Below are 144179 nucleotides of genomic sequence, written 5' to 3' on the forward strand. Positions count from 1 at the left end.
ATGGCACAATTATCAACTGAATCTCATGAAAACAGCCTAACGAGTTGAACTTTGAAGGCTCCATCAGCCTACATGGTGCCTGTTTGACTGCCTCTGGGTAGTTTTCCTTGGAGGTGCAGAGCTGTCATGTGAGGGGTGGCAAGGGAGCAACAGCGTGGGGATGTGCCCAACAGGCAGTGTGTGAAAGGCAGCGAGGAAATCAAACAGCATCGTAACGTTGGCTTCCTATTGCTCCACTCTGGAGGCAGCTGTGACCCTGCAAACACGTGCACTGCCTTTGGCAAGGAGCCGTGCTCCAGGAAAGGTTTGCAGAACGCCTTTCTCTTCCTGAGCCATGCTCTGCAGACCACTGCTGTTGGTTTAACCCGGCGGCCTTCGATTTGATTTAGTGCATTTCAGACAGATTTTATCTCGGTGCTCGGAAAGCAGCCTCCCCCCTCCAAAGTTAGCAGACACAACGCTCTGTTGGGAAGCCAATTCTCCACGTGCACAGAAGTCCAATCCCTCACAAAACAGCCAGCGAGGACCCAGCTGCCTAACAAGGGAGCTTCCTGCAGAACCTGGGGAGGAGACACCCTGCTCTTCCAGGAGGAAACGCAGAGAAGGGAATGAAACCTGGACAGAATCACAAGTCTAACATCAGAGCCCCCCTGGTCCCTTTGCTTCAGGGTAAGCAATCTGCTGTTACGGGCTGGCGGTGAGGCGTAGCCCTACAGACAGAGCTTGTGTCCTGACCAAGGTCTAGGATTACACTTGCAAGAGGACTTCCCTTGGCAGATAACTGTTGGTTACCCAACTTTCCTCTGAACGGAAACCTCCAGGGAATGTTGATTCACTTTTTTTTTTTTTTTTGAGGGGGGGTTGCGCTAAACCTTTGTGTTTTTTTGTTTATTATCAAACCTGTATTTTGCTCCGGCTTCCTTTTATCAGTGCAAACGAGTTTTTGATACTGAAATCCATGATACATTCAGGTGACAACTAGCAGAACTCACAGCTCCGAACTGGTTTACTACATCACATTTTGGCAAGCCTACTATAAAACCTGGACAAGACCCTTTTATTACCACATTGTTGGAAGAGAGAGTGGAAAAAGTATTCTCGTAAATCCTCTGTCAGGAAAAACAACAACAAAAAAATCTGAATTTCAGTGAAACCCTAGGAGGAACATTAGGAGTTCACAGACTTAGATCATAGTGTGCCTTGGCTTTGTCAGGAACACTATTTGGAGAATGCCCTCTCTGAGGCTGGCTCAGTGCCAGCGTGAACGTACCTCGCTCCCCAGCCTGGCTCCTGCTGAAATAACTGCTTCACTCGGCAGATTACAGCCCGGGCCCACCTCTAGGTGCAGCCTGGTACTGACAGCATCAGGGATACATCCACGGCATCCAGCTCGCTCAGGCTGGGTGCGAAGGACTCTACCCAGGTGAAGTTTGGCTGCTGTTTAATTTCTGGCTATGGTGATTGCTGAAGATGCTCTCCTTGAGTAGCAGCAGCAGCATTGCTGCAGAGACCATGGGCCTGAGAAACCTGTTATAGCTATGGGAAACAGCCAAAAATACACCTTAGGAGGTCAAAATCTAGGAACATAATGCAGCCATGCAGCAGCTTATATGGGATAGGTGGACCAGGTGTGATAGCTACCTCTGACTTCTCCAGCAATTCAACAATAAATCCTTTGAGCTGCAGTGCTCCACTTCTACTCACCTTTGAAACCCATTAGTTAAAAGAACTCGTTGCATTTTTTTAAGCAATGCTATTTCTGGCTTTAAATTCACGAACAAACTGCCCAAAGAAACACGACCTTACCTGTAACCGAGAGCCTGTGCACAGTGCTGGAAGCGTCCATTGTCACACCTAAGGACACTGCTGGCTCTGTATTCTGTGTGTGGTTTCAAAACTCCAAATGCTTTCAGTTTCTGTCCTTAGATATATGTTTACAGTATCCTTGTTTGCTCATGAGCCTCAGTTTTCAAATCAAAGTTTATTAAAATGTCAAAAATAGAACTTACAGTTTCACATATGAAATAAGAGGGCATACATAGTACAGGTCTTTAGTAACAAAATAGGTGAATAATGCTTAACAAGCTAAAGCATGTAGGTGACACCACCGGTCATTAACATACAATCTCAGGTTAAGAAGATCTAAACACTACTGCATACATGCTCATACATAGCTATCGAAGGGGGAATAGTTCCATCGAGAGTGAAGGAAGTAGGCTGCCTCCTTTGGGAGAGTGAACTGGATGCATCTCAGCAGCAGAGATCGGTGCAGATCCTCTAATATCCGCATACCGGAGGAAACGTAAGATGAACCGAAACGTTTATGGAATAGCGTGTTATTTTCTTTTTAAAGCCTCATTAATCTGAAAAGACCTGAAGACCACAATTCAAGGGCCCCTCCGGGAACCTGACTTATTGCTAAAAATACAACAGTGACTCGGGCAAAGACTCCTGCTGGAGGAGTCCTTGTTTTGCTTTGTGTGCCAGGGCTTGTTGCTCAGCTCTGAGATGAGTCTCTTGTGCTCGCGTCAGGAACTGCCTAATTTCTAGCAATCACCAGAAAGGGACATATGAAGGATTTAATATCTGAATCCTTTATCACCCTTTCTGTTAAATATTTGATTCATCTGAATATTCAAGAAAGACAACATAAATACAAGCATGTACATAATAAAAAAACATATACTGAATTTCTTAACCATACCGCTCAATCAGCTACTATATAGCGACTAATTATTTCTTGTTCTAGCTTACCAGCTTATTCGTGATATTCCATTCCTCCTACCTATCCAGTACCTTAGAGAACTAGGAAAGCTCACGGATGTTTTGCGATACAGCTGAAGTCCTTCACTGAGCTGGGTTCTTCTCGCTCCTCGTGCTTTTTCTAGTTAGGAGGTAGCACAAGGTGGGGATGCCAATACTTGCTGCTTGAGCTGGAGTCCTGAATATTCTTCAACCTGGAAGGGAGTCCTCTGCACGCTTCAAAGCATGTTGATCCTTTAGGGGAGGGGAAACTGATTTGCTTACTGCTTTCTCAAAGGTTACCCCCCAACCTGCTCATGGTAACCGTGGGTAACCAGAGCTTTGAGGAAATGTCACACCATCAGATTTCTCCATCTCTGTACAAACGCATGCTGATTCCTGACAATTAAATCAAATGGATAGCACTGGATTACTTCTAAGACAAGCTTAACACAAAATACACACTGCAATTCAGTTCAATACATTAATAATAATAAAAAAAAATCACCACAGTCATATAAAACCACAAGGCCATCAATATCATCTGCCAGCAGCCAGGCCCTTGTGTATGGCTACACCAATTAAAAAGAGTCAAAGTTCCTGCTAGTGACTCTCTACTAGTAACAAAAATGTATGAAATCCTGGTAAACTAGCCAAGACTACCACTAAATGAGAAGATATTCCAGTACAGTTGTGTAATCTAAGCTAGGGCATGGCTGATTGCATACATTTGTGCTACATATCAAAGCTACTTTAATAAAGTTTTAGAAAGAAAAGTAAAATCAAGAATTAGCCACGTGTACCTCTGGGGCACCGCTGCCTCCAACAAGCTGCAGCCGAGTGCTACCTCCTCCCTTCCTTAGTGTCCGCACGGATGGTGATTAAGCACACTTCAGACCTGGCAGGGGAATTAATTTGCTTTCTTCTGTACAATTCACCTCAACTGCGCAACTACAAGGAAACAACCAAAACGTCCCTTGGATCACACCCTCCCCAGCCTTTATCTTCTCATTGCGTGGGGCAGGACTTTCCATTTGCCTTTATAAGGTAACGCCAGAAAGCAGAAAGCTTTTATGAATTAGTGAGAAGGCAAAGGGGAGGAGAGGAAATTAATACTCGAGTGAAGATAACCTCCTCTCTGTTTTATCTAAAAGTACTGCTGGACTGCCTTGCATTTTTCATCTGAGGCCATTTTCCTTAAGGGATGATGAGGTGAGATTAACCAAAGGTTTTATCCATCATCTGAATCCTGTTTCAAAAGGCATCTATTGGCAGCGGGTGGTGATTCACTACCTGTTATCAAACAAAAGCTGCAAGTCTGGTCAGAGAGGAAACCCAGCTCCAGTCCTGATGGGCAGGCGGCAGTGATTCTGGGTGCTGACCTGGAGCCAAAGCCAGGTTACTGCAGCTTGCGGCCTCCAGGTCGGGCTGGGTTCCTGCACAGCCACCACCTGTAACGAGCTTTCTGAGCCTTGAATTTACGATGCCATTTTTGGTGCTAATGCACAAGACACCAGAGTCCAACCTCCTCTGTGATCATGGAGATAAAGAAAATTTCGGTAAAATAAAGCAGAAGTGACTTAACACCACTCGGGGAAGGAATCCTGGGGCCATTTTTAGAGCAGTTTTTTCTCCTCTCTCACTAGAACAGCAAGTCAAATATTTCCACAGCAGTTTGCATAAATTTGTTTGCAACTCTGTTAGAAAACTGCATCTGAGAGTACGTGCCTAACCAACCCACAAGGACGGACAGACCGACTTCAGTGGCTAGAGAACACTATTTTATACAATGCTCTTATTGCACAAGTCCATGCAATCAGAGATGGAACTAAAAAAATCAGACACATTGCAAAAACTAAAAAAAGGAAGAAAAAAATCCTAGAAAACCTCCAGCGCTATGCCACAAGCCACGCTGAGCACACAGTGAAAGCTCCAAAGTCCTGCAGGAGGCTGCTGAAATGTGCCTGTGTTGTCCCTGCATCATTCGGGAGCACACCCACCACTGAAAGGCTTCCCCAGATTTTACATTTCACATACAAATTGTTATTTCTCACTTCTGGAGGAAAATGCTCCTCTAAAGCCTCCCCCATGTGCCTGGTAAAGTGGCCTGGGTGCTCCTGGTGGTCTCTGTGCCCAGCGCTCCCGGGGCCAGAAGCGCCAGGTGTTGGAACCCGAGCAGTGGGGCTGATGCAGGGTGGTCTCAGAGGAACAGGCACATCCCAAAAGCCTCTCCCTACAGACATGGAAGCTGCTGGTGAGTGTCTGGGGTCACACAAGTCCCTTCCCCACCGGGGAGCAGGGCTCTGACACACAGAGAAACTTCCACTGAGCTCAATGGGGCCGCTTGTGGTCACATCTGGGAGCCTGAAACTGTGCAGGACAAAAGTTAACATAAACCACCGTAATGTCCCTCACAGCCTGGCCTGCCCAGAGCCAGATCTTGTGTCTCTGCCTTGTGGATATAGAAGGAACAAAAAAATAAAAAAGATTTCCATAGGAAACTGATTATCGCTTTCTCCCCTCCCCTTTCCATTTTGGCACAAAGGCGCACGATGTTCAACAGAGATAAAGGAACAGATCATAGGATAGCACTGACAAAGCTCTGACACTTACTTGGCAAATTTGAACTGTAAAAACAAGTGCTAAGGTTGTTTTTTTTTCCAGTTGTGGAAGTTGTTTGCCATGACAGTTGCTACAGGGAAAAAATATTGAACAGTCTGGAGCATGTATATTTAAAATGAACATTTTATAATACAGGTAAATACACTCTCCCAATTTCTCCAGGCAAAACCACATCTCAGAGCAATTTAACCAGGTGAAATACGTTTTTTAACTGAGTTTTGGTGTGTCTGAGATGCCCTGGTTTGTGCATGGTCATAGTGACAGCGTGGGATGACCTACTGAACTGTGTTTTCTGACAATGGCAGCAGGGGCCCGTTCACTCCCGTCTCTCGAGCAGACCTGGACACCGAATTCACTCCGCCCCTAAGACTTCAGAAGTGGCAGATACCATTCAACATACTGAGAAAATAGAATACAAACTTTCTGTAGTTAATGTAAATAGACTGCACAATAACAAAGGCTTAACTTATCCAGCAAGAGCTGCCCACATCACAAAAGTCTGTCTGTGAGCAGCTCTAGTCGAAAGTTGCTGCAGCAATACCAGAAGGAGCCTTAACTCAGGCCTTTTGCTTCATGTAAATCCAGTCTGAGGCACTCGGGGCATCAGCTGCATCTCTTGGGCACGAAGCAAGGCTCTGCCTCCTCGTTACTGGTCCAGCATAGGAAACTCTTTCCTTTAGGGAGCATCTCTGGGGGAAATTGCTCTTGCATGTGCTTTAAATGTTTTTTCCCCCCCTCCTGCTGCAATTGCAGGGAGAACAGGTGTCCTCGGATGGATGGAGAGTGTAACACATGAGCAAGAGTCACCCCAAAGTCCCGCCGTACCTGGCTTTTCCGAGATGCTGCAAGACCCGAGGCTGGAGGTGTGCGAGGCAAAGGGAAAGTTCCCTCCCGGCCGGCTGGTGCCAGCGGCATGGCACGGCTGGAGGCAGAGCACTGACTTCTCTCCGCTGAAACCAAGTCCATTTTTTCATCATGATAAGCTTCAGCTTCATGCTAACTGCAACGGCCCATAGCATTGTAACCAAAGTGCTAACAGGTTCAGTGGAAGTGGCTTAAATGGGTCTTTAAGTTTCATTAAAAAAAAAATAATAAAAGAAACAAAACAAAGACAACCCACTTTTTAGCAGATCCTTTTCCTTATCACTTCAGTAACTGGGAGTTTGGTTTCTATGCCTTTTGCTAAGGGTTAAGCCAATTCCATTTTCCAGTCCTTGCTCCCCCCGCCCGCCCCCAGGAGCTATTTCCTTAGGAGACGCTGGAGCAGCGGATGCTGGGGGAGCCCATCTGGGTGAGGACCTTGTCCAGCCACTGCAGGGGACCGTTGAGGTGCAGCTCGATCCAGCAGGGAGTGCTGGTCACAGTCTGCCGCCTACGAGAAAGAAGGGGTGGGAGAGAGAGAGGAAAAATGAACACAAATGTGACTTACAAAACTTCACGAATGTGAAAAGGTTTTACAGCTACCGAAGCATTCTTTCCTGCTTAGACAATAGTCTTGCATGCGGGGCCAAAGGAATGTCTCTCTCCTCTTTAACATGCTCCTGGCCTATGCTGCCGGCTTCTTCAACACCCGATCTTTTCTTTTTACATCTCTTATCTCAAAGGAAAAACTCCCTCTATGATCTGTTCACTCCCCAGATTTCTGCCAACAGGCAGCATCTGACTCCCTGAAGAGAAAGGAGGGCTTTTATCTGAGCAACGCTCGTTTTATTTTGCAGGCCTCGCGCCTCCTAGCTGGTTAGCAACTTCAGCTGCTTACCAAACACATTCAATTTCTCTGTCAATGTGACCAGGACAATTCTCTTTTCGCCAGATCTTTCAGTTTTGGCAGGACGTGGAAATGATGGGGCCACTGCACAGCCACCTGAATTCCCTTCCCCAGCCCTGCAGAGCCCCAGAGCCGCTGCTCAGCACCCTTTCAGCACGGAGAGCAGCGCCAGGCAGTGAGGCACAAATCTGGTGTTAATGTGTGAGGTTAAAAGCCCCTCAGGAGCTGGTGGTGGTGGCAAGAGAATAGAGGGGGGACACCCTGCTGGGGCCGAGGACTTTTCAGTGCCACAAAGCACCTTCCCCTCTCCCTTCTGCCTCTCTGTTGTTTGCCCTCAGGACCCCATGGAGCGTCTCCAGATGGCGAAGCAGGAAGAGATGGGGAGGAAGGGGAGGGAAGCGAGGCCGGGGCACGGGGTCCGGGGCTGTGCCGAGGGACGGCAGGACTGCTGGCCTAGGCTGAGAGGCAGGGACAGCTGCTGTGGAGGAGGAGGATTACGAAGAGAGAGAAACAGCCTGGAGACAGCCTTGTTTTACACCCGCGTTTCCCACAGAAGCTGTCCTTGGAATCTGCCCGTGGGAGGGAGAAGCCGAAGTCTGTGGGGCCCTGGGAGAAACGGCTGCTGAAAGAGGGACCCTTCCCTGGGGGACAGCCCCTCTGCTCCCAGCACCGTCCCTGCCCCTTTGCAGCAGGACAGAGGTGCAGGGCTCAGGGGCAGAGCTCTGCACAGCGTCGTGTGGATGGATCTGCCTCCCTTCTGCCTTGAACCGAAAACGGCAGTGGCTCCCTGAAGGCACCCCACCCATTCCCAGCTCAGGCGCGGCCGAGCAGAGCTGGCAGGCGACGATGCCCCAAGAGTGGGCGTAGGGGCAGGGCCCGCCCCATGCAGCCACCTAACGGAGCCTGGTTGGAGCCTGGTTGGCATTACGGGTACCCGTGAGCTGTCTGGGCAGGAGGGCTGCAGGGCAGGGAGCTCAGAGCACCCCTCTCGCTCCATCAGCCTCAGTGGAGCACACAAAGCTCCAGGGCTCTGCTGGGCTCTTGCTGGGCAGAGGAGAACCTCTGCATCACCGGCTGCTTATGCAATCGGCTTCGCCCCGCTTCCCTCCACCAAACCCCTGGCACACACGAGCACCAAACACCCCACCGGCCAGACCGCTCGCCCGGCCGAGCGGCTGAACCAGAAATCGCTGGCACAGTGCTCTGGATGCAGCTCCCGCAGAAACGTTTTCGTATATGAATCGGTTCAACAAATAAACGTGCTCTGACAAAGGCAATCAGATGGAGTATTTTGTGGCAAGGAAATGAAGGAGCAGGAGAGCGGCCTCGGCGCGGTCAGCGCGAGCGTAGGGTTTCACTGAGTGCAATGCTCTAATGAGATAGTAGACTTTCCGTAAGTCACGCTCATCTGGATTTCATTACGAGCCGTGGCTGCAAGCCAGGGCTGAAAGGCTCTGGCCCGGCTGCAGGACAATTTCAAAACAAAATGGACTCCAAACATCTGGAGAAATGAAGAAAGCGGGAGAGTAACGTGCGGGACCGGGGCTCCAGCTGATGCTGTGGCATCTCCCCCGTCTGCTGCAGGCAGCTGTGCGCGGGGCGCAGCGCAGACGGCCTCGCCGCGCCGCCAGGCAGGGGCTGCCCCCGGGTCTTAAAATAAGGCCACAGCTTTCAAGGGTACGCTGCAAGTAAGTATTTCAAAATCGCATTTGGCTGAAATCCTTGCCAGCTTTTTCTCTCATAAAACAGCGTTCATTTTCCGATGAATTTCGTCTCCCCTACTTGTACTACCAAGCACTCGTTTTACTCCCTTTGCTGCTGAGGGACGTTTGCTTCTTAACGCAGCAGCAGCACAAGCTAGACTGTGCTCTGCCCCTCACACTCTCCCTGTGTTGTCAGAAAAGCCACACCATCGATCCCAGACACCAGACCCCACCACATCTCCTTTTTTACCTTTACTATTCACTGGGAAAAATAGTGACCCTGCCTCTCCCACCGCCTCAAGTCACATTTAAGCAGCTGCCCTATGACAAGCACTAAGAAAAGGATGAGAGTTAACAGGAATTTTGTGGCAACTCTAACAGTTCTCCCACATGTAGATTTTCAAGCTGATCTGCTTTTATTTTAATCCCATTGGTCCCTGATAAAAGAAAAACCAACCAACATCAAACCCAACCCGTATCAACTAGGAAGCACTCACACTGATGGTGTCCTGATAACAATGTAGACACGAGACACTCAAACTATCAAATATCCATCTGATTTTTAAGAAAAAAAACAGTTCCCACACAGGCCATCAGGATTTATCTACTGTGCTTCAGGTGAAGCTCTTGGTCTGCAGAGCATTGTGACCAAATGCACGCGATTTTCCAAGCATATCTCGATGAGTGTTTTACACCAGTAGGATGGGAAAAAGAAGACAAGCTCAACACATTGGCAATAAATAAAAGCTATCTGCATTTCTAAGGAGACACTCTGGTAACTCCCCCTGCCTTACAAGCTGAGTAAAGAAGCTTTGCAGAACACTTCTCTAGGCTGTGAAATAGGTGAGAGGCAAAGGGAAGCACAAGCACGGCGCAAGCTTCCTTCAGAGGCTGACCTGTACTCTGCTCCCCAGCCCTTGACGAAGCTCATCCGAATCGTGCACATTCTGGTCAGCTGGTACACGGCCTCGAAGCCCTGGTTCACTGACTGAGCCAGGAGAGCTGCGAATTCCTGGTTGTTGAAAATCTTCAAGTTGCATCCTGTAAAAAAAAGAAAACAACAAAGATTGAGGCATGAGCTTAACCTGATTAAGGAATCTATTACTTGCTGAGAATGGAAGGAAACCTGGTGCTGCTCTCCCATGTCCCCAGAGCATGTGATAGCAGATACAGATTGATTTAACACAGGATTGCAGAAAAGGAATCAAGGTTACCACAAATCCACAGCTCATGGGCTGAGAAGGGAGAAAACCACGCTACGGACAGAGAACAACGAGTGCAAGTGCTCACAGCAGACTGCGATCTGCATGACCAGACTTGGGGTCCTCATGTGGAACCTCCTTCTACCTCCTGTACAACCATTTCCTTCATATTTTAATTTAAAAGCGTAACTATGACCATAACGCCAATTAACAGCAGTTGCTACAGGGCCTGAAACAAACGAATGCCCAGGCGAAAAAGAGGAACTCGTGGTGCTGGATTTATGTGGTGGCTGTCAGCAGAAGTAACAGAGAAGTTCTGAAGTGAAACCGTTCTGGCAAGCTAGAAAACGGTTATCAGGGTTAAAAAGGCTCATAGAAGAGCTCTTTCTTCTATAATCCTCTCTTAAATTCAAGTGTGATGTGCCAAAGAATTTTCCTTTAAAACTGAAGTTCTCCCTCCAGCGTTTACTCACAGCTGAAAGGGCTGAGAACAACCTATTCCATTGTTCTAGGTGATAAAGGTGAAATATAATCGCATTCATCACGGTTAAAATTAAATAAAAAACTACAAAACTCTAAAAAAGAAGTAACTAAAAAAAGCATCGCCATGCCTGCTTTCTCCCAGATAACCAGAAACAAGTTAAATGCTGAAACTTGGCGTGCAACTAGTGCTCATTTGGGATTACATATGGGCCAAGTCTGAAAAACAACCATTTGGACTATGATGAATTGTTTTTTTCTAAAATCACTTCTGAGCCTACTCTCTTGGGCTGGACTCATACTGTCATCTGTTTTGGGTCGAACCGCACAGAGCAAAGCGTAACCGCATTCAACGGCTCAGCAGCTGCAGAAAAAAACTACCATTTCTGTGACCATAAAAGAGCACAGCCCAAGAGCATCTTGCAGAGAGTTTGAAGGGAAGCTGTGTCAGGCATATTACAGTTTTCTAAGAGGAAAACAAGGGTGAGAGCATCAGGGCCAGGCTGAGCACAGAGAAAGAGCTGCGGCAAGGACAGCAAACGAGCTGCTCAGCCTGCCAAGCTGTTCAGACCGCAGGACGGGATGGGAACAGGTCTCTCTGTGACTGTGCTGGGTAGGAGGGGGCTACGATGTGGTCTGATCAACACGGGAATGAAGAAACTGCTTCGAAACCAACAAAGATTTGAAGATGGATCTGAGAAGGCAGCCAAAGACTGTGGCAGAAGTGCGGAGAGCTGGCGTTCAATAAATGTGCCTCAGATGAATCTACAGCGGAAATGTGGGTTGTTTATGCTTTCAGATGTTGACTCCAGCCCGGGTGGACTCCTGTGATGTGGCTGGAGAATTAAGTCATGTTTGTAGCGCTAGCAGCTGCTTCCTAAGCATCTGAGAAAGGAAACCCGTTAACATGGGCCAGGACTTGTAGTGCATAGATCTCTTCTCTAAAAAAAGAACAAGTATTTCTCAACAAAAAGTTATTTTTAAAAAGTATATACATACTTTTAACTTTAAAAAATAAGGATTTGTAATCCTAGCTAAATATCCTTTGGAAAAGCATCTTCCCATCTTATCTCTTTCATGTATTTAACAGAAAAGTATATTTTTCCTAGATAGCTGCAATCAATTCTTCTGCAACCTTTCAGCATATCTCAGAAGTGTTTGCTGTAACCAGAGCAACAAAGTACCTGTAAAGGGGATTTCCCTAGAACAAAACTCATTCACAAAAAATGGTAAAAATGTTTTTCCTACAGAATAGAAAATAATAGTAATTTAAATCATTATGAGTTAATTTTTTAAAAATCTTATATTCTTTTAAAGATATGAATCAAATTATAAGCATGACTATCAGATGATTACAATATCGACTGATAAAACACTGCACAGAGCACGTGGCAGATTCTGCTCCTAGTTCCGCACAGATCATGAAGTTCTGTTTCTTCCTGCTTGGATGACGGTAGTACAAATAATTGTTGGAGCATACATGGTAACTTCCCTTATTCGTACCTTCATCCTTTAAGCTAGTGACAATTCCCATGCTGAAGGTGTCAAGTTGCTTTATTTGCATGTAATAAAGTGGAAGTTTCTCTTTACTGTCACGAGCAGGGGTCAGCAAATCCATGCCTACCTTGACAAAGCGCTTGCTTTCCACAGCAAGCTGCTGCCTGCAGAAGGCGAAGCCTGCGCAGGATGACAGCCAGGGCACGTTTCCTTACCTGGGGGAATCTTGCAGACTGTTGCTGGGTGCCAGCCGTAGCGCTGGTTGCAGTTGGGAGACTGGACAAAAATGGCACTGTCACTAAGGCACTCGGCAAACACCTCGCCGCCAATGTAGTAGAGCCTTACTCCTCTTCCTAAGAAACACACAGCAGAGGTTTGGGTTAGTTTAGAACATTTATCTGCAAAACTGGAAGAAGGGTTAGCTGAGACAGACAATCTGCATCCAATAGATCTCAAAAAGCAGCTGAACTATTAATGAGGAAAATGAAACCCACCCCAGAACTGTGCTCTCCAGGACTGCTGTCAGTAGCAGCCTGGGGCTGCACGATCTTACCACCTCGCAGCCTGTTCATTCCAAACGTGCACAACTCTGCTATTTTCCATATGAAGGTACTATTGGCTAACATATGGTCTTCAACCTTATCCAAAAGGCATCGCAGCTGGATACAGCTGTTTGTTTATTACTTACTGATTTGGAATTAGATTATACAACGTTTTCAACAAGTTACATTTTCTTGAGATTACATTTGTAAACCAGGACAAATATCTACTTCCCATTTGAGTTTATACACATTACTAAATTCTCAGTTAATAAAGGGACAAATTTCAGGAATTCATCCTCATTACTCAAATAAATATTTGCTGTGGTCTTACACTGCTATTTGAAAATCCTGCTTTCATTTTTCCATGCTGCACAAGGAGCCTGCTGAATTTCAGGATTGATTTCTGAATCTTGGCTTGTTGCTTGTTTTGTGTTTGTTTGTTTTTAACCATTTGTTTATTTATTTACAGGTGCTACAAATCATTTCAAAAACAATTAAGGAAAAATTGTCCTGTAAAACTTTACTGCGCAGAAAAAGGAATAAAGGGGAACAAAGTCAGGACAAAGAACGTGTGCATTTCTGACAGAAAACAGCAGAAAACACAGCAAAGCTTAAACAATTTTGCCTTTTATTAAAATTGCATAGGTCTGGAATATTCTACTTAGCACCAGCTTAACTGAAAACAAAAATGAGTCTAACAGTATAAGCAAGGAAAGAGGAAATTGAGATGAAAATTAAGTTTCCATTTTTAAGAGAACAGTAAGTTCAAAAATAAAAGAGTGCAGGAGGGAAAAGGAAAACACAAGCTAACCACTAACATCCATTCAAAAAAGTTCTCAAGAATGTGTGTAGAAATTTAAATTCTGTCCATCGCTATTACGTTCAGTGGTTTTAGCATTCCCCAGTGCTTTTTTTTGTATTATACTTTTATGAAAGAATACAATTAGTGCTCCTTTATGGAAGATTAGCCTGCTAAATCACCGTAAATATTCAAGTACCACAGTGTTCTAAAACTGACCAAACTGCATGCCAGGTGGGTAACCAAAAAATCTCTGCACGCAGGTCTCCACCTTCCACCTTGAAAAGCACCAGCGAAAATACGGAAATAGAAATTACCAATGTGTCGTCTCGTGAGTTCCACTGCTGCATTTCTGTTCACGTTAGACAGCAAACCAAGGCAGAAGCGTTCAGAGTTGGATGGGTCGGTGAACCCATCCACGGTCATAGAGGGCTGGGAGGCGTGGAAAGTCTCCCCCACTCGCTGGTTGAGTTCATAGTAGGATATCGAGCACCAGAAAGCTGGCTCGCAGTAGGTAACAGGCTGCAGATCTGCACAAAAACAAAAAGCAAAGTGAGTCACAGGCCCTCAGGAGGGGAAGGGGGGAATGAAGAAAGCACTTGTTTTGAAATATTGTTCTGCTTCATTCCTTGGGCTCACTCTAACAATCAAACTTTAATTACTTGACAGATTTTAATGGAGCGCAGCTAGAAAGTTACATCATCCCTCAAGCTTCTGGCACATGGAACAATCACAAATACTCAGAGATATTAGTCACTTGGTAAGTGGGGTGTCACTAAGCTATCCTCATACTTGGAGAAAAATCTTAAATAGAAAACGAGCTTTTTGATGAAATGTAGGACCACTTTTGGGAGACCAGTACCCTAAAAAAAAAAAAAAAAAAAAAAAAGACAAGAAAAAAGAAAAAGAAAGAGAGAGAGAAACCCTAGAAAGAGCAGACCACAAATCTGCTTTCAATGACACAGATCCCCTAATCCCAATTCTGTGCACTTACACCAAAGTAACCAGCAAATAACACAGTCTCACTTTTGTTCTTACTGACTCTGTTACAATCTCTCTAGTGCTGCTGAAACCAACAGAGTTGTCTGCAATACAGACCAAACTGTCTATAATAATGCCATTGAAGTAATTTAAAAACTAGATCCTTTCTTCCAGTCTGCTTGATGTCAAGATTTCAAAAGAAAATCCATTTCCCCAGTAGATGACGACAAATGTCTTGTACTGGGGCTAGTTTGACTCCGCCTGTGGACCAAGTGAAATTAGTTCTGTGAACAGACCGAGGCAGTCTCAGGAAGACAATAAACGCGTGAAAGGTGGGGCATTCACATGGCTTTGGATGATTTGTTTAACTGCTCACTGAGAATTTTGCTAGTAACTTCAGCAGAGGAAGGCCCAAGCCAAATATTCTTGGAAATGCTGCACTCGATGGCGTCCAGTCGTACTGTAAGCCACGGATCTGCTGAGCAGAGAAAGTGGAAAGCAGACTAAGCTAATTGATAAGCGCTCTATTTCCCACATTCAATGCAAGAAATAAAAGCCAGAGAATTCCCTTCGTTCCCTCCTCCTCACCCCCGATTTATCACTTCATCCCCGTTCACCAGGTGCTTGACCGGAGAACAGAGCAGCTTCCCATCTGGCCAAGGGGCAGCACCACCAAGCAAAATGCAGCCTTTTCCCTAGGCTTCCCCATCTGTTGCTCTGGAAAGGCTTAGGTGAATCTGGGCTTAAGGGATCAGCTCCTTCCCAGCCTCCTCTCCCCCTGAGAGTGTCTCTGCAGAGGTCTCAGAGTCGTTTTTCATCCAGTACCTGCTTTGCTCTGTAACCCTCAGTAACAGGCTGCAGCAGCCTGGCTTCAGCCAGAAGGCACGATGGTTTCCTCTCCATTACTGCCACCTGAGTTCCCAAAGTAGCTAAAACCCAGAGAAACGCTTTCGTTTCTGTTTTGTTACAAGCTCTGCTGACAACAAATAAGGAATTGAACAGAAGTGTATCGGGGGAACTCCGTCAATCCTTCGCAGATCTGCAAATCTGTGAATCTTGGAGCCTTTACCCAGCCCCAGCTTCTTTTACAGTCTCTATCTTTCCTTAACTGTATCACCCGAAAGAAAAACGCTGTCAGAGCAAATCCCACTGTTTCTGTTCTCCTCCACACTTTACACCCACAAAAGAAAAAGCGTTTCTTCCCCTAATGGAAAAGGGCTTACTGCACTAGTCCCTCTCCTGACATGCACAGATGATGCCTTTTTCTCTTCTGTTACATCTTGGTTGTCCCAAGAACAACTGCCACACCAGGTCTATTTCTCCAGTCCCAGCCTCATTTAATCAGTCAGCAGTTATCTGTGGGCACCATAACTCCAAGTTATAAACACAACGAGGTCTGTACTGCTTTCTCTGTTTTGTGGTCCCTTTCATCAGCAAACACCTTTGCCTGCTTGGGACTGAAGGGAAGTGGGGATACCCCACTGAAGGATGTTGAGAAATTTTATTTCAAGCTTATTTGCAATTTGAGGACAGACACAAACCAAAGAAGTCCTATTTTAAAGAAAAACTCATCTCTCAAAAAATGTAACCGCGCTTTTAATGGTGCTGCATTCTCCTGTGATTTGTGGTCTTGGGCTTTAGCGTAAGCTGTCATTGAATGGGTGAGCTGCATTAAAATCACGTAAATCCTGCCTGAATCATCTCCAGACATTTTACATTTTGTCTTGCTACAGCTTTGCTTTCATGAATGTCCACTGCCTGTTGTCGTGTAACCCACACCGCATCTTCTCTACAAGGCCAAAGGACTGTTCAGATTCAGGGTTAAAAACTTACCGTGTGCTTTGCATACTCTACAAAGTGCTCTAAGGGTAGTTGTTCCCCCAGTTTCGGTTAACGTTTTTGATACATACATCAGAAATTACTGATTTACGTTATCCCAGTGCATTAGCTGCAGCCACATTAGCTCTGCCTCCCGCAGAGGTTAGGAGATAAATGTGTGTGCACACTTCCCCTCTGTGCTTTGAGGAGGGCTGTCTCTTCCCTGCTCTGGGACTTGGTGTTTCAACACAGAGAGTCACAGAGGCTTACGTTCCTGATGGATTTGTCCATAGGGTATGTGCTTGTTTCACTTACAGCTTTTGCGTCAAGTCTTTTGCGGAGCAAACCCTGACAATGGATTTCCTGTACACCAAGGGACTGCCTCACTCCAAAATAATACGCATGCAACCTCAGGCCTGGCCCTCGGCCAGCGTAAACTCCCTGACTTCATTCCCAATGTCCACATAATGCTGGCAGCTCTGCTTTCAGTTTGGTTTTCTGTATTTTTTCCAATTCAAATTTCAGTGATACAGAAGAGATCGCTGGATATCTACAAGTTCCATTTATATCTTTTGTTTGACTACTGAAAGTGTGGACCTAGTGCTTCCAGAGCAAATGCACAAGCTGAAAGGAGAAAAAAAAAATCCCCAAATGTTACTTGCAACACTTTCTGTGTCTGTGGATGAAAAGATGAACTGAAAGTCTCTAAGTTCCTTCAGTCCCATATTGCAGAGTTACAGCTTTATACTGAAATGCACTGCAGCTCAAACAAACCTCGCTTCTATTGTTCCAGTCGGTTTGCCTCATGCTAGTTTATTGTCTTCGTAATTCTCTGGAACACGGCCATGGGATGGAAGTCCAAAGTTCAGCTTAGGCAAAGTAAACTGCCTTAAAAGCTTCAGGCAGTTCTGTTCAAATAAGCGGCCAGTTGCAGTACCGTGACATTATTTTCTTAATGGTGAAACTGCAAAAATACCTCACATTCTGCTGCTGGGAGCTTGCTGAGTTTCCCTCGCTGCACACCGCTGTGTTTTTTAAGTTCCTATTTAAATTTCTTAACAAACAGACAGAGGAATCCTGGTTCAACGTCTGCAGATTAAAGTAACGCCCTAGGCTCTGCTCATCCGAAGAACTGTGTGGCACAGCAAAAGCAGCAGCACTGCAGGCCACGAGCCACCAGCTAACTTCTGTCTGACTGGAGAGAGACTCAGCAAGGCTGAGAAAAAGTTCTGCTCTTACAGAGTATGCTTTGTGGCCTGCAAAGACTGGCAGGCTGACGGACCATGGGCTGCTCGTGCTTTCACCTGCAGCACTACAAGCAGCTCCTTCCTTCGGATATGCCATCTACAAGGCACAGATGATGAAAAATTTTCACTGACAGTTGTTAAGAGTTGCTCAGAAATGTGCATTTCTATTTATTATTTTGTAGCTTCCTCGCATGCAAAAAATTTACAATATGAGTTGAAAAAAAGAGACAAGAGGTTCTTAATTTGTAGGAGACCTTGCCTAAGAGCAATAAGTATTTGGTTTGCAAAATTTAAAGATATCCTTTAATGTCAATAAGTTGAAATGTTTTTTCTGATGTCTGCTCCCTAGACTACAAAGAGATTCCTTGTGGTTAACCAGCTTCACCTCCTCCTATTTAGTTTTTTGTCACCAGACTGCACATTAGACCTCCTCCAGGCCCATCAGCTGAGCAGCATGTGTTAATAAGCAGTGTCCTGGTTAGAAAGGATATGCGCTGGGGCCTCTTTCCTAGAAACTCCTTTTTTTCCTTATGTAAGGCAGATGCCACAGTCAGCTTGCCAGGTTGGTTTTGTTACACATAATTGGCTTTTTATTTTTAGGTTGACAAAAAAATGCTAGAAATTCTCATCAACTCCTAGGCAGCATTCTTGAGCATAATGGATTCAGACAGGAGAAAAAAAAAAAGAAAGGAACAGAGTCAGCCACATATTCTTCTCTGAGCCTTTAACAGTTAAAACGAGTAACAAATTTAGTGGCACTGTGGCAACATATTCCATGCTTAAAAAAAAAAAAAAAGAATTTGAAAAAAAAAAGAAAAAAAGAAGAAAGAGAGAAAAGAAATCCCCTTCAACAGCCCCAAGATATCCACAAGTCAGCCAATGACTGACAAATTTTGGAGCAGTGTCAAAGTACCCTCTGCCAGGATTAAAAGCATATGTAAACTTTATGGCTATGGTTATTCAAGAGTAATCTCAAGTGGCCTGTGTCTGCTGGCTTAATGAACATGTAGAGAACTGATCCTGCAGCTAGCCTGAGCTGTGAGTATTTTTAGGAGAGACTGTTGAGAGCAATTTTAAATAAGGTGAGAGCTCAAACTAATGAAGATCAGACCTTCCATGCCTGTAGGTATGAAAATGAGGAGCAAAACCATTTGGGAAGATAAAGAGAGGTTCAGGGAGAGCCACAACACCTCTAGCAGTGTCTCAAAGGCAAAGGCCCTGTTCAACAGCTATTTCTACTTCTCAAGAGAACTCAAGATTGTGGCATAGCTTCAGCTCTCCTGAAGAAAACCAACGGTCCAGTCAATCACAAAAATCCCACAGGGCATCCAAGGTCTGCATGTCTCACCTCCAGCACTGCTCCAGGCTCTTGCAAGTTTAAGACCCCGCTAACACCTCAGATGCTCAAGCAAGGATGTCTGTGACTTCTGTCTCTCTCCATATGCTAGCATTCTTGATCTCTTGCTGGTTATTTGGGCTCTCCAAAAATGCACCAACCAACCAGCCTCCTCCACTTTGCTCTGCTCTGTCCATGCCCAATTCCACGCTACAGTAACTACAGTGACAATTGCCTGAGCTGACAAAGCAGTGCAGGCAAATCTGGTGCTCTGAACTTCACCCCCCTGTCCACAGTACAGTCCCCTGTACATGGACAGCAGCATTTGCCCTGTAATGGATGTAACACCAGGTTATAAACACAAAAAGTTGTAAGGCACACTGGTACACGATAAAAGAGACCAGTAAGCACCAAAAATTTATAAAGTAACTTTCCAAGAGACAGAATTTAACTACAAACTGTCCCCTTTAAAAACAAAAAAAGGCAAGAACTCAAAACCACCAGCAAAACAGTCAGATAACATTCCTTGCAAACTCATATAATCTAACAAGTGTATTTTTCCTGCAGTCCTTCACTCATTCTTTCTGGTATTCATCTGACAACATTTCTTTTTTTCTTATTTCACACAGAGTTACTATGAACCACAGTTACAACAGTGAACAGGATTAGCAGAAAGGACTATCAACAGTGCTCACAACCTCATCAAACATGCACAACATCAAGAAATAACGTCGTTATTAAAATGTCACTATCTTGACTGTAATTACACACAGTGCTCAAGATCACATGCTTACCCAGATTATTGTGTGCAGGAGACATAGGATTTGGTGATAAGTTTGGAGAACCTGAAAATCAAGACATTATAATTATTACTATGGCATCTGCACACGGAAAAAACACTTGCATGAAATCTGTGCTGCCCAGGCTTGTTGAGAGGGAAATCCCACTTCTTAGCTACGTCTTGTTTTGTGACACTAGCAACTTCGCTGATGCTGATTGCTATTTACACGAGCTTCTGAATGCTCTTACTTACAATATCAACTTGCGACATCTGCAGTACTACTAAACACCCTCAGAGAGTTTAATTCACTTTAACTCTACCCATTAATTTTCAAAAAGGCACATGCAGTTGTCTCTTTTATTTTCACATGCAGTAATCAAAACTCTGAGCACCATCATCACAGCTACACTCAAGCCCAGTTAGCTGGGCATTAAAGAACTTTACTGTACATTATTACATATCATATATCACTCGATATATGAAGGAATCTTAACTGGTGTTGGGACAACGGAGTATTGGATCAAGCTATACAGATCTGACCAAACAATTGTCTGAATTTTATCCCCAGTCATTACAGTTTTGCCCACAAATTTTGTGTCTGTACTTTGATATCTGTACTTTGATGTCTAGAGCCAGTTTCACAGCCTCTGGATGCCACATGAATGCAGGCAGGTGGTACAGCCCATCCTTTCTTTCCTCTCACACTGACTTCAGCTGGTTTCTTTAACATTTGTTTTTCTATAAAGAGGGAAATCCCTGACATCTGAAGGAAGGGATATCGCATTTGAACACAAACTAGGTATTTATAGCATTTTCCAAGCCAATCCTCTTTCAGTCCACTTCCCAAAAAGCCATACATACATTCCAAATGTCAACCACATTACCAGTAATTGTATGTGCTGAAATGTATTGTGTCAATAGGCTTATGTTTGATGTAGACAAACAAACCCACACTCCCTTCCGCCATCTGTATAACTGGTGAGAGACTGCAAGTCATCCCTCTTTTAGAATCCCACGTATGCTCTACGGCTGAAAACATACAGAGAAACCAGGATATTTGCATGCAGTATTTGCATTAATTAGGTTCTGCATGTCTATCTTTATGCAAGTGCCACATATTTGCATATCCCTCTTGTAAAGCACCAGCCCCTCTAACCAAAGACATGTTTTTGTTTTTCAAGCAAAAGTTTTAGGAATTAAGCGTCTAATTCAGTAGTTCTTACTCACAAGCACTGGCACAACTCAGATCAACAGGATGCCTTAAACAGTTACCCACAGAAAGACAAGACCCACATATTTAATTTTAATGTGCTGATATAGGTTATCATGAAGTCTACGGCTGCTCAGTCTAAATCTTGTTTAATGCCTCTTGTTTTCTTGGCAATATGAGAGAACCCAGACTTTCAACATTCTTTGGGATATACTCACTAAATGATAAGCCCATTTAAAAACAAATCTGCTAGTGGTCATTTCACATATACTTAACCAGACATTTCAGCATGTAGAGTGAACAGCCAAGTAATCAGAAAAATGCCTCTTCAGAAGGTGCCAGCTACTTGCCTAATTTTCATGTGCATAAAGATGCATGAATACAGTACAATGCAAAATATCATTATTAGGTGTGTCTCCACCGTTTCAGACTCACCAGCAGCTCTAAAACATACTGTCCTGTGCTTTACATGAGATGGCAGACTACATTTCCACTCCTACAGTGATAAAAATAAGTTACTACCATCTGATTTTCAGTGCTTCAGAGAAAAGCTTTATAAGTCTCTGGTATGACCTAGAAAGGTACAAATGGCAAAAGATGACTTACCTGCATCCATGCTGGGGTTCATCTGGTGGTCACTAGTTTCTCCATCCTCACTCAAATAGCCTGGAGGGGGTGTCTCTAGAATCATAAAATGATCATACTGTCATTACAACTGGATGAAAAGTCTGGATTTTAGACGCCAAATATGTTTACTTTGTCATTCACAACAAAGTAAGTTGTTTTCTTTTTTTTTTTTTTTTAATTAATTTTCTTCCTCGAGCTTCTGAGAGTAGGAGCTGCCACAATCAGGGTAATAGGCATAGTACGCTTGTGAATAACAAAGAAGGGAAAAAACAAAATCAGGATTTTCAGTCCCATAAAACTTTAAGCCGTGTCGACAGTTTTCTGTCCAGATATTTTTCCTTTCCTGGTGTGCAGCTGCATAGTTTGCCCATGCAAATAAGGTGTAAATTGCTTGTAAAAAAAAGATGCATAAATAGAAGAGCTCAATTCCATCAGAAATTTACTGAGTTTTACTCAAATTAGAATGGCTGAATTTCATTCAAATCTGAACTTGTTAAGGGAACATTCAGCTTTAGATTCCACAATAAACTGACTGCATACTACCAAAGGGAAGAGGTGAGTTTAAAGAAAACAGAACTATAAACAGCACTCCCGTGCGTCTACATTTACAGCTTTCATCTGCTTTCATATAGGTTCCCACTTCTTAGCTTCATAGCAATGATAGAAACAAAGACTTTCTACTCATCCAGCTTAGCGTACACAGACACAATTCACTGTGCAACATGACCCTTTTCCCTCCGCTCCCTAGATGGAAGATATACGGTACCTGGAATGTAGTTGCTCTGTGGCTCGATACCTGCTGGGAAGTTAGTGTTCTCTGGAATAGAGTGACTGTAATCGTCTAACGGCGGGAACTCAGCTGGGATCTCCGTGTGCCGAGGCACCAGCACTGGAGGTAACACTGCACAAATGGAAAGGAAAAAAATAGAGAGAACATTAGCAGCTTTAAAATAAAATGACTGAAACCCTAGAAAATGAAGAGAAACCAGTTTGGAGTAACACCCTTAAACACATGCAACACTGAAGTCGCTAATTAAGGGACACAATTTGATACTTGCTTCTGACATAACAGCAGCAGTTAAAGATGCTATTCTTAACGTATCTCAGCTGGGGATGGGATACGTGCTTAGCTGAACACACCTACTCTATCTGCCCCTTGCAAGGCAAAGAAACAGATCTTCTTGAAAAACCATTTGAAGGAAGTTATATCACCTGATTCAAAATGAAGAAATTTCATGTAAAATGAAAACAGCGAGGTAGGATTAGCATAAACATCCAGACTGGTTCTGCAGATTTGTACTGACATGCAGCAAAACTATCTGCAGTTCCAGATGAAAGTCTCTTTCAGAGGCAGGAGGAGAGTTCAGAACAGGAAGTTCAGATGTGTTGGGAGCTATTCTTAGATCTACTTCAACTTAACAGTAAGGTTTTATCCTTAATTTAAAGCCAACAATACCAACGGTTAGGGATGCACAACACTGCCGTAGTGTGTACCTGTACCTCCTATGTGTGAGCTGGTTTTGGGCACACAATGACACATTAGGAAGCTGGCAGCTACACAACCTGCTCGACTTGGCTTTTATCGATTTTAAATGATATTTTCCCCCCGAGTGCAGATTCATAAATTATTCTGCTGCATACAGTAAGAGATTATCATCAATAATAGATACACTTAGGTTTTAAAAACCTACGCCTGCTGCTTTATTCAATTTAGAAATGCACTTATAAATCCCTTATGCTGCTACCGAGAAGCTGAGGTTTCCACAGGCAGGGGCAGCAGTACCTGGGGTTTCCACTCTTTGGTAATGGTAAGGATTCACGCAGACTTCATCCTTCTTCATGTTAAAGGCGTACTCGCACATCTCCATGGCCCGCAGCTCATGGTGGCTATGAAGGTCTGGCCACCGCCACAGCCGGCAGTAGATCACATGCGGAAGGCCTTTCCGGTGAGATACTTGCAGCCGGCCATCTAACGACCTGCAGGCAGAACAAAAATTTGATTACAATGTAGGCTGGCATTAATACACCTCACAGTGACCACAGATAGCCCAGAAAAAGCCAAATGTGAAGGCTGCCCAGCCAACTCCGTGCCCTGACACCGTCCCCACAGGCGCTAGGCCTCAAAACCGGCCGAGGCTGCAAGGAGGCCGTCTGCTCCCGGCCTTCACGCCAGGGAGCGTGTCTCTGAAAATGGCAAAACCATCTATTTTGTGTAACAGCCTCGCTCCAGATTTATTAACTTTCTGAAAAAAGCTACACCCAGTCAGAACACACGACTTCAGTGGTACTCCTGAAGCCTTTGTGCGTGTCCTAGCAAAGCGGCCGTTTGCACGGCTCTCCACATTTTAGTCTTAAAATAGGCGCTCATGAAACCGGACTTCTAGAACACAGAGACAGGAATTTCAATTGCGACACAATTATCCACAAATCACATAAGTACCTTTTATTTAAATGGTGTTCACAAACATTACAAACAAATGAGGTTTCCACTTTCATTTTCCAAAGTGCAGCTTGAAAGCAAAATAAAGTTTTTTTTTCAGCATTGCTTGCTTTTGTTTTTACATTTAGCCCGTGTCTCCTCCAACTCATTTTTCACCTAATCCTGTCCTCATCCCAGAATAGCCTGTTCCTAACAGGCCTTCCTGGGAAGCAAGACAAGTGGCTTCAAATCCTCCCCAGGAGAGGCAGGAGCTGGAGCAGGGTCTCCTCCATCCTCAATGAGGGCTCCACTCCCTAAGCCACTGAATTGCCCCCAGGAAGTTTCTTTGAAGTCTAACCCTTCACTTCCCTTGCTTTCCTTAATGATTGAAACGAAACACTTTGGGGTTTTGGTGAATTGTTTTTTTTTTTTTTTTTTTTTTTTGGTCAAGGAAAGAAAAAAAAGAAAATTTTAATTTTTCTCGGAATTATTTCCCTTGGTTCTTTGTGTTGGCTGCCAATCTAGAAAAGCAAAACAAACGCAAACCAAAACACACAAACAATTATTCAAACAGTGGTTGTGCTAGTCTTGGCTGCCCTAGGAGATGTTTCCCAAAAGCTTCTCTGGCAGAGCCTGGCGACACGCACACCTCATGTACACACTGCTACAGCAACAGGGAAGGCAAAGCACACCCGAGTCAAGCTCCACCTGGTGTAGGGGAGCAGGGAAGCACATCACACAGATGGACACGTATAGGATACAAGGGGTCTACACCATCACCAAGGGACCTGGGCGTACAGGTTTCAAAACATCTAAGACCTCCAAGTCTTAGAAACATGCGCAACATCCACAGCTACTATTTATAACACGTCAATTTATTAACGCATTGATCTGGTGTATTTTCCAAGCTCCTTCTGAGAACTACAAAGCAGAAAACAAGCTTTCCACCTGAGACTCAAAAGGACGGCAGCAATGTCTAGAACTGATCTTGAGTGGAAGTGAGGATCCTGGTACTGATTTCAGGGAGGGCAACACTTGACCTACGCAACCCCTATATCTGTTAGAGTGAAAAAAAATCGACATATATGTTATAAAATATACACACACACATTGAAAGAGTGAAAATCTCTAAAGAAAAAGAGATTAGGCCAGAAAGCTGAAGCAAGGAACACACCAAGACTTTTTTTCTGCTCCTCCCTCAACCATCTCTGCCCACTTGGAAGGACGTCTTACCTTCTAGTGAGGGTAAAAGAGAAAAGAGAAGACTTGATTATTCGAAGTGTTCCACAGGAGGCAGGACCGTGGCAAGGTTTCTTACTGTTGCCAGTCACTATCAGCAGCACGTTACAGATGGACGTCCCAGAAGCACAGGGAGGGCCTAACAGAGAGTGTGTGACTTACTGAGATTACTGGCAAGGCCAGCCCTCTGCCTGCATTTCCCAGGAGAGAAGAATCTCCTTCCACCTACAGCAAACTTCCCAGCCAGCTGGGAGGCAAAGCGCACTTCTTCCCATTGCTCCAGGGTTCTCAGCAAAAGCTATCAGGTCTTACAGGAGACGAGCCAGTACATCTACATGCCTGACTCACTCTCTGGAAGCCATGCAAGAACACACGGACATCTCCACGCACTTTCCAAGCAGTTACCAAAACCCCATGAAGATGGCATCATGCCTTGATGCTTCCTCACGGGTCCTATGAACTCCTGCACTCACTGCGCTGCTGGGATGCAGGTTGCACCTAAACCAACCATGCCAGGAAGGAGACATGCAGTAATATGGCAAACCTGGACATCGTGGCTGCTACAGGGACTGAATTTGTGGCATTTTGCCCCAGGAGGCAGTGGCTCTTGCTGCCCAGCCAGGTTAACAGAGCAGTTCTGATAACAAAGATCTCGCAGGAGACAGCAGCTAGAGACATCAGGCCACTGTTGTCTGTGCAGCCCCCAAATGCTGAATAGCTCCACGGTGGCTATCTAACCAAAACCAGCCTAAAATAGCCCTCAATTGTTGGTATCACAGCTACTCGCTGCCGTCAGCAGACTGCAGGCTGCAGAGAACATGTTGGGCTTGCTATCTGCCACCGCTCACAGCAGAAGATAAGGACTTCTTCATGATCTTATCTAAAAGGACTTTTAAAATGACAGAGCCATATGTTTTATTTTCCAACACAACAACCTCCCCCTTCTCCCCTCTCCCCCCAATAGGAAGATAAGGTAAAAGAAATGACATTCCCCCAAAGCCCTGGAGGCTAATTACATTCTTAGGATTGTGAAACCTCTCCTCAGCCTCTCTGTTAAGAGACTCGGGACAAAACAACATCTTCTTGGGAAGGACGTGGCTGAGCGACAGGGCAGCTTTATCTCCTGTTGTCCTGCCTCAGCCCTCGAGGAGTATTTTTTCCAAATGATTTTGTGGCTGAGATGGGACACAAGATTAGATAGGCAAACACTGCTCTACTCCAGGCAGCTTTGTGCCTGAGGTAATTAGACAGCACTCTAATTACCACAATCAATTGCCACGTCTGTATTAGCTGGATGAATGTTCATTCCTGCGTGCAAACACTTGATGGGAGCACAAGAACTGGCTCAAGCACCCAAGTCATCGCACTTAGAAATGATTTAAGCTGCAGTCTCAGGGATGGCAGAGCTAGGAATGGGCCTGGCACTGCTGAGAGGCCTTCCTCCTGCCCCAGGCCTTCCCTGGCTGCAGCAGTTCCTGGAGGAACTTGATGAATGCCCAAAACCCGTGTCAGATGAGCTCATGTATGCTGTTGTTAACGTGTACCAAAGCTCAGGATGTATCTGACTGCTTCTCAAGCCTGCAACCCTCAGGGACGACCCACACACGTGTCTGTCTCTCACATCCATGTGCAGAACAATCAGATAATAAAAAACTCCTTACAAAACAGCCTTGAGCCTGTCGCAGTCATGTTCTGAAGCACAGTCTGATCCTGAATCAGAGTATTCCCCAAACCAGCTGACAGCTCAGCACATCCAGGCTTCATTAACATTTACCGAATCTAATTGCCAAACCTTCTATCAGGTTACAGAACTGTTCCTTCCTCCTACCTTTCTTTTAACCAGCCTGTGTTGAACAGATCTCCATGTACAACTGACTTGATATATTTATTATTCCATACCACCTAACAGGATTTCTTCTAAACATAACAAGCTTCTCTGCCCAAAAATTCAGTGCTGGAGGGTTCTCCAAAGCAGCACCACTCATTCTGGTGGGGCAGTGTCTCTCTCTCTTCCCAGTCAAATGCAGCTGAACACATTCGTGTCTCCATGCTGCACTGTGGGATTAAATAGCAAAGGCTGGGAAGAACTCTTCTTTTCACAGCGCCGATGTTCAGACCCCAGTGGGTGATGCAGACTCTCACTGCCACCTTCTTAAGTAGCACGTATCCTGAGCTTTAAGGGTAAGAGTGAGAAAATATTGTGATCTACAAGCCTTTATTTATCATCGCCTGCAAGTGTGGGAGTGTGTTAGCCTAAGGCTTGAGGGCTACATTGTTGGAGAATCACAGAATGACTTGGGTTGGAGGGGACCTTAAAGACCTGGCTGCTCACTCAACACGGTGTGTTCACACAGGACCAAGAAGCACCCAGGGGAGAGGTTACTCCCCAGCTAGGCCAGCGATAGCCAGAGATGAAAAATAATGAGTAAGGAAAAGAGACCAAGGCTCCAGGAATGCAGTCAGGTAATTTAGCTGCTTGCACAACAGCATGAGGCATGGTCAGGGCAACACTGCAGTAGCCACGAGAAGCAAACAAGAAGCCCCTCAGGCTGAACACCTTCAGGATTGATCCATCTGTACATGCTGGTACATTTGCTAGGGAAGTTTAACACGTGGAGCTGCTACCCCAAACTGTCCAGACTACTGCTGCTGAAAGAACAAAGGGCAACAGTGACTCTTAATAGCAAAAACAGAGAAGGGAAGAAAAAAGAATGACAAAAACACTGAAGTATTATTTTTTTTAAACAATCCTCTGTAACTGTTTGAAAAAGAGCGAGGAATAAATAGGAGAACATTACATTGCATAACAGGAATTTGATTTCTAGGCCTGATTACAGTGTTTCTTTTTTCTTTTCTTTCGTCTTTTTTTAAACCCTGATTTAATTTGTAAGATCCTGGACCAGAAAAGAAATAAAAACACAACGCTTATTTTTCTCATTGGGCATTTTGCAGATATCTTCCCTCCAGAGAGGTAATAAAACTCTTCCTGGTACTCCTTCTCCTTTAAAAGTAAAGCTAAAAGCACTGGAATGCAGTAGCACAAATCATGCAAAGTGATGTAAGCAATAAGATACTGGAGGTTATTTCTGTCAAGGCTGAAATCTCCAGAAGTACTCTGGTAGATCAGAGGTCCATCCCACTGCTTCCCCTCCCTTTCCATGCACATATATTCACTCCTGCTTGCAAAACCCATCAGTTTTCCATCACCGTCATTAATCTTCCAAGAGAGCAAAATGTCTCAGTGCTCAAGTATCCAGTAACAGCAGTATGTGCAAAAAGGGGTTAAGGAAAAGAGAAAAACAACCAGGAAGACAAAGTCTCAGTTACACATTTCCATGGGGTTCTTATTAAAAACCACGAGCAGAAGCTGTTTTTTAAAACCATGACAAATAAGTTACCAGTATGCTCTAAAATGCACCAGGAATTATGGCCACAGGCTGTGATTTTCTCTTGAGCACAAAACATGATAAGTAGTTCCTTACTGGCCCCGCATCTGGTCTCCACCAGGCAAGCAAGCACTTACTCTTGTAGCAGAACCTGGCTGTTGTGTGCAGAGCACTGAAATATCCACAGGGCTTCACCGAAAAGTTGGATAAAATCGCAACTTTCCCTGAATACTGGCCAAATGAAAAACACTGAATAAAAAAAAAAAAAAAAATGACCCATGCAGCACATTTGTAATTCAAAAGCTGAACCCTTGCCATCTCTTTCCCCTCAATTTGCTCAGCATCACTAAATTTTCCAGTTTCTGGTGCAGTTTTAACAATACTGTCATTCAAGCTCAAGAATTAGAAGTAACTGTGCCCAGCTGAGGCTTGCAAGGCACGTTATCACACTGCCATAGAGGAAACTGGTAATACTTCTACTTAGCACGTAAATTGATAGGAGATTAAAAGAATTAACAAGCTTCTAATTAATCTGCAACACGTCTCTGTGGAAAGGATAAGTTTTTACTACCCCAAAGCAAAGAAGTTAAATGATTCTCCCGAAGAAAACAGCAGTTTGCATCAGAGCCCCACCAGGAATAAGGACTTGGTACCCCCTCAGGGCTACCAAAGACCACCGCTGTTTTGTGCTGGCCTCTCATCTGGGCTGCTGATGCTTCCCACTCAAGCCCTCCTTTGGATCTGGAAGCAAACCACATCTCCTCTACCCTTGTGGATGGTGTGTGGGTACTTACAGGTAAGCTCAGGATCACAGCCAGTGGGTGGCACAGCTCCATGCGTCTGCTGGCCATCGAGTCCCGAGCACAGCCTGCTCCAGCCTACAGCACCAGGTGAAGATTTGAAAGGTAGAGAGCAAATCCCATTCCTTCTGGGGCCGCATAATTCTTCTACTCTAGGCTCATTTGTTCGGGGCTCGCAAAGTAGCTGACAACACAGAAATTACCAACACGTCCCGTGTGCGCCTTGCTGCCTATTTACATCTCCGTCTTTACCAAGGCTTCGCAGACTTCCCCAGCCCCCACTTGAAAGCTGAAGAAATACAGCACGGAGAGTTGATGTCAGGATCAGATTATGACAGCATGAGTCATTTATTAAGATTCCAGTAATGCTAAGCTCTTTAGCAGGTGCCTTGAGACCATATTTTTCGGAGTCTAATTTCAGATTCAGACATAAGTACGTTTTATTGGTTTACCATAAACTGCCCATTGCTGCTCCTTAAAGCCGCCTCCTGCTTGTCCTGTACTCTGCAGCTCTCTTCTCCGAGACGTGTCCACTTCTACTCCATGCTGGCATGCAAATAACAGCTTAGTTTCATTTAGTTTTCTTTAAAGCTATGGATAGGTCTTGTTTTCTCATGTAACATCATAATATCTATTTTTCCTCTGTACCTTTTTGTAATCTCTCTGTTGTTTACACCACTTCTGCTTATGCCATGGCTACAGGATATTTGCTACTGGCTATCAAAGCCAGTCCCCTTTCTTCTACCTTTAACCATTTTGTAGTTATATGGCCCTACATCTTTCACCTCCTCCTTTTCCTGATCACCAGTACCACAGAAGATGGATAATTTGGAGACCCAACTGCACATGCCCTTCACCGCCCTCTGCCCTATAAGCTGGCCACAATCAATCCTACTGCTTCGTTAAGGCTTGTTTAATCATGAACCCAATTCTGAAGTTCCCAATATACGTCCAGATATTTCTGTTATCTACACCTGTCTGATCACACTTGGACCTGCCAGGTGGATGGCATTTCTCACAAGACACACGCTCCTACTCCTGATGCCTAAAGAAAGGCGATGAACGGGAATTCTAGTGGCAGGACGCTGCTCCCAGGACCTGCAGCAGGAATCTTGCAGCCAAAAGTTTTATTTTGGGAAAAAGGTAGTAGTGCACTACTACTAGTCCACCTTGAACAGAAATTGGTAGAGAATAAGGGATGCAAGCAGCATCTGAGAACCGAAGTATTTCTGAAGGTAGCACATCCAAGCCCTTTACCACAGTTATCTTTTGTAGAGCAAAGTTAAATTTTGCATGATTTCTATAACCCCACTGAATTTAAATCTTTTTTTTTTTTTTTTCCCCTAAGCACCCTGGTCCTTTTGTTTATTTCAGCAAACTTTCTTTGCCCAAATCTGTCACACTCCTCTAAATTTATTTGAGCTCGTGCCTTGAGGGGACTGGGAGTGAAGGAGACAGACACAGTAAGGAGCTTAGCCTCTCCCGAGGAGCGTGCCTTTTTGGAAACCCATTTATCATGCAAGCTCGTCACTGCTTTCCTGCTTCCCAGAACCCTGCGTCTAACTCCAAACGTGAAATCCAAAAAGCAGCAACACGCTCTCATCCAACAGAACCAGCAGCTTCCTTTCTCCGAGGAGATTCCAGGCATTCTGACGGCTCTGTGTGTTTCTGTGCTGGGAGGAGTTTGGTGAGGAGAAAAGGGATGGATGGAAATGCCAAAGACATTCAGGTTACCTTCCATAATGCAGAAGGTATTCCAAACAAATGTGTTTCAAGAAAGAATGACTAACCAGAGCACATGGAGCTGATAGTAGTCTAGTAACACTCCCCCCACACCAAAAAAAAAACCACAACCAAATAAAAAAGCTGCTGCAAAACTCAGTTACTGTGTTAGCTTCCATGGTAATTCCACTGCTTTACATTTAATATCTAGCTTCAGCATCCATCTTCTTGATCCTCTAAGGAAAAAATCTTCGTAGCTTCACTGCAGCCAAGAGCACTTTGCAAATTAGCATCAGCTGTGGATACAGCCTAAGTAAAACCAGAGCAAAGGACCCATGGAACGAACGTGCTTCTTAATTGCCCAAAGAGAAAAGAAATGAAGGCGCTGCACAGTGTTTAGACAGAAGTCTCACACCAAGAACTGCTGCCCCAAATATACCGGCTGCTAACAAAAGCAAGCCTGATTACCATCACGAGTGCTGAAAAATGACACTTTTAAGGCCTTGGACACTCCCTCACAACATACACAATCGTCAGTGCCTCCAAGAGAGGCTTCATATAAATACCAGGAGTCGGAACTGACTGCTCAGATAAATGTTTGCGCATTCTATCAGGCTGGGACAAAGCCAGCATTTCTTATGGAAACATTTTTGGTGGTCCTGGGCAAAGACCGTGTTTACTTTATAGCAGATATAACTAAAAATACTGCACGCCAGCCTCCAATTATCTTGCTTGGAATGGTTTGAGGCTACTTGAGGCTCATTGCTGTTATTTTCTTTATTATATAGTGAAAACGCTGCTGCTTTTCCTGTAATTTGAAAAGCTGCTATTTCAAGGTCTGTGTTTGTACCTCCCCCGCGTGGATAACAAGATCCAGGGTGCAGTTTTACCGAGTGCCCACCTCCCATTTTCAGAAGCAGCTCAGGTGCTCATCCCACAGATCTATAGGATCCTTGAGTTACGTGGGCCTGTCAAGTCTTAAAGTCATTAATTCTGCCTCCGTATTACATTGCTTTGGAGCCACTTTTTGCACAGCCAGGGCTAAGTGACAGCCCCGCAGACACGGGGACGGGGTCCCACAGATGCTCACCCTCACCCCTGGACCCTGAGCCCTCCTCGGGGCTGTGCTTTGGGATCCATCCAACATCAGGGCCGTGTGTGCTCAGGCAGCTCTGCCATGAGGGCCCGCTTGCCTGAAATGAAACGCAGATTGTTTCAAACAAAACAAACCAGAAAAAAAACAACAGAAAAACCCTTTAGTCTGGGTTATTTCGCCTTCAGTCTCTGCCGCTGTCCCCAGCGATTAACCACCTCTCTTTTCCAAGCTTTCCCAGCCTCTGACCCACTCGGGCGTCCCGCGAGCTGTTAATGAATCAGTGGCAGATGAATCACTTCCCATGTGCTGCTCGTTTCGTCACACGGAGCCATTCTCACAGCCTTTCCTCTCCGCTCGCACGGACCCGATGACAAAGAGCGACCTCCGCTACCAAAAGCGGGCTGCGAGTTTCCACGAGGAGTTAACAGAAGGTGCGGGCGCCCTGCGAGAGAGGTGAAAAGGGTAGTGGAAGAGGGCTGTGTTAATTTTACAACCCCGACTTCCTTCATTATGAGTCACCAGCAACGCAGGAGAAATCCAGCTTACAAAAGTAAACCTGCGAGAGTGTGATGTCTTAGGGGAGTGCAGCGGATTTAAGATGGAACGCCTCATTAAAAACCTGCAGAAGTTAATATTTTACAGTCTCTCATGTCTGTAATTACGAGGGAAAGCAGAGTCAGGGCTCTGCAAGGGTTCGTGTGTATTTGGGGGGGGGCAACTTTGTAAACTTCTCTCTCTCATAATCAGCTTTTACTGCACATCTGAGGAGGGCAGGCAGGAGAGGAGGTGGTGTTGTGGGCTCTTGGTTGGTTCCTTTGTTTTATTTTGTGGGACTGCTTCTGTACAAGAAGAGAAGAGCCTTATTTGTACCAAAGAGATGGTACCGAATTTTGTACCATAGAGATGGAAAAAAGCTTCGGCTGAAATATTTGTTTTTTCCCACCAAAAGCACTTAACATCAAAGACAAAAGGCAGCTGTGTTCGTGGCCTACCTGAAAGCTTCCTTTCTTCTAGTAAATCTACAGATCAGCTGAAAGGGTTTTTTTTTTTCCGGCTGTCACTCTCAGCTGAAGGGCACAGCAGAGGAGTCGCTCCCTCAGCCCTCCCCTCCGGCCACGATAACCATCTTATTCACGGAAGCCCAATGCTGCGTTCCTCAATTACAGATTATGGTTTAAAAAATGCAAATAAGAAGAAAAAAAAAATAAAAACAAAAGCAAACCTCAGCGCTTCCCCCATGCTGCAAGGCACGAGGAATTCCCTCGCTCACCAAACCCCATCAGGACACACGATTTTCCTGGTGGGACACCAACAGCTCCAGCACTCGCTGTCTGCCTGTAGGAAAGCAGCACTGAGCACGGAGCTTTCCCTTTATCCTTCATCCTCCCCTGCCCTAAGCAGCACCAGCTCTGCACCGGTGACAGGGCTGGGAGCGAGGCTGTATAATTTCTGTGCTTAACTCTGACTAATGCAGGATGTGTGGGAGCGCAGCACCCGGCATGAATAACAGCTCCATAAAGCACGTATCAGTATCACGCTAAGTCATTCTTATCATCCAAACAGGATCTGAAGCATGTGCGTGCACAGTACCTTTCCTGTAAAGGTTTTTATCGTTACTGTTGCTTGCATGGAAAGGCAGCTGGTATGACATAAAAAGGAGCAGGAAAAAGCAAGTGGCCAGAACAGCCGAATCAACATAAACAAATACCTTATTTTTATGTAAATGTCACTAGTAATAAAAAGTCGAGGCAAGAAGTGATTAGAGAACGCCCAGTAAAAACCAACACAAAAACAAGTCACCACTCAACCACCACGGGAGACGGAACGGTGCCTAAATGGGATGTTGTTCAGAAGTTTTCCATGAGGCGTCCACGACGAACAGCTGAAAATATCAGCTGCATGCAAGCTCCCATGTAAGCAACAGACAGGTTTTCAAGCAGCTTTCCTGTTGTCAGCTCCCCATCCTCTCTCTCCAAACTAAAAAGAAAACAACGCTCACATCCTGGGAACCCCGCTGGATCAAGGCTGAAGCATGAAGCTTAAAACAGAAACAGATCTAGAGCCTGCCAAGGAGAGAGGAACGAGGAGGGAAGTAGACTCACAGGTAAATATTAGTTTGTACTTGAAAAAGCCCGAGGACATTTTAGAGATGCTTTTGATTTCCATGCCAGCTTTGCGCCGTCCAACACTGGATGGGCACGGCCATGCAGGGGGACGAGCGCCTGGTGTCTCTACCAGCTGGTCCAGGGTGACGGTGACACTGCCAGCCATTATCAGCCGAATTTTGGAAAGCAATCAGTGGCAGTCCAGAAATGAGACAGGATTTTCGACCTCGTTTTCCTTTTGGCCCCTCTCGGTTGGTGCCTTTAATGGCAGCCACACGGGAGTCTGGCTGTGCTGCCATGTGTGGTTTTGGCATTTGGGAAAGGGGAGAGGAAACTCTCCTCACCTTCCCTCCATCCCATAACCACACAGAGCTCTCTTCCTGCACCTCACCTTACTGTCCGGCAACCTCTGTGGGCACTGGCCTGAGGTACAGTGCTGGATAAAGACCGGAGGCTCCCTAGGCCACCAGAGAGATGTCTCCTGACCTCCGCTGTGACCTGAAAGGGGAATCCACAGAAGACAACCCAATTTCTGGTTCTTCAAATCCTAAAGTGTTTTCAAAACTATGCAAGTGCATGAATAGATCTGTCCATCACTGTGGTAGAGCCAAGAGAGCAGCTCTAAAAGGCTGCCCATCAGCTCACGCCGCGCAGCACTTTCGTGGTCAGGGCGAAGACCACCGCTCGCTCCAAATCAAAGCTTGAGGGCAACTTGAGAAGCAAACCATAATAACTACCCAAGATGAAATGCAGACAGGAGACCCAGGAACGCCACCCAGCTTCTCTAAAACAACACGATGAGACACGTAGAGGTAACAAGCAATTACGGCCTTCTTTTTATGTCTCCTCTCCAGCAGCACAATGCCCTTGTGCTAGGTCCCCGGGTCAGCAGTGACTCAGAGAACAGAGGGCTTCCAGTGAATCATCCACACCTTTTTAAGCACCCTCCAGGTCTTGTTGGAGATGTCTCACTACCTACACCTTCCCTAAATACTTACTGGGCTGTCCGAGGCTTGAGAGGCTGTGAGGCAGAGCACGTGAGCAAGGCTGCAAAGCTTTGTACCACTCCCGACACCTGAGAGGTTCAGAGGGGGATATGAGACACACACAGACCCAACGGCACAGCTCGCTCCTACAGCAAGAGGCTACGGCCAGGAGCTATAGGAAGATAGGGAAACAATGTGGGAGAAGTCACAAATATTTGATTTCACAAGCCAGGACAGTTTTCTTTCCCCTCCCCTTGTGACTAAGCCTTTGGTCCACACACCCACTCCCGTCCTCAAAAAACAACTCCGTGAAACAAATTTGATTGCTCTAAAATACACACGGGCAGTGACCAAGCACACCTCCTCCTCACAGCACGGAGTCTATTTACTGAGAGTCTGCACCAACTGTCTGCTTTGTAGGGAACAGGATCCACCTCCCCCTCTCAATGAGACATTAAACACCGGCGAGCCCAGCTCCTCTCCGCTTGCCTTATCCATTCCCAAGCCTCCACCTCTGCAGACGACGTCGTTCACACGGACAAATTGCCTGAAATCTCTCCTAGCTGCTCCTGGGGGAAGGAGCAGTGCACAGCATGCTGTGGGATCCCAACAAATCCCAACAGATCCCAACACAGCGCTCGGAAGCTGTGTCCTGGCACTGACCTGCTGCGTGTCGCCGAGGCGCACAGCCCTGCCACTTCTCGCTGTCCTCTGGTTTCTGACGCAGCAAGGATCCTTCTTCAACTCTGCAACAGGCTTTGGGATCGTAAGATTAAAAAAACATGCAAAAATTCCTATTGAGGAACGCCCAAGGTTGGTAGCCTGATGAGAAGAAGCAAATCCTCTGTGCACGTTTGTCTCCTGAGGGCTCTGCCACACCAGGATTCTGTCTTGGGGACAGATTTGTAAAACGTGGCGGTGAAATAAACAATTCCTCATGCATCAGGAAAACCACACAGGTGGCCTTTTACGGTCCAAGTGTCATAAAAACAAAGCAGAACAAATTCCTGTAAGCCTGGCACAGAAGAGATCAGGACGTTTGCCCTGGTTACAGGTTGTGCTGAGATGTTAACCCTAACCCTAGGAACCTTCCCACTAACCCTACCCCCAGTGGCCTCCCCAGCTGCTGCCCGTTGAGCTCACTGCTTGTGCCCTGCTACGTTTTCCTGCAAACACACACACAAAAAAAAGCACCCTACCCCTTCTTTTTTCCTCTCAGCAACCAAAACAAGCTGCCTGTCCTTATGTCATCCCATCCAGTCTTTTCCTCCTCGCTGGCACACCACTTCAATATCTCGTTCCTTCAGCCCCTCAAAAAACACAGCTGCTAAAATTATCGTTCTGGCCCATCAATCACACTCCTCTCCTAATCTGTCTGGTATCTTCTGCAGAGTATTAAGTTCAAGCAGCCCAGAGCCGTGTCCTCAAGGCACTCCAGCACTCTTTATAGCCCACATCTGAGAGCTCATCGCAGCGGCAGCTCCCTCCCCACCCCAAACTCCTGGCACCCTCTGGACACCCGCCACGAGTTTCCCCCTTGCTGCTCCTTCCCTGCCCACCTCATCCACCCCTTTCTCCTTCCTTTTGCAGCTTCCAGCATTTCTCTGGGGCACGGAAGAGGCTGCCAGCCCTGATGGGATGGAAGGATGATCCCTTCCTGACTCATTTTGCTGGAAAGGCCAGAGAAATGGAGCGTGCCACACGCCACCACCATGATGCAAGCAGAGAAAAAGGTTTACAGGGAGGGGATGGTGCAAAAATATTAAAGTAATTAATACAGCCCCATGGTTACAGTTTTCTCCAGATATTCCCCTGGGTGCTGTCTTGCATTGGTTAGGCTGCCAGCTATTCAGTGCAGGGACAGTCTGTGTTTTTTCCCCCTTCTAAAGCAACAAGCACATTCTTGGCAGCTAAATTATTAATAAGGAACAAATGGGAATTGATTTATAGATGAGACCGAAGGAGAGGATTTGTCTTCCTTCAGTCCAAGCCATCATGCCCACATGGCTTTGTCCTGGTCCCGTCGCCGCCAAAATCTCCATCTCCCACCCGGACCACGCAGCGCATCCCGCTCCCAATTACCAGTGTTTACACGACCTCTTTACCTCGTGTATCTGACCACTGACCAGATATTGCAAAAGAGAAGCAAAGTGTTTATTGTTCTTTCTGTCTCTCTTTCTTCTCAGCCGGCAAGAAAAAGCTTAAGCTGGATTAGTTCGTAAGATTTTATTTTTATCCATTGTGTGCTCGTGAAAGAAAAAAAAACTACTCAAGGAAAAGATGAGTTTCACATTCAGGCTTCGAATTGCTGAGCTGGGGGAATCAGCTCTCTCTCTGCTGGTGGAAAGTTCCACAGATCTGGCCCAGCTCTCCACACCAGAAGCATCTGTCCTCCTCCTCCTCCTCCTCTGAGCACGACTTTCTTGCATTTCAGCCCCAAAACCTGCACCAACCTTTGCTCTGCTGAAGGTTTCCCCCTGTTACTTATAGGTTCGCTTGCAAGACAAGCTTTTTGGGGCAGCCCCTGCGAGTGCTGCCCCACAGCCTGTTGTGCTTATTCTAATTAACAGCACCACACACACATCCTATTGGTTTCAGAGCGCTCACCACAATTTGTTTGGCACGAAGAACCCATCAGCAGTCAGCCTGCCACAAACTCCCCCTTTTTAAGGCGGGACCCGTGGCTGAAAGCAACACAAAAGTTTGCTTCTAGAAACACGATGGAGATGGCCCCCAGGACTCTGAATCCCAGACAACGGGAACTCTTACACGAGGCAAAACCAGCCCTTCAAAGGCTTGTAGGCAAACGTACTGTCACCGAATATTTCTGTCATGGAAGCAAGAGCCTAAAAATACAACGCGAGCAGATAATGCGCTGAGACAGGCCGGCGCACATCCTGTCTTTGCTCTGTAAACACCACGATGCGCGTTGGCACTGCTGTGCAGCTCAGGCCACCCGTCCCACAAGTAGGGCAGCAGCTTGTATGAACGGCAGCTTCGCCCCAAAGCGGCTCTGCTCTGACTTGGGGAGAGCCACAAACCTGGGGGGAGCACGGCTGGGCTGCCTCCACCTCCGGCACGGGCAGCGGGGGCTCGGGGAGGAGGTGTGGGAGGAAGAAGTGGTGTTGCCATCCATCTTCTGATACGGCACCTGCAGGAGCACCGCGCCGTGCCGCAGCAGGAAGCACGGCCTCGAGATGTGCTGACTCACTGCAATGTGGGGCCCTGCCTCCGGCACAGCTTTTTGGGTCCTCCGAAGGCAGCCCTGCTCCTCCCTGCAATTGAAGAGCCCTCGTTGTTGGCTCCTGTCCCTCTGGAGAAAAGAGAAACCAGCAGAAAGGGCCAGGAGGAATCACCCATCACCTCCTGCATTGCCTCTTCCCACCTGCGAAACTTGGGCTTGAAGGGGAAAACCCTCGTTTAGCACAAATGAGAAAACAAATGATAAAGGCTAAAAAGAACTGCAGCACAATGGGCACCCGAGGAAAGATTTGTTTCTTGTTCTAAGACACGGCTTGCCAAGATTTGGGTATATTAGACCCAAATCCTCCAAGCCTTCAGATACCTTATAGGCTTTTTATCCTACCAAAATCACCCCTGTTGGTCCGGATGCTTTTATATGAAGTACGTGTGTTAGGTCCTCTCTTACAGGAGCATGTAAGCACACTGGAAACACTTTGCAGAGCTTCCATACCACCAGAATGGATGTCAGACTTGATTTTATTCAGCGCAGTTACGTGTAGCAGTCACTAAAACAAAAAGCCAGAAACACCTGCAAGTGTTCAGACAAGCCAGGCTTTTCTCAGGACCCACCGTGTGCCCAGAGCTACCTAAAGGGAAGTTCTAAGCCATAAAGGATATTCAGAAAGACAAACAAAAACAGGTTCCCAAAACCTGACAGGTCACTTGCCTTTCAGGAAGGGAATGAGCAGAGCCGCTCATTTGCACGTGGGATGCATTCGGTGATTCCAGTCCAGCCCCCTACATCACTCACTTTTGAGGAGACTAATTGTTTTATGGCACTGCCCACTAAACCCCAACCCAATATCCAGGCTAATACACAACCAGCATAAAAGAGAAAGTCCCGGACCCAAAGATTTCCATTTACAAGAGGATGCAACAGGTAAATGAAAAGGACCAACAGGACGGAGCAGCTGCTGCAGGAGGGGTTGCTCTATGCCAGAAGTATAAAGGGCTTCATGGGGAAAAGAAATTAAAAGCATCACCCCCACGTTCTTCTTCCCGCAGTTAATTAATTCGATTTTACTTTCAAAACATGTGTGCTAAAATCCAGGTGGGCAAACCTGGAAAGTGTTTTATATTTAAATGCAGGGGAAGAGAAGGGGAGAGGGGAGATGTACACACAACTAAAAATACACGTTAGCAGGAAGAGGAGGCTGCGGGGAAATGTGTGTATCAGCAACGCAAAGCGCACCAACCCTTTCTGTTTTCTTTTACAGATGACCCTTGATAAATTATCATGTCTCCTTTAGGGATTTTTCTAATCTGTTTTCCATTATTACTCCTCTTTTTAAGGCAGATAAGGTTGTCTCTGGTTTTGAAACTTCGACAAGGGCCGCATCCTCCCACATACCACAACTTGCACTGCTGAAAAACCTCCGGCTGCCCAGCCAGCTACTACTCAGTAGCCTTGGTGCAATAAAAAAAAAAAAAAAGGGCAGCGCAGACAGCTACAAGAGGCACTAAGACCCTGCTCCGTCCTCGGCTGCACGGTGCGGAGAAGACGAAAACAAACCTCCCAAATTTTGCTTGCCCCCAGAAGCCACCGAGGGCTGCTCGGCATGCCTGCACACCGCACAGCCGCTCACACAAAACCTCTGCAGCTCCCCACACGTGGGAGGAGCGGGAGGGCTGCGGTGGGAGCAGCACCGGGACCCCGCGGCACTGCGGACGCACACAGCACCTTACCCGTGAGCAAGCACCGAGCCCTGGCCCACGCAGCAAAAACCAGTGCTGTGGGGGGACTGTGCGTCAAGGTTTTTTCCTGGTTCAAATGCTTCCGACGGCAAAGACCATCAGAAGCAAGACGAGGAGGGCTGGAGGAGGGCCAGGCTGTGCGGCAGCACCCGGGGAATCCTCGCTCGACCACGGCTGCGGCTGGCGCGCTCCTGACTCATCAGCTAAGGTGCATCCGGCGGCGGCGGCAGGTGCTGGATTGGCAAAAGCATCCCCCTCCTAATGGCTTCCTAATTGTTTTCTGACAACCACTGCGCGTTCTCCAGAGGGCTGTTAAGCCAGGGCTTTGGAAGAGGACGGCGTGCCGGGTGTCACGGGCAGGCACGGAGCAGCGCAGCCACCTGCTTCCGTCGGCATCGCTGCCCTTCTCACCTGCTGATGGGCTCGGAGGGCTCCCAGAGTGGTCCCCGGCAAACAAACCCTGTTACCCACGTTGGCACTCCAGAAACACCCTGTCCATGTCATGTTTAAGTGTTTGCTTGAGGTCGTGCATCAGCTCCAGCAGTTTAACTCTGGGCTTAAATCAAAGCCTGCACTCAGAGGGCTCTGCAGGACAGGGATGGGTTGGGGAAGCGCTTAAATGGTTTGCTGAGGTAGGATGTAAGAGGCTTTGAAAGCTTAAAACACTGCTGTTACCTTAGATAATGAAGTGTTAAAAAAAGACCCAAACTATTTTGTTTTGCGAGCACTTATTATTTCATCAGGCAACACTAACACACCTCACGGCAACAGCTACGCGTGCTCATTTAAAGCCAGTGTTCAGCCCCACGCTGCTCTCCTATCTGAAGAAAAGCCAACGTATTTAGCATTTTGCTTCCTGCTGTACAGCCCCGACAATCGCAGGCCTTGTCTGCGAGATGAGGAAAAGCACCATGGAATATCGGGTGTCACCTCCCCTCCACTGCCTGCACACCTGGGGTGAGCAACCTCCTCTCACCTAAGCTTTCTTGCACAATAAATGGAGGAGGAGAAGCCTTTACTCAGAGGGACTTTTCTTTAAGGCTCTGTATTAATCACATTCCTTTAGAAAAAAAGAAAAAAAAATCATTTGAAAGCATTTAATTTTACTTTGTGAGTGATAATAGCACAAGTGGATTGCATCATCTTCACCAGAACAGTAATGCCTTTTAAGTTACTTTTTAGTAGCTGCCTCAGACATGCCTTAGATAATTTTATTGGCCAACTGAGGACTAATGCAAGACATATTCTATGAATAAATGCATTTCCAGAGCCCCGGTCTCAGAAGGTGATTTTGCAAATGGCCAATGAGAAGTGCCTGCTTTGAAGTGTTCCTGGAATCAGTTACAGTTGCTTAAACCACCGATCAAATTCTACCAAAAAAGGCTTAGAGAAATGTTACTTCAGACTAGGTTTATCTTTCCTATAAATGCAAACTACCGCATTAAAAACACAACTTTCCCTCGCAAAATATGCACTTTCACAGCTTCTGAGTATTTAACAGCGGTGCTTAAAGTCAACATTTCATTTTCTTTTTTGGAACAGTTGAAAAAAAATCAAAGCCAAACTGCACTGAATGGAAAAGGTAACTCCGAATGTCTTTCCCTTCAAAATAAATAATTGCTGGAGCCACACCAGCCCGTGGAAGGGACCGGTTGGGTTCTCACAGTGACACTGGGTTACCATCCCTGCAGTCTGCTGTGCTGTCTCAGGTCAGGAGGTCTCCTGCCTGTCCTTCATCCAAAAGGTTCATTCCCTCTGGGGCAAAGCCAACAGCCTCAGGTCAGGGAGCTCACTGGGCTTCGTGCTGCCCAGCTCCATGTGCAGCCACCACTCGCAAGATGCTCAGCCCCATCCTGGCCTTCTGCTGAGCTCAGCTGTCCCACCAGCAGGCTAATTATTCTCAGCCTTCAGCTGACTTAATTTGATTGTACACCCATTTAAGCAATCCTAGCCCAAGCTTCCCAAATCCATAGACTCATCCTTCTAGTGAAATCCCCAAGTGTACTTGGCCCAAAAGACTGCAGGAGATGCAGAGGTCACTTCCATCACATCACTCTACAACCGGCCTGCCTGATATTTTGGGGAGGGAAGAGGTGGACAGAGGGAAAGCGTTTATCACATTCCTTCTTTAAGACCACTTCGCTCTGGTCTGTATTTATTGTAACATCAAACCCCTTTGACTTACATTTTACACAGAATGTTTACAACACGTGTGGGCAAATTTAGCAGGGTATATTTTTTAAACTTGATCGCCTTCCCACATCCACAGGCTGAGTTACTCTACACATAAGGCTCCTTTCACAGTAACAACGCCGGGGCTTTCCATACGCACTGCTGCTCGAGAGCAGCATCGCTGGCAGGGCTCACCCCATGCATGTGATGTGATCACATTTAGCATGCTGGGAGCCCTACCTGGAGAGGGCATGCACCTGGGAAAGAAAAAAACAAAAAAGGCAAGGAAGCCATGAAAGAAACCACACCGAAGGAGCTCACAGGTGAGGTGGATGAGAAGGGCCTTACTTGAAGTCCGTGGACGTTTCAAAGAAAGCACACAATGGTGCTGCCAGCTCGCTCTCGATGGAACATTTTGTTTTACAAGGCTGTTTTACAACACGGCTGTTTTCTTCTTGTCAGGATCACAGGAATCCTCAAGGCGTCCTTCCTGAAAAAGTGGCAGCGCTGCACAAATGGGCTTCGGGAAGGAGGGGAGGTTTTAAGCCATCTCCTCAGGGCAACGCCTGGGCCCTTTCCAGGCTGTGGTGTAAGAGTGGTGCGGGAGTGGTGCTGTTATTCCGCCTTTGATGGCATTATTCCTTGGGCACATGCCTTTGCTTCTCTCATTTTGCTGTGGTTTTCCTAACATTATGCTTTTATAGGAGAGTTTTGCAGCAAGTTTGAGGGAAATGACATCACCAGCCCTCGGTTCAATCAGCTTAATACAGAAAGCTGCCTTCAAAGCAGCTTTTAAAAATACATTTAAAAAAATGCTCGTGCATCCAAGCCTGTAAAGTCACATACAGAGCTTCCAATTCAAACATCTGAACACTGATACATATTCATCCTCTGTGCTGCTAATTAACCACAAGCTGATTTCCTTCAGCAGCGTGTTTATTTTAGCAGTATGGCTGTCCAGAGCCTACCTTCCAGAACCCAGCAATAATTAGGCTGCATAAAACAAATAGCTATGTTCACTCCTGAACTGAAAAAAACATCCCATGGAATCGGGGTTTTGCCTTCTATCGAGAGCACAAAAGGTAACAGCCACCGAAATCTTCCTCGAGAAGCTGGTAACAACCATATTTGCCTCTCGGGAGATTAATTAGGCCAAAAGTGCCATGATAGGGCAAAGTTAAAACCCAAAACACGCTGTTGTTTAGCCACAGATTCCTATCTCTAGCACGTTTTTCAATCTAGAGCAGTAACAGAGGAGGCTGACACCGAGGGAGCAGCACGGGGCACCCCCGAGCAGACCCAGCCTCAGCTGTGCCATCGGTGGCAGCAGCTTGAGATAAAAAGGCAGTGTGTCACGATTTGTCCCCAGCGAAAGAAATTAAGTCCCAAGGGAGTCTGCAGATCCCTGAAATGAGCAGGACGAGCCCTCTAATACAAGACCTAAAAACAGAAAAAAGTCACAAAGAACCAGAGACAGGAAGGCGAGAGGCACAATGGGCTGTATTTAAAGCATGATAAAGCAGTTGTGCCAGCACAGGAGTGAAGCCCATCCATTGGGACAGCAGGTTCTAGCACAGGCATCAGTTTTAGGGATGAACAAAAGCAAACAGCCTGGCAAGGAGAGCAGGGTGATGGGCAGGAGGGCTCACCTGCAAGCTGCCACCCCGCCTGTGCAGGACATCAATTTTATCCGTGAACTGCTGCTTGGCACCCTCCTCACACACCTTATTTATAGCTGAAACCTCAACTTTTCGGGAATAATCAATGCTTAAAAAGAAGGAAGAGCTCTACACCATATTCAGCGAGGCACTTTGAAAGCCAGTGAGAAGCAGTCACTGATCATCCCTAAAGATCACCCCAAAGGTAATGAATTAGAAGCAACTTTCATTGCCAAAAATAAATAAATAAATAAAAAATCCTTGCTAAAAACGATGCTCTGACCTCGTCAGACTTGTGGGCTGCATGCATTCACCACTCCTTGTGGGAACTGCATTCCCAACGAACAAGCCCTCCTTCATGTGGGGTGTTACTGGTTAAAAACAATTCAGGAAAACATTTTTTATCCTTGTTCCTTCTCCCAGCAATTATTACCCATGTTTTGTTTCTGTTTATGCAATTAAGGCCTTTCACTCTTAACCATGATCTAACTACAGCTATAACCAACATATGGGCTTCATGTCACATGCCGGTAGGCAGGCGAGCACGAGGCCATATTTCAACTTGGCAGCAATCCCATACAGAACTTTGTGACTTTCTCTTACCCCCAGGAAGGTATTTCTGCTGACAAGGCACACACACAGACACATTTCAGCTCCGCATGTGGTACAGCATCTCATCGCTGCGCAGCTCTGTTTCGCTCTGGCCTGGTTTTCACAGCCCTCACTCCTGGGCGAATACTTTCATGATGTGAAACCTCAGCTCCTTTATCTTTTGTTTTTACCAAGCGAGGCCTGAAATCTTGATCGGCACAGCAATGTGAATTAAAAAGCGTGATTCTTATACTCACGTTTTCACCAACAGCCCTCTTGTTGATGCAGTTGTATCAGTAAGAGATGTCTTTTCTTACCATTATAAAGTAATTAACATTTATAACTGACATAAAACCCTACTGGCAGACTGTAGCTATCTTGGAGAATATTGCTAAGGCACGCTACAGTCAAACTTCGCTTTTCTGTGAAATGCACGATTTTCAGCCTTGCTTAAACTCTTACAGCCGGATGGATTGCTTTGTTACCCAGAAGCAAGAGTTATACAGGACAAAAGTAACAGCTTTGTATGAACATCCTCACTTCTATTAATTCCTTTGCAGCAAGGCCTGGAGCTAACAACATTCCTTTTATTATTCCTATTAATTCCTTTGCAGTCAAGGCCAGGCACCCAGCTTCTCTCACCCATGTTGCTGCACAAGAGCCTCTCCTCTCCTGTCAAATATCCCCTGGGATCTTCCTTCTCTTGTTCTCCTCACTGACAGAAGGAAAAGGGATGAAGAGCAAAGCTCCTGGCTCTGCGAGGAGCTCCCTCCCTCCCTGCTTTCTTCCATCTTTCATCGCCTTTTGCTGTCGTGGTGTGGTCCTATCCATATGTGCAAGACTAAAAGCCGTCTGAAACGCCAGCTCTTCATTAGCAGATGTCAGAATACTGCACACTGAAATTCTGAGAAAATTTAATAGCAATTCAGGATACATACTGATACAGGATCCTCTGTGCTGTGCTGGGACCCTCCCATGAGACTGAGTTGTACAAAATAATTGACCAAAATTAAATGAGTGAAGTCACTGAGAGACCAAATGTTCGACCCATAACTTTTTTTAAATATTCACGATTCCAAAATATAACTCACTGATCATGCCTATTTGCTTTAAAAATACATTGCCCAATAAACATGTTTACTGACTGCTCTTTTCCTTCTACTAATCTGCTCACGACTCTTGGGCAGGTCAAGTTTTCATTGCAATTTTTATGAAAACTGGGATTAATTTCTTTTAAAAAACACTAAGCAATTCAGAAGCTCAAGCTGAAAATCCTGGTTGACTGTTCTCATAAAACCTGCAGGGTACCTAATGATATCTTAACTGCTTGCACCCCTCCTGGCACATACAGACCCAGTACAAATCCATATGGCATCAAGAAGTATTTTGCACCAAACCACCCTAACCTAGCACTTTAGGAACCCTTTTACTTTTTATCCTGGCTTTCTCTATGAACTATGCAGTCTGCTGCCTCCTGTGCCTAACTGAAGCAGGGATCCATTTTATTATTCCCCTAAGAGGAGGAATGAAAGGAGAGAGGGGATATGAGAGACAACTTCGAAGAGCTGCCATTCACAGAAAACCAGTTCAAGCAGAACCACTGTCTAATAAGAAGCAAGGCTTGCCCATGACTACACCTCTTACTCAAAATAGCAAGGTATAAGAAAGGCAAGTGGAGATGACGAGCGTGCCCACAAGCCTGCAAAGCTCAGAGGTCTGCAGGAAAGGCTATGTGAGTGCTGTGACAATTTCACATTTCACACACACCAGCATCGGTAGGCATCTTGCTTCCCCTTCCTGGCTGCGGTCAGGCAGTGGGCAAGGGTTAGAAGTCACACTTCGCTGCTTGCCTGCTACCGTGGCGTCTGTCTTTCCTTGCAGCGCTGGGGCAAAACTTGAAGGCTGCACAAATTAACTTTATTAATAAAGAAATGATGCAATACAGCCTTTACACCGTGCTCTATCCCCAAACATAAATATTGCTCGTGATGCTGAAATTCTATATGATGTTTACGAGCACTGTAAGTTTTCCCTCCTTACGTCATTATACTGCAGTGTCATAACCAGCAAAAAAAAAAAAAAAAGTATTCTGTATGTAATTATGCAATTGTATGGCCCTCATTAACACAGTACCGAGTGCCTGATTCCATGAAGTTGTCTCAGAGCCCCCAAATAATTATTTGCTTCATTTTGAAGAAAGGAAACCGAGGCAAAGGGAGACAACTGATCTCAAGTAATGAAGGGAACAGGAGCATTAAGTTCACAAGTTCCCTGTTGTGTCCAACATTTAATACCATTTCTGTATCGCGTATATGCACATGCCCTTTGTGGAAAGCAAGAGCAACGAGAGAAATAAAATTTCTCATATCTGACAGTGACAGGGCAGGAAATTCTTCATACCAGTTTACGACAGCAAAGAGCAACATTTACTGTTTATGTTTGCCTTTCTAAATTGACATTTTAATAGCTTCCCTCCTCGTTACAGTCCTTCTGCCTAAACATTTCTGAAGGCGCATGTGCGTAGAGGCAGGGGAGCGCTCACGCTATGCTCCCCGCTATCAGGCACCCCTCCTCGCTATCTCCTTTTGCAGAACCACTCACCCCTGCTGTATCAGGGCAGAGCCAGGAGAATCCCAATAAGCAACTCCCTCGTTCCTCTGCAGAGACTTAGGACTTAAGCCAGAGCTCAGGGAGGGTTTGGGAAATGCAGATGGGCTTTGGACCAGGCCGGTCACATCTGTGTACATATTTGCTTTGTATGACTTTAAAAAAAAAAAAAAGTCTTCTCACAGTCCAGGGCTTACACATCATTCCCACGTTGCTTCAGCAGCACAGTCTGTGGATTGCCCTCTGCCAGTCAGCCTCGCCGGGTCTCTCACGGGTCACTGTGAAAACGAAATGCTGAACCCCCGCCGCAAATCGTGTCTTTCTCCCATCTACACCGTGTGGTTTGGTATAATCAAATACATTCTGAATGAGCATGGGGTGAGTGTATGCAGTGGCAGCCTTTTATTAATTGGCTGTTATTAAAATAAAAAAAAAGTTTTGGAGCGTCTCTTGTGGGAATTCCATTTGCTCAGTCTGTGCAGGAGGCCTCTGGAGTTACTCAGAGGAGAAGAGCTTCACTGGAGCTGCTCCAAAAAAGTAAATGCAAAACCAACCACACGTACCCGTGGCTACAGGCTTCACGCTTCACCAAAAAACCCTCCCCCTCACACTGAGAAACTGCAGAACGCACCCCTCAGGAATCAGTAACGTGAAGTACACCCAGCGAAACCACAGCGCTGCTGAAACTGACGGGCTCCTAATTCTGCACAGCATTAGGATAGACAGGCCTAGGGAAAAAAAAAATCACTCTCCAAGCCCTTTGCCCCTGTGCAGGGCGATGCATCATGCAGGACCTCGCTCTTCGAATGCGCCCACGGCGGGCGGGTGGCGAGGCTCCGTGCTGTGTCTCACCGTGCTCTCACTGCGGCTTCCCCGGCGAAAGCGGGGATCTTCTGGGGACTTCCCTCCTGCAGACGGGTTGCTCCAAGCCACCCAAGCACGACGCCGCGGGTCCACGGGAGCAGCTTCGAGCTGTTTCTGAGCGCCGCGTTACTCACGTGCAGATTTCATCCTAGGTCACCGCTGGGGCTGCTCCGGGTCCTGGGCTTTTTGGTCAGCTGAGCGCACGAGGCTGCCCGCACGGTTTACTGGCTCTTCTCTGAGCAAACGTTGGGCTGTGGTACTGTAACTTCTAAGGGCATTAGTGAGAAACCCCCCACAAAACCAGAATTCCCACTGTAAATGACAGGAGGTACAGAAGAAGGCAGCATCTTGCCGATGACTTAAACCAGGCTGATAACAACCCACAGATCACAGCACGATTAACAGGATGTTAACACCTTGCAGCAAAGCATCCCCGCATGCTGACTTCGTCTGTGGGTTCGGTACACGGTACCCTCAAAGTGAAGTGGTGAGGAAAACGCGTGCCATGGTGATGCAGAGGGAAATGGGAACACGGAGGCAGCCCCTGTACGTGCTAGGGGAATGTCCCGCTGGCAAAGTGCAGCGAGACCTGGAGATCAGGAGTGGACTGGTGGGGACAAACCCAGCCCAGAGAGAAAAATCGATGGATGAGGGCATGTGGGAGAGATGGAAAAGTGGCAAGAGGGGAAATTGCAGGGAGCTGCAGAGGCAGACGGAGTGGTGACACCAGGCTTTTGGCACGGCGGGAGGGACGGACGATGTATGGACCACGGGGGATGGTGCTGGTGGGGACGCACCTCCTGAGCTCGGCGCTCAAGGGTGAAGGAAATAAAGAACCAAGAGAGTTCAAGCCCTCATTAGACAGCTCTAAAGCCGAAGGTATGGCATCAAGTTCACCTCTCCTCTGCAGTATCGGGTTATACCAGCACGCTGCAAGCAGCAGTTGGCACCCAGCTCTTCTGCAGGGTGCCAAGGCTCAAGAGACACTCAAAGCTCTGATTAAAAACCTCTGGGTGAAGCCAAAAGTGAAACAGTTGCAACACCTGTGAGAAAGGCAGCAGTAATTAACTCAAGAATTTCCCAGCTTGTTAAGTGTTACTTTTCTTGACGGCATTTCAAGTGCCGGGCCAAAAAATACCAACATCTGTAAGAAAACTCCAAACGAGCGAGAAACACTTAAAAAGCTCCCCCCACACACCAAAACCAAGGTTTCAGTAGCAGAACGAGAAGAAAGGTCAGGGAGACACAGTCAGCTACCATCAGAAGAGTTAAATGCTTTTTTATAAGACGGATATAAACTGAAAAGCCAAAAAGTTTAGAGGAACAACAGAGTATTGATGCCAAGGGAAAGGCGTTCTGCTCATATACCAGCTCTGGGCACCAAAAAAATAGCAAAACACTGCTATGTTTAAAGAGATCTCTTCTTTTCTGATAAGTATCCTATAAATCCACACATATATAATCATCTGATAGCTTGGATGTATTAAGTTGCCGTTTTCAAGTCTTTCCTTTTAGTGTTGTAGGAACTGCAAGTTTACACAGGGTGCCACTGACCTTCCTCTTCCTGCTCCGTGGAAGACGAAAAATTGGATAGTATTACAGACAAACTGTGTCGCAATTCCTAGGCACAGCAGGGTCAGATGAAGTTCAGTCTTCCCTTTGAACTTTCTTGCCTCTGTGGGCTATCTTCAAATCCTTCGTGTTATTTTAACATGGTTTTTAAAGTTTAATTTCCTTTTTGTGGCTTTGCGTGATTAACGTTATTGACGTTAAAAGCGATATGCAGCCCCCTTTTCATCTTTCGGAAAAGAAGGAAATATTTGTGGGTTTCCCCCTCCCCCATTAATTAAAACCTTGTGGCAGCGATCCCTTCAGCTGGAGGCAATAGGAGGAATCCCGCTGCCCTCGGTGATCCTGGAGCCCACCCTGCCCAGGCTCCGGGGCTTTTTGTTCAGCAGAGCAAGAAGTGTTCGGCTTCATCAGGCGTGGTCTGAATGGGTTCCTTTCGGGTCCGAGTCTCAGCTCTGGATGCAGGGTCATGGAAAAGAAGCGGTGTGAAGAAGAGGATTTTAAACTTTGCACAAGGCTCGGCATAAATCCCAGGAACAGAGCGGTGACAAACCGGACTGCTGAAGTTTTGCAGCACCCTGCTTTAAATCTACAGCATCTGCACCCACCGAAGCAACCTCACAGCCCTCTAGGAGCTGCTAGAGGGATGGATGCACTTTGTTTGGAGCCCATTTTTTCCCTAAAGGCGAGGCCCGTTGTGGCAGCCTACATCCCAGCATCTGCTGCCTGGTGCTGCTTTTGGGGACCAAATTAAGGCAGGAGAACCTGGGCACCTGGCTGTGAGCAGGGCCAAAGGAGAGGGATGGAAAAATGCAGATCCAGGGCGCTTCCCAGGAAGCATCGCAGCGACCCAGGCACGGAGATAACCTCAGCCAAGTGCTGAGCTTTGCTCCTCCAGATAAGCAATAACAGCAAGTAATCAATAAGGGAATGAAGTGTTGACAAAGCAAACCAGCTCTAACATGCTCTGTTTTCACATGCAGTCCTGTTCTCGTCGCATATTAATGCGCTGAAATAGCCCGAAAAATTGTGTCAGCAAAGCGTGACTCCAAAAGGGGCTGGTGATCCTCCAGCACTCCGGGGGGAGAAGAAACCAAGGTGCTTAGTCAGAGAAACCTGTATCAATCTAGCAATGCAACTTAGTTTAGCAGAATCTTTGATTCTGGAATGAAACAAGAAAAAGAACAATCACATAAATCCAGTGAAGATCCTATAAGTTTGTAGCAGCCACCACTTGCCATAGGAAAGCAGAAATGACTCATCTAAGGCTGAAGCACTGAAAAAAAAAGAAAAAAGCACTTAACAGAAACAACTTAGCAAGGACAGTTTGATGACAGTTCTTCTGTGATGACAGGCTCCTAAAAGATATGCCAGTTGCAATAAATATTTCCAATTTAGATATCTGGCATTAAGTGGAGAGAGCCAAAGGCTTAAAGATGTCACATAACATAAGCGCAGCTCTGTTTAATTTTGCAGTTTCTGAAGCAGTGAAACCCTGGGCTTGCTCTTTTTTTTTTTCCCTCTCCCTTTTTTGATATGCCAAATCCATGACCAACACAAGAACCGTCTTTGCTCCGCTGTGACTAACGTTGATCGTTTGTATATAAAGTAGCCATTATTCAACCAAATGCGAATTCAGCAAGTGCTTTTAAAAAAAATCACCCACCCCCTAGCAAGAACCGCAAACCAAACAGCCGCCCACACCCCGGCTGGAGCATGCCTCTGCATTCCTGAGCGCTGAATAACAGGAGGCGCTTGGAGCCCGCACCGCTTTCTTACGGCTCCTCGCAGCCCCGAGAGAGAGCCCAGCGTTGGGGTGGCAGCTTGGGGCACCCCCCCTGCCCTCAGCTTAACTCCTTTCCAAGCGTTGCTTGAAAATGCGGTGCCCCTGCCATAGCCTTCTCTATTCGTTTTTGTAAACTCAAGCCATGACGAGGGAAAAAAAGGGAATAAAGTATGTGAGTGAGTCTCTCAGCACAGCACAAATCTGTCTCGGCATCACTGGGAGTGCGAGGTTTGAGATGCAGCCCCTGGGTGATGCTGGTACCTGCACGCTTCCCCGCTGATTCAGGCAGGAAAGACAAACCCAAGACGAGGCCAAAGTGCGAGAGATCTCCCCAGAAGTCAGGCCTGCACTCAGGAGGAACAAGGCACGTTATTCTAGAGGGTGTGCAAAGCCCAGGCAGGCTGGCACAGCCGGGGGAAAGCTCAACCTGCCGGGCCTGGCCTCGCTCCCCTGCCCTCTGGTCAGCAGCAGGGACATAGCCCAGGTTTCCCTGCAGTACCGACCCCATTTCTCATTGCCTGTCCACCCTGCCGAGGCCTCTCTGCAGTGCTGGATATAACAGGGCTCTAGGGAACGGGGGGCAGCGCACACAGCTGCTGAGGGCTAAAACTGGAGAAGGATCCTGAGAAAGGAGCAGCAGCTCCGGCTGCAGAGCGTGGAAGGCTCGCAGCCTCCAGCAGCTGCGGAAGCAATTTGGGACGGTGGAACCACGGAAAGCAAAGGCTCTCCCCCCCCGACACAGGACCAGAAATATTTCCAAACCGAGATGTCAGGCCACAAATAAATCCTCAACAACATACCGTTACGTTGCTTATGTCTCAAATCACTTCTCATCACTGCTAACGTGCAGTTCGGGCTCGGTTCTCAACTTCCACTGGCTCCCTTTGGCCACAAAGAAGCCCAGCAATGGGCGAAGGTTTTGCCACAACATGTGCTGGGGATGGTAGCAGAAGCCTCCCAGTGTGTCTCCATCATGTGGGTGCTGTGCACGGTGCTTACCCTCCACATTTCCCAGGGCTGAAGCAAAGAGCCACTTGGAGAAGCTCTGAACCAGACGACAGGAATTCCCAGGGTGGCTCCCAGTCCTGCAGCAGCCAGCTCAGGAGATCATTAATAGAAAGCCAGACAGCTTTGCTGAATCTAAGTCCCTTGTTTGCCTTTTGACCAGTGTTAATGCAATACTCCACGCTAGGGAAGAGTCACGGAGCAAAGCATCCCCATCCAAACACTGCAGCACCACAGTTTCTATTTATTTACTACCCTGGGGAAAGTGTCCAATGCCTTGGGCGTGCTGCTCTCCTCACCGCCTTCACGCTATGCCTTACCTTGACCAGATTTCTGTAAGTCTCTGGCACAAAAAACACAACCCATCAAATACTAAAAACAGATTTAAGATGGGATTGCCGAGTAATATTTCTTCCCGTAGGAGGCCAGTCGATCATCTCATGCCGAGTGCTGTATCAAGGCACAGAGACTTTATTTTCTTTTGCTAACAGCTTTGCCAAGATCTTTACGGGAAGGCCTGGAAACTCCTACCATGCATCACACAGCAGCGACGATCCAAGGCAGGTACCCAAGTTGCTCAGCCAATATGACAATCCCCTATTGCTAAATCCGCCGGTTCTTTGAAGAACCTTGAATCACTTTTAGCGCTGCGTTGGCCGAGGGAGCCGGATGTTCCTCTCTGCAAAACCTGTCACCACCGCTCCCGAGGCAGCACAAAATTGCTCGAGAGAAGCAAAGATGCCCCTGGGCTCTTCCGATGGGAGCGTTTGGCCCCCTCGCCTTCCTCCCCTCACCTTCGTGTGCCCAAATGTGAACAGTCCAGGAAATAAGGGCACGATATTTAAAAATTAAAAAAGTAATAAAAATAATCTCTGCTCCTCTACAGCCTAGGAATTTAAGCCCATGAAGAATTTGACTCTAGGTGTCAAAGCAACAAGTTATCTTGGAAAAAAGTTGTATAACCATATACAAGTAAGAACTTTTGGTGGGTTAAATTAATGAAATGATTCCAAGTAAGTTCCCTTCTCCCCTTACCGCCTATCTAGCCCTTATCCCCGTGTAATGGTATCAACACAATCAATAGCTCTCCAAGTCATGTCAGCTGCTGGCTAATTTACACTTCCATAGTTGCCATCTGCTATTCAACCCATTGTAACACAAGCCATCAGCCTACGATCTTAAACTAACATGGTCAAAACAAAACTATTGAAAGACAGAAATTTTATCCATATTCCCAACGGGTAAAGGAATACATTTAATCCAATTATGGTTTCATCACTCTCTGTTTTTCAAGTTCGGTTCACACAGCAGCCAGGAAATTGTGTTACAGTATCTGCTTATTCAAATTCAGCCATCAGCCCGGCATTCAGAGAGAAATGAAAGGTACTCACTGATATTTTAGGTAAATTCATTAAAACCTGAGACTTCCAAATAGAAAAAGCTAAATGATCTTCACCTGCATCATCTCCTGAATGCTTCCTAGTTTTCAAACTACCATTTTGTCTAGCCTCTATCGAAGAAAAAAATGCCTTGCTTACATTAAAAGCAAGCGTCAGGGAGTTTTATTGATTCATTTTTAACAGAGGGCACTCTGAGCATTATTTTTAAATCCATGCTATTGGCCTGCCACTAAAAGTATTTCAAAAATAATCTGCATGTTATTTGCCTTTATAACTGTTGCTGGTGAAGTGCAAGACCATGGAAAACTGACAGGAACACGCGAAGCTCACCAAACACACCCTCAAGCATCCAGGCAATGCCCAACAGCAGGGTTTGCTCCCCGAGACCGCTTCACAAAACCCCCGGTTACTGCAGCGCAGGATGCAAATTCCAAATTTGATCAAAAAAGAAGAGATCAAAGATTCAACAAAATGCATGACAAATGTTCAGCTCCGTGAGTCACTGCAAACAGAGTCAGCACGATAATGCTCAACCCCGTGGCCAGGATTGTGCCCAGGATGGAAACAATGGGACATATGGGCAAAAGTAATATTCCTCTTTCTTTAAAACTCTCTATTGTCTGAGAACAAAGCAAACCACATCCAAATACATCTGGCATCGACATCTAAGACTCGGCAAGTTGATCCTGCTTTCAGACACCAAAAAACCTGTACATCCGAGCAACCCGTAGGCTTTCCTAGAGTGGACGATGAGCCAGGACAGCAGCTCCAGGAGGAGGAAGGCAGCTCACATCTTGAGCTGCCCACCCAGCAGCGCAGTGGCAGGCTGCTTCTAAACCACAGCTCTTCCCTGTGGGGAATGGGCAGGAAACGCGCTCATGTGCTGTGCAGAGAATTAAGAGCAAGGAACACGCTCCTGCAAAGCATCGGAGCTCCCACAAGCTACTGCATGAGTACAACCAGGAAATTCAGAGCTCCAAATGCCCGAGCTCTTCCTCGTTGTGCTTGTGTTATACCCTGGGTGTGCCCTCCTCTCTGCCTGAGGGACCCTGCACAGAGCCATGACAACCCTACAATTTCCCCAGAAGATGACTAAATGCATGTCACGCTACAGGCTTACCTAGGAACGGGCCTTAACAGCACCCCCAGCGCTGAGAGAAAGTGCGGTTTGCAGAAGCTGGGCACCAATTTCCATTTGTATGTGCTATTTTGAGCAGAAACAAGCCAAAAGGCATGCAAGCAATCTCCTTTCTTCTCAGCCTGCATTTGAATGCTTGGTTCCCAGGGTGCAACTCTTGTCCAAGTATTGACTCCAGCTGAAGAAATGAAGTGGAAATTAATCACGTTGCCATTTGAAACAGCTTTCCTACAGCTAATGCGTTTCCAGGTTTCCCCAGGCGTACCATCTCTTTTCCATCCGAAAAAAAAAAAGGTGTTCAGGCAGAGGGGGGAAGATTTTCTACATTTCTTCACGCTTTCCAGACCTCCTGAAGCCAAGTCAAAGCCATGGAAATCCAGAAAGTCCAGATACATCCATCGTACATGCACAAACCAGCTGCAAACATGCATGCAGCGAGTCATCCCAGCTACTACACATTTCATAGAGCCAGTTCACACGCGGTACAAACATCTGGGCAGCCCACAGGTAATGGCTCTAACACCCTGCCCAAAGTGCAGGCTTCCTGCACGGGTGTAATTCCATGAATGCACACACGTTTCTGTCCGAGAAATCCTGAACTGAAGTGCAGCAACCTTTAGCTTTCCCCGCAGAGCTTGCATCACACCAATTAATAATGCAGATCCACTTTGGACACTGTCCACGCAACAAAAGCCGTGAGCTTCCAGCATTAATCACCTTGTGACAATTTCCACCACCACATTTAGTAATCCCATCTACTTTAATTCCCCCAAAGTGTCAGAGTTCATTCTACGCTGGATTAAAACCAAGACTGAAGCAAAGAAAAAACTCTTCAAAACGGCAAATCTCTTCCTTTGTGCCGTAAAAGCCCCTTTTCTGTAGCCAAGGCGCTGACACCGAAAGGGGACCCTCTAACTTTTATGAAAGCTAACGAAATAACAGGGACAGGATGCTGCTCCTGGACCTCAGAGCTGCTCGAATGACTGCTGAATTTCTCATCTTTTTGCTCAGGGGCAAGCAGCCCCGCTGCCCAGGGCTCGAAGCTTTGCAAGAGCCTCAGCCTGACCAGCAAACAGTCCCTGGCACTGCAGATTTTTGGCAGAGGAAGCACCAGCACCGGGTGTCTCAGCACAGCCTCACACTTCTGACCTGATGCTCCATCCATCTTCAGCAACTTTGGCTCCGAGGCCACCCCAAGTCCCGTCTGCCATCCCAACCCAAGTTCAGGCAAGTATTTGGGTACGTCCTCGAGTCCTGCTGCAGCACTACAAGGGTGCAGCCCCTGTAAGGAGCTGAGTGCCAAGGGACCTGCAGATGGCTTCTGCTGGTTCAAACCACATGGGGTGAATGAAAATTCCTCACATCTCCTTCAAGAGCATGCTCCTGACTGGGACTACAAACTAGTTTGCTTTGCTAAGCACTTGTAAAGCATATTTCAAATAATTATAATCTTGAGGTCTTCTCCAACATTACCACAATGTATATTTATTAAGTTAAAAGCACGCGCGCTACTACCAAACAGTTATCCAACATTCATTATAACTTGTCCAAGCAAGCCTCGTGTGCTGTGTAATCATATTCTGCTCCTCGGGGCAGAAATGCTAAGCATAGCTTGGAACAACAAGACACTGTTTTGTCCTGAGTTTACCCATAAAAGAAATACTTGGAGCGTTGTTAACCTGTGCCTTTCCCACACCCCTCCTGAAACTGTGAAGTTGTATTAGTGTCTTCAATAAAAACAAATACAAATTGAAAAGAATATAGGAGACCTTAAATGGCCATTTTTCACAGAATTATGGAAATAATAATCACACATACATTTGTGCATGTGAGCCTGTTCACCACCCGCCTGCTGTTCTACTCCAACAATGGTGATACTCACAGGATACATTTTTTACATGAAAGATACATTTTTTAATGAAATCTTTTCAGACACCTTCCTGGACACTTTGCCCATTTTCTGACAATACTCTGAACTATTCAAAACTACTTCTAAGCAGAATCAGAAGTAGTGAAAACGATCGCAGGGCTTTGCCAGGTGGAAAGGAGTGTGCCCCCAGAGGTCCATGGATGCCTTTCCTCCCTCTGGCTGTACGGAGGAGATGTGTGAGGTTTTATTTCTACACAGTCACCAGTGGCAGGCCACGGGGCCACCCGTGTTCCAACACGCTCCCTCCCATCCCTCTCAAATCATGAGGCAAACCACAGACTTCACTTCAGCCTAAGTCAGCAATGCATCACGCTGCCTTTACCCTCTTGGTGCCAGCAGACCAAAAGCTGTGCTTGCAGGGACCACTGCTCCTCTGAAAGCTCCTCTGAAGGACGGCCCAAGCTGCAAGGGGACACAAAACAAACAAAACAACAGCACGGGACAAAATTTGGTATCATCTGAGGGCTAGGGGACTTCTAGAAGCTGCTACAGGGTAAAATTTATCTCCAATGGAAAAAAAAAATACACAGTCACAGCAAAATTATAAGAGAACACAACTTTTGGCAATTTGATTAAAAGGTCTTCTCAAATTCAGTTTCATTCCTTTGCTAGAGGAGAAGTTTGATGAAAAGCAGTTTTCTAGACACAGCATGTTTGGACTTTTGTAAGGCAACTGGCTGTGCATAGCTTGGTAAAAATACACCCATGAAAACAGTTTAGGGCTATAGAAAATGAATTAAAAGATAAGAATTTCAATCCATTGTTTTTGATAAGACAATGACTGACTGACAACTTAATCACAGCAATGCAATATGTTAATCAGAGGGGAAAAAGGGAATACTGCAAGACCGTCCAGCCTAGCCAAGGGAGGTATATGTAATGAAGCCATGCTATAAGCTGACAGCAGGCAGCTTCAGCTGGTATCTGCCACACTTTTTTCAACAGCTAATAGTCTCCTCGCTTCAAAAACAACACTGGCATCCCTTTAAACGAAGACAGGATGCGTTTCTAGAAGATATAGTTTTAAAAGTTACCGAATTTGGCACCGAGGTCCCATCTCTACCCACAAGCGCGATGCGCAGCGCTGCTTTACAGGATATCACACGAGGTGATCTTGTCGCTGCAAAGATACAAAGCAGCTCTGACAAGCACAGCAAACCCCGCACAAGCAAGCAGCAGACTCGGGCAGGGACAGACAGAAATGGGATTGTGCCTCCTAAAAGCAATCTCCTATTAGACTAACTCAGGGTAAACACGGAGCTGCATCCTTACTCAGCCCCTTTTGCTTTTCATTTGCTTGCCAGTAGAGGCTGGGTTTCTAGAAACAAGCACCTAAACTAATTACGACATGTTCCATTTTCTTTAAAAACCCAACTAACGATGTTAAATATATATTTAGTAAGCAGACTGCAGTCGCTGCAAGCTAGAAATCACTTCCCAAGCAATCCTCATCCAAAGCTCAAAATGCTTCCCGAGCCCAGCCGGCAGCAACCCGAGCATTAAACAGATCTGCTCTGAAAAGTGAAAAGGAAAATTAAAGAAATATCCCCGCAGGCTAAGCAGCCCCTCAGAAACACACGCATCTGACAACGCCTCGGGCAATCCCATGCCCAAGCAGCTGCAGATTTTGGGAAGGGAATCTCATGGCCAGACTCAGACATGTGAATAGTTCCAGTGGCTTTTACGAGACTCCGCCTGGCAAGGCTCTTCAGAACACGTCTGTCCTCGAGCACATGTGAATTTGGTGGGTCTGCTATTACTCATCCCAGTGTTCGTGGGGCAAAAGGGCTTCCTACAGCTCTGCAGCACACCGGGCCGGCCATGGGAAGCTCGCTGCGGCACTGAGCTCATGGAAATCCTAATTTAAAGCAAGCTGTTCCTAAAGGAGGAGCTGGTGGGGGAAAAAAAAACAACAACAAGAAGAAAGCACCAAGCAGCACGCACAAACCCCGAGACGATTTCGCAGCGTTCGTGCTTCGAGATGCCTTCCCCACTCCCCCTCCCCCCTATCAAAAATAAAGACAAAAATAAACCACGAAGGGAAGGAAGGAAAAACCTCACCAAAATTTATGTTTGTTTTAGGCCTATTGCAACAACTGCTTTACTGAGCTTTCATCTGCCTTTGCGGTGTTTCCTAGCCCTCGACTGTAAAAGCAAAGCCCTCTGTACACAAACAGCAAAGGGATTATACAGCACGCAGCATCCTTTGTTGCTACCAGAAATTAGAGACAGGTGTTGATGGCACAAGGGACGGTAATTGCTATGCACAGGAGAGCCGGGGAGCTGAAATACCAGCGTCCCCGAGACCGTATTACAAAGATAGCTGCAAGCTCCTTCCCCCAGGCACTTACTGGACCAGCCCGTGAGAAAATAAGTTCTGGTGATGACTACGGCTCACACACACATTGGAATAAAGACTTCCAGATTTCATGTCTCGCAGCATACTATTACTGTTATTCATTATTCACCAAGAGATGACAGAAAGCAAAGTACAATAAACAAAAGAATAGAAAACTCCGCAGCTCCCGCCCCAGAAACCTTCGGCTGGTTTTGCATAGCGTCCCTCCAGGGTGCAAGTCAAGGCTGTTTTTCCCCCCTCTGCCCTTCCAACAGAATAAATGAACTGGTTGAACAGCTTGTGATATTTGCATGATTGGGGGAGATCACCTGAACAGGCTGAGCAGCCAAAGCCTAAATAGTTTGCGAGCAGCAAAATCCAGCTCGTGACAAAGTCCTCTGAAGACCCTCGCCGTGCTGATTGCAGCGCTGGAAGTTACCACAAGTATTACGAAATGAATCAGTAATGACAAGCAAGCCCTCTAATTTCCACAGTAGGCTCTTTCTACTTACTTTCAGCTTAGAGATAATCCCACTTTTATTAGGTGCTGATCTATCACTTCAAGTACTGCTAGTGCAAGGCAGAGAAGAGACCGAATGCCAGAGAACGAGAGGGTTTAGCTGAAATAACCTCACAAAGGGCTTCAACTAAGGCAAACGACAAGGAAAGTACGTTAGAGATGCATTTGAACACCACCACCTGATGGCAACGATACGTTAAAATTACACTAGATTATTTTATTTAACTTTAGCTACCTAACTTAAAGAAAAAAAGACTTAGTACACCTTCATTTGGTACACTCAAGGCACAGTTCCTCTCGGTGACAGTGATGCTGCTGTATTCTGGAACGTGCTCATCTCTGACAACATGCACAGTGGTGATCCAGCCGATTTGCAATGAAGAGGAGTCCCATAAAGCTGCAACACTTCGCATCTGCATTATCCCAGCTATCTCGGTTACCAGTTATTGCACACGGAAAGATTAGGCAATCACAGGGCAACGGTGCCTCCGGTATAATTAACTTATCTGTGTGCTAACAAGTGCTCGAATTGCAGGGCCAGACTTGGTTAAGAAGACAGAGGAATATTTCAAAGGCTGCTCATTTGCTAGTTGCACAAGGGTCAGCCGGCTGCTCACCTTCCACGAGAAGAACGCCAAATCCCTGCAGAGTCTGGCAACACCCAGCCAGTCCCGTACCCACACTTCGCTTGGCTGTAACACCTTGTTCCAGCACGCAAAACACTTTCAACCCTCATGAAAAGTGCTGGGCTAAGGATAGCTCAAGTCCTTCATTAGGGATGTGACCTCTAGCAGGCTCCTTACCTTGCACAAGGAGGCATTGTTCAGTGTTCTCTTTGAAGTGGACATCAGAAGGGAGCCTGAATCCTCAGCACCATTCACTCCAGAGGCACTTGTAAGGACAGTTGCCACATGGCCAACTGTGAAGGCTTTTCATGCGGTTAGATGCCAGTTAACCAAGGAATCACTACATACCTTTTTGCTAGCAAAGCCACAAACTTGTATTGAACAGTCCCTGGAAGCGACAAGAAACAACCAGTCACCGGTGTAGGACGTTGGGAAAACAAAATGCTTCTTCGTAGTCGCATCTTCAAAGCCAAGTGGTTCCCCCAGTGAGTAATGTTCCTACGGTGGTTTGTAGGTAACGAGAACTATGCTTGAAGAAGTGGAAATCATAAACAAAATGATGCTGCTGATGGATCATTATCATAACATGTAGAGATATGACAGTGTAAAAGCGGATGGAAACAAGATCATTTGGACTTGTCACTTCTGTTGAAATGAACTTGGCTTCCACACAACGCTAACGAGACGCAGAAGTGCAGCCTCAGATGTTGACTCTGCCCAAATCTGCTTTGCCACTTAGTGGCACAACAGCAAAGTATTCAGGGTTAAAGCATAAGAGAAAAAGTTGACAAAAATTGGGGGTTATTGCTCTCCCAACTTTCACCAGCCTTGCAATGACAAGCTGGCTTGGATGCATCTGCCAGCTAGTGGAAGACATTTGTAGTGGCTTTCTTCAACCTAGGGAAAACTTTGCTAAAGTTTCCCCCAAGAAAAGACCCCGTGAGCTGTTTCATCCACGTAGACCGCTGCTAACACACAGGAACAGTTTCCTTTGTCACCTCTCCCTCAGCCCCTAAAACCCACTGCAGTAAGTACAAAAAATGCGAGATTTAAACCCTTCACTTGCTCACTCCGCCTGTCTTTTGTGCCAGGAGATAACACCAGAAACAAAACCGGAGAAAGGTTAGCTTATGAGCAAGCCTGTACACTGCATTCCCAAAGGGCTGCCAACGGCAGATTAAGAAGCAGACCTCAGTCCCCGTGATAGCTAGCAAAACAGGCTACACATATCAGTTTTTATAAAACAAGAGACTTCTGTGCTGTTCAAAGGAGCAGAAGTACCTCTGAGTACCTCTACTTGCTGTAAAAAAAAAATAAAATAATAAAATGTGTATATATATATATATATATAAATAAATATAAATATATATCCTGCAAGCTTGCATTGGATTCCAGTCAATGGGAGGTGCAATCTCTGACTGACAGGACTAAGTTACTGAATCACTGTTAGAAAACTTACGGCCTGCGTTCTGAAATAATCCTGCTCTTCTAAAAATAATTCTTCAGTGATTTAATGTGTAGCAATACATTACATACGCAGCCACGCTGGGCCAGCTTTCGGCCAGCTTTTGACAACTATCAACCCTCAAATGAATCTAGAAAAATATTATTTGTAGTACCAAGTGCTGCAAACCCCACTTAGGGATGAAATACAAGGTGATCTGTAAAAGCAAGATGCGATTCTAAAGCAAAAGTGTGACAAAGTTCTTTATGCTTCCCCAACTATTCTTTTGTCATGATACAAACTCAGAGCTGCTCTGCACGTGCAACAGGGACAGCCCAGAAGTCACAGAGATGAAAAAATGACTTACTGGACTAATAACAAAAATTAAATCCTGCTCAGGCTTCAGAAAGCAGAACACCTATGCCTGGGCTGTTTTACACGTTGCCACACTAACTTGCACTGTTTGCTTTTGTAACAAAGAACACTTTTGTTCATCCTGCCCTCCAAACAGCCATCCCTCCCTGTTGTTTAAGGCTTAGCACAGGAAGAAAAACAGTATTTAGCCTAAAAGCCACCCCAACCCCGAAACACACAAAGAAAAACAAACCAAGCCCGCAAGAAAACCTAAGTCCTAAAGGCACACATCACACCCATGGAGCACCTGGGATCCCTGACCAGCGTCAGCACCATCCCATGAGTGCATTCATACACGCATACGTATATCCTAAACAAAGTTTATTCATCTTTTGTTCACATGTTGGTAGAGTACTATGATTTTTTCCATTACGTCCCAATTCATTATTTTATTCTTCCTCCACAAACAGGCCAACTAAAATCCCGTTTTCTACCTGGAGCTAGTTCTGCTGGACGTAAAGAATTGAGGCTCCAAACTTCCCACCTCTCCTCTCTTCCACTGCAGTGCACAGGGACTGTCAGAATGTGTGAATTGATGGCTTCAAGTGCAAGCAGAGCTTTCATCCACTATCAGATAAATTGGAAACATACAAACTTTGAATGTAACACTCAAAACCCAAATTAATAACAGATTATTAGTGCTGATTAGCTCTACCTCCCACCTTTCTTTCTTTTTCCTCTGGAGTAGCTGGCCTGCCAGTAGCAGAAACTCTGAAATGCCATCCTAAAAATAGAAAGCAAGAAAAGAGAAAAAAAAAAAAAAAAGGAGGGGGGGAACGAACGGGAACTGAGAGAATAAGCAGAGTGAGAAGCTCTGTAATATAAAACTGTCTCCAGCTTCAAAGTCATCAGCCAATCATAATCCAATAAATGCTTTTTTTCTAAAATCAGAACACTCAAATGTCTATTTTTATTCCTGTTTAGAAGCAGCTATCTCAACAGGGCTTTCAAACCAGTAGAGCCTGGCATGCAAAGCAGTGGCTTAGAGAACTCAATTTTAAGCCATCATTTCCAAGGCCTCTGCTCGCTTGTGTGTGTCCATCTGTACCTGGCACTCCAATTTTCCAGCACAGACATCAGCAGCAAATGGAGAACTACAGGGGAAACCGAGGGGGTGTTTACATGAAACAATTCTTCTAAGCCAGAGCACTATTTAAGGGTTCTCTCTTCATGTACCTACACAGCTATACTGCTCTCCTGATGTCCCCGGGATATCTGGAGAACGGCAGTACTTACAGGCAGGCTTGAATTAAAGTTTACTCTTCTGGCCTTCAGACATATCAATAAGAATTGCGAGGGACCCTGAAGGTACCAATCATGACAGTAAAGAGATCTATTCATCCTAAGCCTGGAAAATATTCAAGTAAATCAAATACTAAATGATGTAGCATCTTTCAAGTATCTCCAGAAGTCCTCAGCACTTTCAGCCCTTCTTCACGTAGGTTATGCAGCCACACGGCCGTACACAAAAACACACAGCTCTACAGAGTCCTTTTTTTAAATAAAACATCTCCGCAATGACGTTTGCAGAAGGTCATGGTCAGTAGAAACAAACATCCCCGAGGCCACAAGTGCCTTTGTGTTCCCAGGACACACCTTTCCCGAATGCCATCGCAGCAGAAGGTTTTGCAAGGACCGTGCCTGCTTACCCACAGGATAAAAATGCATCAGCCAGACACAAGCGGATCCCAACACCACGGTCTCTCCTCCAAAAGCGTCAGAAAACAGCCTGGATAAAGACAAAATGCTAGCGGACTCTTCCTGTATTTAAATGAGCTTTATGAATATAATTATGGGTGCTATGAATATGTTGGGAATTATCGGTATAACTCGGGAAGAGCAGCTTTCAAACCACCTCCTGCTTCCATCCACAGCATGGGAAGATGCCCTCTGGAGAATAATGTCACACCTACCTTCAGTATAGAGTGCTGCAGCAGGCCCTAGGGTGCCTGAACCCTAAAGGATGCTTTGCCTCTGCCCCACGCACCTCAATCAAGTTCTCAGGACTTCACTACCCCCACCTGCAGAAGGCGACTAAAACTGTTCTGCTGTAAAGGGCTTTGAGGTCTGCGTTATGAAATGAGAGGTCACGAACGCCCTTCAGGCGTGCATGAGCCCTTCAACAGGCTGTGGAAAGACCGTGATGAAAAAGGTGCCTAAAAGGACTTGATGGATACTGCATAGTAAAAATGTTTTTATTTTTAAATGGGAGTAGCAGTCAGTGTTGGAGCTTGATTGTTGTTTTTCATATAAAGTAACTGTTTAAAACACACAAGGACTAATGCAGAAGTTGTTTTGCTCTTCAGAAATCTAAATAACCATGATCTCAAGCGTTACTTCTTGATCCTTAACTTTGGTGAAGAGATACATTAAATGCACTGCTTCCCACCGCAAGAATTCAAATTCATCTTGCTTCAATACCTTTGAAAAGAGTATTTATTTCAAACGTGTAAATGATTTAAAAGAAAAAGAGAAAGCTTAATTAATAATGTCGTTTCCAGCCAGATGGCCAGCTATTAGTTTTCAGTCATCTCTTTCAGAACAACTCACCAGAAGTCTTCAGATGCAAAGGAGTTTTACAGCAAATAGATGCTCACAATTGCCCAGCACTCAGCGGCTGCCAAAAAGCTCAGTAAAAGAGCCCAGCTATAGGTACACAAGTATTTAGCTTTTCCAACACGTGCTGCCGTGGGGCACGGCTGTAAAAGTCTGCTAGCAACAGCACAATCGCTCGACGAACACATTTGTTTCATTTACCGTGGTGTGTTTGGATGGCATTATATCCACATATGGTTATACAATATTACTTAAACGAAAACAGGAGGCGACATGTATAGTGTTTCCCCTGGACTTGTGCTAACAGACTCGCAGCTTCAGCTCGGTAGCAGACCACTGTGGCATGATGTGTATCAACCAGTCAAAATATGCCGTGCGGACGGGAGGTACCACGCCGAGATGAATAGATAACCATTATGCAAAGCCAGGGAAGGTTGACCACGAAACATCCATGGAATCCGAATATTCCCACTGACGTAGCACCTACATATTTTCAAAGAAAGTTTCCAACGAAAATTAAAGCTGCTTTCTTAGTACGGAAGAGACGCTGAGCAGCAACAGAAAGCTTTTTAAAGGAGCGAGGCACCGAGTTTTGCAACTCCCTCTCAAGACCTGAAGAGCTTTTCACTACCGTTATTAAATTCTCTGACATCCTTGTGAGGTAAGTGCTGTATTTTCTAGGCAGTGAAGAGGGACGTACAAGTAGGTGAAATATTTTGCTCAATGGTACACGGTGCTATGGAACAAAACCTGAGGTGGTTGGGGAAGACTGAAAATAACATACATCCATTAGGCAGTAATCCACAACCGAAAACCCATCTGAATTCATTTATGGCTGGGAAAAGCAAAGATGCAATTGCAGCCCGATGCTCGAACTCTCAGCCTAGAGTTCTACCAAACAAACAAAACTGGATTTGGGAAAAAGCTTCGGTGATCAGCTGCCTACCTACACACAAGTTATTTACGGCATGAAAACATCAGAGCAAAGCTCAAAACAATCTGCAGAATGCCAGCAGACTTCCACTGGCGACAGAAACCAGCCATACAGGAACATTAGCTTTGATAATCAGACAGTGATTTTTTTTTTTTTTAATTCACATTTAGTTATTTTCTAAAGCCCATCTCTAATGCAGTGGTTTCCAATCAGCTTTATCCCACTTTCCATTGTGCTAACAGCAATCATCTGCAAAAAGACTCCACTGGTCATTAAAAAATGACAAAAAGGAAAGAATTCTGAAAATAAAGCATTAAGCAGGCAAAAAAAAAAAAAGCGAGTTTAAGCAAACTTGAGCAAACCTGAAGACAGATTTGACTCATGTGAAGCACATGGTCAGTAAGTGAGGTAAATATAGGCCCAAGAAGCAGGTACAGGGCAAGATTAGCCCAACGGGATGCAAGCGTCACCATGCCCTGCCTGTGAAAATCATACCAGATAATTAACCTGGGGTCTCCAGAGCTCACCCGAGCTCAGCCTCAGGTTCCAGGCCAACATCAGTAACTCTTCTAGACCTTGCCTCCAACAAGCTGGCATGGGAGAAGAAAGAAAGGATCGATGTAATTAGCTTCTGAGTTCGAGGCCTGGATTGCTGGGGGGTTTTACTGAGCACACAGCCCGACTCTTTGCTCTCTTTGCAGGCTGTTAGCGGGGAGGTGGCAGGGGTGCTCGAGGAGAAGCACGTTGTAAGGGTTTCACCATCGGCATGCAAGCTGGCTAAACAGCAAAAAGGAGGAAAAAAAAAACACAAAACAAACAACAACAAAAACAACAAACCCCGGTGAGAACAGCCAAATGCCTTGTGCACAGGCCTGGGAGCCGCTGCCAAGGGCAGCCCCGCTGCCAGGGGTATCGCAGCCACGAAACACGGGGGCCCTCTGCCAAGCCACGCCAGCGCCCATCGGAAAACCCTCAATGAAAAGGGAGCGAGCACTCCTCCAGGAACGAAATGCTCCATGGACCAGGCTCGTTTTCACCAAACTTGCAGCTCAGCCCTGCCTGATGTCCTCCCAGTGCTCCAGCCCAGGGCCGGGACACGCTGCAGCCACACGGGGTTTGCTGGGCAGGCTCCAGTCCTGCAGAGGAGAGCCCCCAGAAGCCCCAAAAACCCTGAATTTGACAGAGCCCTGATAGTGCTCAACCTGCAGACACCTCTCTCCTCCATTTTCAGTTCACCGCCTTCTCACGCTGGCCGGACTCTCCTTTTGGTTGCATGTAAATCAAGGAAGATTACTGCAGTCCATGTAATTACACAATTACAATGCAAAAAGAGTGGGAAAAGACCCACCTCCAGCTGCTTGTCAGCCTTTCTTTTAGGCGAAGTGTGTTGTTTAAACACTGATATAATTTTTCAGATACTTTTACATGTGTGCTACAGATCGGCTATGCATCTGACCCAAGGGGAACAACAATTTGTTCAACAAGTAACGCAAAGAAAAGGACATTTCTGTACAGTTCCACGTGTAGAAACCACAGACTCTGTATCTCTATGAAAAAAAACACATCTGTTCTTTCTGAGTACAACAAAATTAAAGGTGCTTGTAGCTGGGTCTTTGTCTTCCCACCCAGCAACACTTACCATCCAGTTAGGGAAGGAAATTTTGGGAGAAGTGTTCTCCAAGTTGGGTAGGTAAAGCCCTAACAACAGTTGCAGGATCGGCACAGAAACAAAGATGCAACCTCATGCCACAGATGTCCTCTGCTGTGGCCCAACATTTTTGGGAATGTTAACTTTCTACGTCTGTGAAGGGAATCAGAGTCAATGAATTTCTTCTTTTATGTTAAAGCAACTAGAAGGGGAAGGACAAAGTTTTTCCTCTTTTATTGTTCGAAAAGAGTCAGTATCAGCATCCATCATTCAACTACGGCTGGCTGCAACCTCACCACAAAGTAAGAAATTTCTGGTTTGAGTTCCTTTTCTGGATGGATTGTGTTATGGTTAACGAACATCACCAATTCCAAGACAATCTCCAACCTCTTCTATAGCACAATTTGTAAGCCAAAGCTTACTGAAGTTTCCAGATTTCATAAGAACAAATTGTGAAGTGAGCTAAGGATGGTCCACCTAACACCTTGACCCTGAGGTCTCTCCTTCCTGAGGACCACGAAGCCTGGAAGAGGTGCTAGCAGGTAAATTTTACTGCACTGTTATTTTTAAGTACACTTTCTCATGAAGCTCGCCAATTAGTTTTATTATTTCATCTCTCCCACATCAACAGCAGCTCCTAGCAATTAAAAAAATGCAATCAAACCGACTCCTCGTGGAACAGTGTGATTCTGAGCACAAGCAGAAAACTTGGCAAAGGCAAACCCAGAAGGAACAGCCACCGCTTTCTCCCCACGCTTCCTGGTGTCCTTTCCCCAGTGCTGCTCCTACCCACTGACATCTGCCTCTGCAGAAACGTGTTGGGGATGCGAGAGAGGCCAGCATTAGTGGGTATCACTCACGCTGAGCACACGGGGAGACTTCCACTGCAAGGAAAGGAAGGTTCAATGCTTCAAACAAATGCTGGGGCATGCTGATATCCCGATCTGCTTGCTTTGAACAGCCTCAGGCTGTCTGTGCTACACGGAGCCACGCAGGACACAGAAACCTGCCTGTCCCTAAATGAACAAGCGTGGACACCCAAAGCACCTACAACATCCACGCTTTACTCAACCTTCGCAGTTGACAATGAAGATTTTGTATTCTGGAGCTCAGGCAATTCCTGTCCGATCCTCTAGGAAGCAGGATGTTGGGATTTCTTACCTGCCTGAGCTCTTCTGAAGATAAGGGTTACTTTATTTATTTATTAAAAGGGCTCCTACTATCATGGGTAAACAGTTTATTCGTGCTCACGGTTCTGACCTATGCTTCAAGATCAAGCCTTTAAGGGCAAAAGAGCGAGCTCTGCCCTCTCCTTCTGCTTCTAGCAGCCGCAGCCCAGCTGTCCTGCCTGCCTCAGGGCAGTCCAGGCTGACAGCAATGCCAGAGAGACCTGCGAGCAGATGAGCAGCAGGCCCACAGGGCTTCAAAACAGCTTTAAAAGCAGCAATAATTGCAAAAAGTGACACGTTACCGTCCCTTCTGTTGCACAGAAAGTTGGGCTCTTGTACTTGTCACTGGTAGCACAATTATTAACAACTTCCTCGCCTCTCTTTGGACTGGAGGCGCATGCAACCAAACGCAATTAGCAAACATTTGCTAAGCTCGGTGGAGTCAGCCCACTACAACTGGAGGGTCTGGACGAGAACCCCTGCCCTGTCTTTATTTCCCCCGCTCCCGTCTGCTCTCCTCGCTGCCAGTCAGCACGAGCAGCTTTGGACTGGAAAAAGCTTTTTGCACAGCACATCGAGGCAGACAAGGACAAAAGTTAATTAGGACTATTCATAAGCCTTACTGGAAGAGAGTGCTGCATCCCATCCCTGAAAATTTAATTGCACTCAGTAGAGGAAACCTAGAGAAAATACCAACAACAACAACAACAATAATAATAAAAAAAACCAAAAAGATAATTTGGGAATAAAATCTGATTTCAATTTAATTCAAGCACCGTTTGGCCCTATTTATTTCAGAAAGTAGTTCATGCAGGATAATAGCGTTATTGTGCATCTAACAGTGTTAGAAGCTCCTAATAAATTAACAAGTGAAAATTAATGGCTGCTCAGTCCATTAAATCTTGTTAATTTTATTTTTGTTGCAATAATAAAGCGATCACAAGTTTACATTATTAAACCAATATTTATTAGAAGAGCTCATTTTAATTGGATCCCTGATGTGATAATCCTGTACAGTGTGCATTTCTTGATTTCATCAATTTTTTGCATTTATTTCTCATTATATTTAAATGACTGCGATGTTCAGGGTCTTTTCCTAATACTATAAAAGTTAAGCAACCATTTTAAACATTTTATTTCACAGAGATTCAACACTTACTACACAATATGATGAGAATCTTATGAGTCTTTTCAGAAGCTATTTTAAATATTTAGTCTCTCGAGAAAAGGGAGCAGAAAAAAAGCAGAAATATGAATATTTGAAAGCATCTCAAGAAATGGTAAAACACAATTTTTTCCCCATTAGCCCATCAGTGCTTCCATACAAACACTGTCCTGTGGTCTTTCAAGTCAAGAGGAGTTTTAGCACTGGTTTTACTGCAAAATGTTGGTTGGCCTACACTTCTCAAGGAAAAAATACACACAAAACCCATGTATTGACAAGGTTTTGAATGTCACTGCCTGCTGACCGAGAGGTTACAATGTGAGACGATGCCTTACCAAGGGCTGGGGTGGATGTGGCATTCCAGCAGCGACTGCTTTGAGCTAGGGGGCTGCGATGCTTTCTCCCTGACCTCCTTTCCCCAATTCCTTCGCCTCGACCAACACAACTGAATGTGGAGTCACAACCTGGCCGTATCAGCATTATTGCTTCATCTTAGCAGCAGGGCTTTCTTTTTAAAAATGGCATAGTGTGAACTCAAAGTCAACTACACGTGCTATTCCTCAGGCTAACAGCAGAGGCAGTGACTGATGGATGGGCAGGGAGAAGCTGGAGGGGCTTTGGGGAGAAGCCCCTGGCTGTGGGGCTTGTACCTCTGGCGAGATGACCAAGAGGCAGAGAAGGGCACTGAGAGGCACAAGTGACTGCAGGCAGAAAGTACACCGACTAAAGGCCACGTGTCCCTGTGCACTTCCCGTATTTTCACCTTTAGACCGACCTGCGAAGTCACACGGATGCCACAAAAGCTGCTCACAAACAACCTGCAAAGCCGCTACCACTGCCCCGGCCAAACCAGCTCACGTGGCTCCTGCCAGCAGCACGCCTCTGGCAGCACAAAGTTTAGGACGGGGCTGTAAAAACCCGCCCAGAAAGCTGGGTCAGCACGCAGGCCAACACGCAGCTTGGTAGCAGTGAAGTTACCTGCAGCAGGGAGCTGAGCACGGCAGGGACTGGGCTGTTCCAGCACGCCGCCGTACCACTGAACTCGGACTGAGCACACTCTGAAACAAATCTCCGCCATGGTAAAGCTTCCCAGGTACAACGACAGGCTGAACTAAAAAATAGATGGCTTAAAATGGCGTTATAAATATGATTTTGTGTGGGGATACACTGAACTGAGCAGCCTTTTGCATGCTGCTGAAGCTAGATGGACACCAGGCTCAAAAGGAAAACATACTTCGGTCTTGAAGGCTGCTTCTGCCACTTGCTGTATTTGTAGTTTTCCTATTTTCCTGGTATCAAGGCAGCCTTAAGACCATGGTCACCTCTTGTAAATACTGTGCGGTCAGCTATCATCATAACAGCAGCTTTGCTCACACCCAAGATCTTCTTAAAATCACTTATTTATTATTCCTGGTTTTCCCCACCGACATGCAAATCACATAAGGAACACTTTGTTCAGCTTCTTTTAAAAAGCAAATGTGCCGTGTTTCCATTTCAGCTGGTACGTTCTATCCTTATCAGATGAGTTCCACGAGAAATAACACCCACCTCTCTTCAAAACTACTTTCTAAATTAAAAAAACACACCACTTAAAAGAAGTTATTTCTTACACAGAAGATTCCTGGCTCCCCTAAACCCCCTGGTGATTTAAAAAAAAAATAAAATACAATAATAGGTTTAAAAGAAAAATGTGCATATGAAAATATACTACAGAATGTCATAAGGTTTGTGTCTTAATGTGCAGCACCACTAGGGCTCTCGAAACAAAGCCTCTGCCATCTCCTGCCGTCCCAATCAGACCTTGTGTGCTTTCAGAAATTACCGAGTGCTTGCCACATGTTCCTGACTTCTACAGTTCCACCCCCTGTTTAGGTTAGAAGATAAACTCAGCCTAATGCACGGTTTCTAGGGCAAAATGCTAATGGCTTGCCAGGTGCACAGCGTGGCCTCTCTTCAGGTCAGGAATAGCACCGTGAACTTACTGCTCTCCTCCCAGGGATGAAGTCCGCAGGGATGCACCCGAGCTCCGCAGGTACGATTGACTTTGCTACCATCAGGTTCCATCCCCACCACACTTTTTGGTCTCAGAAGCTAACAGACCCATCAAAAATTCAAACAATCTGATAGCAGCTGGAGTAGGTCTGAGCTCGTTTGCAGAGAGGCCATAAACTCACACATGGGCTGTGCTGGGGCACGTGCTGAAGGGACTCTACCCCCAGCTGGTCCAGAGAGTGATAAAAATGCCCACTCTGAAAGCTGGGCTTTCAAGATCAACGCAACTACCACGAAGGATTTATTTTAATGGGCAAAAGAATGAAGGTTTTCAAGTTTATTGTCTGATACAGTATGAAAAAATATCTTGTTGCCATGCAGCCACAGCTTGCTACAGCTCACTAGGTCAGCTCCTAGCACCAAAGCTCAGTGCACCCTGGTTTAGAGGCAGCTCGCTTGTGGAGCAAGGCAGATTTTGGTGGCTGCACAGGGAAGACAGGCCTCTAAATGAGCCCCTCCATCCAACACTGCCAACAGCAGCACGAGAAACAACCTGGTGGTCTGAGACTGGCGGGTTTTTCAGGTGGAAATGACTTCTTGCTCCTGCAGAAAAAAACACGAGAAGATTCCTGCCAGCATCGGTGCTGTGCTGAAATCCTTGAAGGTCTCTCCAGGCTTTTGCTGCCTGCCGCAGGCCCTTCCAGCAGAAACCTGGGCCCTGAGGTGTCTGCCATCTTACAAATGGAGTGCTTGGAAAAGTAACACACGCTGAACAAATACACAACCAAATAAACCATTCTTTGTTTTATGAACTGTTGGGAGATTGTGTACTGAGGAGCATGCACATTTCCAGCTCCAAGCAGATAGAAATGAAAGCAGGAACAAATTTGGCCTTCTAATTCCTTACCCCATAACAAAAACTAATGTTATGTTTTTCTTGTTCTGTCTCAAAACCTACATTCAATCCCACCTGGTCACTACAGGAACGCGATGCTGCCAGCTCATCTGCAGCCCTTGATCCCACAGGCAATGTTCCTGCAAAGCTCCAGCACTTCTACATCTGAAACTTGCTTCGTCTCATGGATACAATAGCTAATTTTGGACTTACCCTGCTCCTGCTGGGCCAGAGTCATCACTGGCATAGCTCCACTGAAATTCAGCCTACTGATGCATTACAGACAATGCACAACATGAGCTAATCCTTAACGATGTTTTTTCCCCTTTTGTCCCCCCCACGTACTTATTTGCCTAAATAGTAAAATAACTTACGCAGTATTATTTAAGAAATAAATACTAAAACCACCCCAGAACAGTCTTGCAAACGTTAATTTCAAGTCACGCGATGATCAGACTCAAGGATACGTTGTGACAAACAGGGCAGCCCAGAGAAGACCCAGCACAAAGTCACAAGGCCTTGTTGTAGTTGCAATCCTGCCACCAACTTCCAGACAAGCAGTTTCTCCTTTCCAATCCACTCTCCAGTACATATTTATCAGCCTCTCAGTAAGCTGCTGCAGAGGGCCCAGCACAAACTAACCCAACCACCACCACTTGCATCTTTGTAATACACACCTTAAACAATAACAGCCCTACACGTGACATTGTGTTTAAAAACTAGCACCAAGACAAAAGGAGCTAATTGCAAGTGTTACAGGTGGATGTGAAATGTTTTAATGTCTGCATCGATTTCCTTCAGCAGAGTAAGGTCTACAAGAAACAGACAATCACTTCTGCACAGAAGGCTACCCAGGACAATCTCTGGAGGTGATAATATTTATGACTCGTGACATCTGCTTGTCTCGTTACTCATTTTCAAGCTTTACAGTTGTATCTTTCTAAACTAAAACATCCTATTCCACCTCCCTCTTTGCCTCCTTTCAGTCATGAAATACCAAGACCTCCCTCCCTTTTGCTACAAGACCTTGTTACTGGTAAGAGCAGCACCAGGAGGCTCCAGGCTTTGCTCCCAAACAGGTCAGCATCAGCAAGACACAACGCCCGGGGTCACATCAGCGGGGCTGCCCAAGTCATTTTCTCCTTTTGAAAAGGTATTTAAGGGAAGTGGTTTAAATAGGGCATTATCGCAGAGGAAAGCACGCTGCTTACCAAGAATTTCAAACTACAGGTTTTAAGGCATTTGGATCAGGTGGTAGCTCACTGTGTTTTGATTCCTGCTTCCACTAGGAGAAGAGGCCAGAGCAACTCTAACAAAGGCAGGGGGGGTCCATTTGTGTTAGTGGACAAAATCTTAGCCACGGTCATCCAGCACCACAAAGACCAGGAGACTTTATTTTTTTTTTCGGTTGGATATAAATAAATAAAGAACCAGAGTTGCTGGAAGAACATTTTCAGAGTTGCAAACATCCACATTTCCAAGCTACTTGCTTACTTTTTCATGCAACAGATGCTGCTTTGTATTAGCTACTGCATATTAAATCATTCTGACAACCAAGAAAGCATACATTTGTTTGCGCGAGAGAGAAGCATGAATACACACACACACGGCTATCTTCTCAGGCAGAAGCATACAATTATGCAGCATTCAAATATTTGCGATGAACTTTGGCCTTTGTTGAAAACAACACACACACACACAAAAAAAGTGCCCCCCAAACAACCACCAGCAACAGCCTCGGCAGTCATCTGGCCGGGCTCGCAGAAAGCAAGAGATCTGCAGCAAGAAAACGCTGCTCATGGCCAGCGATTTGAAAGTTTCTCGGGAAATCCTGCTTCGATGGGAGCCTCACACACACAGCCTTTATGATTTATAATGGTCTCACGGACCGATCTCGGAATCCAGGCTAAAAATAAAGTTTGTGCTAGTACAGAAACAGCATTAAAGGGGTCGGTTATGCTCAGTGTTCACCCCCACACGGCTTTTGGACTCCAGACAATCCCCTCAGCTCTGCCCTTTGCATTCCCAATTGGAAGTGCCCTGGGAGCACCCGCACAGCTCCGAGGCGCCCTTGGGAGCGGTGTCTGTGCCCAGCCAGCGTGGAAGCAGGCGGGCAACCCAAACAAACCCCTATCCCTGATACATTTATCAAAACCAAACCTCGCTGTAACAGCACCAGAGAACACGCCGAAACTCCCTGACAAGGAGAGCACCCCCGAGAAGCGGAGCTGTTGCCCACAGCGCTTCCAACTTTTTTTTTTTTTGTGTGTGTGGAATCTCGGCCGGAGACATTTTCCCCCCCTACATTCCCCTCTCACTTTCTTCCCCTCTCGTTACTAGACAGCCATCCAGTTCTGCAGCCTGTTTTTTTTTTTCTTTTTTTCCCTTTTTACACTATCTATAGAGCCCGTGGGGAAGAAGCGGCCCCAAGGCGGCGCCGGGGGGGGGGGGGGGGGCTGCAGGGCCCCGGGACCCCCTCTCAGGCCTTGGGAGGGGGGATCCCCTGAGACCCCGGGTGCCCATCTCCGTGCTCTGCCCCCCTCATTTTTTACCTGGGGATGGTGATGCACTTGGTGTTGATGTTCTGCGTGGTGATCGCCTTCTCCAGCTCGTCCAGCTGCCCCGTCTTCTTCAGCTTCTTCACCAGGCTCTTCACCGCCTTCTCGCACCATTTCTCCTCCTGCCCGTTCTGCTCCCCTTTCTTCCAGCCCAGGAGCCGCTTGACGATGGGAGGGGTGAACGGCAGGATGGAGGACATGCTGGCTCGCCCGGCAGCGCCCCGCCGCCCCCCTGCTCCGCTCCTCTCCTCTCCACGCCGAGCAGGCCCCGCTGGGCCGCCGGCAGCACAAAGCCCGGCCCCGGGAGCCCGGCTCGGTTCGTCCCGGCCCCTCTCCTCCCAGCCCGGAGCTGCTTTCAACACCCGGGGCCCGCGGCACCAAACTTTGCCCGGACTTCGCCGCCTCTCCCCGGCGGCGGCGGCGGCGGCAGCTCCCTCCTCCCCCCCCTCCTCCTCCTTCTCGTCCTCCTCCTGCCCCGCTCTGTGTGCGCGGAGAGGCGCCCACTCCAGCTCATTCCCAGTCTGTCTCTCATGCAAATTGCCTGCTGGCCGCCCCGGCCCGGCTTCCACCCCCTCCTTCCCTCCCAAACACGCTCACTCACGCCGCCGAGGGAGGGCGGGGAGGCGGCCGGCCCGCCGGGAACTCCGCTCCCCCCCCCCTCGCTTCCATCGCCACAGGGCTCCCTCCCCTGGCCTTCAGCCCCCTCAGCTTCCACCATTCCTTCAGGAGCTGCCTCACCCTACACCAGGAGACCCCCGGGGGCTCCACCCGGCCGCCCCCTCTGCTCTTGGCCTCTCTGTAACGTGGAGACCCTCCCTGAGGCAGCCCCGAGGTGTGGGATCGCCCTCAGGGCTGTGGGGTGGCAGGGGGGGGGTCAGCCCGGCCATAAACCCTTGGAGAGAACCCACCGAGGGAAAGGCAGTGAAAATAAACACAAAAAAAAAACGAGTTCCCCCTCAGCAAGGGGACCCTCAGGCAGGGCACGATGGATGCGGCCCCTGAGGTGGCTGTTTTCTTTGTGGAAAAAAAAAAAAAAAAAAGGAAAAAAAGAAGAAAAAAAGTGTTTCCACACAGATAGCTGAGCACAACTCGGCCAGTCAGGCTTGGACAATCAGCAGTTTCTGTTTCAACCCCTTTAATTTACTGTTCCATTCCCTCATCCTCCCACCCTGGACTCCAGGTACCCGAATAATTTTTGCCCTGTATCAGGCACAAATGACATCCTGGAGATGTTTACCACCAGACCTGGTCAGAAATTCTCAGACGGAACATTTTTGTCAGAGAATGGCAGTTTGTTCAGATCTAGGTGTTTTGTAGAGATGCTTCGGTTTTGACTAACTCCGGATGACATCCAGGTAAATTTCCAGTTCCTCACTTTCCATAACTGGGCAGACTGGGCTGTCACACTCCCCAGTCTCCGGCATCACCCCCTCATGCTGAAAAGGAGCCCGTGTGAATACAAATCTTAGCTCTTCAGTGGTCCAGTGCTGTGATAAATCACCCCAAAATGGTGCTGAGCAGCCTGGCAAGCAGCAAGGAGGCTGGGGGCCACCTGCAGAGCCACCAGGTGCCTCCGTCAAGGCTGGTTCATCTTTCTGTGCTCCAGCTGCCTCGCAGCTCCCCACAACAGCTGCCCAGGAACACAGGGGTGAAAGTTTCAGGGGGCCTGGCTCCCAAATTCTGAGGTTTCAGCCTGAGAGAGGCTTCCCAGCTTCCTCCATCCTACCAGACGGGATGATGGGGAGCTGAATTTGGGAAGCCTCCGGGGCTGCTCGGCAGCTCCCAGACACACAGGTCCTTGCCAACCCACATTCTCATATTCCAGGTTCCAGTGCAACCCAGTGGGGAGACTCCTCGAAAGCCGGCATCCAAAAACTTCCCGTGCCTGCGGATTTGAAGCAGCCAACCATATGGATTGCCTTGTGGCAAGTTAGAAACCTATGGGTTCAGACAGCGTCTGAGGCTCAAAGGCAACTGGCTCGGCTTTCACAGGGATTTAAAACAAACAGCTGTTTTGTTCCAAACTGACTACCAAATTTTGAAATATCAGTATTGGGTACAAATTAAATACTCCCTTCTCTATTTTTTTTTTCCAGAATTCTCATATTATTCCCCAACACACATTCCCTGAGTGTCTTGAATTTTGGAGGCTCACCACTAAAATTTTGGATCATTGCCCTGACCCAGTTTTTGGCTGCTTTGAGATGACTGAAGTACAGAGATGTGGAGCCCCTGTAGACGATCCCAACATCATTTGAGGAAGTAGTTCCTCAGTACTTCTAAAACAATGCAGAAAAAAAAATAATTTAACACCCGTTGCTCTAAAAGCAGGATGCACAGATTACTGACTGTTGCTAGTTTCATTGACTTGCCGTGCATTTATGTTTTTCAGAAAAGGCCTAGTTCCTGGTAGCTGGAGATGAACTATTCTGAGCTTTCATTTTAAAAAGAAAAAGTTCCCACAACTGTAGAAAATAACCTGAACATGTGAACCAAGTATTTAACATTTGTGTTCTACTTTTTTTTTTTAAAGAGGTATAAACTTCACCACATCTAAAATCATGATTATTTAAAGTCATCATTTTCTGCCTTCCTAGTTTCTAGACCAGCACATTTTGCAACTGAAAGAAGCCCAGAAGACAACTAAGCCCGAAGGCCCTGCTTCAAGCTTGTCAAGTCAATACTATGCCAGGAAAACCTTAATGCGCATTTCTGCTAGTGACCGTATCCATCACTTTCTAGCCACTCTGGCTAGAAAATCATGGCAACCATTCCATACTTTTTTCAGCCAGAAGGCTTGTAGTAATACTCAGATCTCGTCCCTACACTCAGAATTCATGCTGTGGCCTCAGTTCAGCATGGCTTCCAGAATTTTCTGTACATATTCATGGGCTAATCTTCAGTCCATTACAGTCATATCACAAGTGATCAGCTGGGTAAATTTGAATAAGGGGAAGGAGAGGAAGAGCTGAGTGGTTTGCTCACACTTGTACAGTGATTTAGTGGCAAAAGGGTGAATAGAATTAACTAAACGCTAAACCAAATTGGGTCTCACTTTGCTTACAGCATCACAAATGAAGCGTAGGCAGCTAAATCACCGATCTAAACTCCAGGCCACAGCAGCACTGTGAAGACTAGTGAAAACAAATAGACTTTTGGTTTCAAGGTGTAGAAGTAATTTTTGAGATTAGGGATGTTACATTTTATGGAATGACTTGTATGCCTGCTGGGGTTATCTGTCAGAGTGAACGGTTCTATGAAAATAAGACTTCCTGAACCCCTAGACAGTCATCCTTTATTTCAGAGAGTTTTGGACACTATCATAGTGTAGAAGTTATCAGGCAGAAAAAAGCAGGATTGGCCCAATTTTGCATGGTCTGGATCTGTTCTCTGGTTTACAACATCTGACATCTTCAAAGCCACCTCTGGGCTGGATAAGTCTATCCATTCATTTTTGATATATATTTTACTTTCCTTTTCAAAAATTATCTTTGTGATGTAACACAGGTTCAAGGACTTAACTTATTGCAGTTTGCTCTTACTGAAAAGTAAGGATATAATATTGTCTGCAATAACATGAGAAAACCCAGCCCTCTGTGTTTCATCCACCTGACAAAAAGGAACATACCCTTAATGGCTATCTTACATTTCTTAGTCATTTACTAATGTACTAGCACCTTAACACTTACTAAAAATAATCCTCACATACCGTGCTCATTCATAGGATCAATCAATAACTAGAAGCAGGATTTAGCATTTACTTTCACAAAGGAAAATTGGGCTTTGATTCAGGAACAACATAAAATTAGCAGGAAAAACAAGGTGTCCTCTGAAGCTCACACACACGCATCTGCACTTTTATTAGAAATACATTAACAGCTTCTGAGACTGAAGAATTGCTTCTGTGCTTTGCTCTACATTCCCTTTATATCCTTCAAGCAGTGAGAAGGGAATGAGGGATATTTGGGCAGACACGAAGCCAGCTTCATCAGCGCCCTCCCCGACACCCTTTTGCAGGGGCCTGCTGGAACAAGCAGGCTGGAGGAAGCGTGGCCAGAGCCTGCTGTTCTCTGGCTACATGCAGCCAACAGACAGCTCTTTGGGGAGCCTGGTGCCTGCTGAAACAGCTCCCAGGCTGTCTTAACATGTAATTGTGGCTAGTTTGAAAATCAGGGAGTGGTTGAGAACCAGCTTTTACTGTACTGCCCCCATCTCTCTCTCTCACTCGCTCAGATATTAAGTATAATTTCCTACGTGGGCACTACCTATTTGTGGAAGGAAATTTTACAATGGCACTGACCAGGACAGCTGAGAAGCAGGTGGCCAAACCCATGAGGTTCACAGCAGATAAGGATTTCCTGGAGCTGCTTGGAGGGCCGTGACCTCCTCAGCTCCATTTGTTCCATGTTACGCAAGTTGCAGCGGCACTGAAGGGTGAGACAGGCAGCTGAGAAAATGAGGAGAGAGTTTTAAATTAGGTTATATTCATACATTGTAAATAGGTGCTATGACATTTAACTTTCAATCTATGTCACACATAATATGCATAAACAAGGGAAAGTGTGGGAGCTTTCCTTGGTTAAGGTAATATATATATGTAGAGCAGCATTTATATGCAAGCAAACCTATCTTCTTAATCACTCAGAACAAACCTACAGGAAAATAACTTTTGGGGTGAGTCACAAAAAAAAGCAAGGTCATTCAAAGTTAATGTCTTCAGAGTTAACTTCAACTCTGTGAGACACTGCTCAGACAAATCCTTTCAGGGTGCAGCAATTATTCTCTTCTACATATGAGAAAAAGTACACACATCCAACAAAAAGTTGCTTTGTTGAAAATTCATAATACTTAATGCACAGAAGTTAATTCGCTGCATGTTCCAAGAGGCTCTGTAGTGTAAAAGTCACACAACTACCTCTGACCAAAGGTCTAGTTAAGCCAGAATCCTGTCTGTGACCGTGACAGTACCTCTGGCCTAAGGAAAAAGGACAAGGTAGCAGCATGTCCAAGGCAAATTTTCTTCTAATATAGTCTCCTAATTTTTGGCAATTATCTGTGTAGACGCTTCTGACCTGGAGTTGATCTCCCCAGAGAGCCAGTCCTAGCCTCCAAGCCCTCTCTGCTTCTGCCTTAGGTGACAATTGGCCTCAGCTGGGTCCTCACCCTACCCAGGACATCAAGCAGAGCTACTCTGAAGATTAACTGAAGAAATCCGGTTACATTGCCTCTGTGATCTCCACATTATTTGTTTTACAAACTGAAAGAGACCTTTGCCACCTGAACACGATCCTGGGCACCCTCTCCAGGTATCTCTGCTTGAAAAGTGTTTTGGACCAGATGACCCCCAGAGGTCCCTTTCAACCTCAGCCATTTTGTGATGCTTGGTGACAGTGACAGTAGATTAGAGAAGAGAAAGGGCAGGCAACAACTCTCCTAGGAAACTGGAGTTTACCCCTCTCTGTGACAGCATTCCCATGTGATACGGGACAACTTCAAGCAAAACTGTGCGTGTTTTTTGAGAGTGCCTCCCCCTGTGGAGGCCTGGTTGCTCCCCTGGGGTAGGTCTGCAGCCGGGCACACAGCTGCACGGGAAGCTGCTGAGAGCTCTGCTCCAGTAAAGCGGGACGTCCTGGTGCTTGGGGTCCCTACAAACCTCCTTAAAGAACCACACGTCTAGCACAGGTTTGAAAATGGCCAGGGTCCAAATCCTCTACGGTGTTTAGAGACCCAAGTCCCACTGAAATCAATCTGTAGGAGCCTACAGGCTGTTAAAAACCTTTATATTTCAGCTTGCTGTCTCTGGAGGTCTAGCCCCATTTGTCACCACAGTCTAATAACGTTGCTGGCTGAGTACCCCCTGATGTCTGTAGAGCACTCAGAGGCAACAGATTACTACCATATGCAAGCCAGCAGAGAGACGGACAATTGTTTCATCAGAAGATTGGAAAGTGTACCATAAATAAGATAAGAGGCCCAGACATTGAATAGGGAGGACAGGACAAAATACTAGCTCAGTACCCACTGAGGAAACAAGGAACACACTGTGCATGAGATGGGAGACCTTTGGACAAAAAAAATGTGCCCATGAGAGTAAAAACAGTGTGCTAAGGAACATACACAGGGAGTACTGAGGCTCCATGGGCAATTTTAAACCTGTTTTCCCTTGGTCATTGGAGGCTTGACTTTGAAATCTTAAAATACCTAGGATGGTAACTCTCAGGAGCCAGACTCAATGATCCTTGGAGGTCCTTTCCAAGTCAGGATTTTCTACAATTCCTTGCATGGTTTGCGTGTGCTCAGTAAGGGACAGGAGGTGGCAGTCAGTGTAGTACAGAGGAGAGGTGCAGGCAGGGACACTGAGGCCTCCTGAGGCTGAGCCCTCAGTCGAACCACAATCACTTGGATAAAGCCTGATCTAATCTTTAGAAACGTGTTAACAGCCTCAAATTAATATGCTTCCAATTAACCCGGCGATAAAGCTGTCGACTAGAATAGACATCCACTCGGCCGCGCAGATATCCTGACAGCACGGAGTGGGGGATTTTCAACACCCAGCTCTGTGAGGAGCCAGCACCTGCAAACGCTCAGCGCTGCCGAGACTTTGCATACCAATAGCTGCTGCCAGGCTGGCCCTAGAGAGGCTGCACGCACGCAAACACCGGCCTGCTCCACGTCTTGCAACCTGAAGTTTCTTACTTAAAAAAGTCATTCCAAATAAGATCCAGGTCCTCAGTTTTAGGGAAACTGATCCCTGTAAAACATTTCCCCTACTCCGGTTGCAGGAGTGATGGGCGTCTGTGTAAATAAAATGGTGCAAAAAGCTCCAGTAAAATAGCTGCACACAAAAAAGAAAGGCATGGGCCAGGCCCCAAAGTCCCAAGCCCAGAGGCTCGCTACAGGTAACATGAAAACTTGAGCTCCCAGCCACAAGCATTTCATTTGAGATTCTTTTCCTATGCCCATATATGACTGTCTGTCCCTTCTGAATTCCTTGCTGTGTCTACACCCTTTTCTTTGCCAGGGCACATCTGTTAAAGTCTTCATTTTGGCTTTTGAAGTGGGCATTTTGTATCCAGCTGAACTTTAAAAAAAGATCCTGAGCAAAGGCTTTTAACAAGTCAATATATTTATATTATTTTTATGAATAGGCCCCTGTTTTCACATGTTCCACTTGCAATGGCCTCTTGTCCACCACTGCTGGCATGTCGAATCCTCTAAGGGCAGAATGCACTTTCTGGAGGAATACATTTCTACTTGTTGCACACAAGAGAGATTCTCAAGGAACATTTTAATTAAAAATATTTTTTTATATTTTTTTTTTTCCAGGAGGTAAACACCACTACTGTGCTGGAGACTTTGGTAGCGCAAGCCACCCAAAGCAGCGTGCTGGAACTGATCCCCCACGCTACAGGAAGATCCCCAACCAGCTTCAAACTGCACAGCTCAGCCACCATCTGCCTGCTGCAGCCTTCGTGCTGAACCTGGGCAGGGCTTTAGGCTGCTGGTGACATATGCACGAACACCAGAGGACAAATGCTTTGGATCTCAGCCCTGCCTCACCAAAGTCAAGTGGGAGTTCACTTATTCCAATTACCATAGAGTTCAGCCAGTGGTTTTTATGTGGTGGCTCCTCTACATTAAAACCAGCAGTTAAAGGCTACTTACTTTTTCATTTTTTGAGGTTTACTTAATTAAGAAGTGCCATTGCCTATTTTATTTTTTAAATTCTTTTGACCTGAAATGCAGTTGAGGTCCCACAGGAGACCGTCATTCCCAACAGAATCAAGAATCCTCTTTCAGGGACCAGCAGCAAGGAATGGCGTAGAATTATTTGCCCATGAATAATATGTTAATATTTATACATAGCTTACTTAGATAAGAAAAACAACTTGCAGATTTACGGGAAAAGCTTTGTATAGCCATGCTTTGTGGAACAACATCTCAAGCTCCATATAGAACCCCAAGTGTTGATTCTACCTCCTGACAGCTTAATGTGTAACCAGAGAAAGTGTGTTCTTCAGGATCAAATAAATAAAAATCAGACCACTGCATCTGCCTGCTTTTGTCTTCTGCTGGGGATCTCACTAGGCTTTAGAGCACAGACACATTAGTGTGGTGGTCCTCAGACACAGCTGAGCTGGAACAAGCCTGCAAGCTGTGCATATAAAAAAACCTTTGGGTTTAGTTTTCTTTGGTCTTCTGGTTGCTCCCTATTGCAAAAAAATGTAGCTTTGCCTTTTCATAACATTTTCATAAAGCTCAAGCCCTGCTTTGGTTATATGAATCACACAGAAGGAGAAGAGAATCACGCTCCTGCTCTGTGTGTGTGAGGAGGAATGTTTACTCCTTGTTTATTTGTTCTGTGAGAAATAAAGTGCTTTGTGTGAGGGCCCTTTGCTGGTGAGGCTGAAATGCTCTCAGGGCTCTGCTAAAGCATTGCCAAGTCTGTCAGGAGCAGGGAAAGCAATCTGGGCAGACTGCCCTAAATTAAAGCTAAACTAAATCAGTTTAAGCATACAGCATAATACTTCATATGGATGCTAAAGGCAGAATTACTAGCTCAAGCATTCAAAACTCCCAAGTCAAGACCCCACCATATCATGAAGCAGGCTTAAAATTGCAGCAATTAAATTTAAATAATAATGCTGTCTCCTTTTTCCTGCTTTCCATTTTCATCCATCTCAAAGGGTTCATGCTTCTTACCTTTTCTCATCCCCCATGAGAGACAAAACAAAAGGAGGACTGATCTTCTAATGCAATTATATGTTTCCAGAAGCTATGGGCAATAAGTAGCATCACCTGTGTGAGGCCTGCAATAAACTCAGGAGAGGTGGGAACACTGCAGAGGAAGCCAGAGCCATAGAACAAATGCAATTAATTAGAAGTTTACCTGAGATACTAAACAAATTAAAGAAACCTCAAATGCTACTTTATCATAACACTACGCTATCTATTCTTTCTTTTTGGATGAGCTTACCAGCAAAAGTTGGATCTGTATCAAGATTTCAAAGCCCAAAGCTGCCTATATAAGGCTGCTTGTTGGTTTTGATACAAGGTTTTAGGATATATTTTTTTTAAATGAAGATGCCACATCACCATGTATATGGCTTTTTATAATGTATCAGAGAGCAATTTTTTCAATATTGACAGTCTTTTTCCCCCAGTGGAGCTGGGAGCAGAACTGAAAATCACATGCTTCAGCACTCAGAGAGTTCCTGTGAAGATAATGGAAGTTAATGAAAGTTAACACAGCCTTGACAGAGATTTTTAAAGGCGTATGGTTTTGATGAACTTATTATATTTTTTGCCTTTAGAGATCTCTTCCATAGCTTAACTCAAACACCTCATCATGAGAATTCTGTCCTCTCCTTACCCGTCAACACTTATGTCTCTTAAAGATGTACTCGTGTCCCTTACAGCTATACCTATTTTAAAGTCAGTGAAACAAGTGCTTTGGGTATTGGAGGGAAGAATGAAAAGTAAGGAAGCTGGGGATAATTTCAGTTACCTAACATTTATTTCACTTAGTCACGCGGAACTGGATCAGTGCAGCTGATACGGAACGATGATTAAACTAAACCCTGAATATATATTCTCATGTGATCAGCCTCATTATTTCTGCTATCAAGGTTGATCTGACAAGTAACTTCTATTTAGAATCAACCATACTTCTTTTCCCCGCCTACCCCAAAGGCACCAGAGTTGTTTGCAGCTCCCTGTGTAGAGAAAGTCAAATGAAATTTACGCCTACAGTGCAAAGAAAGAGCTGGATAAAAGAGAATTGGCTTCTTTATTTTTGGGGGGAGCTGATCCAAAACCCAATACAGGCAAGAATTCGGGCTTTGTAAAGAGTTTGAAGACCCCTGGGCTAAAAAAGACAGAGTGCATATCTCAGTTATTAAAAGCCCATTGATTCCTCGGCTTCTCATATAAATTTCTCATTTTCACATAGAAAAGTGCATATATACCTCAGTACCATTTGTAATACCGCATAAATTGTATTTGTTATGGCCTAAACCCAGAATGCTTAAACTGTAGCCAAGTAGACAAACTACAGAAAGCATGAGTATCTTTACAAAAAGAAAGCATAGCAAATATTAGTAGCAATCACTTTGGGTGGAAATTTCACTGTTCCATATATTTAAAGAACATTAAATGCAGTTACATTAAGCATATGTTTAGAAAATGGGCCCATATCTGTGCTCTGGTCTATAGGGGCTGTCTTCTTGGCTGACCTTCCTGCTAGTGAAGCTGATTCAGTAAATGGGAAACAGTTCACTCGTCTCCTGTACCATCACTCTTTCTGACCAGATGGGATAATGACAAATCAAGGGTACAGAGGTTCAGAGAACCAGCCATTTCCAAAGAGATGCACTATTCCTGAAAGAAAGGAAGGCATACTAGAAAATAAATTTGAAATTAAAGAGTACAAAGAGGTATAGTTTATCAGAACTATATATTAGTTCTGAATTTTCCTAAAAAATTATTGAGTTGTAACCTGAGAATCTCTTGGGTCTGGAGCCTGACACTATGTGAAACACGAGTTTTTATGCAGCCAAGTGTCAACAGTTCCCACTGGCTATAAAATGGGAGCTGGGGAGCAAGGAGGAGGTGGCTGTATGGGTGCTGCGAGCAAGGAAGAAGACCCAGTATCAATGTCATTTCTTCACCGTTTGCTTGTGCTTTCATGGGGGAGGAATCCTAAAAAGGGCCATTGCTACTGGGGTTATGAGACCTCTGGAAGACAGGATGAACACAAAGATGCTGCAGTGCAAAGTGGGATTTGAATGGATTTAGTTGAGCTGAGAATTTGGCCTTTGCTTTGCGTTTTGCTTTGCATTTGTATGGTATGCGGTAAGTTGAGAGACTGTGGTACATAGCAATTTGTTTTGATATTCCGGGCCCTTTATTTTATGGAATATTGGCTTCATATTCTAAAATACCTCTGAGACAAGAATGCAAAACCAAGCGAGTTGCAAAATAATTCTCTGATCAGCCACTCAAAGCCCCACAAGATTTATTATTCTGACAGCAAATCTCCCCATGATGCATGCAAACTCAATTCCCACTTTTGCACTGTCATGTCAAAACTTGCATCCGTCGTGCTCCCACAGCCTGCTCCAGGCCTGTGCTGATGGTGCTACCTGAGGTACATGAAACAATGCTCTTTCTTCTGCTCTCTGAACACGGAGAGGCCTCAAGTAAGGGGAGAAATTCGAAGGCAGCCACCCAGATGTTGCTGCTGCGATGTGGGAGACAGAGCCTTTTGTCTCTGCTGTCACTAAAGCTAGAGAACAATTTATCTGATTTGTGCACGGAACAACATTATGTGTCTTTCCATTGTGTGCGAACATTTCTCTTGCTTAAAATGTTACACTTAATGGAGCAGTTAGTCCTTAAAGCTGCAATGTTTTGTTTTTCTTCAATGTAATTAAATCTGGAAGACACCAAGTCAACAGTTTTCCAGTATAGAGGATTAGACTTCCTGTTGCTACTTGTATAACTCGATAGATTATGTGCAGTGCTTTGCACAAATACAGTAAGACCTAAATACCTTACCATCTATTCATCTATATCAGATATAACTCCCTTCTCAGCCCAAATAATTAATATATGCTGCCTGAGTCATTAATGCACCAGAGCTGATGAGCACTGGGCAGTTTAGAGATAAACTTAAGGAACAGAAAGCTGACAGCCAGCTGTCTCATTGCCATCCACCCATTCTACCCACCTCAATAAATGACTAAATAAAAGAAGACAATTGTTCAAATTACAATGGAGCGAGGACAAAGGCATAAAGCTGATTGAAGGAGAAGTGAAATGGCATCGTGAGAAGACTAGTAAACTTAAACTCTGAAAAGGAAGAAGGGCAGGGCTGAGATGCAGCTGAGCTACGTGACATGTCGGAGGTGAGCAGAAAGAAGAGGACAAGGGAAGGTCGTGCACGGCTGGCAGGGATGCATGGGGAGGGCTGAGCAATAGTACTCCCCCCAACCAAGCATGACACAAGCCTTGGGAAGGAATGGAGGAGAAGGTTGCTGTGGCAAAGGAGAAGACCAAAGTCAACAGGGTGACCTGGTGGAGCAAGACAGGAGAAGCTTCTCAGGGAAGAAATAACAAAACTGTGTAGATAGAGAAGGACGTGGAAAAGAGATGCTGAATGAAGAGGTCCTGAGGTTTTTTTTCCAGGACTAGCATGTATAAGGGATTTTCACTGGATTGGGGGAAGGAGGACGACAGTCTGAGTTGGACTGATAGGGAGCTGGAAAATAGGAGTTCAACAACACAGCCAGACCAGCCTTTATGTCCTTGTACATAAACTGAAAGGTGCATGGCAGGGCCGCAAAGAAGAGGCCATGGAAAGGCAAAGGTGAAGCTGAGGAGGGGCTGGATTCCTTTGTCTTTAAGAGATTTTACAGCCAATGCTATGTTAATTTAGTGTAGTGCCAAAGACAATATAAATTGCAGAGCAAATCAGATCTTTAGTGGTCGAGGATGTAGAGAAACAGTCGATTGTATATTTAACAGGAAGTCAAGGAGATCAAAGAGTTTTCAAAATGGTTTTGTTTTTAAATGATACCCTGGCTTTATTTTGTTTATATTGAGCTGGGGGCCTCTCTGAAGAGGATAAAAGGAGAACAGAAATGTGTAACAAAGACATTTCCCCTCTCCTTAATAATCAAAGAACTTGACATCCCCGTCAAGCAATAGCACCATTATATGTACGCTCGCAAGAAAGGAAGCTATTTTATCCTTGGAAGGAAAGAGAGATGTTATCTTCTAGAAAAAGAGGTAAAGTTCTGCAGAAATTCAGCGCTGTTAATAGACTGTTATGACAGTGTGCAATTTCATTTCCAGTGAACAATGCATGTCAAAGGCCTGACTGCTGCAGCAGCTAACACAGATAAAAGAGAAAACAAGTGCTGCAGAACCTACACTCTCAGGTAACATATACTGCCAAACATTCTTTTCATGTTAAGAGTTAAATTGGATTTTTACCTTTAGCTATTCTCAGCTCAGTGTGAAGGGATGGTTTTGCATTAATTCAAGTGGTGAAGTCTAGCCTGTAATGAATTAAGGTAGAATAATAACTTTAGACTTTGAAGACATCTCTGAGAGATCTTCTGTAAAGGGAACATCTCATAAGTCTTCTGGAGCAGGATAGGCCCAAAGTTTGCAAATAAATTAAGTGTATGCTTTAAGCTGCATTTGTTCACCAAAACACTGAAATATCTTCTTATTTCTTCCCTGAATTAGAATGGATTTGAGTGAATACTTCAACATATATTTGTTTTGCTGGGCTTTGAACTTAATGTGCAGCCAATGCTATGCTTCAGTTTCATACTCTTAGTATATGGGCAGCCTCATGCAGCTAAAATCTTAACTTCCAGTTAAAACAGGATATTAAAAATTACAAATTGGAGGATACAAGAGGAAGAAGGGGTTCTCCATGGGAGGTACGTATGCCCTTCCCGAATCAGAATGAGGAACAAACAAGCGGCTGTTTCCCATTTCTGCAGCCACGGCTGATAGCATCGGAGCTGTAGCAGCTCCTGCCAGTTACTACAGTTAAGGTGGTGCCAGCCTTTGCAAGAGAAGCCCTATAGACACCATCTAACAACTTGGCTATAAACACTTGTTTCACACTGAGACTTGGCACCAGAAGTACCGGTCCTTCGGCAGTTCTGAAAACATTTCCCTCCAGCCCGGTCCTGCGAATTCCACAAGTGTTTTAAAGCAGAATATCTACGATTTATAAAGTTTCCTTTTGGGCCTTCCTGTTGCTTCAAAACAACTTCGTATCTCTGAGTGAAATGAGACACCCTCTTGCTCATCAGAGCAAGGGAAAGCTCCACTTCTTAACCTCCTCAGCGTACAGAGCATGACGCATTAATTGTTTACTGTATGAATTATGCTGACAGGTATCTTTAAATATGTGCACGTCTGTATTTCCTCTTCTGATATATCCTGCATGTGAGGCCCTCCAAGTGATCCGTAAGCCCCGTGTGCTCTCTCAGTGTCATTTTCACCATCACAGCCCCAGCTTTTCATCTCCCTGCTCAGCCTACCAGCTAAGACGTGTATTTCCACCAACACACACAGTTTGTTCTTTTTTTCTGCTTTACTGCTCATGGATAACTTTCCATTTAACACAACTACTTCAGGGATGCGGGAGGCACCTACCCCTTGATGTCTCCTCCTGCTGGCAGGGCTCTTTGTCCCCAAGCCAAGTGACATTGCCGTGTGGCCACATTGCTGCTGAGGGCAGTGACTGTAGCAGGACAAGGAAATCACGCTGCAGGGCTCATCTCCTTGCCACGGAGAGGGCCTGGGTGGGGAGCAACTTGGCTTACCCCTCCTTCCCCTGGCATGCGGTCCTCATGAGAGAGGAGAGAGGCTGTGAAACCCCATCTTCCCTTCTCTAGCCACAGCCGTGGTTGAGTTGATGAGTTTTTGTTCCCTTTTTGGTATTTGCTCCCATTTCAGCTTCACTCTAGCTCAGAGAGAAAAAGCCCCGCTCCAGCTCCCCGCTCTTATCCCATGGTGGCACGAAGAAGCGATCTGAGGCGGCAACTCAGGCAGCCCCCTCTAGCCCACAGGCAGCCGGCCTTGTGGCCTCCACTGGCAAAAAGCGAGGAACCTCCATGTCACCAACATTCACACGGGGCTCACAATGTTCTCTGTTTGACTGAGGTTGCCCTCTGCCCGTCCTTTTGATTTCAAACACCGGGGCTTCTTTGGTTTTGGGATTCCCCACGGCCTCTGACAGCTGCTGCTGTCACCTGGGGATCACCCCCTTCCTTCAGGGCCCTGGAGGCCAGGCCCAGGATGGTTCAGGCCCAGCCTCAGACACCGATGGCATGTCCAGACCAGGAGGGAGGGCAGAGCAGGGGGCAAGGAGCCAGCAGGAGAATTTCCCTGCTGCAGGAAAGAGACGGCTCCGTCCCGTGAGTCAGCGCCGCGCACCTGCAGGGCTGGGGCTGTGCCGAAGAGTGCCCGTCCCTGCTGAAAAGGGCGTTTGTTCGAGGCAAGCGCTCAGCAAATCTCTTATCTGCCCCGCAAATTGGGAAGTGGCAGCTCATTTAAACCATGCCGCACATGGGCCTGAGGGAGGGGATGTGAAATCAGGCAACAGTGGAAATCCCGCAGAAGCAGAGACGGTGAAAAGACAAAGCCACCCTCTGAATGTTGAACTTTTTTTTTTTTTTCTTTCCTCTGAATAAAGGAAATTTATCTGCTCTCAACAGAGAGGGGAAGAAATTACATTGCCTGTGGTAATGCTGCCCTGAAGGAGGAACTAACCAGGTTTGCTGTGGTGTAACAGAGAGCAGAAAGCTGCTGAGGTGTGGAGGGATCGTGTGCTGCTCACGCTGGGTCTTGTGAAACAGCGTTCAGCACAGAAACATGCCTGGCACCCAGCCTCCAACCCAGCCAAACGTGGCCTAACAAGGACGTCTTCAGCCTGACATCCCCTTGAAGATGTGCAGTACCCACTAATTCAGTAGCTGTCGACTTTATTTTAAGGAACAAAAAGGTAGATTGGGCTCATGAAGCTCCGTGTACAGGGAGCAGAGGCTCTGAGGCAGTGAGCCTTGCTGCCTGCCATTTTCTACCACCCCTTCTCCCTGCTCCCCCCAGCTGCCAGTGGCTATCAAAGGGGGGAATTTACCAGGTCCTTACACAGGCAATTTGGCAACTGTGCTTACACCCAGGGCTCCCTGAAAGCTGGGGAGAGATCCTGCATGTGTGCAGCCAGCCTGGTGCTTTTTGGAAGTGTTGGTCCTACCTGGATTTTCCAGACCTCCTGCTGCTGCTGGAAGATATTCAGCAGGGAGCCCCCATGGTTCCTTCCACCCCAATAACCAAGCCCTGGGGGATGCAGGCACATTTTACAAGGACTTTTTGGTGTGTGGTGGACGGGGACTGGGCAGGCTGAATGGGACAGGTTGTCAATGCAAGGGGACCTGTGTGAAAGCAACAAAGGGCGAATGAAGCCTGTGGTCTGGCTCGGGGTTTACGCCAGGCAAAGGGAGATCGCAATCTGGTACGCTCCGTAGTTTATCACTTCTGAAACAACACCTTATTCTATCAGTTCCTCTCTTTGTTATCAGAGCAAAACTCACACTTTCCTAGCTGAAAGTTCAGTCTAAACATAAATGTCACTGAAAACCCAGTGAGATCTTTGGTTTTCTAGTTTCATTCTCCTGAGCTGCGGGGAAGATTATGCAACAGGAACAGTGGGGTGAATCATCTTCTGGCATTGCAGTAAATTAGGAAATGTTTGCTGCGATGTCGTATGGGTTTCTACTGTCTATTTGTGGGCTTTTTTTTTTTTTTTTTTTTTTTTTTTTTTTTTTTTCCCAGTGGATCTTAGTGTCTTCAAATTTCAAATTTCTGTCCTTGTCTGAGTTAGGAAAAGGCTTATCAGTAGCTGCTGTAATGCAGCTTTGGAGATGAGCTGCTGTAAGGAAATGATGCTAAAGCAATGCTGAATTTCCTTGCTCAGCATTTTTTTTTCTTTTTCTTTTTTTTCCTTTTTTTTCTTTTTCTTTTTTTTTCTTTTTTTCTGTGAATATTTCTTGCAATTGTTTGATTCACTTGCTTTGTTTGTCTCCTGTAACCCTTAACAATAAACTAACCCATTAGGTATCACCGCACTAAGGGGAGTAAAGGAGATTGTCCTCAAATGTTTTCTTCTTGAAGCACAGAGCTTGGCAAGATCACAGAGAGACCTCTAGGAGAGTCTGAGTACATCAGCGGAAGGATGAACTGAATGTAACAAACTCATGAGTCAGGCTCACCTCTCCTTCCTTTCAGATTCTTCTGTTTTGTGGGTTAAATAAATGTGTTGTCTTGAGGCATAAGAATTCACACTTTCAGTCTTCCCTTTCCACATGTAAGGATATAAATCATTTTTAGTAGGAAACTGAAAGGTTAAGAGAAATATCAATACTGTGAGATTCAGTGTAAAACTGTGAAAACTGGAAATAGTCCAAGGGACATTACCAGACGTGGATGCCACAGATACCCTCTGTGTAAAGATGTGAGCCTTAATTGCAACTTCATTTCTGCTTATTCCTTGTGCCACTCTATATTTTTAGATCAAAGGATTAGAAGATAGAAAGTCCTACAAACATGTGAATATAGACCAGAAATAATACAAATGAACCCCCTTGTTGATAAAAAGTATGGTCCCGAGTTAGGGGACCAGTTCTGAACTACACTATCTGTTGTGCTTGATATAAACTTAAACTCCAGGCAAATAATAAGGGGCATGAGCTTATTAGCTTGTTCTGCATAGTACTTCATGTTCATTTTGTCCAAATAAGAAAATATGAACTTATTTTGCTGTGGAAATCAAATAAGGCATCAAAGCCCAATTTCCTAAAGAATATCTATCAGTTTGTTTGAAGCAGACATTTTTATGACTAGCTATGTTAACAAATCCAAACTAAGTATCCAATCTGTCAAGGAGAAAAATAAGTTTAGAACGAAAGTAAGTATTGCTCGTTAAACTTTAATGGCAAGGCATTTAAAAGAAAAAAGCCATCCATTATAATGTTGGTGGAATAGTGCCTTGTCAGATTCTCCAGAGAGGATTTTTGTCATGATGTTTAAAGATATTATATTAAAGGATGGATGTTACTCAGTTTTCTAAACAGAAGAATTTCTAGAGGAAAAGTTTATGAGCAGCATATATCCTCTCGTGAAAATTTCCTTAACAGCACAGCAATTAAAAACTGCTGGGCACCGATGCTCCCTGTCCCAAAGCACATACGTGGGGAAGGGTTGTACTGATGCTCATTTCATGCCAGCTTTATGCCCGACTGTATGAGAGGCAACAGAACAGCCAGCACAAAGCTGGGCTAAAAAGCATGTATTAATATCCAGAGGAGAGCACAGAATAGCCTTGAATGGATTATTCCACCTTTGGGAACCTGCAGGATCAAGAACATCTGTGATTAGTATCTGCTACTAGTAAGAGAGCCATTGCTTTGAGCACTGGTAATGAATTTAGACTCGTGTTGATAAATCCAGACACTGCTCACCTGCTTATCACATCTGAATTTTGTGTCCTGCTTGATCTCTGGTTAATGTAAGCTCACGCTGCCAAAGCGCATCGCCAGCAGTCTGTTAAGCTGTAAGTAGGTCACTATGAGGCCTCTGAGGAAGACTCAGCCCTGCCTCTTCCTGGTGCCTGGGACTGCTTTCAGAAAGGGTCTCCTGAATAAGCCAGATAGAGGGTGCTTGAATGGAATTCTTCCCCCTTCGTATAGCTCCACTGACCGGATAGAAATTTTAGATAGATGCACTCTCATCCCTGACTTTATCTGCCTTTTGCAAGACAGAACTTGTTCTGCATTTCCTTTACTAACCCCTAGCTCAGTGCTCACATCACATGGCTCCCTGACTCAAATCAGTCTTGCACGTGCAAAAGAAGTGCTTTCCCTTTTAAAACCAGTTTATTTTTAAATGATACACGTGAGTGATTGTCTTTATTTCTTTTTATAAAGTACTTCTATTCCCAGAAGAAAGGAAAAGAAAGAGCTAGAAAGGCTTGGTCGAGCTTTCTCTCTGTTAATCTCAGAACAGCCACTGCACAGCCTGGTGGTGCCCCTGCTGATGGATGCAGCCCTATCTCCAGCCATCTCTGCCTGGCAGCGCGAGAGCGTGCAAACTCTTTGAACCAAAGATTGCCACCTCTGCAATCTTTAATGATTTAATGCCTTTAATATCACTGTCTCGTCTCACTTTCTTTAGTTGCAAAACACTATGAGCTCACTGCACCCGTCTTGAGTAAAACACGGCTATTACAGCAGATGCTGCAGCTCTGCCTCGATGCTAAGCCTTGCTGAAATCTTTGCCAAACTTTCCTCACTTGGCTTGTTTTCATGCCAAAGGCCTTGCCATGGTCTTGTTTGCCATGAGTTTATGTTTGCTCTTTTGATTTAATTTAAATCAACTGACAAATTTCAGCCACTTCTGAAGGGAGGGCAGACTGAAATAGGTTATTTTACCTCTTTTACAGTAATTCCTTGGCCTTTCTTCTGCAGTGATCCTGGAAGATAAAATGAGAGCAATAGACCTGGGAACAGCCACGTTAGAGGATGGGACAGGAGATACATGCAGAAGGAGAGTGGGGAGAGAGACTAGAAATGGAAAGGAGTAGGAGGTGTGGAAGGAACCAGAGAAGACACAGACCTGTTGATCTGTCTGTGACCCCACCAACCCATTTATTACGAATTATAGAGCCACGTCCTGGGTTTCCGCTCAGTTTCAATCAGCACACAGGCAAGACCCTGCCTGGGGGTTAGTTAGGACTGAAAGGTGATGGAGGCTGTGGCCTGATGGGCCCCTGCTCCATTTCTTGCAGGAGGTGGGAAGCATATGGCGAATTGAGGAAGAAATTAGAGAAAGAACCAGTTAATGCAGCTAAAAAATGACCTGGAAAAGTGCATGTACAATCCCTGCCTCTTCAACAGAACTGTTGGGCAGTTTTAGGGAAGACTCTTTACAATATTCCCAGATGGCCACTAAATTTACATCCTTTATTTGCCCATTTCCTGACTCCCAGCTGGATCTGAGGTCAGCCAGGCTTCGAGGGGCTGCAGCACTACAGGGAACTACAATCTCAGACACATCGTGTCCCAAACCAGAATTGGTGAGTGCTTTTGAACTTGATTTCTCTCAGCCTCACATGTCATCTATAAACCAAGAATAATACCACCCCCACATCTCACAGGGGAACGGTGAAAAATAAATTATTGCCATTAAAATAATGCTTGTCATCAGTGCCCTATGAGAGCTCGTAAGGAAATGAATAATTCTGTCTTCATAAGAGGATTTGAATAGTGTGCAGTAAATAAGGCATGGGGCCACACGTTGCACAACCAGGAAGAACAAGAGGTTGAATAATGGTTCAATAAGCAAGTTTGTACATGGAAAGAGACAGGACTCCTACCAGGAAAATCTTGCAGTCATAGGGTAGAAGATAACATCGTAATACAAGGGCACGTTATGTTCAAATACACTCAGTGAGCATCCCTTCTTAGTGGCACTACCTACCTTGTGAGCACTTGATTTCATCACCGTTTGAGTACTTAATTTTGATAAAATTAGTCTTCCTGTGAAAAAGAAGCACAGTTCAAGTCAGAGATAAGGTGGGTACCTTGTGTGCAACAAAAAGGGTAGGGGTCACTTTGAGGTGGAAACGATTTCTTGCTTTTCAGTCTCTGCCCACCACTGGTTCCCTGCCCACACCTCTCCGAACAATTGTCTAGAGAGTTTCCTGTTCTCAGAGCTACCACAAACCCGGGCAGAAGCTGCCGTGTTTGTCTGCACTCGTGTCCCCAATCCTGGGACACCAGCAGGGAGCCCCACGGAGCTTTGGGGAAGGCAGATGGAACAGCTCTCCAGTGACCTGCTAAACACCATTCACTGAGCCCTTCCAGCCCCCCAGCTATGGCTCGAGCTTTGCAGCATGGTGCTGGGGTTTGTCTCTGGCCATGGTCGTGTATGCTGGGGACAGTGGGTTGGCTGCATCTGGCATGAGATAAGTAGCAGCCATGCATGAATAGTGGGAATGTCAATCTGCACTCAGCATCACCCTAGGATGGCCTTTTGGATGCAGCTTCTCAATCAGCAAAGCAGTGACACTGGCTGGAGGTCACTAGCAGCCCATTTTTCTTCTGCTAGAGATTGGAGCAGCTCTGTTCCCCCTCCATCCACAACAGCCCAGGTCATGAGCATGGAAAATGGCAGAACTCCCACCCGCTGCAGTGGGAGCAGTTTTGGAGCACTAGCTTTCTTTTCAGCTGGGTTGTATAGACATTTTTTTTAATATTTTTTCTTCTGTGAGGCTTCCCAAAAGAATCATAGAATCATTTAGATTGGAAAAGGCCTTCAGGGTCAAGTCCAACCATCAATCTGTCCTACCAAGTCCCATCACACTAAACTAGTTCCCTTAGTGCCATGTTCCTCTGCACCATGTTGACACTAAAAGAAAGCATCAGGGATGTACAGTGTTATGCATCTGTCCATGAGTAGACTGCTTATGGATGTGCAAAGAGTCTCCTGCTGTTTCCCACTGTAAGGTCCTGCTCTTTGCCTTTGAAGCACGGGGTGATGCTTCTTTTTGAGCACTGCTTGCTGCAGTTCTAAGCACCTCCATCATTTCAAACGGATTTCAAAGTCACCTGCCAGACCTGGACTCCTGGTACTGCTCAGTTAAATAAAATAAAAGGATGAAAACTGTTGTAAACCTGAACATCTATGTGTCACATGTCTGGCATAACAGGGGCTGTCTTTGCTTCCTGGGGAATGTGCTTTCCTGCTCCTCTGTCTCTGAACAGCAGCAACTCCCAGACACTTGGCTGTAAAGAGCTGAATGTAGAAATAAATGATTTACGAAACAAGTGACCTTCATCTGGGAGACCCACCAGCCTTGGGTCTATCTCGAGTTTCCCTTCTGTGGCTGCTGCAGTAATCTCCAGCTTATGAAGCTGAAGGCTGCGGGAACCAGGGAGACGAGCGATCCTTGTGCGTGGCCTCTGCACAGCTGCACATTTAGCTTTTCTCTCCCGGGTCAGGCTTCAAAAGAACTTTGTCAAGGCTGATAAACTTAAAATTAGCCTCAGCAGCTCCAAGAGCAGCGTGAGCGTATCTCCTTGTCTCTCCTCTGTCTCGTGGCTGTGTCTTTATTCGGCCGGTGGTGGCTGGAAACCAGACTTCTTGCATATTTACGTGTTGTGTGGACAGACATGCGGGAGGAGAGTGAAATAAATGTCTCGGTTTGCGCTGTGCTCAAGTCCACGTTTCCACTGACTCCACCAGGTGTTGGGTTGGGCCCCAGATGGGAACCAGGGTAGTGGGAGACAGTCTTATTAGCACAGGAGCGCTGTTATACGTACAGTGCATGCCAGTAAATGAGAATTTCCTGTCCTCTGCAGCTCTCTGTGTGTCTCCTCTGCCGGCAAATCCCGCGGGGAAGGGAGTGTCTCCGATGCCGTGTTTGTTTAGTGCCTAGTACAATGAGGCTGTCTTCCAGTTGGGGCCACTTGATGCGACCACAATACAAATAATAATGATTCTAATAATAAAATGCAGACTTCAATGGGATGTGGGTCAAGCTGCTCAGAAGCGTTGGCCTTTCTTGCTGACTTGCTTCCTCCCACTTCCTCGCTTCCTCCTCCGGTAGAAGAGCACTTCTACATCATCAATTCCCAAAGGTGGTTGTCCTCACTGTTGTTTGGCTCTGCAGGAAGCACCATTGCTTAAGACACTTGGCCTTCATCTTATTTTTTCCACTGACGTGTCGCAGAATTTCTCTTTCCACACCCTTGACTACCCGGGAACATCTGCCTGCTCGGATCCTCCTCCCGAGCACACCGTGCGTGGACGTGGCATCTGTGGCTCGCTCCAGCCCTGAAGGCAGGGGAGAAGAGGAGATGCCATGAACAGAACAAGCTGGTGGGGGCTCAGCAGGGCTTGCACCACCTCCTGCTGCATGGTGGGCTTCTCGGCAGCCCCGCCATGGGAGCAGTGGGTGAACAAGCAGCTTCTTCCCACAGCGCTTTGTGGATGTGGTGGCAAACCAGTTTAACTTTGCGACCAGGGCTGGTTTCAATTTTGCTTTTCACAGAGAGCTTCATTGACAAAAAGGGCCCTCGGCTAAAACAGTCCTTTGTTTTGGTTGGAATTTTCCAAGTTTTCCGACAAAACTGCACACGAGGGTTTTGATTTTCTGTCACTTAATCGGCTCCTCTATTGGAAAAACAGAATCTGAGAGAATATATTGAGACCTAAATAAATGCGTCTTCCTGTGAAATCTCGGTAGAAAGACGCAATAATTAAGGAAAAAAAAATTGTGAAAATTTTGAACCAAACAGCCATTTCTTTAGAGAATATATATAGAGTTTTCCAACCAGCTTTACCAGTGACCTGTAATTAAAGAGGAGTCCAAGCCACAAAGTTCAGAACCAGACTTTCCCAGAATTTATGGGTGTCCCTGTCTGGGTTTGGTTCAGCCCAGTGTGAGCCATGCCAAATTCCGAGCCGAGATCCAGCTCCCACCTCATCCCGAGGAGATGGTTTGGGGGCACCTCTTCGTAGCAAGCACCAGCCCAGGGGCCGGTGGGCTGAGCATCCTACCCTGGCTCAGTGTAGCTGGCTTGCTTCCACCCTGCCCGAGCCCTGGGTACGGAAACTGGGACAGGCAAAGGTGTTTGTACAGCTCTTACGCTGGGAGAGCTCCTGCTAGAACACGATTGCTGAATCACAATGGCAAATCACTATGGCAAATCACAATGCTTTGGAAATTAAAGCCAGTTGGGGGAATAAAAAAAAAAAAAAAAAGAAAAAGAAAGAAAATACAAAATGTAAGGAGAGAAAGCAAAAAGAAGGAAATTGCACAGATTTTATTCAAGAAATGGCAGCAGTTGCTTGCAAGCCATGGGCTGCCAGAAACCCAAAGGGATTCCTCATTCTCCCCTGAATGGCAGTAGAAGAGGTAATTAGCACAGCCAGGCTGTGTCCAGGGGTCTGGAGAGGGGTCTCAGGTCTCCTTGCACTTGGTGCAGTGAAGAAACAACTCGTTGCACCCTCAAGCTATGTATTTCTCTGCTAGATGCTATGGGGCAGTTTTTCCAGCAAGCGCCGCATCTTGGATGCTGACCTCCTTAGAAAATCTGGCCCCACCAGCCGGTGCCAAGTTCCTGAAACACTGGCCTTGGGCGATTTTGAAAGCATGGCCACACCTGTCCTCGTTTCGCATCGCTATCGACTTCAGAAAATCTTTAGATTGGCGCGATTTCAGCATTGTTTTTAATTCCCTCTGCCAGGTGTTGTTTGTGGAAACATGCTGTCCTTGCCACAGCGCATTATGTCTTAGAACAACTTCATCTCATGTTTTGGACCCAAACCAACGTGCTATTCCTAAAGGCTAATAAAAATGCTTATTCTATTTTATTGTTGTGAATGTGCTGGGGTGGCTTGAAAGGGATCCCAGGGTCTGATGAAAGCAGGTTACCTGTCTTGCTCCTTGTTGAGACTGGCCAGGGCAGGCTGCCAGCAACAGCTGTTTCTTAATTGCACAGACACTTATCTTGTTCTGACACCACATGCAAACATTAATGTTTTTCTGCAAATATGAATTTGGAGATTGACTCTATGGGCTTTCAAAAGCCAGAGGTATTCTTCAGGGCATCAGAAGAGGTGGATGGAAGGGCAAAGTCTCAGGGACACATCTGACAACATCACCCACATCCGAAAGACCTCAAAATATTGGGAAGAAGATTGGCCAACACGGTGTGGTGACCCTGGGCTCAGAACCCACCTGGGGACATAACATTTTTTCAGTGCACGGTGCACACATGCTTGTCACAAGCATGCAGTGAAATCATGGGTGGAAAAAACACTGCACGGCTGCACTGGAGCTGCCCTGTCCATCGGTATGGCCGTGCTGACTGTGCACGGTGAATGTTGGTGATTCACTGTTTTTAGAGTAGTTTTGCAAGATCTGGAGCTTTTCAGATCTGCAGGGCTTAGAGGTCCTGCCAAGAGGGTGCCAGCACCAGCAGATGGCTGCCTGCCTGCAGTCCTAGCTAAGAAGCCATTTGTCCGTGGTTTAAATCTTATTCTATACCAATACATCTCTGTTTTACTCCTCCATCTAACAACTCAATCCTCTAAAAATGCTCTACACCAGCTGATCATGGACTTTGGTAGACTCTTCCTTTTCTCACACCAGCTCAAGAAAGAGCAGAATCACACCACATGCCTTTAAGGCACAGGAGCTAACCTAGTATGAAAATTGAATGCTGGTGGGAGCTTTAAACAGAGCAGCACTGAGCCAGCTTCCTCCCTGACGTGGCCATCCCTGGTGACTTCGGGGCTTCTTCCTGGACCTCCTGGGCTCGCACAGCCCATCAGGACCTCCTCACAGTCACACCAGCGTACATCTCTGGTTATTTGAGTGCTGGTGATGTCCATGGCAAGGCAGCTTCGGTTTCTGCAAGTTCCGCAGAAGCGACCTGCCGCCCACATGCTCCAACACGGATCTCTAATTTTCCACCCGAGGAAGCCCGGCTGTGTGTTTGGGCGGGAGCATTTCTCAAGGTTCCCAGTGCCGCGTGGCTTTTGGCAGAGGGATTTATTTTTGGTGCTGATCCCTAAAGCCAAAACCCCGCTCCTCCCTGTGCTCCGACCGCCGGTGCTGGGAGGCTGCTGTAAACAGCATCAGAGGAGGCAGCAGATAGGGAGGGCGAGCTGGGAGCGCAGGGATGGGCATGATACATCTCCCTTGGTGTTACTATGATTTGTAATTAAGGTTTCCCTGGTGAAGGCATGAGATCACCGGGGAAAGGGAACCTTGAAATATCTCCGTCTCTTGTTCAAGGCGTGACATTTAAGATTGCCCCCACTAAAGAAGAGCCCTTGAACAGAAAAGAGCAGCTGGAAGAGTCAGCGTTGGTCATCAGCTGTCTGTCTTCCTCTCTCATCCTCAGTCCCATGAGAAATCCTATGGAATTTAACAGGCTTAAATAATAGCTTCCTGAAAGATTAAATTGAGTCATTGTTCTAAAAAAAAAAAACACTACAATATATGACAGTGATCTTTCTAAAGCTTCCCTTCAAAAATCTGCAGTGGGTTAATCCTTCTGCATTACATTAAACGGCTGATTCAAGTGATTCATAAACGAGGGCCGGGTCTGCTCTGGAAGCTTTCCCTCGCACAGTTTTGCTGCTCAGGACCACGAGTTTTCATCTCCTTTAGGAGCCAGCCGAGGCCCTTCACGTACCCCTGCCACCAGGCCGAGGAAGGCTTTTGCTGCTGAAACCTTGTGATGCCTTCATGTAGGGAAAGCATTTCTTTCACCGGTACAAACCCTTCTCGTGATGGGACACATTGTGGTGTTAGGGACACGTGTTGGTGTTAGGGACACACACGTCTTGGTGCTGTTCACTGGACACCACTGCTCGTGAGGCCCAGACTCTAGGGGGCTGAGGCCTAGCTGGAGACCAGCCATAAAACACCAGGGGCAGGAGAAGAAGCTACTGACCTGTGCTGCAGCTCCCTTGTGAACAGATGTCTCTGCAGCTCAGACATAAAAAAAAAGGGCAAAGAGCTGTTAAACCCACTCCTTCTCCATCCCCTGACATGTGGCACATAGCACTGAATCCCATCTTCTCTGGGGGTAGTTCCCTCCTTCTGTTTTCTGAGTTTTCGCTGCCATCTTTTACTTTCTCTTTCTTTCTTTGAAATGGACGAACCTCTCACATCCCACGTGCACACTGCACTTACAGCAATCACAACTTCCCGATTTTTCTTAAAATTAAGAGTGAAATGCTGCAGTGGGAGCAGAAGAGGGATGATCAGGCAGTAGCGGCCCAAGCAGTACAGAAAGGAAAGCAGCCTGGAAAGGGAACAAGCACCCACAGCAACTCATCTGCTGGTGGCATTTTATTATTATTTTTCCTAGACCCAGTGCTGGGCACTGGTAGGACTGGCATGTAAAGCTCAGGTGGGTTCAGCCTGTGATGGAAATCCACCTGGGCATGGGCACAGGGCAGTGCCAGTGGGGTGCTGCCATCGTGCTTACCTCTTGCAGCACGTTGTGTGTCCTCAGGAGCATCCCCTCCACCAAGGATTGTGTCAGAAAGCCCCTCGCTGTGCTTCAAAGCCCTCGCTCAAGTCCAGGAGCTGTCATCAGAGCATCCTGGGCGATGCCAGCAAAGCCTCCCTTTACCTGGCTGCTTGACGTGCTTAAAAGGAAGATTATTGTTTTGTCAGTCAAATACTGGGGCTCCAATGAGGAATATTTTCCATCTGCAGGGGAAAAAAGTCTCTGTGAGTTCCAGGCAGACAGCAGGGAGGGATCCAAGGGGCTGGGTTTCCATGCACGCAGCCATCCCTCCTCGGTGCCCTGGGAGGGACAGGAATAACCCCAGGTGCTGGAGCTGGTGGCATGGGCAGGGCATGGAGAGGATGCAAAACAGCCCCACTGTTGTGCCCACCCATTCCCACACAGCACACTTCTGTTGTCTCTGCTGGAGCAGTAAATCTGCTCATCTCCCTCCTGCATTCCCAGCATTGCACAGGCATGGGCTATATGGCTTACTGGAACGGGCTTGCCCAAAAGTTTTTCATTAATGTTTTACCATGAAAAAATATACACGCCAAGCCACACGAGCATGTGGTTTCAATCCCTTAAAACACTGATTCATAAAGTGTTTAGCAAACATTCTCTCCTGCATCTGCAAACAATAGCTACTCCCAGACTTTCACTGGCCCGCGATCACTACTGCTAAAAGCATTAGCCCCTCTGAAATGAAAAAGGTGAAGCTGCTTTCTGAGCGACAGCCACCACTCCAAACAGCTCTGGCACTTAACCTGCTGTCCTGATGTCCTCAGGAAGAGGGACAGGCACGATTTGCTCATTTGGCAGCACCTAGAGCAGCACACCGTGGGGCTGCAGCAGCTCCGAGGGCTGGGAGAACGGCTTTGGTCCTTCTGAGCACCTTTACAATGAAACAGAGGAAAACAGAACTTGAGAAAACACACACACAAACCCCACAGCTGAAGCACCCAGTGTGAGCAAAACATAAGGATCAAATAAAGCCATGAGCTCTGGTGCAGGAAGACCTCGAGCTCCCCACTTTGGAGGGCAGGAGGCCACCCCAGGACAGCACTGCTCCCTGTTTGCTTCACTATTCTTTGCCTGGGGAGACCTCTGCCAGGGTCAGGCACTTGCCTCCACCTTTTTGGGGTGAGTGAGGGCTGCCAGCACCCCCGAACCACTCTGCCTTTCGTCCTTGGCAACCCTGAGCTGCTCTCCCTTTTTGTCCTTGGCGGCGGAGGTGAGTCACCGGCAGTGGCTCAGCACCAGGTGAAATACCAGCTCCCAGCTGAACCGCTCCTGACGGCTGTTAAAATAACCTGAGATGAACAGAGCCCTGAAAAATAACAACAGAGCCTGGCCTGGGGCTGGGTCCCTGAAATAAGGCTGCTCAGGTCCTGCTGCTGCCGGCACAGGGATGGATGGCAGAGGAGCACCCAGCCACCGAGATGCTGCTGCAGTTTCCCACACAGGTTTTCCTCGCTGCCCCGAGGAGGCAGAATTAGTCACAGGTGGTTCTTTTCAAAAATACATATGGGCTGACTGGGAGCATATGGTCTGATGGCATATTAATAACAGAGAGCCGAGGTTCCCTGTTACTCACCCGGCGGTGAAGCAGATTGAGGGACAGGCACCTTTCAGAGGGAATGCCTAACGCGGCAGCAGGCATGAATCACCCCTAACCAGGTCACCCTGTTCCTGCAGCCTCCTCTAAGAGAATTAGCCATTTATGGCTATGCGGAAATAGGGTTTTTCCCCGTGTTTAGATGCTGGGTATGAAGCCACAGACTTTCTCCAGGATTCCCCGAGTATTAAAGCACATTCCTGTGGGATACTGGTAATGAATCCCATTTTATGTCCAGAGAAGGAGTTTTGGGCATGGTTTTCTGTCCCTAACGCTGATGTTTATGATGGGCTCAGCCCCACAGACCCCGCTCAGCCACATTTCCTATGGGGTTTGTAGCCTGATGGGGGCTGCAGCCTTGGCTGGGAGAGCTCTGCCTCGCTCACTGCTTTCAGATGGGGATTTGGGATTAAACCCTGCTCTGCTGCCCCTGCCCTGTTGTGCACTGGTGAAAGAGCAGCCTGTGGTCCTGAAGAGCAGCCTGCAGCCCCACACGCAGTGCTCACCTCACCCTGGCTCTGGTGAGCAGGATTTTCTGCCTCGGAGGTGATCTTATCTCCTCCAGCCCTGGGGAAAGCTCCAGTGCTGCTTCACCCAGGCAAAGCAGCTGCTGGATGGAGACACCTCCACTATCTCCAGCTTTGTGTACAGCAAATCCAGGGGGCCAAAACAGCTCTCCTGCAGAAGGATGGGGTCCCTCTGTGGGGACAGGTAAGGGATGAGACCCCACAGCTTTAAGCACCGAGTTACTTCTTGCAGCACATGTCCAGGGATGCACAAAAGCCAGTAAGATCCCCTTGTTTTCGGTGTTAGAAGTGCCCTAGCATTGCGTCTGCCAAATTTATAAATTGGGTTTAGCCTCTTTGGAGACAGAGATATGGCACTGTGGTAGATGCAGGAATCAATACTGACCTTATTTTGCCCTGCGTTAATACCCACCACTTGTTTCAGGTTGCAGCACGAGGCAGGAAGCACAAACAAGCTGTAAGCCAGCGTTTGAGCCCCAGTGACTCTCAAAACCAACCAAAACCAGAAAGAAAGGGGCCACAACTTGGAAACAGCGACAGAAATTGGGGGGCATGACCCCAGCTCCTGCTTCTGTGTTTTTCCAAGGTTTGAAGGCGGCACTGCCTGGCTATGCTGCAGCGTTAGACCCTGAGCACCCACTTCAACATGACTTGCCTGTGTGGCTAATTGGATTTTCCTAAAATTAAAGCCAATTGAAAGTCAGGGCAGCTTGGAATTTGCCTAAAAAGGACCCCTCCATCCCCCCCAGCATCCTCCTCTGCCTCATCAGGTCGCTCGAGAGCTCTCAGGAAGGTGAAGCACGGCGATCCCGCTCCGTTTGATTCACACCGAGGAGAGCTCAGCCTGCTCGGGGTGAACATTCAGCTGGATGAAATAAATGTCCAATCTCTTGCAGCACACCATAAAACAAAGGTGCATGGAAGATTGACTTTTATCGCGAATTTGCCACAGTTGAATTTTCTGGCTAAGGATGTTCCTTCTCTGCTGGGCCTTAAATTTGTCTGCGTGAAGGCGCTGCGGAAAGCCGAGGCAAATGAGTGAAGGTGTGAAATCAATGCACATAAAACCGAGGGCTGTAAGCCCCGAGGCTGAGGCTTCAGCGTGCTGCGATCCATGCAAAGTGCACTGAGAGCCCTCCGCGTGGCTGCGGGCGAGCCTCCAGGCAGACCTCTCACCTCCTGCCCTCCTTCATTCGTCTCTGCTTTTTATTAGTGGGACAGCAAACCTGGCTTTATGGGATGGAAAACCCAGATTTATGGGACAGCAAACTCAGCTTTGGGGCAGCAAACCCAGCTTTGGGGACAGCAAACCCAGCTTTGGGGACAGTAAACCCAAAGCAGTGCAGGCAGGGGGCCGCTCGGTGCCCGGTCTCGCTGTAGGGCAGCCTTTCCCCAGGGTTTCCCCATCCCAAAACCTCATCCCAAAGGCAGAGGGAGCCGAGGGCCGAGCAGCACCCACTGGCTCGGTGTGGCCACGGCCCCAACGAGTCCCCGAGCGGGGGAAGGCGAAAGCACCGCACTGAGCGCCGGGGCCGTGCTCGGTGTGCGGGCTCCCTCCGGTGGCAGCCTGCGGCTGAGCGAGAGGAGAACACGGGGACTGGTGAATATAGGGCATGGTGCACACAGGGCACGGGGAATACAGGGTGTGGGGCACAGGGCATGGTGCTCAGGGCATGGTGCACATCAGGGAATGGTGCACAAGGCATGGTGCACATCAGGGAATGGTGCACAAAGCATGGTGCACAGGGTACAGCACAAAACGTGCAGCACCCAGCACACACACAGCCCTTCTGGAGATGTTCCTGACCCCAAACCCATGATGTCAAGCCTCCAGCCTGGCCTGTGCATGCTTCACTGCCTTGCAATTTGCCATTTTCCCCATGCCATAGCCTCGGCGCAAGCCCCCTGCAAGACTCCTGCTCTCCAGCTCTCTCCCAGCTCAGGGTTGTGTTGCTGCTGCTCCAGCAGCACAGCGGGTGCCCCTCACCAGCCATGGGGCAGGACGGTGAGCAGCAGTGCCTGGTGGCTCGGTGCTGCTGCCCCACAGCAGGGTCTCACAGCTGGGTACCCGGGCACAGGGTGCTGGAGCACCCACAGCCTCACCTGCCCTGAAATCAAGAGGAGCTGAGATGCAGCTGCAGCACCCGAGAGCTCTCTGCCACCTCTCCTGCATTTTGGGAGGAGGTTGGGGGAGGACACAGGCTGTGCCTGGGGCCGGGAGAGGAGCCGGTGGCTGCTCCTTGCAGGTGCTCAGAGGGCACGTTAATAATCCTGGGTGGCAGCGCTCACAGGAGCCGATCCGCCAAGCTAATAGATGTGTTTAGACATGGGAAGGTGTCCATATGCTTTGGTGATTGCATCGCTCTCCCTTATTGCACCACATATGCTGTGCTTTTTGCACCTAATAGGTTTCTAAATTGGCTCTTTCTATCTGAGCGGTCCCCTTAAGTGTTTCCATATCACATCTTTTATGACTAATAAGGCTCCCGTTCACTTAACCTGTGCTGCAATCAGCGTGGGACACGTGCCCATGCCAGCTCTGGCCATGCCCTGCTCCGTCCTCCTCCCCATTGTTCCTCTTGGTGGTGTTTGGGCATCGCCACCCCCAGGGGCCGGTGTCACCTGGGGTGTCCTTGGGGACACCTCAGCAGCGCACCCCCCATTCAGCAGGGTCACAGAGGTTTGCACTTTCCTTGCAAGGCAAGACCAGAGGAAGAAGCAAGGCGATTAGCTGCCCTTTTTGTCACTCTCCAGGCCTTTAAATATGCCCCCATTAGAGAGGAGGACAGCCTGGAGGGACCCCTCTTTGGGGGGGGGGGGGTTGTGCTTTGAGCTGAAGGGATGAAAGAGGCTGTTGGAAAATGACTAGCGACAAAGCAGCAATGGCAGCACCTTTCAGGGCTGGGACCTGCTGACCCCTGAGCTGCAGACTGGGGCTGAGCTAATTAAATTGAAAATAAACAGCCCTGAAGCGGCACTTGCATGGGGAAAGGCGGGGTGGGTGCTGGTGCTGGGCTGGCTGCGGGGAGGAGAACCCCCCTGCTGGGTTTGGGTGTGTGCCCACTTATTGAATTTGGCTTTAAAACACCATTTTGTGGAGTTCTGTAAAGAAAGAGCAGGCTGAGAAGCTGACAGAGGCAGCCAGGCTGGTTTCCTTCATTTGGGGCACGTGTGACATGACTTTAGCCAGGTCTCCCCAGCACCACGTTCAGTCCAGACAACACTCCCCATCCTCCACATCCCTCTTTGCATGTCCTTGCTTTGCATTTTCTCACCCACCAACAGGCCCAGAGCCACCTGATGCATACACGTATGGGCTTTCTGCCCCTCCACGGCTCCCGCAGACCCTTGCAGCCACTTTAATCCATCCCTGGGTGCAGCAAACCCAGCACGGGACCTGGCCCATGGCAAGCAGCATCCCAGCACCCCACCAGGTCCCTGCCGCAGCCAGGCGAGAATCAAAGGCAGAGTTCATGGCCCAGCCGGGCACAAGGTGCCAGGAGCAAAACCGAGGGATGCTCCGAGGCCGGCGCGTTTGATCGGCGCTATTAAACTGACAGATCATTCGGGGAAGCTTTTCATCTCAGCCCGCACATCTGCTCCGCGTTTCGAGGCGGCGGGACGAGGCTGGTAGCGGAGAGCAGGTGCTGCCTGTGTCTGGTGAGCATTAGGGAACGTTCACTCGGAGGCTCGGGAGCTGCCAAAAAGTGTGCTGATTGGACAGATGTTACTTCATTACTGTCAACTCATCATCTTGGGTGTTTTAAGGGAACATTTGTTTGTAAAGGAAACACAGCTGTTACCGAGAAATTTGTTTTTCCTTGCTTTTTTTTTTTTTTCTTTTTGGCTGAAGGGCAGAGAAAAAGCCCAAGGTGCTCAGGCACCTGTAAGTCTCCTTTCTGGACCAGCCCTGCAGCCGAGGCAGGGGACAGGTCTAGGAGACCTTGCTCAGTCACCTGCCAGCCCTTATGTCCATCTTATGTCTCTCTGGACATATTTTTTGACCTGGTCTTCAAAATTTCCATCAGTAAAAGCAGGCTGGCACCAAAGCAGGGTCACTGCTGGAGGCACACAGCAGAAATGGGCTTTCCATGGACTTCTGCGTGCTGTAAGCTCCATCCCATTCAGGTTAAGGGCAGATCTTCCAGAAAGTGTCCCCAAAGCATCATTTCTTTCCGTGAAGTGGATGGTGCTGTCCAACAGCTGTTACCCAGGGTGGGAATCAGAACAGGATCTGGCCCACGGCCCTGCCACAAAATTCCTCCCCAGAGGGTGCGTGCAGGTGGTTTGTATCTGGATTACCCTCCTGCATACTTTCCAAGAAAAACAGGTCTGTAGGCTTCTCTGTGGTGTCCCAGCTAAGTTTCATCCAGAAATATTCACTGGGAATGCCAAATCTCTGCCTTTGAGCAGGAAGATTCCCGTCGTATCCTACAACAGCCCTGCCTCGTGTCTGGGACCACCCTACAAAAAGAAGAGCAGCCTCCAGGGAGCAGCTATGCTGCACATTTCTGATCTCCTATTGGGTCTCAAGAGCAACCAGGTCTTCTCCATCCTCCAGCATCACCAGCATTTGGAGGCATCGCAGTGACCCAGCTGGCTGAGCCTGAAGTTGGCTCGAACCAGTTACTGCTGCTCTAAAATCGCCTTCATCCACCTTCTGGCGCTGACACAGATATCTGAGTGTGAGCAGAGCAGGCCTCATTCTGCACTCTGGAGACCAGAGGAAACCATCCCATCAAGATGTAAGAGCCTCCACGGAGGTGGAGAGCCCAAAACAATCACCTGGGTCCGAGCGGGGCGGGATGCTGGGGTGAGCTCTGCCATGAGCACCTTCCCTGCGCCTCGGTTTCCCCACTGGGACTTTCAGACAGGGCCAATTCCAGCCTGGTTGGGAGGATGAATTAATCCCCCAAAGCCTTGAGATGTTTTGGTGGAAAGCAAGTAGCTGATAGTGCAGTTTTTGGAGGAGGAGCAGGCTGTGGGTAATGTACTGGTGCAGTGACAGCCCCTGAATCCATACTGTGCAAGATGGAGTGCGCAATGACTATCTGCTGGAGGAGTGGGGGCACTTATTAGCAAAGTCCTGCTTTATTAGGTATTTAACCCAGAGCAAGGCTCATTTTGCTTCTCCCCTGGGCTATAAGCACCTGCCAATACCTGCTGCTGAGTGGGCTGGGAAGCGCGCAGCTAATCCGAGCATCCCTCTGCGAGAGCCTCTGGGCTGGGACTTTTGGAGCTGCGAAATCGCCTCGGCTTAGGCAGTGTCCGATCAATTCTGAGTTATCATCTCCCCATCTATTAGCACACTAAATAATTGCCCTGCACCTCTGCATCTGTATCTCTCTGTCTTACAATGCCCCGCACGTACTAGTTTTCCCTTATTGATTTTTATCCTCGAGCTTTTCCGCTTTGATTGATTCCACGAGAAATGTGCAAATGAGGAGCCGAGCATCTTTATGACTTGAGAGCCTACTGAAGGCATTCGCTGTTCTTAATAACCTCCCTCACACCACCGGGTGCGCGTTGAAAAGCCGATAACGCTGTGTTGGGAGGAGCAGATCGCTCGTCCAGAAGGATGAGATACCTTCCCCTTTTGTTTCATCCCCCTGGCTGTGGGCAGTGAAGGATGGCTCGGTTTTCTGCCTCTTTATGACCCGTTTCTGGTCGATCCCTCCCAGGTCCCCAGCTCAGGTGCTGCTCTGGGGGGGTTACATGGTGTTTGGTCCCTGGTGCCCTGCCAAAATGCCAGGAGCAGGTCTGCTCCTCCTGCTGCATGCAGGTGGCTCCCTGCAGCTGTGTGGGGTTGGGAGATGATGGCACAGGGCAGCATCACTGCTTTAAGCACAGCTGAAGCCAGTCCCTGGGATGAGATGCTCAAGGAAGAGAGAAAACATCTACAGAGGTTCTGCACAACACGGACAAATCCTGCAGCATCCACACAGAGAGTGGTTACGGATGGCTTTGGGAGGTTTCCAGCTATACGAACCTCCCTTTGTCATAAATTCACCTTTTAAGAGGCTTTAGAAACATCCTTTACTAAAAATTCACACTTAAATAGACACTGCAATAGAGATGGACGCATGAAAGTACAGGAATTTTGAAGGAGGCAGAAGTCTATCAGTTAAATCCTTGGACTAAATCTCCTCAAAGCCAAGGCCCAACCACAGGAAGCAGTGTGGGAGCAGCCCCGGGCTTTGCACCGAGCCAAATCACATTTCAGACACACAGGTTGCGGTGTCAGAAACCCACCTCCTGCAGTGCCATGGGGAAAACCAGGAAAAACCCCAGCAGACCCAAACCACCTCCAGCAAGCCCAGCTGGAGAGCTCACAACCCCCCCGGGACTGCTCAAGACTCACCCAGCTCTGCTTGGCGTTACGGCCAGTAAAACCATGCTGATATCAGGCCGCTGCTGGTTTTTAGGAAGGAGTCCCCAGGAGTTCCCTGTTTAAAATAAAGGGGACATTATAACCTGTGGTTTCCTCCCCAGCCCCACAAGCTGGGAATCAGCAGCCTGACATCGCCGCCCGCCCACATCCCTGCTGGAATCGCAGGAAGGTGCTGGTGGTACCTTAACCGCCAGGATTTTCCTTGGCTTATTAATGTTAAATAAAAGTTGGAGGCTCTTTGCAGTTACAGCTGGAGCTGGAGACTTTTCAGAAAGAATCTGCTGAAAATGAGTTTTATATACTGACTGGCTGAATGGATAATTAAACAAATAACAAAAGTGAAATGCAATTTTGTTTTACCTCCTGGGAACATTATTGTTAGTTTATTCTTTTTATCAAAAGACTTAAGAAAGAAAAAAAAAAACTATGCAATTTAACAATATTGCTTTTGTAAACAATTTGAAAATCCAATAACTGTAAAACTTATGACATGTTATTAAAATGTCTTTTTTTTTTTTTCCCCCTACAAGTGAAAAAGCAATTCCAATCTCAGATGCTATAATTTAATTATACACTTTAGGTTCTAAAGATACCATAATTCTTAGCACTGAATACATTCCGTTTAACGTCCTTCTGGCACGTTTCAGAAGCTCAGACGTCGCTGAGCACGGGGGTCCCATTTCACGGGGATGCTGCTGGCTGGTGCCTCGCTGCTCCGGCCACCGCTCACCCCTGATCCTGGGACACAGCACAGCCCTGGTTAGCCACAGAGGGAATTTCTGATTTATTTTTAAATAAAATATCTACCAGGCATGGTGAAAATATCTACCAGGCATGGTGCTGGAAGTGGCAGCGGGCAGCACCAGCAAAACCAATCAAGTGGTGGCTTGGCAAAGGGGAGCAAAGGTGGTGACCTGCCTCTGCCTGGCTCACAGGGAATTTGATAGGAATATAACAGCAAAGGGAAACAGGACGCCTGCTTTCCTCCCAGAGCATCCTGGTGCCTGACAAATCTGCTCCCAGCCCTGAGCTACAACTCTGCAAGGTGCAGCACCTGGGGCAGGCACTGGGAAGCGGCGCTCAGCGGCAGGGACGCGCTCACCAGGTGCCCCTGGGTCCCTGCAGGTGCTGTCATCGTCCTCAACCTGCCCGTGCCCGGGTCTCACCCCCCACAATTTCAGCTTCAGGGTGGTCTCCTGCTGAGCATGAGCAGGGCCAGCCCCGGCAGCAAGAGGGCTTCCACCGCAAGAACTAATTTGAACCAAATTGAAATGCTAACAAATAAATAAAGGCAAGCTACAGTGAGCTAGTAATAAGATACCTTTGGATGTTCATCACGCTGGATTTCCAGGCAGTTAAATAGTTCAATGCATTTCCCTTTGGCTTGAATATCAATCTCTCAGGCTGTCTGGAAAGAGCGTCTGACGTCCTCCCCCGTTATACATTACTGGCGAAATGCCTCAGTGGCACCAGCGGCGCCTCTCCCACCAGGTAGGGGCCGTGATTCATCGCCAGCAGCCGCGTGTGGATAACTGATGGCAAGTGATTGTCAGCAGGCGATGATTATCTCTTCGGGTTGTCTGCAAAACAATTAATGGCAACGAGAAGAATTTATTTAATTAATCATTCCCTGTAAATAAATGCATCAGAATGGCATCGATCACCGCGTCGTTGCTAAAAATGGGTCTCCTAAAAAGGGCCGCCGCGCGTTCGCGTGCTGGAGCTGATGGTGTGGAAGAGACGCCAGGCAGGCTGAAATATTCAGTGGGTGCCAGTCTTCCTTCCTCCCAATTTTTGGAAACCGGGGAAGTTTCTCAGGGAATGGGCTCGCTTTAGCTGGGAGGTGCTCAGGAGTGAGTGGGACACGGGGGATGGAGCGGCTGAGCCATGCAGCAAGAGCTCCTCTCCTCGAGAGCGAGCCGTCAGTGCCTCGCTCCTGGGCAAAGCCCTGGTGGTAGCTGCTTCTCTGCTCAGCCTTCACCCACGCAGCACTGCCTGCATCACCTAACTCACCCCATTTAGCTCCCAAACAAACCCCGTGTCACCCCGATGCCGTCCCCTTGGGATGCTGTGTGTCCGTGCTGGGAAGCTGTCGATGGTTTGAGCCCTGTCAAACCATGGTGGGGTGTGTTTGCAGCCTACAGATGGGAAATAACAGCGTGTGCCCCTCTGCTGTGTGTGTGCCCCCCAAAACCAAGGCTCCTTGCTTTTTTGGGGGCCAGGAATATGCCTCAAGCACTGGTGAAACCATGAGCAAATTTAAACTTCTCTCTCCGGGAAGGCGCACGCTTTGTACCATTCCATCCAACACCTCGGGCTGGGTACAGGGTTCACCAGAAACCCCAAACAAAGCAAACCCGACAAGCCCTGGTGTAACAGTGAGCTTCCTCATGGGCATTTTACTCTTTGCCCACAGGAGCTCCAGCAGCAGAACCGATGATGTTTGGTGCAGCTGGAATAGGGCTGGGCTCGTCCCGCACCCAGGGCACCGGCGATGCTCCAGCCCCGCAGACATCCCTCACCTTGTGGGGCTGTGCCTGCCCTTGGCTGCTGCAAAGAGAAAAAGCAAAGGGCAAACAGGAGGAGAAAACAGGTAGGTGCTACAAGTATTCATGAGGATAGATTCCCCTAGCACCTATAAATAATCCCAACCAGAAAAACACACAAGACGTGTCATAAACCGGGAGCGTTTTAAGAATGCTGAAAGTTTCCAAAATTAATTTTCTTCATTTTACTTTATTAAAATTGCTTTCATTTATCTCCCGTGTTAAATATTTTATTTTTCCATATTAATGGCTGCAATTTCTACTGCAGCTTGTTTCTGTCATTAACACTGTACAAACTTAATATCATTAGTAGTTTTTTCCCTTAATTATGTGAGTGGAGAAGAAAAACATCAAAGTTTCCGTGAAATTGGAATAGTATATCTAAATTGCCTCATGTTTATTTTAACATTAACAGTAAATGAAGCTAATGGGCTTTTATATTATTAAAAGCAGCCATTTGTGCCCTGCCTGCTGTAATATATAGCAAAGCTTTAAAAGATGTTAAATAATTAGTTATTTAATAGGGATGTGCAAAATAGATCAAACAAAAGGCAAACTTCCTGGTAGCAGAAGCTTTGGTTCAAACTGGGGCCCCTCTGTGATGCCTGGAAATTGGGTTTTTCCTCCACACGCCTCACGTCCCACTGTTAATCTGATTGCTTTAATTTACGGCGGGCCCCGAGGGCTCCCGGCAGAGTCTCATGCCCAGAAGCGAGATCAGTGCTGGCTCCGGGAGCATCCCCCTGTGGGGGGACCTCTCCTGCACCAAGGTCCTTCCCCAAAGGCTGCCCTGCTCCGGGCTGTCCCTGCCCAGCAGGAGCAGTGCCAGGGGGGAAATCCCATGGAGAAAGAGCAGGACCCACTACGGTGCTCCGCTGCACCCATGCAAGCCGTGGTTTGCCAAGCATTTTGGTTTGGCAGAGGTGGCAGCAGCTTTGTGCTTCTCCTCCCCTGTTCCTAATTCCTCAGATCCTTTTGCAGATGAATCAGTTTTGGAGCTGAGACCTGCAGTGCTCCCGGCTGGAAGGACGGGGTTGGGGCTGCCCCATTTTGGGTTTAATCTTAATGAGCTTCTGCGTGCAATTAACACAACCTGGGCTCATCCAGCATCATCGGTGGTGACACTTTGGTAGTGACAATGTAGCAGGAGCCAGTGGGAGCAGGCAGATATCCTTGCCAAGTTCAAAGCTGGGGAGCAAAACAAGGCAACGACTGCTGCTGCTTTGTGCTTATTGATGTCAAACTTCACACCAGCAGATACGTTCCCTCTCCCTGAGGAGATATGCTCTCCTCAGGCACATATTCATGCCAGCACGAGGGCAAACTCAAGAGAAAGCTGCCGACTTTTGGCCAAATCTCACCGCTTTCTTTAAAGTGTGCGCACATGGGAGCACTGCTCTTTTTGTGACCTGTCGGTGTTATTAAAAAATGTGCACGGAGTTAATATTAATTACAAGCAGCTGCGGCTTAAAGAAAATCGATAACAAATGACAGATTTGCAGAAAGTCTTGGGGGAAGGCTGGCGGAGGGACAGGGGGACGTGGGGAGGGATGCTCGTGGGAGCAGCACTGGGATGGCAGCAAGCATCAGCGCTCCCTGCGGAGGGGACAACGGGGACAAGGCTGTGCAGGACAGAGTGCGCAGCCCCAAAAGGCTACTTGATGTTTGCTGCAGGTCCCACAGCAGATTTTTAGTTTTATTTTTTTTCCCTGTGCACAGCAGCGTGCTCCCCCAGCACCAGCCTCTAGCGTAAATGTACGTCTTGGCCCGCAGAGCGATGCTATTTCCTGTGCCTCGGAGAAATGGAAACAAGTCAGGACACAGATCACTCCGCCTCGCTGCAACATGGGCTGCACATGTAGGGCTGGAAAAAATAAATAAACTGGCCCCGAACTGCAAGCCACAGGAATTTGTCATCTGAGGAGTGCTGGAGAGGGGAGAAGTCACGGCGTGGCTGTCACCGCTGTCTGGAAGGACGGGCTCCCCCCTGCAGCGCGAGCGCACACCCACCCAAAACATCCCGGCTGCTCTGGCTCTCCACGTGCAGCTTGAATAAAAGGGTACGGCAGAGAAATGTGCTGGGGAATGAGGGTGAGGAGCTCAGGAGAGTGGCTTTGCTTCAGCCTTGGTGTGGGCCAAGGAGAGTGGGAGGTGCCGGGGGAGAGGAGAGGAACTGCTCGGGGGATATGGGGTTCCTCAAAGACATCCAGGCCTTGCACCCTGGGATGAAGCCAGGCTCAGAGCTTGCAAGCCGGAGAAGTATCCGACTCAAAGCACCAGCTTTACACCCTCCTTGGACTGCAGAGTTGTGGAAATGCCATGAAATCCCCCAGTGCCAGCCCAGGTCACCTTGCTGAGCTCCACACATCAACCCCAAAGACTCCAGCAGCGCACGAGGCAGCCAGGAGAAAACGTGCCACCGATGGCCCAAAGACACACTGAGTGTCCACTCCTGCCTCAGGATGCAATTTGGGGAAGTTTCAGTGCTTCCGGACACTTTTGTGCCCTTCAGCCCCACGGATGCCACATCCCCACCACCACTGGAGGCCATCCAATGCCTCCTCTACTGGAGGCTGTGAACGTGCAGCACCGCCGCGGCCCCGACGAGGGGAATAATTACAGGAAAGTGGCAGCTTTCCTTCTGCTTAACTTGCTTTGGAAGGAACAGTTGGGGGTACTACAGAAACTAATGTAAGGTAATGTAATCATTTACAGAAGATTTGTGGTAAATGAACGCTTGGCCGCTGTCCAAGCGCGCAGCCAGGGCTCATTACGGCGGAGGAGATGGCAGGGAGAGCTTTCAATGGCCACTGTTTGTCTTTCGTTTCATCTCATGTCTGACCCGCCTGACCTCGCCGAAGCCTGCAAAGACTTTTCTTTTCGCTGGCCGGCTTTCAGCAGTGGTAAATGTGATTTCTGAATGACACCGCTGTAAGCGCCGGGTGCGCGGGACCTCTCGCGTAGCAATGACCCGCAGCTCCTCCGAACGCCAGTCCTTTAGTGAAGAACAGATTTTTTTTTGGATTTTTTTTTTTTTCCACATGAAAACAGCAGCGCTGGGCCCTGGGATAGGGTAACTTAGCAACTCCACCGCAGGGATTAGGAAAATTGACTCCAGACCAAACTAAAACAGCAGAGTTTCCTGTTTTGAGCCACTCTGTACTATATTAAAATTATTTATGAAACGGGTAGCAAGGACGGGAAGGATGGGGATTCAGGGCTGCTGTGGGGGGAGAGGAGCATGCTGTGTTGTTTTTTTTATTTTTTATTTTTCGTTTTCTATCACGCTACTGAGCTTGCAGTGCAGAGGGGCCAGGGTGTGAAGTCAGGGCTCAGCACCCACAGGCAGGACCTCTGCTTCGAGGAGATGACCTGAAACAAAGACATGGGTACAGACACGACCAAGGGCAAGTGCTGTCCTGCATCTCCCTCCTGCCTTGTCTGAGTCCAAATTCCTGCCCTGCCTGGTAGAGCAAAGAGATGCTCGCACCCCTCGGGTACCACCCGGGCAGGTGAGGCTGGGGGGCCCTGTGCCCACCGTGCTGCCCCTGTGCCATCGGGATGGGGCAGCTCCAAGCTTTTGGAGCATTATTTTGGAGCAATATCTTAAATAACATCATCCCACGTCCCAGGCCTTGCTGTGAGCTATTTGTGTGCCCCTGGGGCACCCAGAAGTCATTCCCCTCATCTAGTGATGCCAGTCCTTTGTGGCCCTTAACCAGAGCCACTGCGCTGGTCCAGTGCCGGAGAGGACAACCAAAATCTGCTCACATTTCCATATAGCATTTTATCATTATTATTATTTTTTTTTTTTGGTGGGATTTCTGCATGAGACATGCCCTAGATGTGCAGGAGGAAAACTCAAAAGGCACAGAAAAAGTACCTTGTCAGAGCCCGCTCCTCCTGCCATTTATCTTCTAGTCCTTAAGACATATTAAAATAGATTTAAAAGGATGCTCTAAGTTTTTGCTCTTTAAGGAACACATTAGTGCTACATAGGCTTTTGTTTTAATTAAAATAGGTATTGAAATCCTCCATGAAGCTTCAATGGAATTGTTACAGACTGCAGTTTGCTTGTGTGCAGTGCAGCCAAAATATACTATAGCAGTTATTTTGCAACAAGGCAGAAGTCTTATTAATTTAGTTCAATCAAATCAAAGCCGCTTTAATTTACAAAGCAATAAAATCTGCAAGCATCACTTTAGATCAAAGAACTAAAAACAGCCTAAACACAAGTGGAATGTTTATTTTGTACAATGGTCCATAACTGCATTTATGTGATTTAAAAGCTTTTTGAAGCATGTGATAATATTACATGCATATAGAATTGTGTCCTTGTTGTGGATCATTACTCCCCACAGAGACCAAAAAACATTTGCTATTCAACTCCTACCTAAAATATTTCCTTTTACATATTTTTTTTTTTCCTTGCCTTAAATGGGATCTGTATGGTAATTTTTTTGCAGGGCTGTGATGCAAAATCATTTACTAAAAGGGATGGCGATGCTGTTATGGCACGGAGCAAAGGAAACTCGGCCAGTTTTTCAGCTCAGGATGAAAGGTGTATTTGCAACTTCCCCGGCACTGGTGGGGATGCTCCAGTCCATGGGTGGCAGGGTCTGGGCACCCCCAGCACCCTACAAGAGGAGCAGCACCCACAAGAATCTGGTACCCTGCTCTGGAGCCTGCGGGCATCCTCCTGCTGACAGCAGGAGGTGTCAAGTGAGATGCTCCAATCTTTCCAAATTTGAAGCGTGTTTGATCTGGGGAGAAGCCCGCTAAGGTTACCAAAAGGACTAGAACAGAGCCCTGCATTTTTTAGGTTTCAGCTCTGCCTGTAAATAATTTGGTGCAACAATGCCTACTGTACTTTGGGAGGAATGGAAACTATTTGCACGTTAACAAAGGAATTTAATGGCTTGGAAAATGACTGTCGCTTTAAGCACCAGGCTCGCCACTCTGAGAACTTGCACAAAGTGCTGAGAAACTGGATGCTGTTTCGCACCTAGCCAAAAAGTCCTTCCAGATGTGGGAAGAGTGAGATCTCATCAGCCCCCCCCGGCACAGGGTCAGCTACTCGCCAGCACTGCTTGCAGTACAAACATCTCTTTTTCTCTCTGTTGGGTATTTTTATAAATCTGGGAATATTTCTGCTGCAGTTTTTGGATGACGTTTTACACCAAAATCACTGGTGTTTAAGACTTGGGGTTAAAATAAATAATTAAAAAACCTAAACATTTTCCCATCTTTCTTTTCATTGACTTCTCACTCAGGCCAGGAGATGGTGGAAAAAACGTAGACTTCTACAAAAGACTGAAGTAAATACAGACCCAGCACTTAGACAGCAAATTAATAGCGAGAAAAATCAATCATAGTCGAAAGGTGGAAAACTACTGAAACTAGCACAGCTTTCTAAGAAAAGGAAACCTCAGCCTCAGCTCAGCCAGGCTCTTCTGTGCCACGGCTGGCTTAGCTGAAACGCAGCTCAGGGACTTTTAATAAAGGTGGATGTACAACAAGAGCTGCTTTTTAGCACTTGGCCAGCAAAATTAGATGTTCCTGGGCATTGCTGCCGTGGACCCAAACATCTCATGGGTGCCCACCTCCCCCTGCTTTGTACCCCCTGATGCCCGCAGCCACACGCGCCCCCGTTCCTGCAGGGAAGGCCCCGAAGCCAAGGGGATTTTTTAAGATTTTAGAGTCCCTGTAAATAATATGGAGCATGAGTTATGCGATGAGGGCGGCGGTAATTGCTGGCTTCTTCCCTTTTTATTACCGACAGCACGCCGGGAGCTGTTTTATCGGCGCATTTGACTGTGTAACAGCCCTGCTGGGGTATGTCCTGCCCTCCCTAAATCTGTTGTCCAGGCTCAGCTCTCCGGAGGCTCCTGCAGGCTCCGTTTACCTGGCTTGCAGCACGCTGCCATCCTCCCGCCTCCCTCTGCAGCTCCTGGGAGGATTGAGAGCTACTGGGGCCCTGAGCCCTCGTTGTATTTTCCACTGTACGGCCCACAAGCACCCTTGCTTAGCTTGAGATCCCTGGGGACTTTCATCCCCATTTCTCTTGCTCATCATCAGCAGAGCTGATTATCCCCAGTATCCATACCTGACTGCAATTGGTACTTCCTACAGGATTTTGTCCAGCAGGAACCCAAGTCCCATTCAAGGATCTGTTTAAAAACATCTGTGTTTCCAAGCCAGAGTCCATTCAGACTGAAATCTTTCATTCACTGCCCCCGACTTGACTCAGGAGGGAATGAAGCACAGTCCTTCCTACCATTTACCCCAGGACAAATAGTGAAGCATCCGCACCGTGGTGCCTGGATCCCTACATGCAGCTCATGCATCTATTTACCCACATTGGCTCCAGAAAAAGCTCTTATTTACCACAATGGCCAGGACGCAAAAGACACACTGCAGAAATGCATGCACTCGTTTGTAATGCTCAACCCTCTTCCTGGTCCGCTACCTATTAATAAAACGCGGGAGAATTTTTTTCCCCCTCCTTGTCCTTGAATCTGGCACTTTCCTTGTTGCCGTTTAAGATGGCTTTATAAAGAAGAGGAAACTTCAATGGCAGCAGATGGCAGATAAGTAGGAATGGTAAATAGTTTTAATTACTGCATAATGTAAGTGAGACAATAAAGGGGAGAGAGCGGGAACAAGCTGCTGCCATGGCAGCCCTGGAACTGTTGCGGGACCCAATTTGTCTGGAAGGCAGCATGTGTTGCTCTTAGTCTTAGGAGGGCTTTAAAAGAGAATGCCGAAAAATATTAATTGCATGGCTCATCTGCCCATCCATCTTCACAACCGAGTAACACGCTTCCTTAATTTCAGGGGAATCGTTTTCAAATGGGAATCATGCAAATGAGTATTTTAGCTATTCATTTGTTTTACTGCAAGCGCTTTGTGAGCAAATGGCCTACAGCTTGCAATGAATTAAAAGACACGGGCACTGGAGACCGATTTTTAATACAAAGTCTTGACACAGAGACGACCCCGACCGACAACACAGAAAATGTTGGCATAGCAACTTTGGGCATTTTCATGCAAATTGGCTCCTATATAGATGATACGAATGCAATGTTTTCCTTCAACTAATCATCATAAAATTAGTTTCACTATATTTAAATGCTTCTACTTAATGCATTATATCCATATGCATGAAATTGCCTCAGCTAATGCAGTACATAAAATGCCAAAGATACAATGAATAGCCAAATTGCAAACAGTTATGTTATCTCCCATAAAAACTCCTTTTTTGTTATTGAATGCGGGGGCCCCAAAGGCATCTATCACAAATTGCTATTAATGCACATACACACATACGCGTGCACCCACACACAAAACACCTACATTTAAGTAACATTAAAGTTGTTATGCAATCTAAGGCACGCCAAACATCGACGCTCGAGCCGGGCTCTGTGCTTATTGTTGTCTCCATTGAACGTGTAGATGTGCTCCTGAATGTGCTACCCAGTGGCTTCACAGGTGAGCTGGACCCGGTGTCATAGTGCTATATGCACAATTTTCTAGATTATAAAGAAGTGACATTCTGCATGAAACTGCCCGCAGGACCCTGGATCTCATCCCACTGGCTCGTGTAACACCCAGGTCTGTTAAGAGGAGAGGGAGGAATTGCTGCTGCCCTTTTGAATTTCCTTGCTTTTGATGGTTTTATGCCAAGTTCTGCTACTGGACTTGTATTAATTTTCTGTTTGAATAGCTTTATTTTTTTTAAATCCGGGCAATAGTGGCCTGAAAGGTACAAGTACCTTTATCCTGCACCTACCCTTGCCTAACCCTTGCTCTTCCATGGGGGCAGGATCTCCCCAGGGCCTCTGCCTGCTCCCCTCCTGGACCCAGGTTCCCATGAGCATGCCTTGGGTCAGTCTGCATGAAAAACCTGACCCTGCAGTTGCCTAAATCAGTGAAATGGATTTTTGGACTCTGACTGAACTTGGTCCAATGCTCAGATATGGAGGCTGATGCAGTGCTCACATACCAGAGCTCTCCTGGGCTTGCATGTGAGTAGTGTGCTATAGGAGCACGTGGAGCTTGGTGCTGGCCTGCACCAAGTGCGATGGACGCTTAGACCAGAGCCCAGAGGAATTCACATTTGCTTCCTGCGAGCCTCTTCGATGTCTTTAAGCGATGTTCTTCTCTTTCAGAGGGCTCAATATGCCAGCCCAGGTTTTTTGTGCCAGTATGGGCAGATAGAAAACATATTTTGTCTGTCCAAAACATGGAGGACAATAAATCATTAGAAAAGCTTCACACCATGCTAAATGCCATCTGGGGAATTCTATATTCAGAGGCATTCAGCCATTCATCTCCTCCTCCATGAAAGAGTTCAAAGAGAGAGAAATGGTGAAGTCTGTGTCCCTCCTTGGACACGTGGTGGCTGTATCTCTGACTTCTGCGCTCCCCAAAATTGCTGCAGACAGCAGAGGAACACCAGAGTCACACACACCAAAAATAAAATAAAAATTAAAAAAAGACCAAATCTGGTATCTATAGACAGGGCACATGGTGCTGTACATCCTCCTCATCCCAAAATATCTGATTGATGGCATATTTGAATTTGTCTATGTATTTTAGTGCAGAAAACACAATCCTTTGGGGCCAAATGCACTTCCCAGAACATACCAGTTTGAATTGAACCAGTTGTAACGCTGTAAATCTGGATGGTCCCGAGCAACCACAAAATGTAACCCCCAAATAGCTGGATAACTGCTCGTAAGAAACCTCAACTTGTTAAATAACTCATCTGATCATAACGTCCAATTCTGGAACTCCCTTGCCGTGCATCTCCGGGGTGGTTTGGTACCGCTCGCATGCAGATAAAGCACCTTGTCTCATCACTCAAGGACTAATTGCAAGATGATTTAATTAAAGTATACCTCTCCTTCCCCCAAGTTAGCTGTATTTCATATTGCTCTAGTAGGAGTAATTTGCCGAAATTAAGCATTGCATGTCGCTGAGATGGTACAGGTGCAATGGAAGGAAAAAAAACTTCATGCAGCAGCAGGCAGTGCCACCAGAGCTCAGTGAAATAACTGTAATGAGTCATTAATTCAGCAAATGCTGCACTTTGCAGCAAACATTCAAATTATCCACAAAGAGGCAGTTTTAAAAACTTGTGTGTTATTCATAATTGCTCAATGAACACTTCATGCAAATGTATTTTAGCCTATTGAGCAAAGTGTTTGCTTTGAATATTTGCTGCATGACGCACAATTAGCCCCAAGAATTTATTACATCATCATATCTTCAAGGCCAAAAGCATAGGGTAGTAGAAGTCAGCATGGAATGAGAGCATTGAGAGCTCTTTTGGAGAGCAGAGACGCACAGAACCAGGATAAATCTTCAAGTTTTGGTCAAATGGTCGGGGAGAGGTTGGGAAGAAAATTGCTTTCTGGGTCCTCTGGGTCAAACCATTGTGGCTTCCATCACTCACATGATGACCCACATCATGTGGGTCAGGTTTGGGTCCAAAAACTCAAAAACCAGGAATCAGACTGATGTTGAGACAGAGTGGGGGACCTGCTAGGGAGAAATCCTTTTTGAGGCCCTGCAGCTGTGGCTATAAACAGATCAATGGCTCTGCCCGCACACCGCAAGGTAAAAATTAACCCACAACTGTTCCTAGAAAAGAAATGAGGGAAAAAAACCTGCAGGCACCATGGAAGCAGATTTACACACACTGTGAATACCACGTCCACATGTGCCTTATATTACACACCAAGAAGATCCTCCAGCCAGAGACTCCTACTCCTTTCCAGGTGTAACCGCAGTATTTCACCCACACTTGTTAAAAAGCTCCTAAATACCAGATGTAGGGAACAGGGCACCAATCACCCACCGCTAAGCCCAGATTTTTTGGGGGCTTGAAGAGGGCAGCAGCTTCTGCACAGCCCTAACCGTGTCGATAACCTTGGTATTTTGGGGGTTGTCCTATTTCTCTTCTCTCTTTACTCCTGCTTCAGGGCTTTGCACAGCCAAGGGCAAGGGGAGATTATTTCTCGTGAGGGCAGGAGAACGTCCCTGCTGACAGCAGTGTCACAGGGGAAATAATCCCGACATTTACAGCATTGCTTTCTACCAGGGCCAACAATTTTTCAAGCTGTTAATTCGCTTCATCTTACGACTCGCGAGCGCGTGCCTCCCAGATATTGGCAATCATAATTTTTATTACTACTTATTGTAACACTGAAGTCAGATCTGTCTCCATCTCACCCCAGAGAGTCACGCAGCAGCAAATTAACGTGGTAAGCAAAGCGAGATAGGCAGGCGCTGGCAGGGCACCGTGTCCATGGCTCTCCAGGGACGTCGCTCCTTGCACACCAAGGGTGGGCATTGCTGGTGCCAGCTGCAAGCCCTCCAAGGCCACCACATCACCATCATGTATGTGGCACTGAACGGAGCAGGGGACATGGCTGGGAGCACAGTTCCCACCCAACATCCAGGGAAGGCGAGGGATCGGCTGCCCAGGGCTGCCACAGCACTCATTCCCTTTTCTCTTGTTCACAAGTGGTCGTATATATTTAAAAATAACAAAAACTGGAGCCAGATTTTGAAAAAGGGGTATTTCTTTGACTTGACAGAAAACGCATTTTTGTCTGCAGATGTGCACCAAGTGGCAGGCACCATTTCAGAAGAAATTTGTCCTCGAAGTAGCACTCCAGGACAGGCTCCAGCCATTTGCAGTTCAATCCCATGTCGGTGAACCCCATGCTCTGGGCATGTCTGGATATGGAGGGGAGAAGGTGCCCAAAGAGCTGATACATGGGCTGAAGGAGATTTCACAACATCCATTTCATAGCATTTGGGAATGTGCTATTTTCCAGACCCTACTGACGGTGCTGCACTGGATGGCACTTGGCTCTGTATCCAGGTAATTCATGTAACGAATAACACAATTCCATTTTAAGTAGACATGGAATGACTCTTTTTTTTTTACCAAAATTGAACCAACCAAAGTCACTTTATGTATTATCCCATGGGCGGGAGCTTTCCCTCTTTCCCTGGCTTTTGCCAGGTTTTGGCAGCATCGATATGGAGGAGAACAAGAGTCAGAGCTTGTGTGTTGGCCAGGAGGGTGACGTGGAAAAGGATGAATGGCATCCCCAAGAAAAATGAAAAATAAGAGCAACTGGGAGGAGACAGCATCGACCTCAAATATAAAGAATATAAAGCCTTTAAAGAATTTAAAACCTATAAAGAATATAAAGCCTTTACAAAGGAATATAAAGACAACCAGTCTCCTAATCCTCCATGGCTCTCCCTGTGTACGCCGAGGCAATGACCTGGAAGGACGGGGACAGGGCAGGACGGGGGGTACTTCCCACCTGCCCTCCTCACCACGGGGCACCCGACTGCTGTTGGGTGCTTTCCAGCTCTGAGCGAGGCGGGATGGCTTCATCCCCGCTGAGCCTCCTTTTTGGCAGGCAAAAATAGGGAAGGCCAAACCGAGTGCCTCCCTCCCTCCCAGCCCTCTGTGCTCGAGCTGGTCCAGCCCAGGTGAGGGCACCGGGGCAGCTCCCAGGGAGGCGTCTCTGTCTGTTATTTAAGGCATAATTCAATATCTAGTAGTTCATTAATTTTTGTATTATTTTTTTTTTTCATTTCCCCTCTCCCCTCCCCCAGATGGGGAGCACTAATGCTTATCTTCAGCTAAATAGCTCAGGTCATAAAAGGTAATACCATGGGTAGCAGAATGTAAACAAACGCATTCTACCTCAATAAACATGCTAATTTCCAGCTATAATATTCACAAGTAAAATATCCATCACACAGACCCTATTTGGCGAAGGCAGCAGCCCTCATCAGTCAATGAAGTAGGCTCCTGCCAGTTCACTGCGGGAGGCAAATAGTACAACTTAACTCACTTGATGATGCCCTTGGGGGGAAAACATGAGCCTCATAAATGAGTCTGGAAATGTGATAAAAGGATAATCTTGCATAAATGAGTCTATATCATCATTACCTGCACAAACAGAGGAGCGCAGAGATTGTTTGAATGATGTGGCCACATTTAATATAAATTAAGGCACGGAGTACCCAGGCGCAGGCAGAGCTCGCGGTCTGACTGGGGGTGGTGGGCGCTGGGGGTGGTGGAGCTGGGTGCTCCCCTCGGTCCCCTCGTGGTCCCTGGGGGCCTGGACCCTTGGGGCCAGTGACACTTGGCAGTGATCTGGCACTTCACCTGCATGGGCTGCGTCCAGCTCTCGAGAAGTTCTGCGTTTGTGTTCTGATCAAACCAGGGGATAAACCAATGGATAACCCCAAAGGGCCTCGCTAGGTGGCTGTCACCCCTTAGAACAAGAAATGAAGCAAATGGTCGGGGCAAATACCAGAATCCCAGGCAGACACACGCCTCCTGTGCACTCCCAGGCCTGGTGAGGACACCCCAGGTGGGGGTGCATTTTCTGGGATGCCCATAGGAGAAGCACTACACCAACAGGACTCTGCAAGCAGCTCCCTGCAAGCCCTCGCACTGGACTGCTTGCAGCTGAGGCCACAGCCCACTGCAGGTTTTGTTCCTCCGGACTGTGTATTTGTACCCCCCTGCCTCAGTTTACCCAAATATAACAACAAGGAAAGCACAGCGTTTGGAAGGATAAAGCCCAAAGCCTGGAGAAGGATAAAATCATTTCTGCTTTAATTTCCCCACCAAAGTACCCGCCTGGGTATCAAAACCCATTTACATGGTGATGACCCAGCCCCGGAGCTGCCAAAAATCCTTTCTGAAAAGCAAGGCAGCTTTTGCTCGTCTCCCTTGGATCAGTCTCGTTGCAGTTTCAACGCGTCTCCGAAACAGAAATATATTGCAGCCGCTCCCTATATCAACAACCACACGGCTGATTTAAGCAGCATTTGCAATGCTTGTTGAAAAGGCACAATTAAAAACACGATTCTTAATTATTTGGACTATATATTGATCTTACGGTCCCATCTGTTGCTAACTGCTACGTAGTGTAAATGAAAGCCCTGGCTCACGTCAGACCTGTCGTGGAGCATCAGCCTGGGAAGCTCACAGCTGTCGGGGAGGGGAGGCTGGCGGTGCCTTTGGGTGCTCAGGGCAGCTGCGATGCTCCCTTCCAGGTGTGCTGGCAGACCTTTGCTGGCTGCACCAGGCAGGTGCAGGGACCAGCATCCTGCTCGCAGACATCTCCAGGCTGTGCCCTGCAAGCATCCAGAGAGGCAGAGCCAGGAGGTCCCACACTGTCCCCATTCCTGCCCCTGAAACCTCTCACAGCCGAGATATGCTGAGTGGAGCACACACAAAACGCTCTAGGCCATCCCAGCTCACTTTGCCTGGTGGCATCTTCCCCTAGCACATACAGCACAATGAACATTTCATATTCTCTCTTTTTTTTTTTTTTCCCCCAGCTGCAGATACAACCCATCCTGTTTGCAACCTTGTAATCACGCTTTGCACTAAAGGCTACAACATCTGAGAAATTTGGAGATCCTTTGAAATGAGATGCTAGAACACAAATTAGCCTCTATTTGCAGAGGATTCAGTCCTTCCATTTAAAGCAACCTAAAAAACAAAACCAAAAACAACCCAAAAAACAAAAACAAAAACCATCATCAGCTGGCCCCAGTGGAAGGAGAAGGAGCTGGGACAATTTGGAGCAGCTGAGAAGCTCAGTATGGTTAAGGAGCAGCCCCCTGGTGCTGGCAAAGGCTGCAGATGAGTATGGACACAAAGCCACAAGCAGCAGAAGGAGCAGTTGCTGAGGGGTTAATATATTTTTTTAGGTTAAGTGGCTATTTGTGCACTTAGAAATAAATAAAAAAAAACACACAGAAGTCAATAAAGGAGAGGAGCAGAAATCTTAGTTGCAAAGCTTGGCTGAGAAATGAGCTGCCTGTGCCAAAAAGTGACACGTTTAAGCTGGTGTGTAATTTCGAGCTACGTGTTTGAAATACTTTTCACCGTTTTGCAAACCGGGGGGCTGAACGGGACGGAGGGAGGGAAAGTACGGTGCCGTTACTGAAAACACACATTTCCAATCACACGCGTTCAGCCCGTAAAATACGTTGTCGCAACGCGTGGTGCTCAGTAACAGGAGGTGGAAAAGATGACTCACGAGAGCTGGGTACATGAAGAGCTGGAAGGAGGGAGCGAAATGCCAGCGCTGCTCTCCTGGGGGGGGCACAGGGCTTTGAAAGCAAAGCCCAGCAGCCGGTGCTGCAGCGGGGAGGCTGGCCGAGTTTCTGGTGGGGTAGGAGACCTTGGGTGTGTGTCATTAAGGTGATTTTAGGAGGACCTGCTGGCCCACGGGGGTGCTCTGGTAGCTGCTGGGTGATCCCACCTGCACCCACCCCCGTTATTTATCATAAGGTGCACAGGCAGCCAACGGGATGATGCTCATTTGGGTCACTTCTTACAGGAGAAAATGAGGCTTTTCCCTTGAAATCCCTCGAGGTTGTCCTCCTCTGTGTTTTGAGGGGTTCTGTCACTTGTTATGGCACCAAGAACATTTGTCCATCCCCTTCCCACTTTGCCCGCTGCTGCAGGATTTCATCCTCCTGTTACAAACCGATGCAGGCAAACCCACGAGCCAGCCGTGCCGTGCAGATACCTGGACGATGCAGGGAAAAAAAACCTGAATGATATTTCTCTGCCCCTGGCTGAGCTGCTGGGAGTTTCCGAGTGGGAAGCACACTCAGTTTGCTGGGACATTGGTCCAGCACCGCTGGGCTGGGCTGCAGAGTGCTAGACACAGCCCCCGCCGTCTGGATCAGGCTCCCAGGCTGAATTTCACCACTTGGGCCCATCTCTAATTTTATTATTTCCGTTGAAGTAAATTATGGACTTAATTGGAATTTCTGATTTGATCTATCTGCTCCCCATGCTGTATAAATATCCCTCAGCATTTATTTTTCCCCTTGCCCGTAGCTCATTATATTTTCCTGTCTTGGGATTCCGTATTTTTTTTTTATTATTATTATTTTTTTTAATAGCAATTTCACCCCATCTGCTGGGGAAAGTCCTGGAGGAAATGAAGCTATTCAGGGGCTCTGCTTCCTTCCCTGCTCTGGGGGGTGTAGGCTCCCCGTGAGGACACTGGGACGAGGCAGGTCCTTGGGGACACCCCTGCCCTTGCTCCTTAACTTGCCAAAAAAAGCACAGACGCTATTAATTACCATTTAAATGACTCTGTGCAAAGCCTCAGCCCCTTCCTCACCAGCAGCCTGGGAAGCTGGTGTGCAGGATCTCTGCTGCTGCATCTTTGAGGTTGCTGCATGCTTTATTTGCTCATCTGAAGGGAAATTTGGGGTACCCGAATCCCAATTTGCTCGCCCACTGCAGCTTGGTTGTAGGGGCCTTGGGTCCCCTAGCGATCAGTGCTCAGCTAAGTGACACACCGAGGGCTCTTCACTTCAGCTATAAAATCCTATATAACAGGAAATTATTGAATTTAGAAATGATTTCCCCATGTTTTAGGATGCAACGATAGAAGGTTGGGTGCGGCAAGGGTATGGAGGCAGTTGTACGGCATGTCCTTAAAATACCCAAAAATAAAATAAATAAAATAAAATACCCCTTACACCAGCAGCCTTATCTTTAACCTCCAGAACACCTCTCCTGCTCCTCCTCATGTCACCCCCATCAGCACGGCCCACGACTGATGCTCTGCACCCTGTACCCCTTGGGTCCCCTGCACCCAGCGCACGTCCATCCAAATAACTCCTTTGGAGCTCGGGCAGAGACTCCTGGTGCTCACTTTTCCTGTGCTGCCTAACACGCCAACCCCTTTGTTTTTGTTGGAACCTCTGCTTTCTGCTGTAATAACGCCAGTTGCCCCCCTTCAACCAACAGCAGCACCCAGAGACAGCCTTAGGCAGGTTTTGGCGAGCGCACGTGCAACAGCTCAGGCCAGCCAGCAGATTTGTCTTGTACAACCTATCCATTACGGCGTATCGTGCATGTTTTACAGAGGCAGAATTCCAGCTCTCGTAGCAGGAACGGGTCGGGAGACTTTCTTCTTAGCAAACACATTAAAATAATGGAGACAAAGCAATTCCAGCAGACCCCCACTTCTCAGTCTTTAATCTTGGTGCACAGCTATTTCGGAGACCTTACTGGGTATCTGGTGTTTCTGTCATTTTTCTTAATGAAAAATTAGCGAGCATAAGGAATAACTTGTCAAACTATAGGGGAGCATTTCATGCATGACATATTTTTGCAGACGCTGTAACAGCAAGAGAAGCCAAAACAAATAGCAAGAAGTATTTTCATTGCCTAAAGTTGAATATGATTAGGATAAACTGCAGCCACATTTCTAGGGGAAATTTATGTGCTGGCAATAACCAGACAATTTCAGCTCTCAAATCACCGCCCCTTTTCCAAACGAAAACCAAATTAATTAGTACATTTTCCCCCTAAGAACAATCCTTTACGCGAAGCTGAGCCCCAGCCCCCCTTCGCCTGCAGATGAAGTGAGCTCTCTGACGCTGCTGACAGCGATGCTGGGCATCTCCCCCTCTGTCCTGGCCGCCACTCGCTCCCTTTGCCTTTTCAGATATTTTTTTTTTCTTGGAGCCAGACCACGTTGTGGCTAACACCGACCTGGAAATCTCGGTATGGGGTGGCACAGGGGGCTCCGGGGCTCTGGGGCTGGCGGTTTGGTGCAGCCCCAACAGCTCCTGGGTGAGGGGGAGCAGCTCCGGATCCTATCCAAGATTCTCTCTGATCAACTTCCCACACTTCCAGAAACCTTTGAACCAGCACAAAATGAGATCACTGAGATCATTTCTATTATTTTTCCTCAAGTTCTTCACTCATGCTGGCAGAGGGGGCTTTGTTTCAGACTGGAAATGCTGCGGTGAGACGTTGGCATCACCCACTTGGCTCTCCCACCCGCCCCTGAGAGCTCCCAGCACTCATTTTGGCACCACTGCTGCAGGCCAAAGGCTGGCTTTGCGAGTGCTTTTAAACTCCCTGTTGCCCGTAAACATTATTTCTTCCTCCTCCAGAGCAGAAGCCCATTACGTGGACAGGCACGGCGCAGCCCGGCTGCTTGAACAAGACGCCTGATGCCGCTCGTCGTAAGCGGCGGGCGCCTGCACAGCTCAGCCGGCTTAGTAAATAAGGATCCTCCATGCTCATAAAATCTCAGCACAGCCAAGCATGGTGGGGCCATCTGCTCGGCGAGCGGCGAGACGCGGCGTTATGGCAGTCGGCGGCAGGACGGGGCCATTCCCCGTGATTAACTCCCAGCTGCGCAAAGGCAGAGCCACCGCCGGCTTCTCCGTCCACCTCTGAAGGCTGCCGCTCGCTCCCGGTGGCCCCGGTGGCCACCAAGTTCCTTTCCGAGCTCAGGATTTCCTCCGGGGCTGAAGTCAGGAGCAAGGGCTCAAGATAACACATGCCGGCAGAAGGATTGATGGTAATTGTATAAACTAGCCCTTAGCTCACCCGTGATTATAATTACGTTAAATTGCTATTTAATGGTTTTCACATCATCTTTGACAGTAGGTTATTTTTGTAATCTTTATTTAAAATAAACTCTTTCTTTTTTTTTTTTTTTTTTTTTTTTGTCTCATTGCTGAAACCCTTCTCTGTTTCCTTCCATACTCGGTGTGTTTGGAAATCAGTTCGTCTTCATTACCTCGGGACTTCTGTTTCATTTTGTTATTACTGCAAGATTAGAAAATAAGTAGCTCCCCCAAAAGGGCTTCCTGGTGAACAAACTTTCTGGTCAGAGTAGAATGAAGTGTAGCCTTCCCGTAATGCTGTCCATACGCCACAGCCCATCACTTCTCATCATTACCCCGTGACAGCAGCAGGGAAAGCCAGGCTTGGAGCACCCTCCCTTTGGCTTTGGCAGGGGTGTGGAGGGGACAGACGGGTGCTATGGGGAGCTCTTCCTCAAAGGGCAGAAACAAAATCCAGATCAACAAGTGGGAAAGCCACACCAATATTTCATCTCCAGAACACCACATAAATGGCCAGTTGGTGCAATCCATCACTGTCTGTGTACAACAAACCCAACGATACGCAGACCCAAGCAGAGATGCCATGGTCTGGCTGCCCCCAAATCTCAGCACTTAGGTTTTGGCTGAAGCCCACCCCTAAATCCACTGCTGGTCACAAAGGTGGCTCTGTCTGCTGAAACACCAAGGAGAGGGAGAAGCTCCAGCTGGATCCAGGAGCTGCTGAGCTGGAGGGGTCAGGGCATCCTCCTGGCCTGCTACATCCCCACATCTGCTTGGCTGTACTGCATCTGTGCCTGCTTTGGGTTGGGTCAGCACTGACCCAGCCTCCTGGCTGGGAGAGAAATGCTCTCCCATTCAGAGAAGTGAAAGATTCACTTGTCATAAGCTTAAAGGATCACTTCTGTAAGCGATTTACTACAAATTATGTAATGACTTTATTACACAGTTTTAGTTAAAAAAAAAAAAAAAAAAAGGAAAAAAAAAAGAGCACTTACGGGTCAAGGGGCTTAGCCCACAATTACTAATAAACAAGCTAGATTCAATAATAATTGGCTTAAAACAAAAATTGCTAAAAGCTCATTTGAGCGTCTCCTTGCTATGGCTCCACGGTAAATCATCTTTGCAATTAGCGTGCAACGATTTGCAGGGTCGAACACCTCAAATGGCTTCAGAGAACAAGACCTGGGTACCTGACTCCTGGAACCTGACAGAGAAACGCTCCTGGTGAATTCGGTGAGCCCTGATGGGGGTTACCCAAATCACATCTCGCCTCCTGCCACCCACAACCCCTGTGTGTGCTTGAGCAGGGGGCAGCACCGATGGCCCCCTCCATAGTAGCCGCTTCCAGCAGCATCCCTGCAGTGGCAAATGAGGCACAGGAGGGATGTGGGAAGGGTTTTGGGTAGTTTTGGTGTGGTTTGGGCAGGAGCCAGACCCGCTGCCCTGGAGAGCCGAGGAAGTTACCTAACGAAGTGCCGTGACCCGTCCCTGTCCCTCATTGTCCCTCGGGGACGGCCCCGCTGTCAAAACCCAGCAGTGCTGGGACAGGAACGACCTCGTGGAGCTGCGTGGCTGGAAAAATCATCTCGGGCAGCTTGTGCAATTAACAGTCCCGGTCCCAGCTGGAGACAATGAGGAACCTCTGAGTGCCGGGCGCGGCGGGCAGGCCTCATTCAGCAAACGCGGTCACACTCGTCACCCTCACTTCGAGCTGTATCAACAAGCCTGCCGGCCTAATGAGCCGAGCTTCGGCAGAAAATGACCTCATGGGGGACAGGACCCGGCCGTGAATTTACTCTTTGTTGGTGCAGCACCTCGCCAGGGCTCGCAGCACGGCTGCGCCATCCCTCACGGCTGCGCACACGAGGTGCTTTGTGTCCCTAACCAGCGGGCTCCAGCAGAGGGTTTAAGCTGTTGGGCACCTCTGGTAAAACAGTTTATCCAGCCAGCTGGGGGAAAAATATTTTATGGGGGACATGCACAGCTCTTTTTTTTTCAAGCTAGTGATTAATTTATCACTTCTCAGTTTTTTCTGAGCATGATGGGGTAATTAGCGGGGCTCTTCCCTACCGAACCCCGGTGACATTTCTTTGCACATCTACCAAGAACAGCTGAGCGGGGAAGAAATACCAGAGTTACTAAGAGGACGCACTGAAAAAGTATTAAACAAGAAGGAGGAAGGTCCTTAAGTATTTCTAAAAGCCCGTTCTTTCTTTTCCACACTGTGTATCAAACCATGAGCATCTGCCCAAAGAACTACCGGCATACTCCAAACGGAGAAGGGCAGCCCCAAGCCACCACAGCTCTTGCCTGGATTGCAGATCAGGCTGGATTTAAGTCACAGCTGATTAAAAATAAACCTCTATTTCTTAAGTTGGGTTAATGCAAGCTGTCTCCACAGGGGAATACAGGATCCTCTCAACTTGGTCTCAGTTACTACGCTCACTGATGCTCCTCATCCTCGCACTGCAGAGCCCCAGGGGAGGAGCAGCCTCCCCGCAGGCTTCTGCTTGGAAGCCCCGAGATATTTAGCTCTGTGGCATGACAGGAGCCGGGTCCCTTGGGAACTCGTGGTTCAACAAAAGTTCATCACGACAGCTAAGTCTCCACGTAATGTGCGCTTTGAGCAATTAACATCTGAGACAATTGTGCTGGCTTGGAAGTGTCCGACCAGCAAACAAAGCCCACAGTTTGTTTGTGCTTTGTGTCCGTGGGGCACTGGCACGTTTGTCGCCTTGCTGTGCGTTGCTGCGCATGTGGCACGATGCATCTGGCAGCAGAAAACCCATCATTGCTCCTAGGTCGCCCTTCACACACCTCTTTTTGCCTCCTGCCTTCGTACTGTTAAAGCCATTGTAAGAGAGAAGCTTTCAGGAAAGGTTTCTCCTCATGGCTGCTCTCAGAAACCCAGAACCCACTCCCTGAGCTGCTCCTTATTATTTAGGATTATTTAAGGTGATATTCCTACGTATGTACAGATTTGCTTAATACTGCTCCGACTGTTAAAATGCAGATATATTTATTTATCTTCCAGTAGGGCTCCAATAGACCTTCCGATATATTTCACAGACTGGTCCCATTTATCCAAGCACCAAAATGGCCCTGTGGGGTGAAAGGCACTGTCTGGCTGGTCCAGCATCTTACAGAGAGCAGCCAGCATCAGGCACTTCAGAGGAAGGTAAAAAAACAATGGTGCAGACAGACACGGGTAACCCACCCTCTTAGAAAGATTAGTTTATATCCAGCAGCCCCAGATTAAATGTGCTTTAATGGTTTGCCTGGTTCTCTTTACTGACAGATCTCTGTATTCCTGCCACGGCATTTTCCATTTCTATTTGGGAGTAATGAATTGGGGTCACAAATAACAATTTGCTGTTTGATTTTTTTGGGAAGCCTGGCAGTTTTGGTGCAAAGGATGGAGGAAATGTTTGCCTGCAGGAGTCTGACGGGTGACGCTGTGGGCTCTAACCAAGATAAAAATAGGAACTGGTTACTTTCCAAAGGGAAAAATAAACTGCTAAGTTTCCACTGACTCGGAGTTGCAAAAATGCATCTTGGATTCTGGAGCACTTGGTAAAATATTGTGGTTTAGGCTTGGTAAATAGCGGAGAGCATTAGCTTAGAAATAGCAGCGTAAATACACAGCTTAATGGGTTGGTTTGTTTCAGGTTCTGCTTTTGGTTACAGACTCATCAACCTGCCTTAGTTTCTGTGTGACTTGCCTCTCACGTTTAGGGGCAGCCCGTGGAGCTACCAAGGAGCTACCAAGAGGGGGTTAAAGCTGTGAATTCTGGACATCATCCTCACTGCAGACTGCGTCCAGCCCCATGGAAGGAAGCCTGACACCTCCACGAGAGCTGGTTTTACATGGGCTGGGAAGTCCCATCAGAGGAACCGTCTCTCCATGCCAAGCTGGAGCCCTGAAGATCCAGCTGGAAAAGTCCTCGTGCTGGGGCAGGGCAACCACCAGGGAGTCATTAGGCTTTGAGACTGCCCACCAAAAAACTCCAGGATGTGGAGGGAGCTGCCTGGCGCCTAAATCCTGAAGCAGGTGGTGGCCAGACAGAAGAGGCTTTTGGTGACCTTTTCCTGTCTCTTGGTCAGCAACCTAAGCAAGGATGGGGGCCATGAAGCCTGAAGGACATGGTCTGCAGGAAGATGCAAGGGGCTGGGAAAATAAGCAGACTTTCAGCCATGTGAGACCGAGAAAGGGCCATCAACTTCCCTACTTTACACCCTTGGAACACAGGGGATATCAAACCTAAGTACGACCTGCTATAGGAAACTGGGATTAGAGAGAAGCAGACGGAAATATTTCGTCACAGACTTGGTAAGGTTTGGAACAAGATCATGAAACGGCACCGGCAGCAGAGGACAACGAAACACCAAGGTTTGGGAACACTCAGGGCATGCAGAAATCCTCGAAAGAGCTAAACCCTAATCTGAGGAGTATCTCAGAGCAATATGGAAAGAGAAAGGGGGGGCCCACAAAGCACAGGTAGCCCCTGCTTTTGTCCTCTGTGTTGTAATGATACTCTTAAACCCTCTGCATGATGCTCTTAAACCCTTTCCAGGTGATGCCTCCCCTACCCCAGCACACACCTGAAGCACGCTGGGCTGCTGGCAAGGGGTGAGCATGGCTGAGACCAAGCCAAGGCAGGGAATTATATCCATAAAGTAAGGATGTAAAAAAAAAACCTGAAGCCAAGCCCGGGTGTGAGGCTCTCCATGGCGGCCACCACCACCACCTCTGCTGTGGCCTCTGCTCACTCAGCGCACGATGCGCTGGGCGCACGAACCCTCTGCTCGGCTGGCTCCAGCTCTGCTTTGCCACTAGATGGCACAGGCCATTGAGAAATGCTTTATTTTATCAATATTCAGCCTTATCCCCAGGCCCCGGAGCTAAGCCACAGCACAGGGCCAGGTACCTGCAGTGCTTTTCCCTGTATGGTGCAGCAGGGATGGGGAACGGTGTCCTTGCTCATCTGAAAAATGGGTGGCTGGGGACGCTGCCTGGTGCTGGGCACCTCTGCTGTGGTCCCATCCTGCTCTCTGACTTCCAGCACAGGCTGCTTTATTTATTGCCAGCCACGGTAATGAAATGTTTCTGTACAGCTGCCAGAAAATAAACCCTGTTTCATATACTGCATAGGCCTTCTAAAATTATATATTTTTTTCATGGTGTAAAAAACTGAATTAACAGGTGAGCGCTAAGCCGGTTCATTCTTTTTTTCCTATTAATTCCGCAAATTCCAGATTTTGCATGCATGAATTGAACCCAGAATTCAGCATTGGAGCCCTGCATGTCCTGCTCACACCTGAGTCAATACCTGCCAAGAGCAAAGGAGGCAGAACTAAAGTGCTTTGGCTCAGAACAGAACTGGATGTATACCCGATCCCTATATAAAGTGGTCACAGGTGAGCCTGTGCAATCGTATTTCCTTGCTATCACTCTGGATTTCTCTGCTTGTAGCCCCTGCCCCCAGCTCCCCGTCCTCGTGATCAAGTTTTACCAGCAGGAATAATTCTGGAGAGAGAATTTCAAAGCCACATGGATTTGTGGAAAATTAATTTAAAAGCACATGCCTGAGCGTTTGCATGTGTCCAAGTATCCATCCGAGCAGAGGTTGGGGCCGCTTCCAAGCACTATTTACTCCCCAAAACACAGCATGGCCTAAAAACACAACACGCACCCAGGTCACTCCAAACACCCAGGGGACAGCGATCATCAAAGGGGTGAAAAAGGGTTAAACTAACTGTGTAAATCAACAACCTGCTCATTGCCAGGCCATGCGTGCACTTCATGATTGTGGTCAAAGGCAGGATTTGTAAGGAGATGCAGGCAATGCAGGGCTGGTGCTGCTTTCAGTACACAAAAACTGTTGCATAGCATGTCTGAGCGTTGCCGATGCTGTAAGGTTGACCCTTGTAAAGAGAGCAAAAAAAGCAGTTTTCTGCTCGGTGTGGAAAATAAGGCAAAGAAAAGGAAGATTTTCTGTTACAGCACTGGGCTTGGCAAATGGAAAAGGAGAAAATTAAACCTGGAAATGCTTCTGGGAAACTGAGTCTATCACTTTTTTGCCCTGCTTCTTGCCTTTCCCTGCCTGAGCTAAGAGCATCCTTTGGATCCTTACATGGATTCAAATGATCTTGTGTTTAATGCTGCTTCTATGCATATGTATCCATGAATTAGTTATGCATAACATTTCAATGAGCACGAGAACTGGCTGATTTGAGATCGGTAAACAAACACTGAGTAATGTGAATTCCTAATAAATCTGCAATTCACATCCATTTAACTCAATAAAACAAGTCAAAACGACACAGCTAACAAAATACGCTGTCCATCAGTGCTGGACTCAGAGCCATCAGAGACTGCATTTAGCAGAGGTGCTCCCTGAAGACAATTCATTCAATAATTCTGGTATGTGCTACAAATCCACGTCCATTACAAACGATTTTGGTGCTTCGTAGAGCAAACAAGCCGGGCAGGCTCACTGTGATCCTCCAGTTTCTACTTTGGGATAACAAAATATAACCCCAAATTCTGCACTGCACACACCGAGGGACAGACAGACGGATGGACTGCCTAACCAAGAGCCACCTCTGCAAGGTGCCCATGCAGCCCAGCAGAGGTCAGGGGGCTCTGCCAGTATTGGCAAGCCACAAAAAGGTGGTTTTCAGGCACCTGAAGAACGAGGTTTTCAAATATTCTGGACCCATAACCAAAAATTCTTCCATGTTCAAAGTGCAAATCCTCTTTAATATAAAATAGCTTGGATCAAATATGTTTCAGGTTACAGTCGGGTTTGGGGTTTGTTTTGCTTTTTAATAACCCTCCTGCCAATAACATCTAGCACTCCGTGAGAAATGTTTGTGACATTAATTGCAATAAAAAAATATAAATTAAAAAAAAAAGTGAGCCAGCAGTCCAAACCAAAGTCTGCCTGGAAAGGCTTTAAAGGAGAAAATAAATAAAATGTTTCACAGGCTGCACCAATTCCTATTTGTGCCTCTGTGTGGAAAACTTGAGGCACATCCCCAAGCACGCGAGGGTCCCCGCCGTGCTGGGCACGAGGCACAGCACCCGGCGGCATCACCACTGCACGTGATCGAATGCCACTTGGCAGAAACTGCAATAAATCTGCTCTTTTTTGCCTGGATGTCAAGGATAAAACCCATCTCCCAAGCAAACCAACAAGCTGGATGTCAAACCCAAAGCCGTCCTTGGGGATTTGCTTCTGGACAAGCGTTTCTGCTCCATGCAAAGGGCTGAGGTGGAGAGGGGATGCAGTGTTGGAAGTGCTGGAGGAGCTCCCCACATTTGGGGTCTCTCCTGCTAACCCAGTGGCTGGGACTGGGGGTATCGGCCCTTGCTTTTCCCTTGTAACAGCATTTGCAAGGGTAAGAGCTCAATAAACATGAAATAAGTAAAAATATTTGCAGTGTAGGAGGTGTGTGATAGCATAAAGAGACCTTCAGACAATGGCGAATTCTTTTTCCGATAGTCAAAGCAGGTTTGAATTGCAAATACGTCTGGCAAAAACAGTCTCCACTCGGTACAAGAAAACAAATTCATTCACTTGCCATAGCAGCCGTAAAACCTAACTAAGACGTATTTTCATTTCAGGTAGTCAGGTTCGCTGGAGCCCAGTTAACAAACGGCTGGCACCGCAGAGGGACACAAGGAGCTCCAGCTGCACACCCTGGCCTTCTGCAAGCTGCGGTGCCGGCAAAGTCCACGGGCTGGGAAGGTTTCACAAGCCAGCCCAGTGAAAATGCCCTAAGTAGGATACCCCACACGTCCTGCACCACCAGCAGAAGGCACACCAACCCCTCCTGCCCCCGCAGCTCCGGGGAGATTTTCAAGTTGCTTCATTGCTGATTTGGCTGCGTGAGGCTTCATCTGGATTTGGGGGAATATTTAGTTGCGCTTGCTCTTCGTTTAAAGCCGAATTTAAAGCGTAATCCTGACCAGGAGGAACTCACTTAAAGACAAAGCAGGATGGGTTGGTGTAGTCCTGACATTCAGCCAGGGCCGAGGTGACCTGTGGAGCCCGACGCCGCTGGGAGCAGCCCGTGTTGCAGACCTTGATTCAGATCCAAGCAAAACCGGGGCAATTCCTGGAGCATTAGCAGCACTCCCCACGCGCCAGTTTTCCAACACCTGTACCAGTCCTTACAGCCCAATAAAAGGTGTTTCCTCAGCAGTCTTGGCAGGAGGCAAGCGGCTGTGGGCAGGCCTCGGGGTGCCTCTGCCCTGACCCTGGTCCCTGATGGAGGCAGCGATGATGAGCTCAAGGTGCCCAGCTCAGGGTGACCCGGCCACCAAGGTCCCAGCAGCACTGGGAGGAGCTGGGTAAAGAAATTTCATCCTTCAGTGTGGAAGAGACATGAAAAAGTGGGTTTTCAGATCCTTCTGAATCAACAGAGGATACGCCAGGGGAAAGGGCCTCACGTAGGGCTCGCTAGGAGCCAGGCACGAGCAACCCACCTGACAGCACTTCCCACGATTGGTATTGAGAAACCTTCTCCCAAATGGCCCTAAAGCCACCGCTTGCCTTTTCCGTGGGGATTAGAAATTTCATACCATCAGAAACTGGGAATTGCTGCTAGCAAGAAGGGCAAAGCCTTCATTAGAAACACACTTGAGTCACAAATTAATTTCTGTTGTCAGAAGTGAATTTATCAGTAAATTACAGAAGCAATCACCACACGGACAGCGTCGGGTTGCATCAGTTGGCAGCATCCTCAACCCTGCATTACAGCAGCACTTCACCTTTGCAGATTTAAAAGCCACAGCTGAATTACAGCTCAGGACCAGAGCAGCAATTTATGAAGCTTTGCATTCAGAACCTATTTCAGCTTTTGATCAGAAATTTTCCCTGTCCTTGCCTCCCCAAATTGCAGGGCAGCCCTGGTGGCACCGGGTGCCCGTGGGCACACGGGGAAGGTCTCAGCTTTGTTCCACGTTTTCTCTGCATCTGCAGGAGAGTGGGCAGGCCGTGCCTCCAAGGGACTGCTTGGAGAAATCCTAAACCATGATAATCACTGTCCACCCCCTAACTGAAGAAAGAGGATTAAGCGTGGATTCCCATTCAGGTTGTTAACCTAGGAGCCACTCCCAGTGACTGGAAGGAGCATCGTGGCTCTTCTAAAAAGGAGAGCAACAGAGCTCAGCTGCCTCAAGGTGCTCTGCAGGGCTGAGCAGAGGGGGTTTCCCTCGCCCTGGGGTCCTCAGCATCACTGGGAGCTCTGGCGGGACCAAGCACTGCTCCACCACACACCATCCATCCTCTGCCCCATCCCGTCCACCACCAACCACAGCTACCCCAGGTCCGTACAGCCCCAGAGCAGCCCTTCTTTGGCCACAGACATGAGGCATCATCCAAAACAACAAGGATTGGGCAGGGAACCAGAAAAAAAGCTGGTTTTTGTTTTTTTTTTTTTCTACAAACTTGCATTGCGCCCTGGGCAGGGTGATGGTGCAACAGGCAACGTCCTCAGGCCATGAGCCCTCCGTTTTATTTTTATTACCCTTAAGCAAAATCAAAAGCAAAATAAAAGGCACAATAAAGGGCAATCTGGACGTCTCCTGATTGGATTTGCAGGCAGCTGCTCTCAGATTTTCCCCTGCTAAGGCAGCAGAGGGGGAAGGGGCTCTGCAGAGCAGCTGTGGGGCCGGCTATTTCTGCAGAGATTGTGCGTCGAGGCGGAGACACGGCAGCTCACGCAAACACTGGCTGGATTATTTCTGTGTAATTGTTGCCATCAAACAGTTTCCCATTTTTTAACCAAAATAAGAAGCAGAAAACAAATCAATGGGGAGGGGAAACTTGTTCCTGCATGTTCTGCAGTAGGTGCTGTGGGTTGGAAGCAAGCAGGCACAAAGCGCCCGGGTCCTGGCACTGAGACCAGCCAGCCACTGTCCATGCAGACTTCTCCCCATCACTCAGGACAAACAGCCACCTTTGCTAGGACAGACACAGGGACCCTCAAGTGGAATGACAGCTCGCATGAGCCTTGGGGACATTGAAACATCAATTATCCATGCCACGGGATATCCATCCCCAAACCTGCTGTGAGCTCGGTGAGCACAAACACCCACAACTCAACCATCACCGGGGGAAACTGAGGCACAGGAAAGCCGAGTGGTTCCCTCTGGGTCCCCCAAGCCCAAAAACGAGGCAAACACCCAGGGACCAGCCCCAGCGCCTTCCCCGCAGCTGAGCTCTAATTGTTTAGAGGCTTAATAAGTTGTAACTTAAAACTAGTTTATGGCTGTACATAGAAAAAAAAAAAAAAGAGTCCTGTCGTAAAGTATTTATTACACTTCCTTTGGAAATGATGACAGTCCTCCAGTGAATGTTTTTATTGTTATTCATCATCTTTCGAGAGGGTTAGACAGCTCTGAAATACAGCTTTAATATGAGAGCCAAATGAGAAAGTGCAGATTTAAGGGAAACCTCGGCAGATCAGGTTTCACTCGGTGCCTGCAGCACTTACAACATGTGTTTCTGATCTGCAGCTTGACTTTGTTGTACCCAAACTTAAACTGCATTAAATTCACTTCACAGCAATTGCGAGGGAAGGAGAAACGCATCCAAAGGCAGCTCCCCTTCCCGCGTGACTCCCCGTAATCCCTCACCTTGGGAAGGGAAAGGGATTTATCCTGCCACAGGCTGAGGCAGTGTTGAAGAAATAAAACAAACAGACTTTGCTTCCCGTTTTGCTGTGTTTGTGATTGGAAATGGCAAAACAAGAGCAACAAAAGCCCTGCCAGGCTGCTGGTAGGTGCTGTAGGTGAAGGCTTTGGGCACCTTGTTTGGAAAAATGTGCAGCCAAGCTGGGTGCACGGCCACATGGTTGAATTCAGCATCCCCGAGATGAGGCTTGCTGGGGCAACCAGGAGTTATTTGAAGCTGAATTTGTCCCTGTGCTGCCAGCGCCTCCACTGATGCCACCTGACCGAGCGATGCTGAGAGCCGCCCTGGAAGCCAGCTGCCAAACGCAGGGCATTCAATCTTGAAAAATGGGACTGGAACAGAGGAAAATTCATGGCAACTCAGGGAACAACACTGCATTTGAGACACCCTATGGCTATTTATTATTTCCATGCATTATATGTGTTAATGCAAGAAGTACCAGCCTGAGAAAGCAGCTACTTTGCCAAAAGCCTGCAGAGGAGCTTGGCCAACCTGAAAACCTAGAGAAAGATGAAGTGAAGCTCTAGCTAGAAATGACTTGTGAACCCCATCGCATTTCATTGCTCCTTGTCCCCAGGCAGCCCATGGACAAAGCAGGAGCACCGTGGCACCCAGAAACAGCCTGCTCCAGCAGCGCTGGGATGGCAGGAGACAGCCAATTCCTCCACACATCGCTTCAGCCATGGCCACGATGGATTTTTGGGCTGGATTTTCACCCCTGGAAATCCCCAGTGACACCACCCTGCTGCTCTCCCTGCCTCGCCAAAGAGCCGGGGTGCTGCTGGCGAGGAGTCCCAGCGCAGCGCTGGGCTGCAGCTGCTGCGTGCCGGGGAGCCCCGCAGCCCCGGCGCTGTTTTCACTTTGTTTAACAGCTGCCCTCTGCGCTGCTTCACAGGCTGCAGACCACGAGGCCGGCGCAGGAAACGCAGACGAACGTTTACCTACCCTGCTTTGATTTAAAACAGCCCGAGGAGGGCCGCGAGGCCACGCGGCGACGTTCGGATAATTCAACCTTTCCTCCTGCCAGAGGGAGCGAGCGCCGAAGAGTTAACGAAAGTAACTCTTCTGCCCTAAAGAAATCATGGCTTGAGTCATGCAAGCTCACTTAACACTCGTGCAGAATTATTTTAAAGCTTGATTTTAATTTAAATAAACAGGCTCGGTGCTCTGTGGGAGCTCCCCACTGTCGGGCCACCGAAAAACAAGGCAGGAGGCATCAGCCCCCGGAGAGGTCAGGTCAGCAGCATCCACATTGGGGAGCACCATCTCGAACGTGTCTCATCTCCCATCTGGGCTGCCAGCTCAGAGAGGAGCCAGCCGGTCTGAGGAACACTTGTTGTGTCCTGCTTATAAATGCTGAGGACATCAGATAACGGGGGAGGTCAGGGGCAGCTGCTGTGGCTGCTTTGACGAGCACCAGCCTGGGAGCCGTGGTTGGAAGTGACAGTCAGGCACCTCCAAACCACAGCATTTCTGCAAGGCAAACGATAGAGAAGAGAATAATGGCTTTGGGAGAATGATGGTTAGCTCCTGAACACAGGGCAAAACAACCCTTAAATGATTTGCAAACCTCCCAAAAGAGCGAGCGATGGGCGATGAGCTGGGGCCAGGTGCTTCCCAGCACCCGGCTAGGGAACTCCTCAGCCCCCCGACCTGGGGCTCTCCTGCTTGCTCAGCCAACGAGCATCACCTTCCTAACCCCCAGCCCGGATAGCGACAGACAAAACCCAATTTTCAAATATTCACTGTATGGAAAAGCAAAATGCACATTTACAAGAGGAAAAGCCTGCTCTGCGGCGCTCCGCCGGCCACGAGAGGGAGTTCCCCCTGCCCAGCTCTGCGCAGGCGAGAGCAGCCCCCAGATATGCTCCACTGCCCGCACCACCAGCATCCCCCAAGGGATCTCAGCGATGTTCTGCGGCCCCCACGGCCCCATTGAACCAAAAACTTCCACCTTGCCCCAAATCCTGAGAGCAGCCCAATTCCAGGGAGCAGGGCTGTAAGAGCCTTTCTCTGCCATGCAGTTCAGCACATTCATCAGCTGCCCCACGGACACTCTCACTTTTCATGCAATTAAACCTCATATATATATATATATATATATATATAAATATATATTTTATTTTTTTTTTTTTCACTGTTTCCCCCAAGATAGGAAGCAGACAGAGGGGATGGAAGCGGGCACGAGGACAGGGAGAATTTGCAAAGCCGATGTGTTTGCAAAGGCAGCAGTGAACAGCACTGCACGACCCCACCACGTATTGACCCCCTGAGTTAAAAGTGGTTCAAACATTAACTGGGGCAGCTGGAAAATGCCTGAAAGCAATGGGCAGAGCACCATAAGGTGTGCGCCTGGTAGGAGGCAGATTTGCCTTTGTTTCCAGGGTCTCACGCACACCAGCTGCCCGCACGCATATTTACTTCTTTAAAAGCATTTTCCCACTGTCACTTGGCACAAAATCTGATCGCCAGAGTATTTTTCATTCTTTAAATAAACAGAGCATTACGTGCGACAACTGCTCTCTGCAACTAGAAATGTAAAATGACCAAAGGCAGACTTTGGGGTCGGTGCCTGTCAGGTCACCGATGGAACAATTTAAACTCTCACACGCACCAGCCATCATACTGCACCCTGAGAGAAGTGAGATTTATTTTTTTTTAAGGGATGATTTCTGCAGGAAGCATAGCTTTGTGCAGCCCCCATCCTTTATTCCCTGGCTGCGGTCACCGTGGCAGGGCACGAAGGGGAAGGGGCAGCACTTGCTGGGCACATGAGCCCCTGGTGCAGATCCTCACCTGTGCAGCAAAATGCGCCTTGCGTTCGAGATGAGCAGGGAAATATTTCCAGAAACATAAACAGTTTGTATGGGGAGCTACCATCCCGCACATCCCTTCGGTAGCTGCGTACAAACGCAGGGCTCCCTGCCAGGAAAAGCTGTGCAGCTGAGGCAGCCTCTGCTCGCAGCCTGGGGCTGAGGCCCTGAGGCTGCAGCGCTGGCCACTGCCCCGAGCAGGTGGCAGAGCTTCTGCAGTTCCCTTCAAGTCAGGCGTGAAGGAGAGCGCACACCTCCTAGCAAGAGATCCACTGCTGTTTATCTTACACGGGTGACTTCACCATAGAAATAGCACCGAGGAGAGGTTTAAAACCTGTGCCTCAGAAAATCACTTGTAGAGTCTGGGGTAAGAGCAGAGCTCAGAAATAAAAGAGAAAAAAAAAAGTGCATATTCTCAAACTACTGTAATTTTACAAATTTAAGACCTATCCTTTTCCCTGTGCAATAAAAT

General features: G+C 47.2%; 1 protein-coding gene across 3 annotated transcripts; it reads right to left on the reverse strand.

Moving 5' to 3' along the window:
* Positions 1 to 1961: 1961 nt before the first annotated feature.
* Positions 1962 to 75606, reverse strand: SMAD3 (SMAD family member 3). Of its 3 annotated transcripts, none has more exons than XM_068695821.1 (9): positions 75020 to 75606; positions 23139 to 23332; positions 22122 to 22256; positions 21335 to 21409; positions 19532 to 19582; positions 13673 to 13885; positions 12230 to 12367; positions 9732 to 9876; positions 1962 to 6736 (listed from the first exon to the last, which is right to left on the reverse strand). In XM_068695821.1, exons 1-9 carry the CDS (start codon positions 75223 to 75225, stop codon positions 6613 to 6615), a joined length of 1281 nt encoding a protein of 426 aa, XP_068551922.1. In that variant the 5' UTR covers positions 75226 to 75606; the 3' UTR covers positions 1962 to 6612. The 3 variants fall into 3 exon arrangements, with proteins under 3 accessions (XP_068551922.1, XP_068551925.1, XP_068551924.1); XM_068695824.1 differs by lacking the exon at positions 75020 to 75606 and adding an exon at positions 33288 to 33308; XM_068695823.1 differs by lacking the exon at positions 75020 to 75606 and adding an exon at positions 29194 to 29453.
* Between the last annotated feature and the right edge of the window lie 68573 nt (positions 75607 to 144179).

The sequence above is a fragment of the Anas acuta genome, chromosome 12 (assembly GCF_963932015.1).
Source record: "Anas acuta chromosome 12, bAnaAcu1.1, whole genome shotgun sequence".
In the NCBI taxonomy this organism is placed as follows: domain Eukaryota; kingdom Metazoa; phylum Chordata; class Aves; order Anseriformes; family Anatidae; genus Anas; species Anas acuta.

Excerpts from the sequence above, each read along its gene's own strand:
- SMAD3 (XM_068695821.1), bottom strand. The coding sequence starts at position 75,225 with ATGTCCTCCATCCTGCCGTTCACCCCTCCCATCGTCAAGCGGCTCCTG. Across the intron at positions 22,257-23,138 it reads CCAAAGAGTGGAAACCCCAG|TGTTACCTCCAGTGCTGGTG; the intron begins GTACTGCTGCCC and ends CCATTTGTGCAG. Across the intron at positions 6,737-9,731 it reads GGCTGGGGAGCAGAGTACAG|GCGGCAGACTGTGACCAGCA; the intron begins GTCAGCCTCTGA and ends TCTTTCTCGTAG.